This window comes from Hemiscyllium ocellatum, chromosome 10, assembly GCF_020745735.1.
Source record: "Hemiscyllium ocellatum isolate sHemOce1 chromosome 10, sHemOce1.pat.X.cur, whole genome shotgun sequence".
Classification (NCBI taxonomy): domain Eukaryota; kingdom Metazoa; phylum Chordata; class Chondrichthyes; order Orectolobiformes; family Hemiscylliidae; genus Hemiscyllium; species Hemiscyllium ocellatum.
In genome coordinates, this window is record NC_083410.1 from 26,816,839 (window position 1) to 26,961,017 (window position 144,179).

Below are 144,179 nucleotides of genomic sequence, written 5' to 3' on the forward strand. Positions count from 1 at the left end.
CGTGCTGTAAGCTTTTTGCTGGAGAGAATAATTATTTTAAAACTAACTTTGTCAATTTCTTGCATAGATTACATTTACATGACTTCTTAATTAGTGATTCAAATGTTATGCAACTTACTTCCCCTCTTAGAGTCATAGAGATGTACAGCATGGAAACAGACCCATCGGTCCAACCAGTCCATGCTGACCAGATATCCCAACCCAGTCTAGTCCCACCTGCCAGCACCTGGCCCATATCCCTCCAAACCCTTCTATTCATATACCCATCCAAATGCATCTTAAATGTTGCAATTGTACCAACCTCCACCACTTCCTCTGGCAGCTCATTCCATACACGTACCACCCTCTGCATGAAAAAGTTGCCCCTTAGGTCTCTTTTATATCTTTCCCCTCTCATCCTAAACCTATGCCCTCTAGTTCTGGACTCCCTTACCCCAGCGAAAAGACTTTGCCTATTTACCCAATCCATGCCCTTCATAATTTTGTAAACTTCTATAAGGTCACCCCTCAGCCTTCGATGCTCCAGGGATAACAGTTCAGGCCTGTTCAGCCTCTCCCGATAGCTCAAATCCTCCAACCCTGGCAACATCCTTGTAAATCTTTTCTGAACTGTTTCAAGTTTCATAACATCTTTCCCACAAGAAGGAGACCAGAATTGCACGCAATATTCCAACAGTGGCCTAACCAATGTCCTGTACAGCCACAACATGACTTCCCAACTCCTGTACTCAATACTCTAACTGAATAGTTCTCTCAAAGAGCTCACACAGACACAATGGGCCAAAGGACTACATTCTACTAAAATAGTTCCATGATTTTCAGTTATGATCACTGAACCTCCCACTATCCACATCCTGGATGCTATCAGTGACCAGAAACTCAACTGCACTCACCACGTAAACACAATGGCTGCAAGAGCAGATCAGAGGCTAGGAATACTGCAGCAAGTAACACACCTCCTGATTCCCCAAAGACTGTCCACCATCTACAAAGCACAAGTCAGGTGATGAAACATTCCCCAGTTGCTTGGATGAGTGCAGCCACAACAACATTCATGAAACTTGACATCATCCAGGACAAAGCATCCATACTCCCACCACCAATGCAGGAGCAACAGTGTGTACTAACTATAAGATGCATTGAAGAAATTCACCAAAGACCCTCAGACAGCACCTTCCAAACACACGACCACTTCCACCCAGAAGGACAAGGGCAGCAGATATTTGGGAACATTGCCACCAACACGTTTCCCTCCAAGCCACGCACCATCCTGATTTGGAAATATATCGTCATTCCTTTACAGTTGCTGGGTCAAAATGCTTGAATTCCCTCCCTAATGGCATTATAGGTGAACCCAAAGCAGTGGACTGCAGTGATTCAAGAAGGCAGCTCACCATCATCTTCTCAAGGGTAACTAGGAACTAGCAATAAATGCAGGCTAGTCAGCTGCATCCATATCCCACAAATGAATAATTAAAAGTTAAATTTTACTCAAGAGCACAGTAAAGATACAGTATAAGTTATTCCATGAGGAGAGCTTGCAAGTTTAGTTTTAAGAAGCTACTCAAAAGAGGCTGATATACATTGAATAGAATCAACTATCACAATCAAAAACTGATGTAATTTGATGCCAATATACGCAATGTAAATTGGACAGATTTCTGTTTAATATGAAACAACATGTATGTGAGCCATGGAAACTGTCCAAATTATCAGCAGAAAAGAATTAAGCTTTATTTCAATGCAAACCCCACTCCACTCCAAGGATTAAAAGTGAACTGTGCACTCGTTTCAAAGTGCTACTTTCAATTACTTCAACTACAGATCATTTGCATTCAAGCCCAACTTGTCTGATTAATAAACAATATTCTATTTGTGGTGTGTATTCTTCTCTATTGAGTAATTTTGTGTACAACATATTACTGTACTTGGGGAAAAAATGTGGTGCAGGAAATCACAAATAAATGCTGAAAATAGTGGGAGTGCCACATGGCTGAAAAAGAAAAGTACATGAACCCTGCAAGCAATATTGTGCTTTGAAGTGACCTGTCTTTTAGATGATAGCTGACCTGCTGTGCTTTCCAGTATTTTAATCACAAAACCAGACTTGTGTTTTGCAGTTGCACCATACAACTTACATAGAGCACTTACTCATAAAGTTGTATGTGAAATAACTCCACAGAGGCTGGTATCCTGATAAGTCATCCTTTATTTACACGTGCATTGTACTTAACACTCGTTCAATTACTCAGAACCAGCTCTCAGAGTGAACAGATCCTCTGACGCTACTGCTTATGTCTGTCAGTCCTTTCCTGACGAAAGGCTTATGCCCGAAATGTCGATTCTCCTATTCCTCGAATGCTGTCTGACCTGCTGTGCTTTTTCAGCACCAAACTCTTGGCTGCTTGTCTGTCAGCCAGGGCTCCCTGATTGGACCAGATTAACAGCCCCAATCAGAGAACTCATGCTCTATGAAGTCCACCTGGCTAATTCCATTACAAACACTACATTTCTCCTCCTCTAAGTCCAGGGATATAGACCTGTTCTTTTTCTTGTAGCTTCTTTCTGGTTGACCTGAGGGGCTGGGTATGTTTTATTCCTGTCCCGTTTGTAAGTTTGCAGCTTTCATGTGGTCCACATTCTTATTCAGGAGCGCCTTACCTACCCGAACTTTGTACGTTACTGGACCTGACCTTGCCTTGACCATGCCTCTTACGCATACAGAGTCTTTTCCATGGTTTCAGCTTTAAAACTCGTCCCCTGCAATATACTGTCTCTCTTGCTTAGAGGAGTCTTGAGTCCCGCATTGGCATTTCTGGTGCCGTTTCACCCTCCCTCCCAAGGCTGGGAAGACCAGATTTAACCAGGGGTGGAGTCTTCTCTCATCAGCAACTCTGCTGGAGCTGTCCCTGTTGTTGCATGAGGGGTAGTCCCATAATCAAATAGAAACTGGGACAGTTTGTTGTCTAATGAAGCCTTCAAAGCTTGGACTGTTCTTTCTGTCAGACTGTTGGATGATGAATGGCATGGAGCTGTCCTCATATGATGAATACCATTTGACTTTAGGAAATACTTGAATTCCCTGCTGGTAAATGATGGCCAGTTGTCTGTGACCAACACTTCCAGGAGTCCATGTATCGCAAAAGAAATGTGCAGTTTTTCAATTGTCATCCTTGTGTATGGCAAACCAACTCCATGCACATCCAACAACTCTGAGTGGGCGTTCACAATGACCAAGAATGTTGGCTATGTGAAAGGGCTGGTAAAATCTCTGTGTACTTGAGTCCATTCCCATGAATGTGGGGGAGCTCCTGATGGTAACTCTTGACCTTGTTGGCACTCTGACACTGCCCCACCAAAGCAATTATATCTGCGTACCTCCCTGCCCACCAGACATAAGTTCCTGCCAGCATGAAATTCCATAAATGATTCTAGTGGAGTTACGCCAGTATTTGTTAGTGACCTTTGCTTTGGTTAATCACTCTTGCTCCCCTTAATAAAATGCCGTCCTCTACAGTGATCTAGTTTCACCAGATCCAGAAAGGTTTTAATTCCTTTTGTGATGACCTTTTTTTCTTTGCATATCACCACCAGTTGTTTTAGTTTTGCCTGGACTGGATCCTTTTGCGTTCACAGTCAGCAGTGACTCGAAGGATGTCCAAAAAGTTCAAAACTAGAATGGACTCTTTCAGCAGTGGCCACACTATCCCAAACTCATACTGGGAGGCACCACAGGTCAGGACCAGATCTCGCTTGGGATCACAGTGGAACAACACCTCAGACAATGAGAGTTGTCATGTCATTTCCCTAAAATCTACACCTTAGCTACGAGACAATTTCCAAGGCTGACCCTTTTATTGTAGCAGATATAAGGGTCCAAGATTGGAGGCCAGGTTATGTATGAACTTGCTGTAATAATTTACCAATCCAGGGAATGACCTAAGCTCTGGTACAGATGTGGGAGCTGGAGCACCTTGATCACCCTCACTTTATCCTCCATGGGTGTAATCTAGTCTTGTCGATTCTGTAGCCCAAGTAGGTCATTTTGGGTGCCTGGAACACATTTTTCCTTTCTAAGGCATATGCCAGCCTGGGAGAAATGTCTAAGGACTATGTCCAAATTGCCTAAGTGCTACCTATTGGTCTTTCTCATTATTAGCAGGTCACCTGGATAAATGCCAAGCTCGGGTAGACCTTGTAAAATGTTCTCTATTGTCTGCTGAAAAAATGGCACAAGTGCGGACTGCAGATGCTACTGTTCAGAGTCGAGAGTGTGGTGCTAGAAAAGCAGCATTCGAGGAGCAGGAAAATCATGCTGAAAAATGGCACAGGCTGACAATAATGGCATTCTTATATATTGGCACAAATTCTTATGGGTATTAATTGTAGCATACTTCTGGGAATCTGCATTTAACAACAATTGCAGGTACACATGACTCATGTCCAGCTTTATGAGAAACAGTCCCTATCTCCGCTTTGTGTATAAATCCTCTATGGGAGAGATTGGGTATTTATCCAACTGCAAAAAGCAGTCTACCAATTGTTTACAAATCCCATAAGGCAAACTGACCCATTGGTCTTCACAAACGGTATGACCAGTGCTGCCCATTCTCCAAGCTGCTGATTTCTTCACTTTCCAGCCTCCTGTTTTCTGCCTGTACTTTTGCCGGTAAGGCAAACTGCACTGGGCAGGCCTTAACAGAATCGTGGAATTTCTTCCTGGTCAATATGCTAGGTGGCATTAGCTTCTTTGATAATCCCTAGACCTTCCTGAAAAACCTCCAGGCATTTAATTGGGACTTCACTCAGGGAACCATTTTCTAATAAAAAAAATGTTGCACCAATCAAGTGAATCTTTCTCACCCAATTTTGGCGCATCAGGCTTGGGCCCAAGCTTTTTACTACAATAAGAGGTAACTGAACCAGCTGCTTCTCACATGAGACTAGAACCAAAACTGTACTCTTAATCTGTAAAAGTTCCCTGCTATAGGATCTCAGCCTACCTGAGGTCTTGCATAAATGTAAGGTTTGGAGTCCAGAATGAATTTTGTTAAAGACTGGTTCTGCAATCAATACAGCCGCACTGTATTGATTAGAACCGGGTGATAATGTAACCAGATGTTAATTTTAATTGGATGTCACTAAGCAATTAAATTATTCCAAACCAGAGTAGGTGGGCCATCCAGGTTGTGCACTCTTTTGCATAGTGGCTCATGAGTTCTCTTCTTCAGTTTAGGTCTAGTGGGACTCTTTTGCTGTCTCGAGTCCACAAACCACCAACAACTACAATGGCTTGCTGCTCTGGATCATGAAGAGAATGTTAACCATTTGGCTGAGGTTTGGCTTTGTTTCGACGTTTTGCTGTGGGCTGAACTAGAGTCCCTCTTCAGAATATGTACTGAGTTGAGGCTATGCAATTTTCTTCACTCAAGTGGTGTCCCCCAAGTTCAACTGAACTGGCAAGAGTATCCACTTCCCTCAGAGTACCCTATAACTTACATGCTCCACTTGCTGCATTTTCAAAAGGCAAAGCCAGTCGTAGTGCCTACTTGAAGTTGAGTGGGCTTCAGCTATTCAGCACTTTTGCATGGTTACATGGTTAATCTCACATATCTGAGGGTTAAATCAAAGTCACATGCCTCTGCTAGTCATCTTAACTCTTGTCAAATATCCTGACACAGATTCTCATACTTCTTGAACTACTAAGTAAAACCAATAGCACCTCAGAATTGGAGGGGGCTTAGGGTCATAATGTTCCTTAACTAAGTCTGTCAACTTTTGAAAGCTTTCAGTATCTGGTGCCTCAGAGAAAGTGAAGCTCCCAATAACTGAAAAAGCTGCAGGTCCACAGGCTGACAGGAGAATTACTTGTTACTTTTTGTCTGTCCCAATATCATTTGCCCAGAAAAAAAAAAGCATTCTTTCCACATACTGGGCCCAATCTTTGATGGCAAATTGAATGAGTCAAGCTTCCCAAGTAACAGTATGATTCCAGAAATGCTTAACTCAATTCCAAATTGGCTGCTGTGAGTGACTTTCTTCAGGATCATATCTTTTTCTCTTATTGCCTTTGTAATAACTCCACAAAAGTCAGTATCCCGTCAGAAACTCACCCTTTATTTACACTGGTCTGGCTTCCTCAGAGCCAGCTCTCAGAATGAACAAAACCTGACACTCCTGTTTATATCTTTCAGCAAGGGCTCCCTGATTGGACCATGTTAACAGCCCTAATTAGGGAACTCATATTATATGGGGTCCACCTAGCAGACCTCACTACAGTATGTATATTATAGATACCAGATCCTATTGCCATCGATTAATGTCAAAAATGAACAATTCCTAATGTTGGTTACCTTGATTGTCAAAAATTTTGTCTTTATCTTTGACTAGTAAAGCTTAGGAAAATCCCAGGTTCTGTTTACGATCTGTCTTGTGGTCCATTAAGTTAACTTTGAAATTAGAGTTCTTCAATTCCATAGTGTTTGCAGATCATTTGACCCAACAGGTTGTTTCCAAGTGGAAGGCAAAATCACACAGTGATTCTATTTCTGATTTCAACACGTTTGTTTAGTCTCATTGTGATGCTAGGAGTTTAAAATGGATCCCACAGTGGGAATACCTTTCAATGCTCTCTGTCAAGATCCAACAACTGAAATACTACTGCCTTGGAGAGTTTTCAAATCTCTGTTGAACCAATCATAGCATCAACAATAGAGAAGAGGACATTTGGAGAGTTATTTTCTAAGTTGACAAAGAATTAGCTCTCTTGCCAGCTCTTTATTAACATTAAAACAATTGAAAGTATAATTTATATAAATTTTGTCTGGGTAAAATTGTTAAACTTTGCATCACACTAGTTACAGAAGGTGCAAAATTAAAACATTGAACTGCATCGTTGAAATGATCTTCCCCCACTTGTTTAAATTCAATTCAAACCATCATGCACCCAATCTGCTGTAGAAAGAAAAGGAACTTTCATTCATACCCTCTTTCAAGATCTCAGGACACTCTGAAGCAATTTACAGCCAACAAAGCACATCGAAGTGTAGTTAAATATTATAGGAACAAGACATTGGTAGAAAGTGAAGACAATACAAAGTATGACTGTTCTAGCAGGGTCTGACTATAGTTACAGCCTATATTTTAACGATTATGTTTTACTGCAGCTGAAAAAGATTTTGCAGAAGTGTGGTAATGTTTGCAGCTTTCGTACTTATTGTTGCTGGTTCCAGGAGAAACGTTGTCTCGTGATTAGAATTAAGCAAACTTTTAAATCGCATTTGTGTCTGATGCAATTCTGTTTACTGCAGTAGTGAAATTCTATTGGGATTCAATGTAGTGTACTAATCTTGTACAGGAATGGCACAAATAAAACCTTCAAATGCTGAAAACATACTGGAAACATGAGTTCAGTTTTTCAAATATGGGCCTTCATTGCCTTGATTTTTGTTTGTTCCGGGTTCACTAAAAATATGCAAATGAAAAGCATATAAAAACACAGACCAAAGTTTTTTAGTGGTTAGGTTGTGTAGTAGACTAATGCCAAAGCACATTCCATCATTGAGTTATATACATCAGTTTTGAACTTAAGTTTCCCCATGATTTCAGAAGGTGTGAAGAGAGTATTGACTCGCTACTACATGTACAGGCCATGTGGTTATAGAAAGTAAAAAGAAGGTTAAGGATATGCAGTACTGCTGAGCTCCGGGTCACTGGAAACAATTGTTCTTGGAGAAGAACTAATAACTTGCATTGTGGGCCATACGCAGGTATTGGTAGAGTATAGTTTTCTTAGCAAATCATTAGGTACATGGGGTTACCATTTGCTTTGGCAGAGTGCCTTGGTTCCTTGGAGTTTTGGCAAATTTGGGAATAGGTCCATCACTTCAGAAATTAGGGCTACAAATTACAGACAAAACACATGTCTGTTACCTATATGCTTTCTCATTGTTGTACTCAGATAGAAAGAAACAAAAAGTTCCACAAAAATCTTTCGACTGATTTTTCTGTGTCACAAAAGTAACAAGAATTGACTTTGATGTTCCTTTTTTAAAATATAATTTGAAAGGTAACATGGTAAACTATAATAGGATTTTAAAAATCCACGCCTCTCATTCTTGATGCTCTTTGCGAATGTATTTTGGGAAACTGTTTCCTTCCAGTCTGTGTATTCCCAGTCATTAACTGGGCGACTGGCATGCTCTGAGAGCACGGGAGTGGAATTGTAATGTGTCAAATACAGAATTTAATGTGATTTTGACTATAATGCAGCCACAACTTCATCATTTGTAGGCTGCTCCATTATCTTCACTAATTGCCTTTGACATAACCCCGTTATATCTGTTTCTATATTTTTGAAAAATACTAATGATATAGCTATTTAATTATCTAGACAAGAAAATCTATACCCTATGTCACTGACCTAAGGTCAGTTACCCATTTTGATTTAAATAGATCTATCTGATTTGCAGAGAGGTGCATTCAGAAGGGTTTGTATCTAACACACCTCGAAGGGCACATTTAGGGTTCTATGTGTATGACACCACTAGGTGGCGTAAACAAACCTTTTTTTCACCAAATATGCTTAAAACATTATCAGGAAATACCTACTCCATCTGGGTAAAGGCTTTTTTTTCTTCCACAGAGACCCATAACAAGGTTTAAGATTCCCCAAACCATTTTTAGCAGCACAGTTATAAAGCAGGTTAACTGTTTGTATTTGCATGGGAACAGTTAGATGTCTTTCTCCAGTGTTTTCTCTTGTCATGAAGACACTATTTTTGCTGAAGTATAGCTCAGCAAACGTTGGTCATCACCTTGGCCCCTGTCAAGGTGAACGAAGCACATTACAATAGAAACAATATTTTTCTTCACTGACATAAAAGGGGCGCACCTTCCAGCAGGACTGACCAGGGACTGAAATTTCCAGTCTGTTTAAATGTAAAAACCCCAGACAAATGATTGGATGGTTTTCCTAGTATTCTGGTAGCAATAAGACTAGTTTGGCTGTTAGCTGGGTGGTCAAGTGAGGAACTTAAGTGGGCATTTTACCCACATTTGGTTGGCTCGCCACCCTGTGAGGTGCTGCCCTGTGCAAAGTGGAATCCTTCCACATGCTCCAAATGGTTAGCAAGGTTAGATCTCATGGAATACAGGGAGAAATAGCCATTTGGATACAGAACTGGCTCAAAGGTAGAAGACAGAGGGTGGTGGTGGAGGGTTATTTTTCAGACTGGAGGTCTGTGACCTGTAGAGTGCCACAGGGATCGGTGCTGGGTCCACTGCTTTATGTTATTTATATAAATTATTTGGATGTGAACATAGAAGGTATAATTAGTAAATTTGCAGATGACACCAAAATTGGAAGTGTAGTGGGCAGCAAAGAAGGTTACCTCAGGGCACATTGGAATCTTGATCAGATGGGCCAATGGGCTGAGAAGTAGCAGATCGAGTTTAATTTAGGAAAATGCGAGATATTACATTTTGGGAAAGCAAATCTTAGCAGGACTTATACACTTAATGGTAAAGTCGTATGGAGTGTCGCTGAACAAAGAGACATTGGAGTGCAGGCTCATTGCTCCTTGAAAATAGAGTCACCGATAGGGAGGGTAATGAAGAAGGTGTTTGGTATGCTTTCCTTTATTGGTCAGGGTATTGAGTATAGAAGTTGGGACATCATGTGGAGGGTGCACAGGACATTGGTTAGGCTAATGTTGGAATATTGCGTGCAATTCTGGTCTCCTTCCTATCAGAAAGATATTGTGAAACTTGAAAGGGTTCAGAAAAGATTTACAAGGATGTTGCTGGGGTTGGAGGATTTGAGCTAAAAGGAGAGGCTGAATAGGCTGGGGCTGTTTTCCCTGGAATGTTGGAGGCTGAGGGGCGACCTTGTAGATGTTTATAAAATCATAAAGGGCATGGATATGGTAAATGGACAAAGTCGTTTCTCTGGGGTGGGTGAGTCCAGAACTAAAGGGCATAGGTTTGGGTTGAGAGGGGAAAGGCATAAAAAAGACCTAAGGCCAACTTTTTCATGCAGAGGATTGTGCGTGTATGGAGTGAGCTGCCAGAGGAAGTGTTGGAAGCTGGCAACATTTAAAAGGCATCTATATGGGTATATGAATAGGAAGGTTTTGGAGGAATATGGGACGGGTGCTGGCAAGTGGGACTAAGATTAGGTTGGGATATCTGTTCAGTGTGGACAAGTTGGGCCGAAGGTAAAAACAATGACTGCAGATGCTGGAAACCAGATTCTGGATGAGTGGTGCTGGAAGAGCACAGCAGTTCAGGCAGCATCTGAGGAGCAGTAAAATTGATATTTCGGGCAAAAGCCCTTCATCAGGAATACAGGCAGAGAGCCTGAAGGGTGTAGAGATAAGTGAGAGGAGGTAGGGGTGGGAAGAAAGTAGCAGAGAGTACAATAGATGAGTGGGGGAGCGGATTAAGGTGATAGGCCAGGGAGGAGGGTGGAGTGGATAGGCGGAAAAGAAGATAGGCAGCTAGGACAAGTCATGGGGACAGTGCTGAGCTGGAAGTTTGGAACTGGGGTGAGGTGGGGGAAGGGGAAATGAGGAAACTGTTGAAGTCCACATTGATGCCTTGGGGTTGAAGTGTTCTGAGGCGGAAGATGGTGGTGAGGGAGCGGCGGTGAAGGAGGCTCAGGACCTCCATGTCCTCGGCAGAGTGGGAGGGGGAGTTGAAATGTTGGGCCATGGGGCGGTGTGGTTGATTGGTGCGGATGTCCCGGACATGTTCCCTAAAGCGCTCTGCTAGGAGGCATCCAGTCTCCCCAATGCAGAGGAGACTGCATCGGGAGCAACGGATACAATAAATGATATTGGTGGATTTGCAGGTAAAACTTTGAAGAATGTGGAAGGCCCCTTTAGGGCCTTGGAGGTGAGGGAGGAGGTGTGGGCGCAGGTTTTGCAATTCCTGCAGCAGCAGAGGAAGGTGCCAGGATGGGAGGGTGGATTGTAGGGGGGGTGTGGACCTGTCCAGGTAGTCACGGAGGGAACAGTCTTTGTGGAAGGCGGAAAAGAGTGGGGAGGGAAATATATCCCTGGTGGTAGGGTCTGTTTGGAGGTGGTGGAAATGTTGGCGGATGATTTGGTTTATGCGAAGGTTGGTATGGTGGAAGATGAGCACCAGGGGCATTCTGTCCTTGTTACGGTTGGAGGGGTGGGGTCTGAGGGCAGAGGTGCGGGATGTGGACGAGAGGTGTTGGAGGGCGTCTTTAACCACGTGGGAAGGGCAATTGTGGTCTCTAAAGAAGGAGGCTACCTGGTGTGTTCTGTGGTGGAACTGGTCCTCCTGGGAGCAGATACGGCGGAGGCGGAGGAATTAAGAATACAGGATGGCATTTTTACAGGAGGTAGGGTGGGAGGAGGTGTAATCCAGGGAGCTGTGGGAGTCGGTGGATTTGTAAAAAATATCGGTGTCAAGTCGGTCGTCATTCATGAAGATGGAGAGGTCCAGGAAGGGGAGGGAGGTGTCCGAGATGGTCCAGGTAAATTTAAGGTCAGGGTGGAATGTGTTGGTGAAGTTGATGAATTGCTCAAACTCCTCGCGGGAGCATGAGGTGGTGCCAATACAGTCATCAATGTAGCGGAGGAAGAGGTGGAGAATGGTGCCGGTGCAATTATGGAAGATCGACTGTTATACATAGCCAACAAAAAGACAGGCATAGATGGGGCCCATACAGGTGCCCATGGCTACCCCTTTGGTCTGGAGGAAGTGGGAGAATTCTGAGGAGAAATTGTTAAGGGTGAGGACGAGTTCGGCTAAACGAATGAGAGTGTTGGTGGAAGGATACTGTTGGGGATGTTGGGAGAGGAAGAAACAGAGGGCTTGGAGGCCCTGGTCATGGCAGATGGAGATATAGAGGGATGGTGAAGATGAGGCATTGGGGGCTGGAGAAACGGAAGTCTTGGAGGAGATGGAGGGTGTGGGTGGTGTCTCGAACGTACATGGGGAGTTCCTGGACTGGGGGGATAGGACAGTGTCGAGGTAGGTAGAAATGAGTTCAGTGGGGCAGGAGCATGCTGAGACAATGGGCCGGCCAGGGTGGTCAGGCTTGTGGATCTTGGGAAGGAGGTAGAACTGGGCAGTGTGGGGTTCCCGGACTATGAGGTTGGAAGCTGTGGGTGGGAGATTTCCTGAGGTGATGAGGTTCTGTATCGTCTGGGAGATGATGGTTTGGTGATGTGGGGTTGGGGTCATGGTCGAGGGGGCAGTAGGAAGAGGTGTCCTCAAGTTGGTGTTTGGCTTCAGCGGTGTAGAGGTCAGTGCGCCAGACTACCACTGCGCCCCCTTTATCTGCTGGCTTGATGGTGAAGTCGGGATTGGAGCAGAGGAATTGGAGGGCTGCGCATTGTGAGGGTGAGAGGTTGGAGTGAGGTAGACAGGTTGAGGCGGTTAATGTCCCGGCGGCAGTTGGAAATGAAGAGGTTGAGGGCGGGTGATAGGCCAGCATGGGGTGTCCAGGTGGATGCAGTGTGTTGGAGGTGGGCAAAGGGGTCCTCGGAAGGTGGGCCGAAGGGTCTGTTTCTGTGCTGTACATCACTATGATTCTAATCCTGGGGAAGATGGGTGAAGAGCACTCCTTCATTGGTATTCCATGGACCAGGGAGAAGCTCCCTGATGGCAATGACTATTTTTAAGAGAACGGAGCCTACCCATCCTTCCTTGAGCCTGCTTGCCCTGTCCTAGCAGCCCTTAATCCACCTCAGTTTTCCAAACATGCCCAACTTGGAGCTGCAGCCTCAGGGATTGCTTCAGAATTGGATCATCTTCAAGCCAACTATCGCACGTAATTGGATGGTAGTTGGCCACCACTTTTCTGCTCACATGGCATAACTCACCAAGGTGTAGGCACATCCTTGGTTGGGGATTACCTAATGGAGCCATCAATTGTGGTTGCAGAAGGTAGCCCTTCTCTCCCAGTAACTGACCTTTTAAGCCATCTGGGTTTTGAAACAAAGTTGGGACATGAGAGCTCACAAGAATGTAAGCATCATGGTAGTTTCCAGGCTATCTGGCACAGTCTTCTCAGATGTGGTTCCATTGATCACAGATGACTTGTATATTGATGGAATGGAACCTTTTTTTGTTGATGAAAATTGCTGCATTATCATATGGAGCTCTCAAAATGCTGTCCAAACAGTCTTTGGCACCCTGCGTCTGCGGAATGCAGACTCTGTTCACAAAATCTCCTGCTCAGGCCTCAGCATGGGGAAATGAGATGAAGTGATGCGATCTGGCACACATTGTGTCAGGACCAGCTTGGAAACATTTGAAGATCGAGTGATCTTACACACATCCCCAGTGGATCTTTGGAAGCTGGCAGTTGTATAAAGATTTAGAGCAGCTCTCACGGTGATGGTCACTGGGATAGGATGGCCAAACTCTCCTTCTGGTTATTTGTCTCACTCTCACACAGACATCATTCTGTGTTGGTGCCCTGGAACTTGCGCAGTCTGCTCTAGCGATGTGGAGGAAATGATTAACTCTGGGTCTCCTGTTTTTCTCCAACAATGAACACCATCCTACTTTAACCCATGTCTTCCAATGCACTGTTGTCTCCCAGCCTTGTGTGTTGGGTTGACTCCCTTTGCAATTGTGGTCTCCTTTGCAGCCCAGGATGCTACCTCCAATCCCAGCAATTAACTTCCTCACTGCATTCTGAGGAGACCCTCAGCTGGGACTGCTTCATGTGAAGGCTGCATGGTAGCTGCTCTGTTATTCCTCTTTGCAGCTGTGATGACCATTGGTCATGGTTCCAATGAATCAGTATGGGGAATATCAGAGAACAGGTTCTGAGTGATGTGAACTGTCAACATTCACATCACAAATAAGTAATGATTTAGCATTGTCACCTGTGATTATTTCTGCTTCACAGACATGACCTTGATCAATCTGTAGTGACCAGTGACATGGTGAAGATTGTTTATGCCTGGAATTTGTACCTCACATTGTTGGTTACTGCATGCATTTCCCACTCAGGGTACAATGATTATAAATGTCTTCTACCTGTACTGTAAGTATCTGATTAATAAATTGCTTCCTGAAAGGCCTCATATTGTTCACAAGTAGAGCCCACGAGCTCAGACAATCAAACACACCCCATATATGATCACAGCCATTTGACATTTCTGACATGCATTTACAATTCTGATGAGGATGGACAGTGACACAGGTCATGCTCCATACAGTCAGTCACAGGCTCAGCCTGGAAACCAAGGGCACTCCCCCAAACCTTCAGGTTCCTATTTTCCTTGCACTCTCTGATGAGTCCATCAGGACTGAGCTTCTACATGTTTCTTTCCAACTCCTCCATTTAAGCCTTCATCATCCAATGTTACTGAGCCTTGGCCCAATTGCTTAATCATGCCAACATGTTGCACTCTCCCCCCCATTGAAGCCAGGGTGGTGTTTTTCTCCAACATTGAACACCATCCTGCTTTAACCCATGTCTTCCAATGCACTGTTGACTCCCAGCCTTGTGTGTTGAATTGCCTCCCTTTGCAATTGTGGTCTCTTCTGCAGCCCAGGATGCTACCTCCAATCCCAGCAATTAACTTCCTTAGCTTCCCTTCCGATGTAGTAACCCCCTGATAAAACCCTTGGCATTCTGGGAGCACACTCCCAAGGCTGTCTGTGGCCCACCCACTGACCAATTGGATGGACCTCTTACTGAACTCTGTGCAGTTCCCTGACTGACTTATGTGAATTCCTGATTCACTGCAGCCCACTCGCTAGACTGTAGTGATATAGAAGCCCTGACCCCGACCACCCCAAGTGGCAATTGACCATGTCCAAGCGCCTGAACTGAGATTAGATGCTGCCTTTGACCGATTATAGCCTGACCCCTGACTGACAACAGTTGTACTTGACTTGAAGAAGAGCTACTTTCTTTAGACTTTGAGACATGGCCATTTGTCTGAAGCACATATTGTGAGTTTGTCTTGTAAGCTGGTGTAGGTGTGATATTGACATGCTGTACATCAACATGTCTACCTCATGACTGATAACTGCTGATGACCTTGAAATGTTACCTGGCTTTGTGTCTGCACTACGTGCAACACACCACAGCAGCACTATGAACCTTTAAGTTCTGAATGAGGAGGCATAGCACAACAAGGCAAGGCAGAGATGTTGTGTACATTGAAGTCAGCACAAAGCAAGTATTAAGAAGGCAAGTGAAGAACCCTGAGGTACAGCATTCTCTGATACATGAGCTGGGTGCCTGTCCCAGCATGCAAAAGTGGCCTGGCAGCAGAACTATAATGCAAGATGTCAGTGTGCTCCAAAGCTCAGTACTAAAGTGAAAAACATTGCGTTGGAGATGTAGATTGATGATGTGATGAGGCTGATGCATATCCAATACCAGTATCTGTGGGCAGGGCTGCTAGTGGTTGCTACCCATGGAGGAAGCGTTGAAATATTGGGGACGACTTCCTAAGATGAAGGCCCGGAGGAGCAAGTGATGAGTTGGAGTCCCAGGTATCTGCTTTGAATTTTATGTTGGAAATTGCCACCACTCTCTCCAGAATGAGAGAGGCAGCAAATTGCTCACAAATGAGGCAAGGTTAGGGACTATAGCCATGTAGATAGTTTCTTGCCACTCACTAGCAAAGTTATCCTCTTGTTGATCAAACCTTGGGTGGGCATTTGGACTTTTCTTGCAGTCAAGCATCTCATTTTTCCTTTCAAGCCATATTTTCCAAACAGACTCACCATTGCCCACTTTGTTCAGGGGCAGGGAAAATTCAGCCAAATGTGTTGCAGACTATTCACTGCTCACCGGTTTGGAAATGTAATCCTGTTCCTCTCTGATGCACGAATAAACTCATCAACAAACTTAGAACACATTTACTTGGAGGTGTTTAGGTTGCTTACACACTGCTCTGTCACTACGGCATGTGCCTTGAAGACTGCAGTGCAATTTGGAGATGCCCAAAATCTGGCATGCTGTTTTCAAAGTGTGCCCCTGCCTAAGCCACCTCCCCCACCCATACAAGGATGTTAGAAAGTCCAGCACTCAGTGTTAAACATCAGGTGACTTTCCCTCCTGTAGTTCATTGTTGCTGAAGCCATGTTGTGGAACCCTTGGCTTTTTTTTTGTTTTTTTTAAAACCCCCACACTACCACCTAACTGCGGTAGTGCTTATTTTTCCACAGCACCCATGTGTGTGTGCAGGTGTGAGACACAGTGAAAAACCCTTGGCTTTTTTTTATTTTTTTTCTCTTTTTTTTCGTTTTTTAGTGAAGGGGAAGGAATCTCCGGTTAATTTTTCTTTTCTTTACCCCACACTACCGCCTAACTGCGGTAGTGCTTATTTTTCCACAGCACCCACGTGTGTGTGTTCAGGTGTGAGACACAGTGAAAAACCCTTGGCTTTTTTTTGTTTCGTTTTTTTGTTTCTTTTTTTTTCTTTTTTTAGTGAAGGGGAAGGAATCTCCAGTTAATTTTTTTTTCTTTACCCCCACACTACCGCCTAACTGCGGTAGTGCTTATTTTTTCAACCCTTGGCTTTATTCAATTGGGTAACTATTACCATCAATTCAATTTAGCATTTCTTGATTGGTGCAGCTTAATACTCAATTATTCCTGAAATAGAAGTCCAACTGCACACCAATTAAAAATATATCATTTGTATTTATAAATATTTTATTTATTCGTTGATCCATTTGAATGATTTGTTATTTAATATGTTAAACATCACTTAGTGATTTAGCATGTGAATTGTCAATACTCAAATACAGATAGATTTTCTTCTCAACTTGATGGTACTTTGAAAATATCTATTGCATGTACTATAATGCATACATTTCAGGACAACAGAAAAGAAGGACTTAATTTAATCATTGCTGAAGCGAATCAAATAGCTACTATTGTCCATATGTTTGCAAAGAATCTGTTATTTCACTTTGTCACTTGACCTTACTTTCTTCGACTCCATTTATGAATGTTGCGTCCTGGCTAGGTTGCTTGAAAATAATTTGCTCACATCAGCCACAATCGTGGTTATGGTCTTAGATGTAGCTGCACACAAAAATGTAGCATTTGGATTTGAGTTGGATTAAGGACAATCAATCTAAATCAGAAACTATTCTTTGCCAGTGCATTTGAAATAAATTACAAGTATACCATCCTTCTCTTATTTTTCAAATACAAACGTCATTCATACAATTTACAGTTACTAACACACAGAGATAAAGAAAGTATTACAATTGCAGTGGATATTGCAACCAAAAAGATAGCCATTTGAAGCAGCAAGGTCCATGTGATTAGTAAATATTTGAAAAATGGAAGACTGCAGTTTCTGGAAAAAGTCATCAAATATCTCCATCACACTGTTGTTTAGAGTCCGGGGAAAAGCTTATTATTTTTTCACAACTGATTTAACTCCCACCATTCCTTGTTTCTTTATTCAATCAATTCTCAACTTTGTTGACTTTAACGAGGCCCTCTTCGCAAGAGGGTAGCACCTTGGCTCAGGGGTTAGCACAGCTATCTCACAATGCCAGGGTCCCAGGTTCAATTCCTCCATCCGTCTGTGTGGGGTCTGCACATTCTTCCCATGATGAGCTTCCCCCCACAGTCTAAAGATATACAGATTAGATGAGTTGACTATGCTAAACTGTTTGTAGTATCCAGGGATGTGAAGGCTATGCGGATTAGCTATGGGAAATGTAGGTCTAGGGAATGGGGTCGGGTTGGGTGCTCTTCAGAGGGTCAGCATGGGCTATTGGCTGAATGGCCTGTTTCTAAATTGGAGCATGTCTGTGATTAATTCCTTATGTTTATAGCTGCAATGGAGTCTCCAGTTTCCTTCTAAATAGTTTGCTCTGCTCAGTCCCTCTTCTCACTGAATATTCGCAAGCATGAAAGTCAGCCCTCACCACTTTGCCTTCTTCTCTCAGCTGTTCTTTTTCAGGACCTCCTGGTCTATTCAATCTTGGTTACACCTTGTGATGTCATCCTGTATGTCTCACTTGGATAACCTCAGTTACAAAAGGAATGGTGCTAACAGGATGGGAATAAGCCAAGAAATGAGTGCCAAAGATACCTTTCTACATGAAAAGAGGCTACATCAGAAAGTAAATGACTGCCTGGTCAGAATACCCACATCTCAGCAAGAAGTTTAGGAAGGAAAGTTATGAATTTGAAGTAAAAGCTTTCTTGCTTTAAATTTTTAAAAGAATGAGGTTAGCTCATCCTGTAGCGTGAGCAACCTGATATAAAGTTTCTGTGATGGAAACAGAAATGCACAAGAACGTTTATACGTGTTTGTCTCACTTGTTTTGACCTGCCAAGTCATGTTAAATATTGAATAGCTATGGGCTGCACATGTGGGTTTGATTTCAGCAGTATTTTGACAGGAAAATATCACGACAAAACAACCAAATTCCAGCACATTGATCACGAATGCATAACTGCAGCTGCTCTAAAAATAATGTCTTGTACAAAGTAGGCAGGCGCTATAGGGAATGAAATTGGTATTCAACAATGGTGCAAAATAGAAGATAGTAAATTATCATTCTATGATTTGGAGATGCCAGTGTTGGACTGGGGTGGACAAAGTTAAAAATCACACAACACCAGGTTATAGTCCAACAGGTTTAATTGGAAGCACACTAGCTTTCGGAGCGACGCTCTGAAAGCTAATGTGCTTCCAATTAACCTGTTGGACGAGAACCCGATGTTGTGTGATTTTTATCATTCTATGTTACATCCTGCCCCATACCTCCTTCTGTTGCTCTCAATGGACAGACAAGTTATGTCAGTGTGTAAAACAGATTAAATTTTGTGTGATTATCACAGAGCTAATTTCACCTTGATATCAAGAAACTTTATCTTTTAATTGTTTGCTAATGTCTAGAACTGCTGTTGGCAATTTCCTGCAACTGTCTAGTTTCCCAGTTTCCTCACCCAAAGCAGTTGATTCTTGCTGGGGTGTTTCGTCATGGGTGACAGTCATGTAGTTATGCTCATGTCCCAACATAGCCACTACCGTCAGTCAAATTAGATTTGCATAGAAAATCACTGCCAATGGGCAACTTAGCCCTATTATGCTCCTATCCAAATTTTATAAATAAACCCAACAAAGTGATTATGAGTCGGAACTTTGATTTTCCCCAAGTCCATCCTGACTGAGCCTTGATTCTCGACCATATACACTGCATCAGGGGTCAAACCTGGGATTTTCACATGGCTAATATGCTTCAGTACCATGGACAGAGTAACATTAAACTGAGGTAGCATTGAAGAATTCACAGAATATGATTGGACTGAGTCTTAGCTGAAAGAAAACTGCAGATTAATATGTGTGACCTATCACAGGACTTATATGTATCTCTGTATTTGTATAATAACAAATAGGAGCTGGAGTGGGAATTCCAGCCCTTGAGCCTACCCTGCCATCTACTAAATATTCTACGTTAATTCCAATTTGCCACTCTATTCCCCAAGTGTCCAAAAACCTTTCAGCCTCAGAGGTGAATGTACTCAATGATTGCCCTCTGAAATAGACCATTCTAATGGAATAGCATTTAATACATGCAAACTTTTTGACTTTCAAATGCAGATGCATCCATTAGTTTGTATATTTCATCACAATTCGATCTGTTGATCTTACAGTGCCAAATCAATTTACATATTCATCTGACAATTCTGGACAGCAGGATATTTGAAAGGTAGTTACTAAAACCACAATGACAAGATCAAAAAAGATTCAATGTTCTTTATCTTTTCCCTACTTTTATACATTTTGTTCCTTATTTTCTTTATAAACAGTAGCTCGCAGATAAATGTAAATTTATTTAAATAGGAATTCACCAGAGGATTGCAATGGAAGAACTTGTTCAACATTTATACCAATGTAGATTGCCTACTTGCATAATGTAAAAACCATATTATAAAAATCTAATTTAAGTAGAATAGGTGCCAGCCAGTTATAATGGCTTTGCTCAGAAATGCAGCTGCATAGAATATACTTTACTTGGCAAACAGTGGCCTTTGTGCTCTGCAAGTGCTGATTGTTTGAAAAGTCAGAATTGTGAAGACCTGGCGCCGTATTTTCAACTCCTCCCTTGTGCTTTGTGCAGATCCCTCTAATTGCTTTGCCCTATCCAGTCTCTTTGCTGATGGAAGGGTGGGAGACTATGGGTAACATTGCAGCTTCTGAAAAGTCTCTTCACTGGGTACCAAAAAAGACCTAAAGAACGTGGAGAGTAAGTGTGAACTCTCATGAAAGATCTTTAAACTGCAACATTTACTGAATTTTATTGGGCTCCCAAAGAAGGCTGGGAAGTGGAGGAAGAAGCTAAATAGCAGGGAACCACATTAAAATGGTGAACCATATGCAGTCCCACCATGGAGGTATTTTTCCAGACCGGACACTGGATGTAGATTAGCTGCCTGCTTCAAGGAATGATGCACTGTGCAGCATAACTGGGCAGCAAGGTGGCTTAGTGGTTAGCACTGCTGCCTTGCAATGCTAGGGACCCAGATTTGAATGTAGCCTTGGGTGACTGTGTGGAATTTGCACAGTTTTCCCATGTCCATGTGCGGTATTTTTGGGTGCTCTGGTTTCCTCTACAGTCCAAAGATGTGCAGCTTGGGTGGATTGACCAAGCCAAATTTCCCCATAATGTGCAGGCTAGATTGGATAGTCATGGAAAGTGCAAGGTTAAGACGATAGTGTGGGTCTGGGTGGGATGCTTTTTGGAGGATCGGTGTAGACTTGATGGGCCAAATGACCTGCTTCTGCACTGTAGGAATTCAATGATAACTAAAGAGCCCATGAAACATCATTTTACTGAGCCATGGTAACTTGTTGTCAGCAGGAGTCATGCCCTCCCCCTCCCCTGGCTGTTTGGGAATGGCTGCCAGTTCAATGAAAGTGGCTACTCTGCAATAGGAGGAGAGCCCGAGGCTCAGTAGACACAGGATGGTCCACAGATCAGGAAGGCTTTCCCCATGGCCCCAACACTCCCTCTGGGCATTTTCCCATTGGAGACTCAATGCAATTAATCTCAAATGTCTTTATGAACTTACCTACTGGAGTCTGCAGGTATCCCTCCTGCTGGAGAATGCCGGTCTTCCTACACCTGGAGTCTGCTGGTCTCTCACTTGCTGAGGCTGCTGGTCTCTCTCCTACTAGAGGCTGTTAGTCTCTCACCAGATGGAGGCTGCTGGTCTTCCTCCTCCTGGAGGCTGCTAATCTCCCTCCTCCAGGAGTCTGCTGGTCTCTCACTTGCTGGAGGCTGCTGGTCTCTCTCCTACTAGAGGCTGTTAGTCTCTCACCAGATGGAGGCTGCTGGTCTTCCTCCTCCTGGAGACTGCTAATCTCCCTCCTCCAGGAGGCTACTGGTCTCTCACCTGCTGGAGGTTGCTGGTCTCTCACCTGCTGGAGGCTGCTGACCTCTCACCTGCCTCAGTAGTGTCCACAGGTCCAGGTTGCTCTGCTGCGCCTCTAGAATGACTGACCCTTTGATTGGGCTGAGGGCTCCAAGAGCACCCATTGTCCTTCATTGGAGAGCCGGCCTTTGCCCAGGTGGCCAGTTATGATGCTCCCTGCAGTAAAATCCCTGAGGCAGTCCCACTGACAGCAGCCACTGGCTCAGGGCACATCTTTGCTGCAATATCAGGGTCCTGATCCCTGCAGCAAAATTCAGGACCTTTAACTCTGTCTCTGTTTTCAACGATGCTGCCTGATTTGTTGAGCGTTCTTTATTTTTATTTCTGATTTCCAGAATTGAATTTGTGGAAGAGTTAGCATGGCATTGACAGGCCAGACAGTGGGAGATGATCATCTTCACTATGCGGTATTATAGTCATCAAGCTACTTTGGAGGAAGGGTACAAGTATTAAGCAGACACCTTAACTCAGTGTCAGCCCAGCCTCACCATCTCAGATGCCTCTCATTCTGGATGGCCTTGTTATTTCACGGATTGAAAACTGAGAGTTTGGATGCAAGCTAATGCTGTCCTCAGTTTGACAGTTTGTCTCCTGCCTTGTGAGACATTTTGTCCAGTACAGAATGGGGAGAGGTTTGCAATATCAGAGAGGCTGCTATAAAAGAACGTGCGTGTGTCTACAGCTCCTTTATATATTTTAACTGCTGAAATTGAGTAAAAGCAAGGGCTAGAGAGGTGGTCATTGGAGAGAAAATAGCTGGACTGTGAAATGAGGGAGTACTCATCAGAGAACATTGTTCCATAATTGGTACCAGGTAAGAACAGAATGCTGCTCATAGCTGGTGTAAAGGCAGAATGTAATTGCTGAATATATGAATGGAGTGAGAAGGCGAGGATTGATTTGATTGGAATAGGATATGATGTAGGTAAATGAAACTGCTGTAGCGTGGGGGTTGGGGAGGTGTGCGCAGGCTGTGAGAGAAAGTTTTTGAAAGTGCTCTTGCCAAACCCAGTGGAGAGAAATGGAGAGATTCACCCTTGCACGTCTTATCAGAGCATTAAAGGATTTCTTCAGTGAAAGCAGATCTTTGGAATGACGTGCCGAAAACTCATATCTCTCCAGGCTTTCTGCAACAAAAAAAGATGGAAACAGGAGGTCCCTCCATTCCCTCTAGTTTGTAATAAGAATCTCTGAGGGTTTGGCTTAGAGCTAGGGATTAGGATTTACTGTTGACAACTTTTACATTTCAGTTTCAGCGGTGTGAATGCCTTTAAGAGATATATTCACACATAGTAAATAGCCACCAGAAGAGCCACAAGTGGGTGGTCACGGATGAGCAAGCATCGCACTGAATCAATGCTAATAAATTCTGACATTTAACATCTTCTAGGTCTTGCCCTCAGGCCTGCATTACACCCATCCTCCTACCAATGCCTCACTACTGCTCCTGTTAAAATCTCACCCTGTGTTTCTTTCATTAATTCAATGCAATTTGTTTTTAATAACTGATGCCATGCACCAGCTTAATTATAAAAATGATTTCAACTGCACAATATTAAATTCATGAAGGGATGAATTAATTCCAAAGTTAGCAATTTTATTATGTTATCTTAGTTCTGACAGAAAAAAAAACAAGCTAATTCAGGCATGACTGAAGGATGAAAAAACAGAAAAGTGAGCATTTTGATTGTGCCATTTGCAACCACTGGATATCTTAAAGGTTTACAGCCAGTGAAGTGCAGTCACTGTTGTAATGTAGGAACTGCAGCAGCTGATATGCACACAACAAACCCTTGTAAACATGTTCATGCTGAAAAATCTGTTTGTTGTGCTGTTGAATAAGAGGTAGGATTTGGTCATGATGCCCCCTGTCCTTCCTCCTAAATATTGCCACGGGATTGTTTACATCCTCCTGAGTTGAGCGTTTCATCTATAAAAGTGTCACATTCTTTAGCACAGTTGCCTCCTTCAGCAGTGCTTCAGGTATGTGCTGTGAGTTTTGTGTTCAGTGCAAGGGCGAGGAAGGTGTGGTGCGCTTATGATATGGTCTGACCCACATGGGTTACAGATCCAAGGTGTGCAGGGCAGGGAGACAGTCAGAGAAGTTTGAAGATCAAGGAATTGCAGCTTGGCAAATCAGACACAGCAGTTGAGGGAAAGGCGTACTGGTATTTTGTGGGGATGGGATCATGGTGGTTGGGGGGATAGTCAATGGAGCTTGGTGGATTCCATTGAGGGTGAGGAGTGGTTGCGCAATCACTTTTGCCCCCCCAACCCACAAGCCATGTTGCAAAAGCACAAAATTCGGCCAGGCAGCTTCCCCAAAGCATTTTAATGACTGATCAACTCTCTAAGCACAAGCTCCAACTCATCCTCACCTCCCCCACCTCCACTCAGCCTGTAAACCCTGAGTTAGTCCTATCTTCACTAATACTATGAGATTATTTCTTTCTGACGTTTCCACTCTTGTGTAGTTTCCAATCTGTCTCCTTTTCTGTTTCTGTCTTCATTGTTATTAAGGGCTGGTTTTCGACAGCACATTTCCATTTATTACCTCAGATGATCATTAGCTACTTCATTATTTAAATTGCTGGGGTAGGGAGAGATTTTTTATGGCTCCCCATTTCATAGCTGACTGTGTTCTGGACACATTGACACATAAATAGCTGTGGTAGCTAATAATGTGTCCTTGTTTGAGAAAAGGACTTTGAATTTGTAAATGATTCAAATTCAATCTCTATTGCATTTGTTTTATATTGGAACATGGTTATCTGTGTTGCTGTCTGAAGACTTTCCTTTGTTTTTGTGTTAATTGCAGTCTCTGCACACTTGCAGTTTCTCAAATCTGCCTGGTAATTGGCTTGAAATTCTGGAGGCTTTGGAGGGTGAAGAGTGAGTGGATTGTATTTGTTGGAGATTTAATTTGGAGCAAAACTTAGTTATTTTGGGTTTTGTTCCTCATAAATAGCCACATAAATTTCAGTCAGGTGTCTATCTTTTGCCAGGCACTCCCCCACAGCATATGAGGACTTCGAGTCCTTCTAGAGGAAGTGTTTTGGGGGTTGCTTCAGGAAGTAAGGCCTAGCACATGCCAATTGAGAACTGTTATGAAGTCTACTGTGGTAAAGGCTCTGAAAAACTTTCCAGCAAAGATACTCAACCCAATAGATGTCTGCCTGTTATTGAATCAGAATGAAGAGTAATTGTTTTTACTTTGTTGGTTCACAGCTGCCTTTTCTTTTCCCACCAGAGTGGAAGGGGTCTGTTTTGTTTGTCCAAACAGTTTTTAAATTTTGCTAAAGGAGGAAGACCTCTCAGCTACCGTTAGCAGAGATGGATGCTGTTTCCTTCATCTCCATCCATGTCATAGAATTGCGCCACCTTCTGTGCAAAGATTGCACAGCATCTCCCAGCTGTGAACCACTTGTAATTCTTAGTTATTAGAGTCCATAGATCATTACCTTCTTTAGGGATTGATCAATATATAGACTTTAGAGGTGGAAATGTAGGGTTCAGTTCCATCGTGACTCTGCTTTCATTTCAAACAAGATTTTAAAGCTGAAATTTTGAAAACCTTGCAGTTTTCATCATCTTTTCGGGTAGGGTGCTGCTCAAGTCGAAGACATTCACCTCCTCTCCTTTTTAGACCTTTCACCAGTGAGAGTGAATCTGTGATCTAAAGTTAGTGACTCACTCACAAGAGGGAACAGTTTCTCTGCTTTATCAAAATCTCTCAACATCTTGAAAACTTCTGTTTTTAACTTTGTTCCAACGAGAATAGATGTAATAACTCTGGAAGATGCAGGGCTGCTCAATTTAATCATTGGAAGGGACCCTATATTAATTGTTCCATTTGGTTGTGCCTTCAGCTATCTAAGTCTGGAATTCTCTCCCTAACTTTCTTTGCTTTTTCACATCTTTTTCCTCCCTTAAGACCCTCCTTTATAGTCTAACTCTATTCCCAAATTTCTGACCATCCACTCTAACATCAACTTTTGTGCTCTAATGTCTTTTGTAACATTCCTGCCTTATGTGTTTAGTTGCATTAAGAAAACTACATATATGCAACTTGGCCTATAGTATTGGGCATATTGGTGGACAATAAATATGCTTTCAAGTAATGAGGCATGTTTGAGCATGTTAGATGTGAGGTTGCCTGATGAAAGCATTCAAGATAATAAAAGGAACTGACTCAATGAATCTAAGCAAATTGTTCGCAAGAGTGAAGTGCACAGATACCTGAGCTACTTTCATTTATACAGGATCTCCGAGAAGTGAGTTGTCACAAAGCTCAGAAGCACACAATTGAATAAAATAGGAACTAAGAGTAAGAAGCAAAGTTAAGGGACTCTTTATGACTCAGACAGCTCACCTTAGCTAGAGAATAGGTTACTCAGATCCGATGAGCAATACAAACAGAAATTCCTGAGGCATTAAATGCTTCAGCATTTCTGGACTAGGGAGTTCAAAAGGGGGTTCCAAATCTACCCACACCTACTGAAGATTCAGAAGGGGTGGGGGGCAAGAATTGTTGGGTGTAGTGTTCTGAGTGTTGGATATCTTGTCACAACTCTTGGATTATGTAGAGAAATGTCAATCTGTACCAAGCTGCCTGTATCCTGTGGAATTGTACTCCTGCGGGAGAACAGATACAATAAAAGCAGAAAAGTGTAACATTGGAGGAAAAAAATATTATGTGTTAAGAAATATTTAGATGACCAATTGGAAGCAAAATAATTGATGGTTATTGGGGGTGAATAGCTGTACCTTTGATGATGGTGTGAAGCAGGTGATACCAAATTAATCATCCATAACCCACTCTGCCTACATCTGTTTTGTCTGTAACCCTATAACTCTTAATCTTCAATGACCCATCAAATTCCCTTTTAAAATTGCTTACAGAATTGGCTTTCACTGTCTTTTCAAAGTGTTCCAGATCTCACCTTAACCTTCTCTGTTCCCAGGCGAAAGGTCTAACCTGATAATTTATCCTAAGTAACATAATATAACCCCTGTGTACTTCCATATTGCTTTAAGGATATCTGTATGGACACCAAGGTCTCTCTGCTCCACATCACAGTTTTTGAAATTGCTGTTGATTTAATCCAGTACCCCGTTGGAGAATGTTGAAGGACACAAGTTACAAATGGATAAACACGGAATGTTTTTATTTTTCTGTCATGTAAAATTCTAATACATTTACATTTTTAGAAGTTTGTTTTGAAACATTGAATTTATAAGCTATAACTAGTGACTGAGAGGTGTGTTGAATTATGATCGGGACTACAATAAGGCGAATTAAGGAGTCAAAGCATGTGTACTCTTTTCATTGTGCATGAATGATTTGATTAGGTATTTGGTCCCTTTAAACCTTTTGCATGTCTGCCATGTGTGATAACTTGAAGGTGCAAACTTGCATGGCCTACGGACTGTATCTAATCTACTGCATTCAGTGCTCACAATGTAGTCTGAGCTGAAAATGTGTTGCTGGAAAAGCGCAGCAGGTCAGGCAGCATCCAAGGAACAGGAAATTCGAAGTTTCGGGCATAAGCCCTTCACCATTCCTGATGAAGGGCTTATGTCCGAAACGTCGAATTTCCTGTTCCTTGGATGCTGCCTGACCTGCTGCGCTTTTCCAGCAACACATTTTCAGCTCTGATCTCCAGCATCTGCAGACCTCACTTTCTCCTCACAATGTAGTCTCCTGTACACTGGGGAAACAAAGCGTGGACTGAGTGACCACTTCGCACAACACCTACATTCTGTCCACAAAAAAAAGACAAAAAAAGCTTCCAGTTGCCTGCCACTTCAGCACACTACTCCTGTTCCTTGGCCAGCATCCCTGTCCCAGGCTTGCTGCAGTGCTCCAATGAAGCTCAGCACAAACTGAAAGAGCAGCATCTCATTTTCCACTTGGGAATTCCACAGCCTTGGAGACTCAATATTGAGTTCCATAATTTTAGGCCTTGAGGCACCTTCTCCCATGTCCTTACCCCTACCCCACACACCAGGCCTTGTTCTCACATGGTCGGCTGTTACAAACAACCTTCTTCTGGATCAGTGGTGCTGGAAGAGCACAGCAGTTCAGGCAGCATCCAACGAGCAGTGAAAACGAGCAATTTTTTGCCCGAAACGTCGATTTCGCTGCTCGTTGGATGCTGACTGAACTGCTGTGCTCTTCCAGCACCACTGATCCAGAATCTGGTTTCCAGCATCTGCAGTCATTGTTTTTACCTGTTACAAACAACCCACTCTTAGCCACTAATAGTCCCCATTAGCAGCCATTCATTCTCCTGGGCTGACTGGTATCCACTCCTTTGTCTATCCAACTGTTCTTATCTCTCCTTGAGCCCTACCTCCAGTTATCATTTACTCCTTACCCCTGTGCCCTGTACTATCTTCTGCATAAAACTAACGTTTTCCTGCCTACCATCAGTTCCGAAGAAGGATCACTGGATCCAAAATGTTAACTCTGATTTCTGTTCATAAATGCTGCCAGATCTGTTGAGTTTTGCCAGCAATTTCTGCTTTGTTTCTGGATTTTGGCATGCGCAGTTTTTTTTGTTTTTTTTAAAGTAGTATACTGATGGGATTCATGGGCACATTTCCATGTAATTGGCCAGTTAGCGCTGATGGATTCATTGAGATGGTGTAATGGATTGGGGCGGGGGGGGGGGGGTTTGCTGTTATGGGATTCAAGGGTATATTGTGGTGGGATTGAGGAATACGCAGTGGGTTTGAAAGGTACAATACAGTGGGTTTGAGGGATAATTGTATTAGGACTGAGGGATACATTGGAATGGGAATGAGATTAATTTGAGAGATCAGTTGAGATAAATGTAAAAAAGGACAGGATTATCCTGCTTCCTCATCTTTTCCTGTTCATAATAATTCTTAAAAAGGAGAACATAATTTAAGAAACGATCAGCAGAAGGATCTGTGCTCTGTAGCATTGAAGACTATTACTACACTGATCACGTATGGTCCTAATAATGCATCAATAAGGGAGCCTTTCCAGTCAGAGCTATCACCACGATGCTCTTGATAATTAAAGAGGTTTCATACTCCTTTAAGTCTGTGTAACAAGAAGAATGGAGAACATACAAATAAAAAAGAACTGATGAAAGGTCCATTACTCTACCATTATCTTAGTTTGAATCAATCGTATTCTCTTGAAGCTTCAGAAGAAACTTACTATTTAGGGCCTGTTTCATGAGACATTAGAGATGGATAGTTCACTCCTTGAATGTAAAGTGATCTCTGTTTATTTTGTGCAGTTCAGAACTTAGCGTGTCAATCATGACTTACATTCCTGGCTGTGCAATGCCATTCATTAACAAGTTTTTAAAAACTGTCAGCAATATATTTAATGTGTACATTCTGTGCATAGGGCTAAATGGGCATCAGTAGGATCTGAGTTTTTGGAAAAGAATGCTGCAATAAAAGAGTATTTTCTCAGGTACGGTGTTGGGGTGAATGCCACTGATTTTGAGAAGCGGAATAAAATCGTTATTAAAATATCAGCTTAATTTTCAAACAGTGACAAATGATTGCCAATTAATGTGGTGTGACCTGTCTTGGTTTTCCCTGATCAATTACAAAAATTAAGATGTATTTTGGGATATTAACTTTTATTATGCTATGTAATGTTATTCATATTTTTAAAGCTTTTAATGTATATCCACACGTCTCTAGCATAATGGTCATTTAAATAATTTAAGAAAGATTACATTTGTGACCTACCCAGTTGCTAGGCAGCGATAATTGTTAGCATGCACAGTAACTCCTTTGATAAATGTAGGAAGGATGTTCCTGATGACTGGAGAGTCAAAAACCAGAGTCTAGAACTGGGTTATAGATTAGGGACATGGGATAGGCCATTTATCACTGAGGTAGGAAGAATTTTTTTTTCACTCAGGGAGTGGTAAGCCTATGGATTGCACTCCCATAGAAAGCGGTTGAGGCCAAAACATTTTATGTTTTCAAGAAGGAGTTCTCAGCACTAATGGGATCAAAGGGGATCGGGAGAAAGTGGGAATGGGGCACGGAATTAGATGGTCAGCCATGATCATATTGAATGGTGGATCAAGCTCAAGGGCACAGTTGCCTACTTCTGCTTCTATTTACTGTATATCCATGTTTCTTTGACTAAGTGTTAATTTATTTTTGACTGTACCTCTGAACATCTTTGGGATGATTTCAGTTTTAAAGATGGTTTAAACACTTTTGCTGTTTGTGCAAGGGAGTCACTGAGATTCCTAATCTCCATTGTAAAGTTGATAAAGAAACAGCGAAAAAAGAAGATTGCCTTTCTTTCTCACTGAAGTTAAACTAATGAGTTGAATCTTCTGACTTACAAGGTTACACAGACAGGAGAGAGGGGCTGGACTAACATTACGGGAGCAACTGTGCATTAACAGAGGGATAACCATGTCATTTTTGCATTGGCAACGCATGCTCTGTTTAATGAACATGTACCTCAGGAGCTAATATTTTAAAAGATTATCTCAAGTCAGTGTGTCCTCAGAAACCCAGAATGGTGACCAGGCAAAACGTTATTTTTGGTGTCAGCTGCATTCCAGAGTTGGGGGGTGCTGTATTACTTCATGATGATTGAGAAAATTGCGTTCCCATTATCAGAGAAACATGCAAGGATGATCAGCAGTTCATATTGTTAATTATATAGTTAGTATGAACATAAGTGTCATATAACAGGAAACCGAGGCGATACAGGACAATCATTCTTCACAGTATCTGGATTGTGCAGAATCTCATAGAATCCCCACAAAATGGAACCAGGCCATTGGGTCCACACTAACCCTCTGAAGAGCATCCCACCCAGACCTAGCCCATCCCTGTAACCCTCATTTATAATGGCTAATCCACCCAGCCACACATCCCGAGACACTACAGGGCAATTTAGCATGGCCAATCCACCTAATCTGCACATTTTCGGACTGTGGGAGGAAACCCACATAGACATGGGGAGAATGTGCAAACTCTGCACAGACAGTGGCCCGAGGGTAAAATCAAACCCGTGTCCCTGGTGCTGTGAGGCAGCAGTGCTAATCACAGAGCCACCATGCCACCCTATGAGACTTTTAAATTTCAGATGTAATGCAGATAAGGGAGAGCATGCCCAAAGGGGCCAAGCCCTCCTTGTTTTTCCAGAAAGACGTCCCCGTTTCCCCCTTGCAGCAACATCCCATCTCTTGAACTGTTTTCTGTATTTAGCTGAGTGCTGTGCTCATCCTGCTGACTCACATGGGGGACTAGCACGAACAATGGATGACAGCTGGGAAGATTCAATGAACAGGGTTTACGGAATATTTATGGCCCTGCTACATGGCACTCATCCCAACAAATACCTTTCATTATGCTGTATATGTGTGTCCTACCAGTCTTCTTTACCTCATCAATATATTCTTTTTTGCCTTTCTCCTTCGTGTAATCTAGGTTTATATAGATCCTCTTGTTAGCTATGTGAGTTGGATGTCAGAAGACAGCATCACAAGCAAAACACTAGAGGAATATAGAAGGAGCTTTAACTGTCTCTAAGGCTTTTGTCTCCATCAACCTAATGGATACTCATTTAAATGTCTATTACTGTTTCCCTCAAAATTACTTTCCTGTTGTTGGGTTTAACATTGCCTTTCGCAATTTGAACCAATGCTCCTTGTCCTGTAGCACACTTTGAAGTAGTTCAAGATTGAGGAGCCTTAGCATTCCCAAGGCTGTAATCCTGGCAGTTAGACTAGTATTGTGATTGAGCACAACACCGACTGCTCTGCAATGTCTGTGGCATAGCAAGCTACATATTGAGACAGAAGTGTTTGCAAGTGCCATTTCAGGTACATCATTCATACTCATATGTCCCATTCACTGAAAACCTTGGGTACCGAGGCAATCTTTCAACTGATTGGAGCCTGTACAACAAATTTTTATTGCAAAATGGAATGCTGCTCTTCAGAATCCTTTGAGATGCCTTCACTATATCTGCTGAGGTTCTGTACACCCTTGCAGAAGCTGGTAACTCTATCCAGTATCTACTGACAGTTTGAGAGCTCTGTCCTAGAATACCTTTGGCTTCCTATTTGCCCACGCCAGTCATTACAAATTCCATTCAATGTTCATTCTTTGGAAATTCCCAGAAATGGAGACAAGATGTTACCATGTTGCTGATGTTTCCTTGATGATGCTTCTCACAACTCTGAGGAAACACCAGTAGAACATCCAAGGGATTTCAGACTCTGTTTCTATTAACCTTTTCATGCCTTTAGGTTCCTTTTTGACAAAGATTCAGCAGGTTTGAGAAAGTTAGGTAGTAGCAGAAAGACTGATTATAGATTTAAGCCATTTCTCAGTGTTTTAGAAGGTCCCTCCACACGGTCTTTCATTACCTTTTCTCTGGTCTCTCCTGATATTTTATATATAAATGTACAGTACTTCTTTGACAGCTTGCTTGTTGTGATGAGAATCATACTGGAATATTGGTACAATATCTTCCTTCATATTGCTGTCTTATGAATATGTGCGTGTGTGTTTATGACTATGCATATGATATGAATACCATCATATTGTGTTATCTGCTGAACCACTGGCTTCTGATTAGACAGCTAACTCGGAGAGACCAGCCACTATCTTTAACCGGATGGTGGTTCTGGCAATGTGTCCCTAATTGGTTGCCACCAGTACAGTAGCCGTTAGAGTTCTGCCATTCCCCTTTGCAGTTCACAACTCACTGTCATTCCTGACATGAGGCTTATCTAACCTCCATCCCATATTGTTTCAACCTCACATGATTTAGGTAAGGGGTTGGTTAGCTCAGTCAGCTGGACAACTGGTTTGTAATACAGAATGATGCTACAGCATGGGGTTCATTTCCCACATTGGCTGTGATTATTATGAGGACTCTCATTCTCTACTTTCCCCTTGCCTGAGATGTAATGACCTTCAGGTTAAACAACCACCAATTATCTCTCTCTAATAAGAGGGCAGCCCCATGGACTGGTAAGACTCTAGTGACTTTACCTATTTAACTAAAACAGCAGGCCTAGAATCTGGCCCTTAACCAGAACAATGTGTGACCTAGAAAGCCCACTCGACACTCATTTAGAAATCTCCAATGTAACATGACATTCTCAGTTACCTCCTTACAAAGCTGCAGAAGTGCAGTTTCTTCAGCCTTTTCCTCATAATTGAATCATTTGATAAAGATCAGCCTTGTCGCTCCTTTCAGTGTTGTTCCCAAAGCCCGAATCTTTCTCTTGTGTCTAAGAACAGCTTTGATTTTAATAAAACGTCTGCTGTCTATCTTCTTGTTACAAGAAATCTATTCATACAGTGAGATTTGACAACCCTTGACTGGGCAGAATATTGAATTCGATGCTTTTTCTATCCCTGGCTTTCTGAGATTATACAATGCATTCTCTTTTTCCACATGTATGCCAAAGAAAAACAAGAATTTCGACAAATATGACTTTTGTTCTTGCAATACGGAATGAATATATGAAATTGATGAGCAGAAGAAGACCAGTTGGTTCATTAGGTCTACCTCATGTTTTTGTTCCAAAATTGTGATTTAATTGTGTGTAGTAAAGTTGAATTAAGCCAATATAGACAAGTCATCATTTAACAACAAAAGAAAAGCAGGTTCCACAGCCCTTTGAGTTTGCTATGGTATTTCCATATGAAGGCTGAATTATTATATGAGCATCACCTTATCCATGTATCCTTGATCCCCTGTTTGCCCAGAAAGCTCTCAGTCTCTGTCCTGAGAATTGCCAAGATTCACAAATGAGGGAAGAAGCTCCCCCTCACCTCAGTCCTCAATGGCCAACCCCTTAGTTTGAGACTCTCTGATGAAATTCCACCACCTCATGGAGGTGAGTACAGAAGTTGGTAGGGCATGCAAATTCATTCTGCCCCTCAGTCTGCTGGCTTCATTCTGCCCTCAAGTCATTTTCTCACAGGCAGGACTGGGGTTTCCCATGTAGAAGCAGCAGGTATCTGATTAAGTTAAATCAGTGACTAATTAAATCCCATTAATTAAGGCAGACTGGCCCCCATGTCATTAGGAAATAGACGTGCTGACTGGAGCCAGCCTCCAAGTAGCAAACTGAAGAACTGGAGGTGAGCTTTGAAGCTCTTGCTGCTTATCTGCCAACAGACACTGCCTTCTAGGCCATGCAGAGGAATGAGGAGTCTCCCCAAGATGTTGACCTCGCAGCTGTGCCATGTTTCCGACTTGGAAGGCTTCAGAGCTGTCTCAAAATGGAGGATGGCACTCTGTCTCTTACGGGAAAGTGGAAGTCCTCCTTTTCGTCCCCAGCTTGAGAGACCACCCGCCACGTTTAATTGGTCAGTAAGTTGTCTGCTCGCCACAAAATGATCATTCAAAGGATATCATTGCTGAGTGGTAATTGTCCACACAGTATGGGATTCTGACCCAAGCCGCAAATCCCATGATACCTAGCTTTCAACTCGCAGGCATTCATTGTTTGGCATTCATATTCGTTCATTGCTAACCATTCCTGAAAGCTGTGGGTGATTGTCGAATTATTAAGGTAATGCCCTTTTGTTTTCTTTGTGAGTTGATACACATTCTGTGTCAAAGTAATTAATGTAAAAGCAAGATAGTGTCATGGAGTCACACAGTATGGAAATAGATCCTTCAGTCCAACCAGTCCATGCTGACTGGTTGAAGAGGTGCAATTACTTTATCCAGAATGTGCAACTAATCATGACCTTTGCCTGGTCTGGGGTGGGGGCGGAGTGGAAGGGTACTGGTTGGTGTGGCAGGTGTCCACTGACACCCTCCTTCGACCCCTTCCACTGACACCCTCCTTCGACTGACTGAACTGGTCCTCACCCTGAATAACTTCTCTTTCCAATCCTCCCACTTCCTCCAAACTAAAGGAGTTGCCATGGGCACCCGCATGGGCCCCAGCTATGCCTGTCTCTTTGTAGGATATGTGGAACAGTCCATCTTCCGTAACTACACTGGCACCACCCCCCACCTTTTCCTCCGCTACATCGATGACTGTATCGGCGTTGCCTCGTGCTCCCACGAGGAGGTTGAACAGTTCATCAACTTTACCAACGCCTTCCATCCCGACCTCAAATTCACCTGGACTGTCTCAGACTCCTCCCTCCCCTTCCTAGACCTTTCCATTTCTATCTCGGGTGACCGACTCAACACAGACATCTATTATAAACCGACTGACTCCCACAGCTACCTGGACTACACCTCCTCCCACCCTGCCCCCTGTAAAAACTCCATCCCATATTCCCAATTCCTTCATCTCCGCCGCATCTGCTCCCAAGAGGACCAGTTCCAATACCGTACAGCCCAGATGGCCTCCTTCTTCAAGGACCGCAGATTCCCCCCAGACGTGATCGACGATGCCCTCCACCGCATCTCCTCCACTTCCCGCTCCTCCGCCCTTGAACCCCGCCCCTCCAACCGCCACCAAGACAGAACCCCACTGGTTCTCACCTACCACCCACCAACCTCCGTATACAGCGTATCATCTGCCGTCATTTCCGCCAACTCCAAAAGGACCCCACCACCAGGGATATATTTCCCTCCCCTCCCCTATCAGCATTCTGCAAAGACCACTCCCTTCGTGACTCCCTCGTCAGGTCCACACCCCCCACCAACCCAACCTCCACTCCCGGCACCTTCCCCTGCAACCGCAGGAAATGCAAAATTTGCGCCCACACCTCCTCCCTTACTTCTCTCCAAGGCCCCAAGGGATCCTTCCATATCCGCCACAAATTCCCCTGCACCTCCACACACATCATCTATTGCATCCGCTGCACCCGATGTGGCCTCCTCTATATTGGGGAGACAGACCGCCTACTTGCAGAACGCTTCAGGGAACACCTCTGGGACGCCCGAACCAACCAACCCAACCACCCCGTGGCTCAACACTTTAACTCTCCCTCCCACTCCACCGAAGACATGCAGGTCCTTGGACTCCTCCATCGCCAGAACATAACAACACGACGGTTGGAGGAAGAGCGCCTCATCTTCCGCCTGGGAATCCTCCAGCCACAAGGGATGAACTCAGAATTCTCCAGTTTCCTCATTTCCCCTCCCCCCACCTTGTCTCAGTCGATTCCCTTGAACTCAGCACCGCCCTCCTAACCTGCAATCCTCTTCCTGACCTCTCCACCCCCACCCCACTCCGGCCTTTCACCCTCACCTTGACCTCCTTCCACCTATCACATCTCCATCGCGCCTCCCCCAAGTCCCTCCTCCCTACCTTTTATCTTAACCTGCCTGGCACCCTCTCCTCATTCCTGATGAAGAGCTCTGGCCCGAAACGTCGAATTTCCTGTTCCTTGGATGCTGCCTGACCTGCTGTGCTTTAACCAGCAACACATTTTCAGCTCTGATCTCCAGCATCTGCAGACCTCACTTTTTACTCGAAGACTTTGCCTGGTCTATCAGGAAGTGAAAAAGTCTCACCAGTTTATTTAACTACCAATTGTTTTGAATTTTGTAGTTTTGTTTCTTGAATAGAACATCAGAACATATTTGGTACCAGCCTTGCAAAACACAATTTCGACTTGAGATTTAGATTGTGTTCACTGTTTGCAAGGAACATTGTACTTGATCGGATTTGAGGACAAGTAGATTCACAAAAGTGCATGAGTCTTAAATTGCCCATTTTTTTTTATTAGATTACGTACTGTGTGGAAACTGGCCCTTCAGCCCAACAAATCCACACCGACCCAATCCCCTACATTTACCCCTTCACCTAGCACTACGGGCAATTTAGATGGCCAATTCACCTAACCTGCACATTTAGTTTTGAACTGTGAGAGGAAACCCACACAGACATGGGGGAAACGTGCCAACTCCACACAGTCAGTCGCCTGAGGTGGGAATTGAAGCCGGGTCTTTGGCACTGTGAGGCAGCAGTGCTAACCACTGGGTGTCCTGACTTTAAACTGTCGCACTGAAGGGAATAAAGTAGCCTACCTGATAGTTATTATTCCTTTTCACCATTTCACTTTGAAGGTGCTAGGGCAGGCCAGAGTGCTTCCCATGATTGTTGTGGACGGACCAAACACCCTTAAAACATCTCAAGCAGATAGCCTAGATCCTAACTTTCATCTTATTTAAAGGCAGGTATAAGACAGTGCATTTCAGATGTGATCGGATCAGTGAAACTACTGAGCTTTAAGCAAAACACACTTTATTCTTACATCACTGTTAAATTGCAAACAAAAGAGAAGAATTAGCATAATTTTAACTCTAACAAAATACTTAACAAAATAATATATTATTTAACTACTACTCATCAATTATTCCTATATCGCAGCATCCCATAAACATACCCTTGGCAAAGGCAAATTCAGCAAAACAGATTTCCGTCACTTGCAATCTTCTCCAATCTAGGAGAAGGAATACCACCAGAATGAACCTACCTGCAGAGAGAGAACTTATGCAGCAGCAGAGAGACAGCTGTATCTAGCAGCTTCAACTCCAAACCTCAACTTCAACAACTGAAAGCAAAACTAAAACCCTGGGTCAATGTGAATCTGACTCCACTCACTCATGCTGCATTTGTCTACTTTTAAAGAAAAACAAAGCTATTTACTCTGCTTTCCATGGAGCAGACAGCTCGGCACCAGGATTACAGCACCCCTCTTCAAGGCCAACAGCTCAAATCCTTCTTAAAGATACATCCTGTTGCATGATTCCCACAAATGAAGTTCAGTCCTTGCAAGGACCCAATCCAAACTGTTTGCAATAGTGAGATTAGCTGGGTAGCAGCTTGAGACTGCCTGTAAACTAACCTCAAGTGCACTGCTATGCCAAAGTAACACTTCCAACTGTGCCTGAGAATAAAGTGTGATCTTTTTGGGGCCCTCTTGTGGCACAGTGGTAGTGTCCCTACCCCCCCAGACTGGGAGGCCCAGGTTCAAATCCCAGCTGCTCCAGAGGTATGTAATGATATCTCTGATCAGGTTGTTTAGAAGGGGAAAAAAAACATTTCTGAGCATAAAGGGTTATTTAAAGCTACTGCAGCATATTAAATTTCTGGCAGTAGACTCCAGTGTTAAAATAAGGTTGCTGCAGCTCAGCGATGCACAGATGGCAGTCAGGCATAGACTGTGCCACCATAGAAAATGCCAGCTGTAGGGTCATTTTTGTTTAGATATGGCTGCTTATTGAGGTGGCACTTTGTGCCTTTGGAGGTAGATCTCAGCTCCATTTGTGTTGCAGTTTGGCATGAGAGAACTCTAGCTGTTGCCAGCTGTATTCATGGTCTTATTTGGCTGGTGATTGGAACAAGCTCAGGGAAAGGTTGGTGTAGCGATACCTGCCATCCTATTCACCTTCCTTGAATAAGCACTGACAGGGAGAATGGGAAATCTGGCACCAGCTGCCTTTGCATCTGTTGTCAGCTGAAAGATTATAGCCCGGCTGTTTGTATCACCTGGAATGAACTCTAATCCCCTTTAGGTTGTGCATTGATGAATAGAAACTGCAATGACTTGAATCATGACAAGCACTGCTTTGCAGTTGGAGTAGCATGTCTTGCCTCAGTGTCAAAGATTGGTGCATCTTAATATAAAATTTGATTAGAAAGTGCAGCTCTAGACTGCTAATTTTTGAATGAACCAATACTTCTGCTTCTTGTTGTCATAGATTTAAAAGCTCCTGTTGCAATTCCTGATGAAGGGCTTATGCCCAAAACGTCGAATTTCCTGTTCCTTTCTATGCTGCTTGACCTGCTGCGCTTTTCCAGCAACACATTTTCAGCTCTGATCTCCAGCATCTGCGGACCTCACTTTCTCCTGCTGTTGCAATACTCATGACAAAGTTTTCTAGCATCATATTCAATGTTCCTTCTGTACATTGTCTTCTCTTTTCACAATTGTGGGAAATAGCTTGTTTTTTACACAACAAAGAGTCAGATTTACATGGAGTTGGGAAGGTGCTGGAGGCCTTTAATTAAAATGGATTTGACTTCGATGCAGAAGTCCTGGCCCCATTTCTGATGGATCCTATTTTTGCCAACAAGGCAAAGGGGCAGAGCTTAAATCACACAATCAGAAAACCCACACTGAGCAGGCCGTTTGATTCAGTGCTGAGTTCAAACAGACTCGATCTTCCTTATTCCAAAAGGCCTAACCCACACTGTGGGAGTCACCAAGTTATAATTAGACTTAAATTCTCTTGAAGGACTATCAAGGTCTGTACAGATTTCATGATCTGGAGTTACTTAAATCTCAGACCTTTAAACATTAAACATAAACAGGCTGCAGCTGTCAGAGAGAGTTTTAAAGGAATACCAGTTGTTTTTCTGTTTTGTTTGACAGGCCAGCTAAAAGCAAGTAATGTCTGTCCCTGCAGTTTTAATAGAGTTCACTATTGACATTTCACAGAGCAGTTATTACAATGGAGATAATTATAGACACTTGGCTGAGTTTCAAATGTTCACAAAGCACTTCTATCAGCAGGGAGTGCGAACATGGATTCCCATTTTGCTTGGCAGTTTCAAGAGGTTGTTACTTGATAAACTATCTTTTTATTATCTATTAACTATCTGTGATTATTGAATAGAAGTTTGTTTTCATGATTGAACATCCATCTGTATTAAAAATCTTTGAAAAGTTTTCACGAATGAGTTTTCCTTATATATAATGAATGCATGAATGAGAGCTCTCTTAATGGCTCCTATAGTCTGTCCATGACGTAGCAGGGGCATAGAGAGTGACAAGGGCATCTGAAGAGGGTGCATGTGAGGACTAGAGGGCTTAACAGTCTCGAAAATATCTTGGCTGACGTCTCAGATAACCAGCCTTGTGACCAGTCCTTCTTGGCACTCACTCATCCTTGAGGCCACCTACACTCTGCTTCTGGGGTTCGCAGACCCGGCTCCAACATGTCTCCACCCTCTTCTAAGAGAGATTGGTTATAATGAGACCTTTTAACCTGAGGTGTAACTGCTATGTCGGGAAATTTCCCAACTCATGCCACCTGCTTCTATAGCAAATGTCTGGCCCTAAATCTCAACTGTAATTGTTTGATTATGAGGGTTTGATAAGAGAACAGAGTCCACTGAAATAAAATCAGACTGGCCCTAGATATTTTAAGTCAAGAGTATAGCTCTAGGAAAGCACAGGAGGTCAGGCAGCATCGAGGAGCAGGAGAGTCAATATTTCAGGCATAAGCCCTTCATCAGGATGATGAAAGGCTTTTGCCTGAAATGTCAATTTTCCCGCTCTCGGATGCTGCCTGACATGCTGTGTTTTTCCAGCACTACATTCTTGACTCTGAGCTCCAGCGTCTGCAGTCCTCACTTCCTCCCAGATGTTTTAAGCCCTACAACTTTCAGAGGCCTCAGTAATCCTCAGAAGTCTCTGGTTAGACCCCATTTCAAATTCTGTGTCCAGTTTTGGGCTCCACACCTCAGGAAGGACATACTAGCACTGGAGCTTGTCCAGCAGCGATTCACACGGATGATCCTGGAATGGTAGGCCTAACATACAATGAACAGCTGAGGATCCTGGAATTGTATTCATTAGAGTTTAGAAGGTTGAGGGGAGATCTAATTGAAACTTGCAAAATAATGCATGGCTTAGAAAGAGTGGATGCTGGGAATTTGTTTCCGTCAGACATGGTTACTAGGACCCATGGGCACAGCCTTAGAAATAGAGGGGGTCAATTTAAAATGGCAATGAGGAGACATTTCTTCGGCCAGAGAGTGGTGGGCCTGTGGAATGCATTGCTACGGAGCGCAGTGGAGGCCGGGATGTTAAATGTCTTCAAGGTTAAATTTTTAATCTTGCAAGGAATTAAGGGATATGGGGAGAGTGTGGAGTAAGTGGCATTGAAATGCCCATCATCCATGATTCAATGGCGGAGTTGACTCGATGGGCCAAATGGCCTTACTTCCTCTCCTATGTTTTATGGTCTTATGGTCTAACCGCTCATTTCAGACCTCAGCTACGTAGGCTGCAAGTTCTGGAATTCCCTTCCATAATCTCACTTAGTTGACTTAGGATTTAAGAAAATAAGTCAGCCATTTGGCCCATCGAATTTGCTCTGCCATTCAATAAGAATCATGGCTGATCTGATAATCCGCAACTACACATAACTCCTGATTCCTTTACTGATTAAAAACGTATCACAACCTTAAATATACTTAACAACAGCTCAGTAGCACTCTGTGGTACAGATGCACTACCCTCTGAGAAAATAAATTCCTTTTCATCATTGCTTCCTTACTCCAAGATTATGCCCTCTTACAAGGGTTAACAATCTCTCAGCATCTACCCATCAAGCCCCTAAGAATTTTATGTGTAAATAATATTGTCTCTCATTCTTCTAAATACCAATGAGTTCAAGCCCAATCTATTAACCTCCCCGATAGGAAAATCCCTCAGAATCAACCTAGCGAACCTTCATTGGACTTCCCCCAGTGCCAGTACATCTTTCCTTCAATAAAAGGACCAAAGTGTTCACAGTTTTCTCGGTGTGGTTTATCTAGTGCCTTGTGTAGTTTTAGCAAAATTTCCCTTTTTTTATATTACATTTTGTTTGAAATAAAGACCAACTTTCCATTTGCTGTTCTGTTTATGTGCGGAACTTGTGTACTACTGTTTATGATTTATGCATGAGACCCCCAGATCCTTTTGTAGTATAGCTTTCTGCAGCATTTCTCCATTTAAATTATATTCAGCTCCTTTATTATTCCTCTCAAAGTGTATAACCTCACATTTTCCAATATCCTATTCCATCTTCTAAGTTTTTGTTCACTCACTTATCTTGTCTATATCCCTCTGTGACTCTTTGTGTCATCCTTGAACACTTTCCTTCCCACCTACTTTTGTGTCATCTGCAAACTTGGTGATAATACATTCACTGCCTTAACCAAATGTGTTATTGCACTCATACAATATGGTAAGAACACAAAAAACAGTGTAGAAGACTCATGGCCATTTGAGCCTACTCTTCCATTTAAAAGGATCATTTCACATCCTCAGCTTCACTTCCCTGCCCAGGTTTCCATATTTCTTGATTCCTTTTGAATCAAAAAATCAATTGAATCTAGACTCAAACACAGTCAATGACCGAGCATCCACGGCTGACTGGGTAGTAAATTCAAAAGATCCACAGTCCTCTGAGTGAAAACATTTTCCTTCATCTCATGTAAATGTGTTTTGCCTGCATATTTCTTGACAAACATCATCCACCATTCAGTTACCAAGGTAACAAAATACTGACAAAAATGAAAACAACACTCCTGCACTATGCTTTTTGTCTTACCATTTCTTTTGCCAACAACTCCCCAACAAAGCTAATGTATGCATGTTTGTCAAGCTATTGAATTTGTATGCCCAATAATGTCTAATAATCAATTTTTAAAATTCACCAATCAGAAACGCAATGAGCAACATCTGGATTCTTCATTACCTACATGTTGTCAGTATGTTGACCAACACTTTGATAAGATACTTGACCAATCAAGGAGGACAAGACGCAGTTCTATACCGGGGGACTGATCTCATATCCTGATACCATAAAATAAAATTTATTAAACTACAAATAGCTAAAGATAAATCACGTTGGTGTTTCTTTGCATTTGGATATTATTTCCTCTATTGCAACAATAGAAACGGCTGTGGCACAGTGGTTAGCACTGCTGTCTCACAGCGCCTGAGACCCGGGTTCAATTTCCGACTCAGGCGACTGACTGTGTGGAGTTTGCACGTTCTCCCCGTGTCTGCGTTGGTTTCCTCCGGGTGCTCCGGTTTCCTCCCACAGTCCAAAGATGTGTGGGTCAGGTGAATTGGTCATGCTAAATTGCCCGTAGTGTTAGGTAAGGTGTAAATGTAGGGGTATGGGTGGGTTGCGCTTCGGCGGGTCGGTGTGGACTTGTTGGGCCGAAGGGCCTGTTTCCACACTGTAAGTAATCTAATCTAAAACAATGACTACATTCTAAAAGCACGTCACTGTCCATCAAGCTCTCTAGAACATGCTGAAGTTGTGAAAATGTTGTATGTGAAACATAAATCCAGTACCACTAATGCTTTTTCCCCAAAATATCAAACATCTTGCGCAGTTATTTGTAACAAAGGATGGGTGTCTTGAATACAAAGGTTTGCTCCATGCCATTGAAAAGAAAGTCTACACTTGCTGATGTTCAGGTTCACCAAAACCTTGAGAGGTTATGAGGGATGGGCAGTAAATGCTGGCCTACCCAGTGCTGGCCACGTCCTGTAAATAAACAAAGAAGATTCATAATGGAGTATAATACTTCACACATGTGCATTTTCCAAAGTATATAAATAATTGGTGATGCAGGGAGCTCAGGTAATTGTTGCCTATTGCCAGATATTGTTAAAGCTTGGCAACAGTACTATTGGTCAACTTGTTACTCAACTGGCCAGCAATTTACTGCAGATCAATACAGACACTGACAGAAAATGCTGCACTAAAACTTACAAACTTCACGGAGAGAGAGAATTGTTATTGATATTTTTTTCCCAGCGTAACCACGTTGAGCATTCTGTGATACTACCACGCCAAGTCCTAACCATTCCCTCTTGTCAGGTACTGCTTTCAATGCAGGAAATTGTGTCGTATTACTTTGAGAAAGTTGCTTCTCCCCACAGTCAAGCCTTTTCTCAGAGACTTGATGTTGTCACCTTGTAGTTGAATCTCTGTATTCTTGCATACGTGTCATTTAGTCAGAATTTTGTTCATATCTAGAACCTGGAAAAATAGAGCAAAATAAAAGTTGATAAAATGGGTATTTATAAAGAAAGTGCTAGAAGTGGTCCTTGGAATCACTGGCAAGGTGCTTGCTGTCAACCAGTTAGAATTAGACTTAGATTTTATTGAGGGCTGAAGGGCCTGTTCTGTGCTGTATTGTTTATTATCACGTGTGCTCAAGTACAGGTATACAAGAGTACAGTGAAAAGTGTAGAAAGTCGCCGTCCCTGGCACCATCTAAGATAAAAAGATACTGGGAAACTTTCTTATTTGCTGACAGCCCAGTTTTAAAGAGAATTTGGTCAAGTAAAAAGAAGAGTTGAAGTTCGTCATTGCCAAGTGGTCATGCATGGATGTGGTCAGTTTTCTCCTGTAAAATAAGCAAAATCGACAACCCTTAAAGGGTTTCCTCAACGTTATTACCAAAGGTATAGGCCAGTGTTTACACATACATCATGCACTGGACCTACATTATGCCCCATGTCAGGCACAATCCTGTTTTAGGCCAAGATTTTGTAAAATGATGAGTTAATAGCAGTAAAATACTACATTGATGAGACCAATGTCTTTTAGTAATGGTAAATTTGAGGAAGTTGCTATGTTGTACCTGTAGTTAAGCTTAAGTGAAAGTACGTTAATCATGAGAGATTTTACTTGCGACATACTCTAACTATGTCTGTTTTTATTGTAATTTATGAATGGCATCAAAAATTTATCATGTTACAACATTTATGTCTATAAATAACATGTTCAGTTAGATTATTAAGTGTTTACTCAGTAATAAAGTATGTTGTCAATTTAAAAGAAAAACTTGCATTTCTTTCGCAGTTAGCTACTTTGTATATTTAGAAATTATGAACTATGTTTTTCTGATATAATCTTGTGATTCTCTTTCTCCCTGTGACCTTTAAAGTGACTAGGAATTTAAGTTGTTTCAACAACTCCCGATAACAGTCTCAATGTGTGTTAAGCCAAAAATAATCTATTTGCCTCCACTTTCTCCTCCGAAGTGAGATGCTCTGAAAGGGTTTTGGCAAAGCTGAACAGAAATGTTTCACACTCAGCACTGAGAACTGAGCATGTGATTGTGATGTGAACATTTAAGTACAGCACAGGCAGGTGGCTGTGCCATAATATCCTGCTTCTGAAATCTGTGAGTGAACATCTTGTTCTATATTTTAGTTGGAATTTTCACCTTGGCTAAAAATAACTGCTTGCTATAACAGTTAAAAACCATAAAAGCAGAAGCTGAGCTTTTAAAAACTTTTTTCTTGTCATACTCCAATATAGCTATTGCTGTTCTTCAAGGATATCATGAGTACCTGATAATTGAGACTGGCACAAGAATTGAAGGCCTGTGTCGTAGCAGCAGGTTTACACATAAGTTAAACAACTGATAAGAAGGTAGTACTTCGCACACGTTCTGTTTTTTTAATCTCAGTTTATTTTACCTCTTCAGTATTTGGGTTCATCAAGGTGGAACGCTCTTCAGACCTCTATTGGTGTGACTGGGAACTTTCAACTCAGATGGAGTAGGGCTGGTTAGAGAACCAACTCTTCCCTTCTTTCTGCCAGTCAACCCCACCTCAGAAGAGCACTATCTCCTCTTTCTTTACTTTTCATTTGAGGGTGACTAAAACTGAGGACTTAGCAGCAAGAGTAGGCCATTCAGCCCTTCCAGCCTGCTTTGCAGTTCAGTTATCACATGGCTGATTTGTTTGTGGCCCCAATTTCATTCTCCTGTCTGCTCCTCATAATATTTGACTCCCTTATCTATCAAAACAATGTATTTAACTCAACTGTGAATAGATTTAATGGTCAGCCCTTGGCCGAGAATTCCACAGATTAATGATACTCTGAGAGGGGAAAAGGAAGCTCCTCATCTCCATCTCACATGGGAGATATCACATCTCATACTGTGTGCCCCCCCCCACCCCCAACGCTGTTGCATTCTCCACAGAAAGAAACACTTTCAGTCCATCATGGCCCATCAGGATGTTATATGTTTCATTCAGGTCACCTTTCATTCTTTTAAACTTGAATGGGTTTAATCAGGCGTAATAAAATGAGTCTTTCATTCCATGAATGAACTACAGTAATGGAAAGTGTGTGAGTATAAGTTTTAACTGATGTTAAATACGTTGGCGATCGTTGAAGAGTGAAGTGAAACACAAAGGGTGTATATTGCAGGTGGGTGGGCAGTAAGACTAAAGGTGAGAGCAGGGAATAAGAAAGCAGATTCTTAATCTTACAACTTTGTTGAATTCATTGAAGTTCTTTCAGCATTGTTACCATGTCCTGGGAGTTGAATTCCTGGTATTGATTGGCAATCTCTTCCCATTAGTGGTAAAGGTGTTGATTGGAGGGTTTGATGACTTTGTCTGGACCAGATCCTCCCGCTTTTTTCATCAGAGAGTCAGCTTTTCTGGAGCTCATTACCACTTTTGTTCAATCCTGGCAGTTTTTCTGTTTTCTGTAGCCAGATTGCATCTCTCCATTTGTAATGGCTTTCTTTCAGGGGAATCATAGAATTGTTACAGCATAAAAGAGTCCGATGCTGGCTCTCTGTTAAAGAAGCAGGTTGGTACTACTGCACTGCTCTTTCCCCATGGCGCTGTCATCTCATTTTTTCCTCTCTGGATCATTATCCATTGCCCTTCTGAAATTTTTGATTGAATCTTCCTGTATCATGTGGCCAGGCAGTGCAATCCACATCCTAAACCATTGCTGCATAAAGATTTTCTTCTTATATCACCTTTGATTCTTTTGCCATTAACCATAAATTGGTCTCCTCTAGTTCTCAACAGCTCTGCCTATGTTCTTTAGATCTTCATACATGTCCAGGCCAGATGTTCAGGTTAACAGGACCATACATTGTGCTTTTTCAACTGAAAAAGAACTCGAGAGGCAGCCTTTCCCTCGTAAATGCTCCATAACAATGTCTGGGCCAATCAGAGTTGACCTCTCTGTTCAATCTAGGTAAAAGCTTGGCAGGTAACTAATCCCTGATGCATTTTCCATGACAATGCCTCTGCCAATCCATTTGGCTACCAATGAACAGCCATTTTTTGATAGATTTTTGTTCACTTTAAGATTTCGAGCTTTTGTGATTCTGTCTTGATGAAAGCAAGATGGAAAATATAAACAGCATGTCTTTTGTTTAGTGATACTAAAAATCTCATGTTTATTGCATGAATGAGTAACAGATGGAGGATGGAGATTAACGTGGGGAAATGTGAGGCTATTTGCTTTGGTAGTTGGAATAGAGAAATTGATATTTTCTTAAAAACCCTCAAATGTCTTTGTGACATAGTCATGGTATATTCGTGCAAGGGCCTCAGTAGGTTATCATGCAGGCCCAGTAAGCACTAGAGTTATGTTCTATTTTAAAACGTCTCCTTTAACTAAAGGTAAAATTGGAAATTTCAGAAGCACCCCAGATCAAACACAGATTTATGCATTCTGTTTGCCATGGAGTGAAACTCGAACTGAACCCTATTCAAATCAGGTGACAGTTTTGACCGCTATTTCCAATAACTTACAGCAAAGGGACAGCTGTTTTTGTGAGGAGAATGCAATTACACATGAAGAAATCAGGATGCTTGCAAGAGTTTATTTTCCGTTCAAAAAGAAAGGGATGGAACACTTGAGATTGCCAGTGATTTAAGGAAGGATTGAGGGGTGGCTGTGAGGCAGCAGTGCTAACCACTGAGCCACCGTGCCAGAAACCTAGGTTCGATTCCAGCCTCGAGCGACTACTGTGTGGAGTTTGCACATTCTCCCTACATCTGCGTGGGTTTCCTTCAGGTGCTCCAGTTTCCTCCCACAATCCAAAGCTGTGCAGTTAGGTGGATTGGCCGTGCTAAATTGCCTACACTGTCCAGGGATGTGCAGGCTAGGTGGATTAACCATGGGAAACACAGGGTTATGGGGAGAGGGTAGGATAGTGGGTCTGGGTGGAATGTCCTTTGTAGGGTTGGTGTGAACTTGATGGGCTGAATGACCTTCTTCCACACTGTAGGTATTCTATGGTTCTATGAGGGAAGGCAATGGGTGGCCTTGCTGGAGGAAGTTGACTCTGGAAACTAGGTGAAAATGACTTCCAAGGGACACTGGGAATTGTGCAGTAAGGATGAACGAGCCTTGAGGAGAGCTGGGACTGACTGGGTGTTGTCATGCTGCACCTCTGCCTGAATTGTGGTAGACAGCATAGTTTTAAGATACATCTAAATGCATTAATTATTTCTAAAATGGGCTAATATTCTCTAGAGTTTAGAAGATCAAGTGGCGATCTCATTGAAACATGCAAGATTCTGCAAGGATGTGTCAAAATCTACTGAGGCCTGAATGTTCATCAAAATGGGAAGGTTCAACTGACTATTTAAATCACTAGCTGCTTCCACTGAAGTGAGATTTTGCCATCCCTGTAGTGTGGGACCCAGAGTGTGCACAATGGACCTCCCCAGAGCACATCTGATTTATTTGATGATTTACTTGAGTATTTATTTGAATAGCCACATTCAGTTGGGAAGGGGGAGTGTGGGGCTTCAGTTATTATTTTTGATTTTTATCAATAAAGAAAATTGTGTCTAAATGGTGAAAAAACCTTTTCGATTTAGACTGTCAATAAAGTGTCACATCTGTCAATAACTGCCAAAGTCTGTTTTATAAATGAATGAGAGGATTTTTCTCAGTAGGATGTAATGGTAATATTGAACATTATGTAATAGAATCTGAATTTTTACTACTCGGTGCCTGGATGCAGGTGGATACTAAGTCGGCTGGCACAGTGAATGAAGGGGGAAAGGGTAGTGGGTGGGACTATGAGTTGACATAATTTGGCAAAGAGTAGGATGAGCAAGGAGAGTTGGTTCAGGGTCTGGATATTGAATGGGGAATGTTGTCGGATTGTGAAGGAATGAGAGGAATCCATGGAGTGAATGTATGGGTTTTTATTTTAGTGTTTGGTTACAGTGCTGGAGCCATGATCAAGGCTTTGTCCACAGACTTTGTCAGAAGCTGCCAACCTTCTCAGCAATTCCCAGACAGAATGTAATCTAACTCTCCTCCCAGCCCCCAGACAAAGTAAGCAGCTTCACAGAGCCAGGTATTCACTCACCTCTGTTTACCTCACTCATGAATCAACATTGGAGCTCAAGATATTGCTTTCCTTGGCTGGGGAAGCCAGAACATAGGATGTAGTTTCAGGATAAAGGGTTGACCATTTAGAATTTGGATGTGGAGAAACTCCTCACTAAAATTTATGAAGTTTTGAAATACAGTTCTCAACAAGAGCTGTGGATGCTCTAGTGTGAGGTGTATTTCAGGCTGAGACAAATATTTTAGGTTGCTCAGGAACTTAACAGGTACAAGAGTAGGCAAGGAAGTGAATTTGAGGCAGAAGATCAGCCATAATCATATTGAATGGTGGAGCAGATGTGAAAGGCTTGTATGGTCCCCATCTACTCTGATTTCTTGTGTTCCTTTGTTCATATTAGTGAGGCAGTCTCTGACTTAGTAGAAATTCTAAAATGATGTTAAATAAGGCTCATGGTTATCAGGTCTTCAATACCCAGATGATCTTGGAGAATAAATGTTCAATTATTTTTTGTTGGGCATGCCCACAAACTTGATACACCTTTTTGAAGACATCAATGCTGAAACAGAGTTGCAGTTTGGGAAGTGGATCAGGACATCAAAACAGAAAGGAGAGGCAAATGAAAAATATCAGGCTTGAGGATAGCACAGGGGGTAGGAATGCCTGAAAAGAGAGTAAAAGAAATGGAAAAACAGAAGGATCCGATATAGCAACATAAAGAATGGTCCAGAGATGACATGAAATATGCAAGGGAATAAAATAGTGAAATATGCAAGGAAACAAAATAGTGATAGATTGATGCCTTTTTTTTCTAGTGAGCTAACATTATCACTCAAATGCTGTGCTCTTTGAAATGCTAAAATCTTAAGAAATGGTATACTGCATTTTCTAGATTGCATGGCAACTGGGACTATTTAAACTGAGATTTAATGAATTGAGGAAGAAAAGAAGTAGGCAATTGTGTCTATCTATTATTTATGATTGAAGATAAGGTTTTGGGGCCAAAAAAAAATCCATGGAGTCCTGCTGCCAAAGTGCATTGTAAATCATTAAATTGCAATGCATGCCAGAATATCTTTTGTGTATAACTGTGACTCAATCAATCTGTAAGGTACCTGTGTCCTTTTGGATTGTACTCAAGCCATAACGTTGCAACTTAAACATTGAATTTTTGACTCACTTGAAGGGAAGTCTGTGAGTAAATACATCTTCCATGTATTGGACCTGTATCCAGTTTTTGGACTTTCTTGTGTTAACTTAAAATCACGGTTAATTAACATCAGACTAATTGTGAAATGCTCCTTCCAAACTCTGTTGGTATGAACATTCATAACCAATCTTGACAGCCTCTTAAACTGTGTTCCCTCTTGACAGGCTTTCCTCGCAGCTACAACCATTTTAATTTTTTTAATGTTTCTACCCTCCTGAGGGCATTTAAAAAAACAGATTATATCCCTTTCTCTTTTTTCGTACTGTCAATGTGAGGGATGTTTGTATTGTGAATGGAACACTTTTTATAAAATACTTTGTGTTAGCTTCAGTTATGTGAAGCCAGACATAGCATAGATTTCATACAAAGTAAATTTCTTCCTTTTCCTGCAATGCTTGTTAATGTGAAAGATTTTAACCTTGAAATGTTGTGCCATCAATATTACATTGCTATTTCATAGAGCTTAAAATGACAAGGTGAAATTCTCCCACATTGTGATATAGCCTCTCTACATCTACCTTGTCTAGACCTTAAGAATCTCAGAGGTTTCAATTAAGTGTCCACTCATTTTTTGAGTACAGACCAAAGCCCTCAAAAGTGAATCTCTTTACAGTATATCCAGATCAATTAATGAACCTTCCCTGGAATATCTCCAAATCACATTGTGTCTTTGCCTAGCTAGGGGGACCCAAACTGTTCACGGTAGTAAACAGAGGTAATCTAATAAATGCTTTGTATGGTTTTAACATGTCTCCTCTATTTTTCTACTTCATTCCCACTGAAATAAAAGACAACAATCCATTTGCCTTCCCTATTTCCCTTTGAAGTTTGATGCTAGCTTTTTGTAATCCATGTATGGATCTTTCCAATTCCTCTGTGCTGCAACCTCCAACAGTCGCTCTCCATTTAAGTAATATTCAGCTCTCCTATTCTTCCTGCCAAAGTGTCTAACCTCACATTTTCTCACATCATATTTCATCTACCAATTTTTTTGCCCGCTCACGTGACCTGTATTTTATCACCTATAGATCCATTTGACTGCCCAACTATTTTTGTGTCATCCACAAACTTGACAATCATGCATTCAATTCCCTCGTCCAGACCATTAATAGCTTTAGGAGTAAGAGCTAAAGCTAAGGCACAGATACACAACACATGCAGGTGTTAAGGGAATGCACAAGGCTTGCATGACCATGCATTGTGATTGCTGTGAGATTTTGGCTTTAGAGGTTCTGATTCCATCTTGAACTCCGATCACCATATGATTTCATCATGATACTCACATTGGATTAAATCTTGACACCATAGCAGAAATCCTGTCAGCTGAGGCCACTGTCGTATTGATGCCCCACCCCCATACTGCCAGCCTAAACAGATTATTGCAGGTAGCCACTGCTGATGCTGGAGAGGATGGCACCACTGTAGGGAAGGTAAATCTATTTGAACGAGTCAGGGCCAGCTATTCAGGCCTTGATGACTGGGACAAAGAGGCGATCACATTGCACTGGCAGTGCCTTTGACATGGAGGCATCCATTGTCACCAGGAGTTTCCTTCATGGGCCTTAGAGCCATCATTGTGTTGGGATAACACAGGAATCCATTGCAAAGCCAGTGGGTTTTACATGGATATCATCCTGTGCAACAACAAACACAAACAATTTTGAGAAAATATCAGCTAGATTAGGAGGTGACCTTTCAATGTGTCCTTGAAAGTTTCAAATAGCTGCAGCTATGCCAGTGAGGTTCCTGTCATGGCAATGCCCCATGGTAGTGTGAAGAGTTTGAGTCCACTGCCTAACATCCTATAGTCTGGAGCCAGGAAACTTGAAAACTTGTCTCACACCCACAATGATGCATTGCACACTCTGCAAACCTATGCCGTAAAGCCACTAAATTATCCCAGTCTTTGTAAAAGCAATAATTAAGATAAACTCAATATTACTGTGTGTGGTGTGAATAACAATCGTGAAATTATACAGTAAGATTAATAGCATTAAAATACCTAACAGGTTGTTTTGAAATCTGGTATTTTGTGGAGGCATTAACCTATTTAAGATAAATCGTTGCTGAAATACTAGAGAAAAGAATTTCTGATAAATCTTGTTATGTATTCATCCCATAGTTTAATTACAAGACCAATAACAATTAGGTTGATTCCATACAAAGCACCATCTGAGTGTATGTTTTCCAATCTGTGGATGACTAAAAAATTTTTTTGCTGTACTTATTAATTAATAAGATGGTTGAATAAAAAAGATGTTTTTATTTCCCTGAATGAGTTTAGTGATGACTCAATTGCAGCTTTGGTAAACTAGTTCAAATGCTGGAGAATATAGCCTCAAACAACCCCAGATATCTACTGAAATTAAAACGAATATTCAGTGGAAACCTTCCAGAACATGAGTAGTTTTCTTTGACCACTGCTTTGGCTGTATATTGACCTGGTCTTTCAGACCTTAGGAGGTGGAAGCATGCAGTGTTTTTAGTGAAAACTAGTTTGGGCTTAAAACAGCTGTTAGACTCTCACTAGGCTTGTTCAGAGAAGGGAGATAAAGAACTTACATTTTTATCCTACTGATGATTACCACTCTGAATCTCAAAGCACCTCACAGCAAATGAAATACTTTTTCTCGTATTTTAATTTATGAAACACAGCAACTGATTTGCATTCAGAAAACTCCCCTCAGTGTTCTCATAATGACCATATAATATGTTTTCTTGTGAAATTGATTGAAGGATGGATATTGGTTCGGACACCAGAAGTAGTTCCTCTGCTGTTTTTCACAGAATCTTTTACATCCACTTGAACAGAACAATGAGTCCTCCCTCAGTGCTATGCTGGAATGTCAATACCAAGTCTATGTCAGCTGGCTGTGAGCTATACCTCCAAAGGCCCCAAAGCATTATGGTTACAGACTAGGTCAAAGCACTTTCATCTTCAGCTTCACTTTATCACTCCATATTTGAGAAAGAACTGGAGACTGTCTTCAATTCAAATCCAAAAGCATTGCATAATCATAAAAAATCTCTTCAGGATTATTCAAATTTTGTAACTCCTTTCAACCCAGCAACTCGATTTCAGATCTTTCACCTGCTTCAATCTTTTAACTCAATTGGCTGGATGGCCGGTTTATGATGCAGAGTAATGCTAACAGTGTGGATTTAATTCCTGCACTGGCGAAGGTTAACATGTAGGTGTCAACAGTAGGATTATGCTGACTTTACCCTTAGTCTTTAAAATTCCTTCCTGAACCTCCTTCATGACCTTGCCCTACTGTTGATAACCTTTTTGAGGTCTGGTTCTTTACCCACACTTTGTTGAACCTCTTGATCCCACTCACATCCAGCATCCTTTTTCCACACAAATATTTGCAAACACTGTGAGATTTCCTTTGTCAGCAATACCATATAAATGCATATTGTAAATGTGGACAGTAACTGTCTTGGAAGCCATTGATACAGATTAGTGATAATGGTGTAGAGGCTGGAAAAATGATGATGAATAATGATACCCTTGTTTCAAAACAAACAATCTGAAGGAATAAAATACAAAATCTGCTGAAGTAACTGATGAGTCAGTAGTTGAGAGAGAAGGAGATATTTCACACATAGATGGCCTTGGCAGACAATACAACATTGAATAAACCTTAAAAATGTGTTGCTGGAAAAGTGCAGCAGGTCAGGCAGCATCAAAGGAACAGGAGAATCGACATTTCGGGCATAAGCCTTTCTTCGGGCATATGCCCGAAACGTCGATTCTCCTGTTCCTTTGATGCTGCCTGACCTGCTGCACTTTTCCAGCAACACATTTTTAAGCTCTGATCTCCAGCTTCTGCAGTCCTCACTTTCTCCTAATAGAACATTGATTGTCAAATGTTCAACGCATATTCTGTTGTACACAACTTTTTGGATCAGCCATGCCAAAAACTAGTGTCTTTGGAACTGGTGAAGTATTGAGGCCAATGTTATTTAAAAAATAAATATTGAATCAGCCAACTGAAGACTTTCCATGCCTTGCAATTTTTTTTTAACTGTTTACACCACAGTGTTAGTTTCTATTCTTCCCTTTCAGATCCTCTCCCTATTCAAAAGCAACCCTCCAATTGGAGAAAAACCAGGCTGTTAAGTAACTCAATGAATTAACTAGTTCTGAATTAACTCTGAGCCTGCCTGGGTTTGTCATTCAAAGGACCCTACATTCCTAATGTTGAGTTCTCTTTCTTTAAAGAAGGAAATATTTAGACAAATGGTATATAGATGAAAATGAAAAAAAAAATCAGATTGGCTATTATCACATGAGATATCCTCCCAGAACCCTATGAATGTTCTGTATAGCTACTTTTCTAAGTGAAACATCCAATAACTGATAACTTATATCTGTCCAACTTAGTTTGGAAATTTCTTTCTTTTCCTGCATCTGCTTTAAATTGGAGGCATCAATCCGAAACATTTTTTTTTCATTTACAATTCCTGTAGAATATACATTATCCCACAAATATCAATAATTTCTGTATCATTCTGTTGATAATGTTCTTTTGCTCTACTCCAGGCAGTAAGATTGTTGAAAAATAAAAAACCATGTCAACAGCTTCGGCGCTAACATTAGTTTTTGTGTCTACTGTGCTCTCAATACTTCTTATTTTCTTCGCTTCTCATGCCAAACGGCAACTTTTTCTCATCTTCTCCCGCAAGGAATACCTTGTATCCCATTGCACTGGAAAATCAATTGTTAAGATTTGCATGTGAAGCATCACTGAAAATGATTAATTTTATTGGGATGTTGATGTTCTCAGCTCTGGAACATAGTGTTATAGAAGGATCATAGAGATGTACAGCGTGGAAACAGACCCTTTGGTCCAACCCATCCATGCCGACCAGATATCCCAACCCAATCTAGTCCCATCTGCCAGCACCCAGCCCATGGGACTAGATTGGGTTGGGATATCTGGTCGGCATGGACGGGTTGGACCACAGGGTCTGTTTCCATGCTGTACATTTCTATGACTCTTCTATAACTCTATGTCCCAGAGCTGAGAATGTCAGCATACACTTCTCTATTTTCAATCTTTATTTTACCTTTTATTCGCTCTCAAGATGTCCTCCACTATTGAGTTATTGAGACAAGAATAAGTTCCAGCACATCAAAACTTGAGTCTGGTCAGACCTATAAACCTAACCACTTGAGCTGCCTGATGAGACTCCTTAGCTGTTCTGTCTAATTCTTGGTTGCATCCATATCTTGCTGGTATGACTAATTGTGCCAGGATTGACATTTCCCAAGTAAAATCATTAATTTAGAATTATCTCTGATTTAGCTTGGTGAGTCACCCTGCTTAATCTCTAAATCTACATATTGTAATATTTTATACAAGCTTGACTCTTAATATGATTTATTTCAAAGTCATTAGTGCCACCCCTGCAATAGAAAATTATCTAAATGGACCATAAAGATGCTGAATTTTATTTCTGTTATAGTGCCAAATGAACATTACTGGGTCCATCTTCCGCTGTGAACACGTTAACTTGAACAGAATTGCCCTTCTCAAAAAATATCACACCAAGGTGCTTCACTTAACTCATAAACACATTTATTCAATTTCCAGAGATTTTTCTCTGTTCCCTCGGAGGTTGAGAGAATATGTCCCTCATGAGCAGGTTCCTGTGAAGCAAAGCTGCTTTGACATTTATGGATAAACAATGCCAAGAACAGGTTATTCAAATTCTTAAATGATCTTCAAAATTACTTTTCCTTCTGTGGAAGTTGTTACCCTTTTCTCTCTATACCCCAAACATTCCTGAAAATCTCTAGTTACCCACCTAGCTTTGTGCTTATATCTCCAATCTAGTAGGACCTTTTCCTTACAGATCCATTTGTGTAACAGAACAGGTCAACTTATATTGTTACCTTCTGAAAGTAACCAAATTCTTTCCAGCTTTGCAATTCTTGGCATAATGTGTACTCTTTAATCACCATGTTTTCCATTCTGTTAGTAACTACAACCACAACTCAATGTATATTTTCTTCTTCTTGCTTAATATGACCCTCCGGTCTTGTCCGTCATCATAGGCAGTTAGCTATTTTTTATATTTGTCTGTAGATTTCTCTGTAGATCCCACCTTCATGGCCTCCCTCTCGTTGTCTAACTCTACTGACCACTTGGGAAACTACTTCAGGAAAACAATCCCTTTGTGAGGTTCCTTTTCCATGACGGGTATGTGTATCCATATGTATTTCTTGAGCGGTTAAGTTTGTCTCTCTGGTTCCAAAATGTAGAACTCATTGTAATGCAAACTACAAGGCACCTCATCTTTACCTTCCCCATATTCTCAGTTTGAAAATTCATAACTCACCCCATTCCTTGTGAAGAATGTACTTTTATAATCTGTTTCCCATGTATTATTAAAGGTTTCCTGTCACATGCAACAATTGTTCCTAGCCCTTCCAATCCCTGCATCCTTTTCTCTTATACCAAACAGTGTCACCAGAACTGTAAGATGGCCTGGACAGTTTTGTCCAATATTGCCGTGCTCTGCTGATTTTTTTTTCTGTCTCTTCAGCTTTGATGAACATTTTTCCACCAGCACTTCGATGAGTGGACAAACTAAAGCTAATAATTATTCTCTCAAAAGCTGGAGGATCATCATGTAGTATAATGAGAGATCAGAGGCAGTGTGTTCCTGTTTGTGCGAAGGGAAGGCTGGTCAGTGTAGGCAATGCTTGATGATGAGAGAAATTGAGGTACAGGTTAAGGAAAAGAAGGAAGTACATGTCAAATATAGACAGCAGGGCTCAAGTAAATCTCTGGAAGAAAATAAAGGCGGAAGGAATATTCCTAAGAGGGAAGTCAGGAGGGCAAAAAGGGTACATGGGATAGCTTTGGCAAATAGGATTAAGGCAAATCTAAAGGGGAGAAGGAGGTGCTGTACATCTTAAAACACATAAATGTAGGTAAATTCCCAGGACCTGGTCAGGTGTACTCTAGAAATCTGTGAGAAGCTAGGGAAGTGATTACAGGACCTCTTACTGAGATACTTATGTCATTGATAGCCATAGGTGAGGTGCCAAAAGATTGGAGGTTGACTAATGTAGTGCACTTGTATAAGAAAAGAGGTAAGGGAAAGCCAGGGAGGCATAGATTGGTGAGTCTGACATCAATGGTGGGCACATTATTGGAGGGAATCCTGAGGGACAGGATTTACATGTATTTGCAAAGGCAAGGGCTGCTCAGGGATAGTCAACATGCTTTGTGCATGGGAAATCATGTCTCATAACTTGATTGAGTTTTTTGAAGAAGAGATGGAGAGGATTGATGAAGTTGGAGCAGTGGGCATGATCTATGTGGACTTCGGTAAGGCATCTGTATGGCAGACTGGTTAACAAGGGTAGGCCAGATGAAATACAGGGAGAATTAGCCATTTGGCTACATAACTGACTGGAAGGTCGGTGACAGAAGGTGGTGGTGGAGGTTTGCTTTTCGGACTAGAAGTCTGTGACCAGAGGTGTGTCACAAGGATTGGTGCTGGGTCCGCTGCTTTTCATCATTCATAAATTGATTTGGATGCCAATACAGGAGGCATGGTTAGTAAGTTTTCAGTTGACGTCAAAATTGGTGATGTGGTGGAAAGCAAAAAAGGTAACCGTTGAGTACACTGGGACCTTGATAAGATGGGCCAATGGACCAAGGAGTGACAGATGGAGTTCAATTTAGATAAATAAGAGGTGCTGCAAATTTGGAAAGGCATATCAGGGCAGGACTCATACACATAACAGTAAGGTCCTGCGGAGTGTTGCCGAATAAAGAGACCTTGAAGTGCAGGTCCATAGTTCTTTGAAAGTGGAGTCTCAGGTTGACAGGATAGTGAAGAAGGAATTTGTTACACTTGCCCTCATTGGTCAGTGCATTGAGTGTTATAGTTGGGACATCACTAGTTGGGCCACTTTTGGAATATTATGCTCAATTCTGGTATCCCTGCTACAGGAAAAATGTTGTGAAATTTGAAAGGACTCAGAAAAGATTTACAAGGATGTTGCCAAGATTGGAGGGTTTGAGTTATACAGAGGGGCTGAATAGGCTGGAGCTATTTTCCCTGGAGTGTTGGAGGCTGAGGGGTGACCTTATAGGTGCATATAGAATCATGAGGGGCATGGATATGGTGAATAGTCAAGGTCTTTTCCCCAGGGTAGGGGAGTCCAAAACTGGAGAGCATAGGTTTAAGGTGAGATGGGAAAGATTTAAAAGGGATCTTTTAAAAGGGGCAACTTTTTCATGCAGAGGGTGGTGCATGCATGGAATGAGCTGCCAGAGGAAGTGGTGGAACTGGTACAATTACAATATTTAACAGGCAACTGTATGGACATATGAAAAGGAAGGGTTTAGAGGGATGTGGGCCAAATGCTGGCAAGTGGGACTAGATTAATTTAGGATGTTTGGTTGGCATGGATGACTTGGACCAAAGCTTTTGTACAGCTGTATGACTCTCTGACTCTTTTGATGGGAGTTTTGGATTTCAACCATATATTAATTGGTGTGGGCTTCAGCCTCCAATTGGCTTTAAGGAACATTTGCATGTATTGCCCAAGACAATGCCATTTGCAGCTTGCAATTCAGCTGATCTGCTCGTATTTTGTATATCAGTTCCTGAGATGAGGTTCACCAATTTACTGTCGTTCCAGACATGCCCAAAGTTATTAAGTTCTGGGGTGTGGATGATTGAACTGGGGTCCCCTCCTTTCTTCACCCATTCTCTTGGCTGATGGTCGAAAAGTTAATTTTAAAAAGGATCCGTTCCTTTGAGATACCTTTCTCTGAGATTTATGTCTTAAAAGAACCAACTTAACCAGGCTCACTTGAATGAACATAAAAAATGAGTTTATAACTTACTAAATACCAGAATAGTTATGAATGCAACTCACAGACACGTAATAAAAGGTGAGCCCAAAAAGATGAAAGTTTTAAAACAGTAAAGTTCATGAAAAGCAAATGGTTGAAAATAGCAGCTGTTGCAATGGAGACTTTTAGTACCATTGAGACTGGGAGAAAATCATTTGAAATTCTTGATTTTGTAAGTTCCTTTTTTTCAATTCTCTTTTCAAAGTGGTTTTCCTTTACTCATAGAGCATACCTAGGAGATAGGTCTTGAACTGTGACTTTCAGCTAATGCTGGAACATAGGATGATACACATGAGCAATACTCCCTTTAATTTGTTTTTTAGTCTGTGGACATTTGAGATCTGTGCACAGCACTAACTTCTGAAACCAAGATTCGTAGTGTTGTCACACCGATTATCTTTCGCTGAATTTCAGCTTCGAGGGAACATTGCACACAAGATCATTCAGTCGCACTAGTTCACTCCAGTAGAGTTCAAATTGGATTTTTAATCATGTTCTTATGTATTCCTGGAGAGTAAACATTTCGTGTGAAGTCATTATCTGTTGACATGGGAGATGGGAGAGATAACTAGCTGCTTTATTGTCCTATCTTGTTAAGGGTCCCTTTCTCTCTTGAAGTTTACTTGACAATTTATATGTGTGACATTCCATGGGTTACACATAGCACTTTGCCAGATAGTTACTGAATTTAGGTCTACACTTTTTTCTGTAGCAGTTCTCCAGTTAAAAAAAAATGACACATTTGACATTTAAAAATATTTGTGGCTAATTACTTAGCCATCTGATCCATCATCATAACAACTGTAAGATTTAAATTCTCAAGATGAGTTTAAAGCTGTCATTCATAAATTTGCATCCAATATCTATTAAAGCTTTTGCTGGTGATCAAGGCCTGTCCCATTTTTCCTTTACTTGATCCACTGTCCATTGTTTGTCCTTTTTTAATTACTGTAGATATATTGAAATCGGTGTCATCTCTCCAAAAGAAATGAAATAGATGGCTATTACTATTGGTTTTAACCTGTGAGTAAAGTTGGTTTGTTGGCTTCTTGGATGTTGTTGAAGGGCTGATACCTGAAAGGTCGACTCTCCTGCTCCTCGAATGCTGTCTGACTTGCTATGCTTTTCCAGCCCCACATTTTTCAATTCTGACTCTCCAGCATCTGCAGTCCTCACTATCACCTTTTTGGATGCACTCAGCAGTAATGAATGTTGCAGTTATTGTTACAATTCTTGGTCACTTGATGCTTCTTTCCAATCACGTGTCTCATGGGCACTTCATTTTGGAGGGTGAAGAGAGTCTTCTTGATCTCTGTACAATTCTGCATTCTTAAATCCATCCTATGTGGTGCACAAGATGTATTCCTTGGCAAAAAAAAATAGCTTTTTGTATATTCCACGTCTGAAGGTTATTATTTCCAGGCTGTTAATTGCAATGGATGTTTCATCTCAAATGAGTGGAGATTTGCATAATGGTGTAAATCAAGTAGGAGATGAGGATCTTTTCTTGCATTCCACCGGTCTAATTTACTGGTTTATTTCCTTGGAAAAAATGATAATTTCAGCTCAGATCAGTCTTAATCCAATCTATTTTTGTTTCATGTAACCTGACCAATCTGCGTGGGTCAGGTGGTCCTTTTAAGTTGGAGGAGTCCAAAACTAGATGGTGTGGATTGCAGATGAGAAAAGAAAGATTGAAAAAGGACCTGACAGATAATGTTTTTATGCAGAGGATGGTACGTGTATAGAATGAGCTGCCTGAGGAAGTGGTGGAGGCTGGTACAATTGCAACATTTAAAAGGTATTTGGATGGGTATATAAATAGAAGGGGCTTTGAGGAATATGGGCCAAGTGCTGGCAAATGGGAATAGGGCAGATTGGGATATCTGGGTGGCACAGATGAGTTGGATGGAAGTGTCTATTTCCATGCTGTATAACTCTGACTCCACACCTCTTTGATCAGGCATAAGCATCTCCTTGCCTACTTTCCAATCTTATTCAGCTCCACTCCTCTTCCTTCCAACCTTAATTAAAAATGCTTATGTTTATAATGAACCCATTTTAGTTGTATTACTGATGCTGATATTACTACTTTTAGGTATCTCAAGGAATTTCTATTTACATAGAAATATTTTAGATTTAACTTTCAATTAGATTGGCGCAATGGCACAGTGGTTAATATTGCTGCCGCATGATGCGAGGGGCCCAGGTTCAATTCCAGCTTTGGACAGCTGTCTGTATGACATCTGCATGTTCTTCCTGTGTCAGTTTGGTTTCCACCGTTGCTCCGGTCTCCTCCAAAAGACCATGGATGTGCAGGTTAGGTCGATTGACAGTGTTAGATTGTGCATAATATGCAGGTTAGGTGATTAGCAATGATAAATTGGGGTTACAGGGATAGGATGTGTTTGAATGCTCTTCAGAGTGTCAATGCAGACTTGATGGGCTGAATGACCTCTTTCTGCACTGTAGGGATTCTATGAAATGCAAAATGGATTTTGAAACTTGAGCAAAAAATAACTCTTCTTAAAACTAGTACATTTTGTACCCGGATCAGTGACTGTGCCCAAAGCAGTGTATAAAATGAAATATTACCATATAAATTGGTGGTTATTGCTGTTGCATAGGCCTTATTTTCATGCATTGTTAAAACATCTTGCAGTACAATTGCACTGTGGTCGAAAAGATGAGCTTAATTTGAGCTGAACATGGAATGCAAAGCAAGAAAAAAGTGCTGTTTTGTACTAGACCATGCATTTTGTGATCAGTCAACCACTAAGCACCTGTTCTTCGCTTCAAAAAGCAGGCATCAAATTGTTGAACTTGTTATATGCTAGAGTTAATGTTAGCACTTTTATGGGCTCCAGGCATGGCATTTCTGTATGAAAAGCAATCATGTGGCGGGAGATCTAGAATTGCTGAATAATAATTTCTGCAAACGATTTATTCATATCCATGAATGCTCTTTTCCCTTCCCTGTCGAGGTTAGAAACAGAACAGGGTTTTCTCATTTCAGTTTATTTGTAAATTTGGGGGCTAGTCATGACACTAGATGAGCGTGGAAATGATTGACAGTTTTGGATTGGCATTCAGAAGCTGAAGGAATACTGGACTTGATCTTTGCAGTGGATGTGCTTGCTAACTGAGGAAGTGGCTGACAGCTAAACACATCTCACACCTCTACTCAACCTGAAATGTCATGTCTCCTTAGAGTTTCTGCATTACAAGTTATGGTTACTGCTGAGTGATGGGAGATGCATGTAAATTAAATAAAGCCAGCAATAGAGTTTAAGATGATTTCTCCGTCAAGTGTAGTCTCTGTTTATAAAAAGTATAGTTGTGAGCCTCTCCACCACTGGTGGTCAAGCCATCAGTTGACTAGGTTTGTAATTCCTGCTCTAAACCCAGTCATACATTCATCTCTCCCTGAAAAGACAAGGCTCTTTCATGAAGTTTTTGGTTAAGAGGCCAATGAGAGCAGGAGCTGCAGTGGGTGGATAGTAATTTTGCACTGCACGTGACCCGTTTGCCAATAATATTCTACTGCCACAGTATTTTCAGGAGCAGGGATTGAGCTTGCCACAGTCGGTAACTTATTAAGATAATTAAAAGCTAACGTGGGCAGTGGCCACCCCCCCGTGTATCAGGAGACTGGCAGCAGCCTTGCAGCAGCCTTGCAGCAACCTTTCAATGGCAGACTGGTGCTCCAGGATGAAGTTGAGGCTCACCGAGCCGAGGTGATCAGAGGCCAGCTTGTGTCGGAGTTCCTCCTCCACTATGATGCTCCAACAGCTGCCACTATGTTTTATTCCAAAGGTTTTCTGAAAGTGTGTCTCAACTTCAAGGCCCCTTCCTTTTCTTCCTTTCCTTCCTTTCCTCAAAAGACAGGTTACAACACCTTCAGACTTAGAAAGCTTCCTATTGAACTGTCCGGCTTTGCAAACCCTACTGCAAAGAAGAAGAAAAAAAAGCAAAAAAAAAAAATTACAGTGCAGGAACAGGCCCTTTGGCCCTCCAAGCCTACTCCAATCCAGATCCTCTATCTAAATCTTTTCTAAGGATCTGTATCCCTCTGCTCCCTGCCCATGCATGCATCTGTCTAGATACATCTTAAATTATACTAATGCGCCCGCCTCTACCACCTCCACGGCAACGCGTTCCAGGCACCCACCACCCTCTGCATAAAGAACTTGTCATGCGTATCTCCCTTAAACTTCTCCCCTCTCACCTTGAACTTGTGACACCTAGTAACTGAGTCCCCACTCTGGGGAAAAAGCTTCTTGCTATCCACCCTGTCATGATTTTGTAGACATCAATCAGGACCTCCTCAACCTCCATATTTCTCCATAAAGATAATCCTAATTTATTCAACCTCTCTTCCTAGCTAGCACTCTCCATACCAGGCAACATCCTGGTGAACCTTCTCTGCATCCTTTCCAGAGCATCCACATCTTTTTGGTGATATGGTAACCAGAACTGTACACAATATTCCAAATATGGCTGAACCAAAGTCGTATACAACTATAACATGACCTGCCAATTCTTGTACTCAATACCCCATCAGATCAAGCAAAGCATGTCATATGCCTTCTTGACCACTCTATCAACCTCTGTTACCACCTTCAGGGTACAATGGACCTGAACATCCAGATCTCTCTGTGCATCAATTTTCCCCAGAGCTCTTCCATTTACCATATAGTTCGCGCTTGAACTGGATCTTCCAAAATGCATCACCTCCCATTTGCCCAGATTGAACTCCATTTGCCATTTCTTTGCCCAACTGTCCAATCTATCTATATTCTGCTGCAATCTCTGACAGTCCCCTTCACTCTGCTACTCCACCAATCTTACAATCATCTGCAAACTTGCTAATCAGACCACCTATACCTTCCTCCAGATCGTTTATGTACATCACAAACAACACTGGTCCCAACATGGATCCTTATGAAACACCACTGGTCACAGTTCTCCATTTGGAGAAACTCTCTTCCACTACTACTCTCTCTCCTGTTGCCCAGCCAGTTTTCTATCCATCTAGCTAGTACACCCTGGACCCCATGCGACTTCATTTTCTCCATCATCCTACCATGGGAACCTTATCAAACGCCTTACTGAAGTCCATGTATATGTCATCTACAGCCCTTCCCTTTTTTAATTGGACAGTGAGCATATCCTTTAATAATGGTCAAATTTAACAAAGACCAGCGACAGGTTGCTGCTTCTGGTACAGGTTTGAGACCTCTATTTAATATCAATGATGGCTTAAGTCCTGGTCAGTGTTTCAGATCGATGACCTGAATTAGAATTATGTTTAACTGACTCAGTCAGTGTCTCCAATTTATAGAGAGCATGTGCAGTGAGTGTGACATGAGAGCGCTTCCTGAATTATCTCCTATTCCTCATCCCTCGAATGCAAAGCTCAGAGGCCCTGTGGATGTGCACTCTATTTACTCATTCAGGACCAAAAGCCACTTGATGAGATATTACGGCATCATTTGCAGAAACTATAACAAGTCATTTCTGTCTGCCGTGGAAATTTGTTTCAGTTTGCAGCAGGTCCATCTCAGTTAGTTTTGGAGGAAATCTAATTTTCCTCTGCATTCCCAAACCTTTTCCCTGCCTTCTTAGCATGTAAGGATTTCTCCTGTCCAAAATGCAATATGCGCTCCCATTGACAATGGGTGCCACAAGATAACAGGATGATAAAAGCCCCCTTTTCCAAATCCCTGACTCTTGCATTGGGAACCTACACATTTAGTAAACTGAACAGATGAATTGAGTTGTGAAGAAATTTTACAGGCCAGGAAGAGGCATTGAGTAATGTGCAGTGACTTTTCTTAGTTCTGCAACTTTGAAACCACCAAATGTTGCCTGCAGCCAGTGGGTGTCTGACAGAGATGGGAGAAAAAAGGAGGAATCCCTTAAGCCACAGCCAGCACAACCAGCTAGAAGGATCCCTATGCTTTCGAATCATTTGGCCCATCCAACCTATTCCATTATTCAATTACATGTTGGCTGATCTGAATGTCGCCTTAATTCCACTTTTCTCCCTGTTCCAATAAGCTCTGGTTAGTCAAGAATCTAATTAGCTCTACCTTAAAAGCATTCAATGACCTTGCTGCCAACAACAGGAGAAGTGTGCAATCATGACAACTTGCATGGCTTTGTGAACAGCCTCACGACATTTGTTCAAAAGTCAGAGGCTACTAAGATAAGCATCACAAGGTTGGTGTAACAAGGAGATCATGAGATAGCATTAATTTAGAACAATGAATACATGAATATCTAAGGGAATAAAGTTGATGAACCAGCTTGCACAGGGGACCTTATGTCAAGCACCAAATAACTGTACAATACTTACATGCTCGAAATCACAGGTCACCTTCAGTAACATGTAATAACTTTACAGGCTGGGCTGAGCCTTTGAATGTTTGGAGGGCTGAGCTAGATTCATGACTGACAAAAGAGTCAATGGTTTTGGGGGAAAGGCAAGAAAATGGAGTTAAGGTGACAATCAGATCAGCCATGATCCTACTGAATGACAAAGCAGGCTTGATGGTCGAAACAGTACAGTCCAGTACCTATTTCTTCATAATCTCTAATTTCTATGGCTTGGTTTCCATTTGTGGCAAACTGCCTTCACCCCCATTTGACCCTCAAATGCATGCCCAAAGCCAATCTTACTCGCAACTTGCCCCCAAGCCCAATTTCCTCTTGAAAATGATCAGTGAATGTGAACAGTGTTCGTGGGTGCAGTTTGCAAGTTGTGAAATTTTCCAACTCATGTTTAACAACTTGAAGACAAAAAAAACTGGTCATCACCGAGAAACAGAAGAGGAAGGTAAAATTGGCAAAGATGAATTGGGCATGGAGACAAAATATCTATTTGTTTGATGAACGTCAAATACAATGTCTGTACGTCGTTGATGGATTTTTGCATCACCCCATACATTAGTATGGCTGACCAGGATTTTTTCTGAATGTAATATCTGGCTCAAGCCATATTTCAGCTGGACCTTTAATTAGATTTAGCTCGATAGATATTTTAACCGAGGAATGCTGATCTATTTGTCATTTATTGTCATAAATAGTGCAAAGTCCTCATCAGTAAAATGTTTGCTGGTTCGCAACGTTAAGATGCATAGATAGCAATATTGATTTATTGCCTACTCTTCACAAGTTGCCTTTATATAAATAAGCCCTTCGAATGAACTGCAGTGAACTGAAATGCTTAGAGCCAATGAACCTGAGCAGTGATGCTCAGCAAGCTATTCATACCAAATGCCTTGAGTCAAGAATTGCTGATAGCAACCAATTCTGTTTGGATCAACTCAACTGTGTTTGTCTTTATAGCGTGAAACATATTTGGTTATAATTTCATGCATGATCAAAATACTATTGGCACATTTTACAAAGGAATGAAAATTGTTGTCCTTTACTGTATTTGACTGAAAGCTGAGTTAATTTTGTTTCCCTCATGATATTAACTCAACAGTCTGAAATTTTGTCAAATATTGAAAATTATATGATTGTCTGTACCCTATCTCCAAATAACTAATTCATTACCTCTGGATAATCCAAACCTTCCTATGAGATTAATATTGACTATACTTTGGCTTTAGAACATAGAATATCGAACAATGGAGCACAAACGAGGCACTTCAGCCCTCAATGTTGCGCTGACCTGTTAACTATTCTCAGCTTGTCCCTCTACACTATCCCATCATCATCCATGCGATTGTCCAAGGATTGTTTAAATCTCCCTAATGTGGCTGAGTTAACTACATTGGCAGGTAGGGCATTCCACACCCTTACCACACTCTCTGAGTAAAGAACCTGCCTCTGACATTTGTCTTAAATCTATCATCCCTCAATTTGTAGTTATGCCCCCTCATACAAGCTGACATCATCATCCTAGAAAAAAGACTTTCACTCTCTATCCTATCTAATCTGCTGACCATCTTGTATGTCTCTATTAAATCTCCTCTTAGCCTTCTTTCCAATGAGAATAGACCCAAGTCTCTCAGCTTTTCCTAATAAGCACTTCCCTCCAGACCAGGCGACATCCTGGTAAATCTCCTCTGCACATTTTCTAATGCTTCCACATCCTTCCCGCAATATGGGGACCAGAATTGTACACAATATACCAAGTGTGGCCGCACCAGCATTTTGTATAGTTGCAGCATGATATTGCGGCTCCAGAGCTCAATCCCTCTACCAATGAAATCTAACACACCGTATGCCTTCTTAATAGCACTATCAATCTGGGTGGCAACTTTCAGGGATCTATGTACATGGACTCCAAGATCCTCTGCACATCCACACTACCAAGCATCTTTCCACTGACCTAGTACTCTGCCTTCCTGTTCTTCTTCCCAGAGTGAATCACCTCACATTTAGCTACATTAAATTCCATTTGCCACCTCTCAGCCCAATTCTGCAGTTTATCCAAGTTCCCTGCAACCTGTAACATTCTTCCAAACTGTCCACGACTCCATCGACTTCAGTGTCATCTGCAAATTTACTAATCCATCCACCTGTGCCTGCGTCTAAGTTATTTATAAAAATGACAAACAGTAGTGGTCCCAAAACAAATCCTTGTGGCACACCACTAGTAGCCGGACTCCAGGCTGGATATTTTCCATCTACCACCATTCGCTGCCTTCTTTCAGAAAGCCAGTTTCTAATCCAAACTGCTGAATCCCCCTCAATCCAATGCCTCTGCATTTCGTACAACAACCTACTATGTGGAACCTTTTCAAAGGCTTTACTGAAGTCCATGTACACCACGTCCACTGCCCTATCCTCATCTACATGCTTGGTCACCTTCTCAAAAAACTCAATGAGGTTTGTGAGACACAACTTGCCCTTGATGAAACCATGTTGACTATCTGAAATCAAATTGTTGCTTGCTAGATGATTATAAATCTTATCTCTTATAATTCTTTCCAAAACTACTGCCCTGTAACTCTTATCTATCACAGCCTCTGCCTCCCTAATGATCTGAAGTTCATCCAGCTCCCGCTCTAGTTCCCTAACACAGTCTTGGAGGAGCGAGAGTTGGATGCACTTCCTGCAGATGTACTTGGATGGGACACTAATGGTGACCCTCACCTCAAACATCATGCAGGAGGAACATTCCTCTCCCTGCACTGCCATCCCTGCTAGTCCCCTTATCAGAAAGTAAAAAAAGAAGAGAAGGACCCTGATGTATCCCTGGCGTTTAAGGTTAGAGGAGGTGGATGGGTGGGAGGCCCTACAAAGGTAGGGTCTCGGGTTTAGAAAACACTGAATTGTATAGCTGGATGGAAATTTTAAAAAAAAGTCCCTCCTTTCCCAGAGACATCTGCTCTCTGGTTTTAAATATAAAAGCTCAAATCAGTGACTCCCCACCCCCAGCAGGCCCCCTGGTCCAAGCTCCCACCCTTCGAGCTGCTGCTGCTGAAAAACAGAAATGGAGGACTCCCACGCTCGAAGTAAGTTTTAAAGATGCAAATCAGTGGCTCACCACTCCCCAGCAGCTTAGTGGAGAGACGTGTTGGTGATTGTGCCTCTCCTATCCTCACCCTCCCTCATAACAAAGCAAAAAAAAAGCATTCTTGTCTGACACACATCCCTTTCAACTGTGTTTTCCAGTTTTCTCTTTGTCAACTTTCTTGTCTCCTCAGTAATACTTTAATTGATGGATTCTTAGATTTTTCTTTTTTCATCTTGAGCTATAAAAAATCTCTATACATTTCTCAGCTTTTCTATGTTCTCAATGCTTTAAAATTAAGAAACATTAGAGCAAACATGACTTTAACTCCTTGCCTTTTTCTGGAGTCTGAAAAATTCCAAAACTTCTGATCTCTTCAGTTTTTTTTATTTCTCCCCACAATCTGTTGGCATGAGCTTCGTATCAACCAGCCATTACTCTTGGGTGCAGCTTATCCAGTCAACCAGCAGGTAGTGCAAGTGACCCCCACTTTCCATGCAATATCCAATGTCATCCGTTTCAACTCATGTCCCGACCCATATTCCCTCACACCCTCCTTGCCAAATCATGCCTGCAGCAATCCTCTATAGTCCCTCTTACTGTCCATGGGAACTTCCTATAAACTCAAGCCTTTGCACATCAACTCATTCATCACACGTAGTCCTTAGACCCTCCATGCCAACTGGCTAAGACTACAGGGGCCATGTTGAGGTTAAAAAAAGCACATATCAAAATAATTTTTAAAAATTACCATTCATGAAACCACTAGAAGTTTTTCCATTTCTTCAAGTGCTGGATCTCTTATACAAAGAAGCTAACTAAATACTATTCATTTACTCACATCAAAGATAACTAATCCTTTAGCAAATTCTTTGAGCTGTCAATCAAACTGTGAATGTTGAGCATTTCTGCCCTCTTGATTTCATTATAGTTTGTAGAAAGTAGTCAAGCATTTCGAAAAAGCCCTTGGAAGAACATTAATAAACAGCTATTGTAATTGCTAGAACAGTTGTTTTTGACCTGTAATTGATATGGGCAGGTTGTTTCTCTTTTAATTTTAACGTGCAGTTAATGTGAATAACTTGCAGTCTGATGAACTCATTTTACCTTCAAAAGCATTTATGCTGACTTTGAAAATTCGGAATGTTTGGACTGTTGCTAGCACTGAATTCAGTGGCTCTGTGAGTTTTGGTTCCTCTAATTTATAAGTCTTACCACCAACACCCCATTTCCCCTCCCAGTGAAAATTGACTGTGTTGTGAATGGGGATGGGGCTTCCTAACCTAGTGCCAGCTGCCATTTGTAAACTACTCTGTGAAAATTCAGGAAAATTCGAAGTTATAGACTTTTGCTTTCAACTAAAAACACTGCTTGGTTCTATTTTTAGTTTGGCTGTTTTTTTTAGATATTTTTATTAGAAATTTAACATTTTGACAAATTTACAAAAATAAACAGAACTTTCAAGTACAAACATTAATATAAAATTAGATCTTAAATATATAATCATCAAAATTCGACAAAGGAATGATACTGAAGAAGAAAAAAAATGAAACTCAATTAACTACTAATCTAATCTACAATTAGCCAGAGTGTACAATTGAGTCGCTTACATCTTTCAAATAAGAGACAGTGTTCTTTAATACACTCATAACAGTATGATAAAAAGGAAACTATTAAATGGAGATCCTCCCCCTTGTTCTCAGAGGGCCTTACTTCCTTTCCATAGGTCCACCATATCCTCTTCCAAACAGTGTCCCACCTTGACCTGGGCGCTCCTTAATAGGATTTAGATATAATACCGAGCTAGAGTTAACAGTGAGCGCCCCACCCCCACCCCTCCCCACCCACACCTGAGTATATCTGATAGCATCAATGCCACGTACAAACACACATAACTATAAAATTACAACTCCAACAGATTACAGTTAAGTATAGTAACATAAAATAGCAAGGGAAGACAACCCCGCTCCCAGAAACAAAAGTAAAATATAATAAAGTATCCATTTCTCCCCACAGAGTGTGGAAAAGGCAAGCCAACATAAATTGTCTCTTACGATTTATTTAAATGAGTCTAAAAGTTCCTTAGCCTCTTCTGGTGATCTAAAGTTATACTCGGATCCTTCGTGGTTAAAGCATAACGTCGCTGGGTAGCGTAAGGTATATTGAATATTTAAGTCCCTTAGACATTTCTTCACCTCATCAAACGCCTTCCTCCTTCGAGCCAAAGCTGGGGAGAAGTCCTGAAATAACATAATCTTGGATCCTTCATGGATCATGGCTTTAGGATCCTTTCCAAGATTTCTAGAGGCATCCAGGAGTATCTGCCTCTCCCTATAACTCTGCAGCCGGAACCGGACCGGGCGTGGGCGCTGGTTCGAGCCAGGCCCGCGTGCTGTGACCCGGTAGGCCCACTCCACCCTTACCCGGTCCGTTTCAGCCCGCAGGTTTAAAAGCTGCGGCAACCATCGCTCCAGAAATGCTGCTAGCTGTCCCTTCCCTTCTTGCTCGGGAAGGCCCAGCAACCGAATATTTTTTCTCCGATTTCTATTATCGAGGTCATCCATGTAAATTTCAAAGGTCCGGATTCTCTGCTCGAGCGTTCGCACCTGTTCTGCAGCTGTTTGTGCTGCAGCCTCGGAGGTCGTGGCCTTTAGTTCCGCCCCCTCCACTCGGCCCTGTAGTTCCCCGGTGGCCTGGCTGTGTTTTTGCAGCTTTTCTTCGAATGCATTCCAGCGCTGTCGGGACTCTACAATAAAATTGCCGAGCGTCGCCTCCAGCCTAGCAATCATCTCTTCAAAGCCCGTTTTTACCGGTAGGACCCTAGGGATGGCTGCCGACGTTGCAGCTGCAGCCAAAGGAGGAGAGGGTGGGGGAGGGGTCTTTGTTTTCTTAGAGCTGCGGGATCCCTTTGGTTTACTCATTATCCACTTAATATTAAACCGCTTAAATATAATAGTAAGCAGCTAATTAAGGTTTAAAAAAAATTATTTGGGTGGTTTGGTAAATGTGGCAGGGGGCAGATAACCCACTTTGCCCAGGTTTTGGGAAGAGCACTGTAAACTCAGACTTGCTGAGTCGCCGCCATCTTGGATCTCCAGTTTGGCTGTTTTTATCTTTTGACGTTTTGCTACTTTGCAAAATCAGTGGAGCTCCTTATAAGCGATGGCTAATGATGCCAGGTTTTGGAGTAACTCTTCCACCAAGATGTTAGTCCTATCCACGTCTGAACCATGCTAACCTGAATAGGTGGAAGGGTGAGGGAGGGGAGATTAGATCGTTTCATCCCAGTATTGTCCTCATCCTGGTATCTGGTTTAAAAAAAAGACTTCTGTAAGAAGTTTTGAAGAACCTTGATTGTTACTGTCTCAGCAGCAGAATTTTGCATGCCAGAAATTAGTCAATATTTAGTGATTGGTGAAGCTTAAAAGTTGAATTTTACAGTTCAACATTTCTGACAGAGATGTTTCTATGATAGGAACCTGAATTGGTTTGTAGAATGCAGCGTGGTTTACATGATTTGTTGTCTATTATTGGTCTCTTCATTGTTATGCTGTTAAAGTTACCATTGTCCCAGAGGGCTGCTCTCCCATTAGCGAAAGGCAGTTGGTGGTTGTTTACCACACTTTGAGCAAGGTTGAGAAGAAGAGTCCTTCAAGGTAACCGCAGCTAGTGGGGATAATTGAACCCACACTGTTGGTATCACAATGCATCGCAAACCCGTCATCTAGCCGACTGCTATTAAAGTACGACAATGGAATAAAGACTTGTCTGTGTATGAATTACTAAAGGCTCAGATCAAGAAAAGAATGAAAGGTTTCGAGTATTCGATTTGTTTTGGTAGTTCAACATTGGTATTGGTGGTTGCTCTGCATGATGGGCAGTCCATACAGCAGTGAGTGCACAATAACTTGGTAAGAGGGGAATTGGTAATCCTATGCAATGCCTCTTAACATGAGGTTTCCACATTTGCTCTGTTCACTGAGTAATGCAGGTAATAAAAGTAGAGTTCCTGGAGGAACTGGAATCTCTGCAGATACATGAACATTGCTATAGCTTACCATCCTTGTCACAGGCAAAGGGGCTGCCATTCATGAGTAATTTTGAAGAACAGTTTGAACAGAGCTCATGTCTTTTCAGATGAAGTCACGGACAGTGACATTGACCAATACAAGGCCACACAAATGCCATGGTTAGATTAGATTACTTACAGTGTGGAAACAGGCTCTTTGGCCCAACAAGCCCACACCGACCCTCCGAAGAGCAACCCACCCAGACCCATTCCCCAGACATTTCAGACACCAAAGGTGAAAATCCAGGGAATGAATGGTATCCACAGAAATTCACAAATGTCAGTGTTGGGCCATCATTAATCAGCCACACAGTCTTTTCAAGCTCTGAGTTGCCAACACATTAGAAAGTAAAACAGCCAATATTTTGCTGCCTGGCTTAATTTTCAGTGGAAATCTACTGAAATAGACCTTCTACCCACCCTATCAAGTTCAATAACCAAGACTGTACATTCAGATGGTTCTCTTCCCTGAAACCTAAATGGTTTACTCAAACATTGCAAAATTTACTGCAAAAAAATAGTTAAGAAAGATCCTATGCTAACTTGTATTCCTTTTTCAGTTGGTGACTGACATCCTGCACCCTACTGCGTTCTCTGTTTTTATTTTAAATTTCCAAACTAATTGTTTTTTTAAAAAGAAAATGCTCACACTGCCTGTAATATGTTACCAACTTACATCCAAAAGAATTAACTTCGGCGACTGAAGTGACTTATACTTTGTAATTTGATGCGAAATGACCATATTTGAAAGAATCTCAGTTCTTACGTGGAGGAATTTCCCACCAGTGGTGATTTACATGTGGTTAACATGTTTTGGCTTACATGAAATATAATAATTTCATGCTTACTAATTGATAATCAAATTATTATACTTGGGTGATGGATAATATTACTGTGCTCACCTTGCAGTAAGTTTTAATGTGCAGTGAAAAACAGGACCACAATAGCTATGGATAGCAGCAGTAAGTCTGTTTTCTGGAATATGCTCTTTCTAGAGTAAAAATCAAATAAAAACATAACAAAGAAAAATATTGATTACAGTTTGTAAAACTAATTTGACACCATTTCTTGAAAACCTTTCAAAATTATTTAATAGCTTACATTTCTATCGCTCCTTTGATGTAATTAGTTATTCTAGGCATTTCACAGGAATATTATCAAACAAAATTTGCCACTGAGCCACAGAAGAAGACATTAGGGAAATGATCAAAAGCTTGGTTGAAGATTTAAAAACTGTCTCAGTTTTGAAAGAGAGGCTTTTGAGGCAGAGAGTTTTAGGGAATTAGGATTTTGGGAATTCAAAGTACAGCTAGCAGTGGTGGAGTGATCAAAATTAGGGATAACCAAGACCAAAGTTAAAGAGTGCAGAGAACTTTATGTTGCAGACCTGAAGGAGGCTACCGAGATGTGGAGGGGCAAACTCATGGACAGATTTGAAACGAGGATGAAAATTTTAAAATCTGAACCCGTCAGTGACCACAGGGGTGACGAGTGAATGGGACTTAGTGCAAGTTAGGATGTGGACATGAGTGTTTTGGGTAACCCTTACAGAGGGTAGAAAATGGGAAACTGGCAAGTCTAAGAAGGCAGTTTCAGCAGTAAATAAGCTGAGACAGAGCTGGAATTGAGTATTGTTACAGAGGTAAAGGTATTAAAATGGGTCTTAGTAATATTGCAAATGTATGATCAGAAGCTCAGCATGGGGTCAAGTACAACACCAAAGACTTTGGATCTGTCTTAGACATTTTTTTTTCATCACGTTGTTGTCACAAACAGAAAAATTAAAAAAGAACTTGTGACATCCATGAGTTAAAATCAGAGCCTTCTATTCATAAAGCAATTGTAAATGTGGCAAAAGGCTGTGGTACAGTTTCAGTATTTATTCATCTTTATGTGGGAACCTAATTGTCAATCCCGTGTATCAGGGGATCAAAGTATTGTGCATGGCTGACACCAGGTCAACACCATCAAATGTTTTCTTTCCCTCTGCTGCTTGTTAATTTGAACGAATGCCTTCCTTGACAGAGGTAAGTGCTTGATGTTAAAATTTCCTAGTTCTGTGCGTGTGGGAGTGCAAATTATGTAAAATGTGTGAGTTAGTATTGCTACCGTGTAACCTCACTTGATGAAAGGGTAAATTGGATAATTAGGTGTGAAAATCAGTACAGTCAAGTCACAATCTTCATAGTGTACTCATGAGGGAGGGCCCTGAATTAGACCCATTGACCTCCTCCACACTCGACTGCCTGTTCTGCCCTCTGTCTAGGACATGCCAGTTGAAGTTCATGCTGATACTTTTACATTAATCCATTGGTGCATACAGAATTCTTTTATTAATTCCAAGTCTGACTGCTTTACAATATGCTTTTGTCTTTTCTCAATCTAACTGAGTAACCAAAGTGAAGGCAATGATCCTTAGTAGATATTGTGTCTTCTTCATCTTTTTAATGTGTACTCCCCCACTTTCCTACATAATAGATTATCCTCACAGCTGGATTGCTCCCAAAAGTCCTGGATATTACTAAACTGACCATTGATAACAATGTTGGCACTAATGGCACATGGTGCATGGTTCATTGGAATATGTTATCCTAACCTTGCTCTGATATTTCTTTGTAATTAGACAAAATCACAAGATATGTAGGGTTTTTCAGGCAATTTCAAGATTAGGGGGCACATTTTTAAGGTGAGAGGAGAAAGATTTTAAAAAAGCACATGAGGGGCACATTTTTTGCACACTGTGTGGTTCTCATGTGGAATTAACTTCCTGAGGAAGTGGTGGATGTGGGCACAATTACAAAGTTTAAGAGACATTTGGATAAGTTCATGAATAGGAAAGGTTTGGAGGGATATGGGCCAGAAGCAGGCAGGTGGGATGAGTTTAGTTTGGGACTATATTCAGCGTGGACTTGAAAGGATTCAGAAAGCATTTGCAAGGATGTTGCTAAGGTTGGAGGGTTTGAGATATAGGGAGAGGCTGAATAGACTGGGGCTGTTTTCCCTGAAGCTGAGGGATGACCTCATAGAGATTTATAAAATCATGAGGAGCATAGATAGGGTAAATAGCCAAGGTTTAGAGTGAGAGGGGAAAGACTTAAAAGGAACAACATTTTCACAGAGGGTGGTGTATGTATGGAATGAGCTGCCAGAGGAAGTGGTAGAGGCTGGTACAATTACAGCATTTAATGGGAATCTGGATGGGTATATGAAAAGGAAGGGGTTAGAGGGATATGGGCCAAGTGCTGGCAAATGGGACTAGATTAATTTAAGATATCTGGCCGGCACTGATAAGTTGAACCAAAGAATCTGTTTCTGTGCTATATGATGCTATGACTCTATGTGTGGTCTCGGTTTAGTTTACTAATTTTAGAACATAGAACAATACAGCACAGAACAGGCCCTTTGCCCCTCAATGTTGCGCTAACCTGTGAACTAATTTCAGCTTGTCCCCCTACACTAACCCAAACTCATCCATGTGCTTATCCGAGGATTGTTTAAATCTCCCTAAATTGGCTGAGTTAACTACATTAGCAGGTAGGGCATTCCACACCCTTACCATTCTCTGCATAAAGAACCTCCTCTGACATCTGTGTTAAATCCATTACCCCTCAATTTGTAGTTATGCCCCTTGTACAAGCTGACATCATCATCTGAGGAAAAAGACTTTCACTGTCTACCCTATCAAATCCTCTGATCATCTTGCATGTATTTATTAAATCTCCTCTTGGCCTTCTTCTTTCCAATGAGAACAGACTCAAGTCTCTCAGCATTTCCTCATAAGAACTTCCCTCCAGACCAGGCAATATCGTGGTAAATGTCCTCTGCACCTCTTCCAATACTTCCACATCCTTCCTGTAATGGGACAACCAGAACTGTACACGATATTCCAAGTGTGGCTGCACTAGCGTTTTGTATAGTTACAGCATGATATTGCAGCTCCAGAACTCAATCCCTCTACGAATGAAACCTAACACACCGTATGCCTTCTCAACAGCACTATCCACCTGGGTGGCAACTATCAGGGATCTATGTACATGGACTCCAAGATCCCTCTGCACATCCACACCACCAAGAATCTTTCCATTGACCCAGTACTCTGCCATCCTGTTATTCTTCCCAAAGTGCATCACCTCATATTTGGCTGTATTGAACGCCATTGGCCACCTCTCAGCCGAATTCTGCAGTTTACCCAAGTCCCCTTGCAACCAATAACATTCTTCCAAACTGTCCACTACTCCACCGACTTCAATGTAATCTGCAAATTTATTAATCCATCTACCTATTCCTGTGTCTAAGTCATTTATAAAAATGACAAACAGCAGTGGTCCCAAAACAGATCCTTGTGGCACACCACTAGTAACCAGATTCCAGGCTGAATATTCTCCATCAACCACCACTCGGTGCCTTCTTTCAGAAAGCCAGTTTCTAATCCAAACTGCTAAATCACCCTCAATTCCATGCCTCAGCATTTTCTCCAACAATGTTCTCATTTCATTGGAAAGCATTAGAAGTCATTGTTTTTTGTTTTATTCAGTCATGGGATCTTGGTGTCACTGGATAGGCCAACATTTGTTGTTCCTCTTTAGTTGCCCTTGGGAAGGTGCCTTCTTGGCCCACTGCTGTCTATTGGGTTAGGTACTCTTGCAGTGCTGTTAGGGAGGGAGCTCCAAGATTTTGACTCAGTGATACAGAAGGAAGGGCGATATATTTCCAAGTCAGGATAGTGAATGTCTTGAAGGGGAACTTGCATGTGGTGATGTTTCCATGTATTTCCTGTTGTTGTCCTTGTAGAAGGTGGTCGTCATGTGTTTGGAAAGTGGGTGAATTTTTACATTACATCTTGGCGATGCTCCTGAGTGTCGGTGGTGGAGAGAGTGAATATGGATGTGATACCAATCTAGCGGGCTGCTTTGTTCTGGATGGCACAAAGCTTCTTGAATCTTGTTGGATCTGAGCTAATCAAAACAAGTGGGAAGGGTTCCATCGCAGTCCTGACTTATTCCAGTCTTGGGGAGTCAGGCATTGATTCATGGTATCTGACGTGCTCTTGCAGCCAAATATTTATGGCCAGTCCAATTCAGTTTCTGGTCAGTGGTAAGCCCCAGAATTCAGTGATGGAAATGCCATTGGATGTCAAGTGATGACAGTTAGAATCTCTGTTGTTGAAGATTGTCCTTGCCTTCTAATTGTTGGTGTGAATTTTGTGTACCACTACTCAGTCTAGACCTGGATATGGTCTAGGTGTTTCATCATTTGGACTGGACTCTTTCAGTATTTGAGGAGCCACGAATGATGCTGAACTTTGAGCAATCATCAATAAGCATCCCCCATTCTGAGGAAGTAGCTGAAGATGATATGTCCTAGGACACTCTTATGAGGAACTTGGAGCTCTGTGGTGCTTTGATAATGTTGCTGCCTCTGAGCCAGGAGGTTGGGTCAAGTTCCCACGTGTTCCAGAGGTGGATCCTAACATCTCTGAACAGGTTGATAGATAACACATCTCTCTTGAGGAACTCTTGCAGAGATACCTAACAGCTGAGATGACTGACTTCCAACCACCACAATCATCTTTCTTTATGCTACGATGAGATATATGGACAAAAGGTCCTACTAATGATCACAACTCGATTGGGAATTACTGTTCTTTTTTCTAAATTACATGGCGTTACACTGTTACTGCTTGTCTGACTCTGTTGCTATCTTGCTTCAGAATTGATGGCTTTAGAGACACTTTGGGAGAAGGGATTTTGTGTGCATATCTCCTCAGTTCACTGAATCCCATCAATGGATACCATCCATGTAATGTGTTGTCATAAAATGGGACATTTCCATGCGTATTTCTGTACAGTTTAACAGCTTAAGGAGTTTTGTCTTTGACAACACAAAACTAAGGTCAGAAGATGCTTTATGCCTCGGGGACAGAATTGGTATAATTGATCTGGAAACTTGCCAAGATGCAGGTGCTAATTAATTTGTATATGATCAAGGAATTAGGAAATCCTAGATGCTGTATGAGTTCCTGCTGATCAGCATTCTGTTTAATAATTCAAACTATTGTGTCTCCAATTATGACCGATTGATAGTTTTGACTCCAGAGACTTCTGGAGCTCTTCAGCATGGGGATTTCTCACACATTTCATGTTCTGACAGGAAATCAATGCTGCGTGGATAAGTGAGGATTTGCATTGGCCACCAACTACATTGCAGCTTGATCGCTTCAACAAATGCCAAATTGAGCTTTCATTCAAAATCCTCATTGCTTACTTGACGCAGTATGCACCACATCCTAAAAAAAATTCTTTATACCCCAAATGCACTGACCCTGGCTTTGTTGCTGTAAGCACTGTGCTGAATCATTTAGCTTGTGTGAATTCATTACCATATAAATAAAAATATTTGACAAATAGCCTGTGCGAATGGACCTGATGCAGCATTTTTCTTGATTCTCTTACTGCTTTTGAAAAGCTTGTGGATCGTTGATAGGCTTCCATTTGATCACCAAGGAACTAAATACAGCAATAAAAACAGGAAGTACTGAAGAAACTCAGTAGGTCTTGCAGAAATTGTGGATAGAGAAATCGTGTTAACATTTTGAGTTTACATAACTCTTCAGAACTCAGATGCCTTGTCAATCATCCAACTTTGGTTACTAGTGCGTTTACTTAGTAGTCTGATTAACTATTATTAGATGTTGAATGTACTGTCTAAGCTATCTGTATGTCTGACTCTAATGTGAGCTTGGTTTACAGTGTGAATTAGGAACCTGCTATACCTCTGTGAGAGTATAGTTTGAATTCTTCAGCAGATAGATTGCAACCTTTGTAGAAGACAGTGGTATGATTCCAAATCAACGTGTTTCGAAGAGATTCACATCTTTACGCTCAGAAGCTGATTTGTTAAAGCAAAATATCACATGAATGTCCGACATTCATACCTCCATGGAACACTGAGAAATGTTTAAATCATGTAAGAACATTTTCCATCCTTTTTGAACATAAGAAAATAAAACATAGGGGAGGAGTAGGTCATTTAGTCCCTTGAACTTGCTGCGCCATTCAGCAAGATTATGACTGATTGGATGGTGATCTCGAGTCCCCAGTGTTTAAAAACCTCTCTGCTGCAGCCTTGAATATATTCAGCAGCTCAATCTCCACAGTCCTCAAAGATAGAGAATTCTAAAGGTTCACAACCTTCTTAATGGAAAGGTTCCTCTTAAATTCCTTCTTAAATGTGTGACTCCTTTTCTGATATTATGTTTCCAAGTTCTAGATTACCCCTTAAGGGAGATATTCAGTCTGGATTTAATTCAGCTCATTGCAGTATGCATATATATATTTCCCCCAGCAATGTCCCTCTTTCAAAGGCACTTTGTGCCAATTGAGGAATTAGGCGTAGGGTGGTGAATGGACTTCTGAAAGCCAGTCCCTTTCCTTTGCCTCCCACCTTCCTTGCCTCTTCCTCAATCAACCCTCAACCTTCTTTTAACTGTATTTAAGAATCCATTGATGATTCTTGGTGAAGACCCTTCTTCTTGGTAATCCATCAGAGTCAGAGGTGACCTATCACAGAGTCCCAGAACAGGGCAGCAAAGACAGCGAGAGGAACAAGAGAAAGAAAACAAAAGAGATTGTGAGAGGAATGAAGTCAGTGAAGCGTAAAGAAAGCAGGAAAGGGAAATTAAAGGGATAAGGCCAAAACAGCATTGTAAATGTGATCCAAAATCTGCAATGGTCATCTGTCATTTTTCAGCCAATTGGTTGCTATCAGCCTGTGGTTGATGGAGGATTGTGACCATATCGAATTGTCTTCTTGCCCATGCAGCTTCCATCTTTGTCATCCATCTTGCCACAGAGCAAACTGTCTCTTGCTGAAGCAGAGCTAGTTGGTGTTCATGTATCATGGTGGTTAGTTTTCTGCCTGTCTGTCCAAGGTAGTGTTTGTTACACGGTAACTAACCTTGCATGGTATTTTTGTAAATGATATTTACAAAAAACAAAAAATGTCATTTACAAAATACTATGCACTGACTGTAACAAACACTACATCAGACAGACAGACAGAAAACTAGCCACCAGATACATGAACACTCACTAGCCACCAAATGACATGGCCCACTATCACTAATATCTTTACACACAGACAAAGAAAGACACCACTTTGACTGGGACAACACATTTATTCTAGGAAGAGTAAACAGAGACACACACGGGAATTCCTAGAGGTCTGGCATTCAAACTGAAACTCCATCAATAAGCACATCAGTTTGGACCCCATATACCATCCTCTGAGAAAAAGAACCGGAAATGAAATCACCCAACTTAACAGACCAAGACACATGAATAGAAAGTGGGACAGAACACCAGTGCTTCACCAGAGGCTCACTGATTATGTTACCTAGCATGGTGCCAAAAATGTCTGAAAAACAAACCTTCCAGCTCAGCGAGTAAACTTACAACCTGAACTTTAACTTGAGATACAAGTCTAATCAACAATCTTCAAATAGGCTTTAAAATGTTTCCACTGGCTATCCTATGAGCTGGGAGCAGAAAGTACACTTCAGAAGTTGAGTATTCAATATTCTCATGCGAGAATGTGAGAATGGTCACCTCAATACTCCCACCAGGAGGATGTGACACCTCAGCAAAACATCACCAACACTGTCTGCAGGATATCATACATCTAGATGGTGAAGACCCTGGAGCATAATGACAATGGTGCAACACCTTTTGTAGAATTGGGAGAATACTGGGCATCAGGAGGAAAGAGGAGAGGAAAGAACAGCAGAAAAGCAATGGAGGTCAAACTCTCAAAACATAATTGATGACATAAGGATTGAACTTCCTAGAGATGGCCATGAGCCTAAGCTACAAGACACTGACTGTCCAAAGTGGTGGTCAGAGATAGCTATGGCCTCATCACCAAAGATCTCACACATGGCAGCATTGGTGGCTACGTCATGTCAGAGGTTGTCAAGGTCACTGTAGTCCTGAACTTCTTCACTTATGGCTTCTTGCAGGTATCATAAGTGAACTTTAGTGCCATCTCAAAAATAGCTACACACCACAGCATCTCACTATTCACTCAGCTGTCTTCATTCTGTCCAGACAACACATTCATTTGATGATAGACATGACCAGACTTCATTCTCTGGTCACTCAGGCTGTCTCATATCCTAACTCCAAGCACCAATATGTATGTTTGAATTGGATTTCCAGGGAACAGGATGGATCCTTTAGAGAGGTGCTTGCTGACCCCTTTGTGAGGCATAGAGGGAATACAGCCTTGCCAGTTGCTCAACAGGAAAAACTTCCAGTTCACCACATTTCTGAAAATGTAACTCTGGTGCCTGGACTGATCAGGTGATTCCCTCCAATACCGTCCTGAGAAGGGTCAAGAATATTATGATAGTCTGCTACACTCTCCATGAACATGCCCCTCCCGAGGTTCATGACCTCCTGGATAAGCAAGGGTGAATATAAAGTGAGTGCCTGACCTGCCCTGGCTTCCAAGGCCCCTGGTTTCCCTCTGACCCTTGACCTTTGCAAAAAACTACACCTTTCTCCTTCAGGACAACCAGCTGTCTCAGGGAGTCCAGAGTAAACTAAAATTCAGCTCAACCACCTCCACTCCTAACCTGACTCTTTTTGGACAGGGATCTTGTCTCCATAACAGTTAACAGCTCATCTGTATGAAAATCTGAACCTGAATTAGTTTCCCACCGAGGCAAGTTTCAGACCCTGAATCTGACCTGACTCCACTTCTCTGTTTTCTGATGACAATTCAGCCCTTTACACCCTCATCACAATGTGTGCTCCCCATAAACTTACATGTGTGTACATGTAGGGGCAACAGATTGAGTGTGCATGTGAGTGTGTGGGTGTGGTTGTGGGTGTGTATGTGATAGAGTGCGTGTGTATAAGCTTGGTTATGCGTGTGTGAGTGTGATGGTGTGTGTGTATGTGTGTGTGTGTGTGTGAGATTGCACACACAAAAACCCCTCACATATACCCCATCACACTCACACACACACTTAACCAAGCTTATACCACACACATATATACACGCACACTCTATCACGTGCACTCACATCCATATCCACACACTCACATGCACATTCTATGTGTTGCCCCTACATGTACACACATATAAGCTTATGGGGTGAACTTATTTTTGCAGAATTGCATTTTATTTTGCTACATGAATCCACGTAAAACTCTGTATAACTATCCAGAGGGTTTGTCAGTCTGACATAGCACTGGGACACAGACAGACTTCACACTATTGTTTAAAAACCTGAGCTATATTGAGAATGTAATTTAAAAGATGTTCTGGGATTTACATATCAAGGAATAGAAACCAGCATATCCCATTATAAAAGATGAAAGTTTTAATCTAAAATTGTTTACTGTATCAAATCTCCATGACAGTGGACTCTTTTGGTTATAAATTCTGTGAGTGTGAACTTAACCTCCACAGCCACCTGATGAAGGAGCAGCGCTCTGAAAACTAGTGGTTCCAAATAAACCTGTTCGAATATAACCTGGTGTTGTGTGAATTTCAACTTTCTGATGTCAAGTTATTACATTTGTGGTTTGTTTCCAACTGCTGGGATGTTTCCAAATCAAGGGAAATTTTGAAGTTTGTAACCAAAGCATCCAATGTGTTTGCAGCAATTTCTTTTTAGATCCTAGAATGTAGATCCGGGGGAAACTCATCAGACTATAGCCCCTTCAGTTTGTCAATGCTTTCTCACTTGCGATAATTATTACTTTAAGTTGCTTCCACTTGCTCTCAGATTTCCAACTACTCTTGGGATGCTTTCCGTGTCTACTACCTTGAATTAAGTATACTTGAGAAAATGTACTTGATCTTTGTCAACTTGTAGTTTTGTGAGAGGTTTATGACGATTAAAGAGCAGTAATCAGATGTTGTCAAGCTTTTAAAAGCCTGTATTTTTCAGGAGGATGTAACAACTGGGGAATTTCAACAGTTCCAGTTTTCTCAGAATTAGAATAGTGCAGAGGAATGTGTGATGTACTTTTGGTGGAGAGAACTGTGAAGTTGATGAACAAAAATGTTGCAGGGGTGGGGCAAGCAGGAGGGGTAAAAAGGGAGACTAGTGAAACTAAAATAAAGAAACGTTTACAGGAGTTATTTTTATTGTGATTAATTGATCGGAAAAAAACAGGTATGTACAGGGGGCTTGATTTTATCTCTTTCCACGTGGGAAGAATAGCATTGGAAGCTGTTTTAAATAGAGCTGTATAGTATTACAGCACAGCAAAGGCTCTCCTGTGGTGCAGTGTCAATGTCCCTGTCTCTGAAACAAGAGCCCTGGGTTCAAGCCCCACCTACTCTAGAGGTGTGTAGTATCATCTCTGAACAGGTTGATTCATAAAACAGGTTCCGGCACAGAAAGAGCCCCTTGGGCCCATTGTGCTGGTCACCAACTCCCACCTACTCGCATCCCATTTCTCAGCTCTTGTCCCAGAGCTGTGTATGTGATGCTACTTCAAGTATTTCTGCCTCTACCACCTTTTCAGGCAGCAAGAATATGGAATGTAGGTTATCTAGTCCAGATACCCACCATCCTCTGGGTGAGATAGTTCTCCTTAAGTTCTTCCCTTGCTTTAATTTGTTGCCCACTGGTAATTGACCCCTCTACTCAGGGGAGAGTTTCATACCTGTTGACCCTGTCTATGCCCCTCATAATTCTGTAGACTTCAAATAGGTTCCCCTTCAGCCAATCTAGAGAAAACGTCCCTAGGCCATGCAGTGTATTACCATAGCTAAAACCCTCCAGCCTTGCCAACATCCTAATGAATCTCATGTATGCCATCTCTGCTGCAGTTATATCCTTCCTTTAGTGTGGTGACTAGAACTGTACACATTCCAGCTGTAGCCTAACCGAAAGCTTCATCATAGTCTCCCAACTCTTGAATTCAGTACCTTGATTATAAAGGCAACAATCCACCTGTCTTGATGCGTTCAAGAATCTGTGTACATCCCACCAAGTCTGCTGATCCTCAGTGCCATCCAGGATCCTACCATTCGTCTTGTAGTTGCTTGTCTTTTTAGTCTCCCAAAATATATCACTTCACACGATCCAGGATTTAATTCCACCTGACCATCTGACCAGCCTTTCTCTAGGTCCTCCTCCTTGCTTTTACCACTCCATCAGTTTTTGTGTCATTTGCCAACTTCTGACAAAACCTTCACAAATTTCTGGGTCAATCATTATTGGAAGCAACAAACAGCAAAGGATTCAGCACCAAATTCTGTGGTCCAAAAATGGACACAGACTTCCAACCAACAACATAATCTTCAACCAGCACCAACTGCTGTCTACCACTAAGCCAATTAGGGATCCAATTTGTAACGTTATCCTGGATCCCAAGGACTATCACTTTCTTGACCGGAGTCCCATCTGACAGCTTGTCAAGAGACTTACAGAAATCCACGTAGATGACATCAACGGCACTACCCTCATTTAAACACCTAGTCACCTCCTCAGAAAGTTAAACTTGTTAAACATGACCTCCCTTTTACAAAGCCATACTGACTATCATTGATTAATCTCTGCCTTTTCCTGTGGTTATAAATTCTGCCCCTTCAGAACCTTTACAGAAGATCCCCTACCATTGATGTTGGATTCACTGGGCCAGACTTCTTTGCTTTTCCCTTACCACCATTCCTGAATAATGGGTCACTTCCTGCATTGGGTTACAGCAGCATCTTTGGTGCTCATTTAAATGTCAGCATTGTTGTGCATGACTGGGTTAGTGTGTTGGAAGTCAAGCATTGCTACTTCTGGAGATGTCATGAAAGATAAAGATTTTATTAAAATATGCAAAATTCTCCAATTTATCTGCCTATCTTTTGGACATGTGTTGACAGAAAGCAAGTTTCAGTACAAAAGAAGAATTAATATTTAATACAAATAATCTAATTCTAGCTATAGATGAACAATAATGAACCATGAGAGTAGTATCTGATGTTAGATAGTTTGAGGGTTACTCTTTCGAGAAGGAGGACTGATGAAGACAGTTTTGAAAGGGAGACTCTTAGACCCTTAGAGGAAAGAGAAACATTTACAGCCCTCAACAGGCATTGGAACAAGGAAAGGAATTCGGGACGGCGGCACTATCTTGAGTATAAGGCCAGGAAAGTCAAAGATGGACAAAATAAGCACAGAGAAGTGTGAGAATAGGGAGGAAGTAGAATGGTAACATTTTGAATGGATGATTGGGTGGACATGTCAGACGGGAGAAAATAAAAGTGACAATACTCATGAAAGGATCAAGAATGAGGATGGCACCGATTTAAGTGATTTGCAGAGAAACATAGATGTTGGAAGAAAAATCTTTCTCAGACAACAAGTGGGTTAGGTCTGGAGGTTTGCTGGAGGCAGGTTCAATTGAAGCATTCAACAGGACATTGTTTCTATTGAAATAATCAAATTAAAGTGCAAAGAAATGGGGAAAAGGCAGGAGAACGTCACTAAGTTATGATGCTAATTTGGATAGCCTGAACAATCACAATGAGCTGAGTGGCCTTCTTCTGCATCGCAATGCTTCAGTAATTCTGATTGTGTGATATGACAGGATGACATTTTGTAATGAGGTCTGAGGCCTTTGGTGAGTAATTAGCATATACAATTCATCTGCATTGACTATCTTACAGTCACACCTCTGTTTTCCAAGGTTTATCTTTCAGAGCTCTAGAAACCTGAAATTTAGAAATGCTCTCCTACGTTATTACCATATACGCTGTTGTAAAAGTTGCGTTTCTGAGATGAACGTTTTAGCCAAAAAGTTGGAGGTAATTTTTTATAAGTGTAATATTCTTGAGGCATTGAAATCCATGCTCAACAATTGTCACATAATCACGGATTGCCCAGTTGGAGATTGTTCCATCAACCTCACCCCCAAAAGTAGAAAAAAAGGGAAAATCTATTTTTATTGTTGAATTTCTAGTCACAAAATAATACACTTCATGGAAACAAACACTAATTTTGTACAAGGTCTCAATTTGTGCACATTAATCTCATGTAAAGATTCTGGGTAATCTAACATGGAGGACGGGAAAGAATTGTGGCTGTAAGAGCTCCTCCATTTATTGGTTATATTCAGTGTTGGAATGATTCCTTTGAATTTAGGAGCAGTAATTACTGTTTTATAAGCTGTTGCATTGTTTTGGAACTTTGAGAAACAAAAAGATGAAAGCAATAGCATTTTAAAAAAAGGAGGAAGACAGACAAAGGTAGTGACCGCATTAGAAGTGATTCAAATGAGGAACGAAACCTACAGTGCTGTTTGATCCAGAAGTGAATCTGGACAGCTACTGTCTCTGCTGTTTGATTTTCAAGTATCTCTGGACATTGGAGTTTATCTAAGGAATCTTAACAAACAGTGAAAGTTCACAGCTGACCTTGGAGAAACCTATGTGGGACAGTTCACAGCAAGGGATCAGCAAAGTGGCCTTTTAATGGGGAACCTTACTGTTTTTTGTGGGCTGTTTTGTGATTATATGTTTTATTGAGAGCAGTAAAAATGTGCTATTTTCTGGGTCTGCAGAATGTAAAGATGCAAAGATTTAGTAGAATGATGTGTTCTTCCTGTCGGATGTGGGAGATTAGGGAGAGGTTCTATGTTACTGATGATTATATCTGCAGGAAGTGTGTTTGGTTGTGAATCCTATTGGACTGCATGGATCAGTTGGAGTGGCAGTTAGAGCTAGTGAGGAATTTACAAGAGCTGGGGGTGTGATGGATGGCAGTTTCAGGATGGTAGAAAAACGGCAGATACAGTCAGGTACATGGGTGACCTCCAGGAAATGTAGGAGGAGTAAGAGGTACTGCAGGAGTGTCCTATGGCTATCCCCATCTCAAATAAGATTGCTGTTTTGGAAAATGTAGGACATGATGGATTCTCAGGAGAATGTAGCACAGACAGCTAGATCTCTAGAACTGAGACTGGCTCTAATGTAATGAGGGGTATGTCAGATTCCAAGTGATCAATTGTGATAGGGGACTGTCTATTAAGAGGCACAGACAGATGTCTCTGCGGCTGGCAGCGAGAAATCAGAATGGTGTGTTGTCTCTCTGGTGCCAGGATCAAGGGTATCTCAGAGAGGGTGAAGAATATTCTCAAAGGAGAGAGGGATCAGCAGGAGTTCATTGTACACATTGGAACCAATGACATAGGAAGGGAAAAGGATGAGATTCTGAGGATAAAATATCAGAGGTTAAGCAGGAATTTAAAAAAGGAGGTCCTTGAGGGTAGAAATAATTGGATTATTCCCGGTGCTAAGAGCTAGTGAGGGTAAGAATAAAAGGATAGAGCAGATGAATGCATGACTGAGGAACTGGTGCAGGGGAGAAGAATTCACATTTTTGAATCATTAGAATCTCAATGTGTTGGAAGTGACCTGTACAAGAAGGATGGATTACACCTGAATTGGAAGGGAACTAATATACTGGCAGGGAAATTTGCTAGAGCTGCTCGGGAAGACGGAAACTAGTAAGGTCGGGTGGTTGTGGTGGGACCTAGGAAGATAGTGAGGAAAGAGATCAATCTGAAACTGGTACAATTGGGAAAAGGAGAAAGTCAAAGAGTCAGGGCAGGCAGGGACAACGCAGATAAAAGGTAGGACTAATAAATTAAACAGCATTTATTTCAATGCAAGAGGCCTCAGCCAACTGTCTGTGTGGAGTTTGCACATTCTCCCCGTGTCTGCATGGGTTTCCTCCGGGTGCTCCGGTTTCCTCCCACTGTCCAAAAATGTGCAGGTTAGGTGAATTGGCCACGCTAAATTGCCCGTAGTTTTAGCTGAAGGGGTAAATGCCGGGAATGGGTCTGGGTGGGTTGCGCTTCGGCGGGTCGGTGTGGACTTGTTGGGCTGAAGGGCCTGTTTCCACACTGTAAATAATCTAATCTAATCTAATCTAAACAAGGATGTTGCCAGGGTTGGAGGTTTGAGCCACAGGGAGAGGCTGAATAGGCTGGGGCTATTTTCTCTGGAGCATTGGAGGTTGAGGGGTGATTTATGGAGATTTATAAACTTATGAAGGATATGGATAGGGTAAATCAAGAAGGTCTTTTCCCTGGAGCGGGCAAGTCCAGAACTAGAGGACATCGGTTTAAGGTGAGAGGAGAAAAATTTAAAAAGGACCTAAGGAGTAACATTTTCATGCAGAAGGTGGTGCGTGAATGGAATGAGCTGCCAGAGAAAGTGGTGGAGGTTTATACTATTTCAGTGTTTAAAAAGCATCAGAATTGATAAATGAATAGGAAGGGCCTAGAAGGATATGGGCTAAATGCTACCAAATGGGACTAGATTAATTTAGGTTATGTGATTGGCATGGACAAGTTGGACCGAAGGATCTGTTTCTGTGCTGTACATCTTTATGACTGTAGACTGTATGCCATCTAGCAAAAACTAAGGCTTAGGGTTTACCATTGACCAGAAACTGAATGAGAGCAGTAATATAAATGGTGTGCTTGCAAAAGTAGCTCAGTGCTTGGAATTCTGTGGCGAATAACTCACCTTCTCTCTACTACTGCCTATCCATCATCTGCAAAGAACAAGTCAGGAATGTGATGGAATACAGTCTGCTTGACTGAATGTACAGTTCAAACTCACTCAAGAAGCTTGATACCTTCAGGACAAAGCAGTCCACTTGATTAGCATCATGTCCATCACCTTCAACATTCACTTCACGCTCCATTGATGTAGCATGGCAGCAGTATGTACCATCTACAAAATGCACTGTCGTAACCTGTCATGATTTCTCTGACAGAGCCTTCAAAACGTGCAACCTTTATCATTTACAAGGACAAAAGCAGAAAATACATTGGAACACCATCATTTATAAGTTCCTGTACAAGCCACACGTTATCTTGACTTGGAGCTGTATTGTCATTTTTTCACTGTCACCAAGTCAGCTTTTAAAGAATCTGAGAGGTGTCTTGAACCATGGACTGTTTGAGGAAACTCTTTAAAAGGTAAGCTCAAAATATAGAACCACTTCCTCTCCCACCCCACCACTTTTGCCAACCTATGCCCCAGCCCATGCCCAAGGCTGCTCCTACCTTCCATACCGATCTATGTTGTTCAACCACCCCCTTTACCCCTCAATGCACATAATTCTAAGCTGGAGCAAATCTACAGTATAAACTCTATACTATTGTAACAACAGGACATGTGAGAAAGCTTTAAAAGGAGCCATTCATAATATTCCAGTTTTTAAAATCCATGATGATGCTTGGCTATGAGCCCAGACACCTCTAAACTTATGGAGACAGCTATACCCAAGGGAAGACATTGCTTGATTGACAACTCTTGCTCTCTTATCTATTCTGGCACAACGCACAATTGCACAATTTAGTCAAAGTAACGTGATTCCAAGTGTTTGTAGTTTCTGCTACTAGTACTTTGAAGGATCTGGATGAATGACACTTCTTTAAGCTGAATAATTATAATTATAAGGTGAGTGGGTGAGGAGCATTAGTGGCATGAATGGTATGGGGAATATTGGGCTTTAGGTAGAGGAGCATGGATAGGTAGATACTGACTGCTGCCATCCACCTTGAAGATGAAAGTCCAACTCCATATATCCTGTAACTTACCTAACCTGGGGCAGTGCTGCAGAGGAGACTCTGCATCGTAAGTAATAATTTGCTTTTCAATAAAGATTCAAGTGTTGAAAAGAAACAGAAAAGAATGATCCTGTAGCTCTGATGGTAGAGTTGGACTTCCGCGTTGAAATCCAAGTTCAAATTCTGGTCTCTGGTAACTTTATTTCCAACTTAACTGGCATAAAATGGACTGATCAATCTTAGCATGATTTCCTGAGGAAGTGAAGAACAGTTAACAGGTTTAGAATTTGAGTTAGTGCCTTCCTTTTATCACACTGGTGTGTGACCTAGCTGTGCTGATCATTGTGTTCCCAGAGTCTCCTTAACACTGTGATGTCCATATTCCTGAGAGACAACATTGGTGAGATGTAGCAAAGAGCAGGCAAGAAAGAATAATTCACAGTTGTTAAATATCTGTGCAATTTGAGACACTTTAAAGCCTTAATGACTCCTAGTGGAAAAATAAAAACTGTTTTATTTTGAGTTTTTTTTTATTATTATTATTCTGATGCTAGTCTCAGCACCAGGGATCATTACTACCAAGTGAGCAATTCTATCACAAAGGTCAGAGCTGACTTGTACAAATCCCTGGGAGAAAGTTATTCACGCTTCCCTGCCACATTACCATGTTTTATCATATAAAATGAGCAGGCTTTCACTTAACATTAGAAGCCACTCAGTCAATGAGCAGAAAGGCTGTCTGCAGCCACTCATTTAATACGTCAGTTACATTTTAATAACCTGTCTAATGCAGCATTCAAACAGATTGCCTCTTGATACTTGTGAAGGCAGTGATAGAGCTACAAGCCTTGTGCCATAGTCTCCGCAGCTTTCAAGTTGAAAGTTGGTGGCATTCATGAAGAATAAATTATTGATTTCTTTAAACTCAATATGCAGCGGAAGCATGGTGGGTTTTTTTTGGCTTTAGTAGGATTTATTTAAAAGTCCATTTTCTTTGTCACAGTGATCTCAGGTTATAATCATCATATGAACAGAATTATGAGTTACATCAATTGGTTGTAGCTGGGGCCAGAGAAGGAATATGTCCTTAAACCTACTATAAATCATGAAGTTCAGCCATGTATTGTTTTTGCAAAACCTATTGTCTTTGTAAGTTCATTCTGTAGCCTCCCTCTCTCTCCTAAATCCTTCAGTGTATTGGCGCCATCATCACCACCCAACCCCCAATCCTTTCCTAGCTTTCCCAGACGTTCATGTTTGAATCCACTCATTGTGTTCTCCATCCTTGCCTCAGTGCTGGAACAGCACTTCTAAAATATTACATGTTAAGTGACAGTAACAAAAGTAAACTTACCCCTCATCCTTCTTGGCTTTTCTTTAGCCTTTGATACTATTGATTTCACCGTTTCTTCTCCAACATCTCTCCATTGCTATCTGGCTGGATGGGATTGCTCTCGTCCGGCTCCATCCTTATCTCTTTATTATTCACTTATTTTCTAATCAGCCTGTTCAGGCCTCACTGTCCATGGCACTTTCCCTTGCTGCTGCAAGAGGTGTAAAACCTGCTCCCACACCTCTCCCCTCACCTCTGCCCTCGGCCCCAAAGGATCTTTTCACATCCGGCAGAGATTTTCCTGCACATCCGAACATCTCATCTATTGTATCTGTTGATCTCAATGTGATGTCCTCTACATCAACATTTCAGGGAACCTCTCTGGGACACAGACACCAAACAACCTCACTGCCTGTGCTGATCACTTCAACTCCTCCTCCCACTCCACCAAGGTCATGCAAGTCCTGGGCCTCCTCCTCTGCCAAATCCAACCACCTTGCGACTAGAGGAAGAATCCCATATCTTCTCCCGTGGAACCTTCAACCACATGGGATCAACATCGACTTCACTAGTTTCCAAATCTCTCCTCCCACCATTTCATCCCAGATCCAACCCTCCAACTTGGCACCACCCTCTCGAACTGTCCTAGCTGTCCGTCTTCCTTCCCACCTATGTGCTCCACTCTCCCTATCAACCTATTACAATCATCCCCACCTGCATCTACCTATTGCCTTCCTCCCCACCCCAACTCCCACCCTCCTTTGTGGGCGGCACGGTGGCACAGTGGTTAGCACTGCTGCCTCACAGCGCCTGAGACCCGGGTTCAATTCCCGACTCAGGCGACAGACTGTGTGGAGTTTGCACGTTCTCCCCGTGTCTGCGTGGGTTTCCTCCGGGTGCTCCGGTTTCCTCCCACAGTCCAAAGATGTGCGGGTCAGGTGAATTGGCCATGCTAAATTGCCCGTAGTGTTCGGTAAGGGGTAAATGTAGGGGTACGGGTGGGTTGCGCTTTGGCGGGTCGGTGTGGACTTATTGGGCCGAAGGGCCTGTTTCCACACTGTAAGTCTAATCTAAGTCTAATCTAATCTATTCATCTCTCAGCACCCTTTCCCTCCCCCCACGTTCCTGATGAAGGGCTTATGCCTGAAATATTAACTCTTCTGCTGCTCGAATGCTGCCTGACCTGCTGTGCTTCTCCAGCACAACACTTTTCAATTCTACCAATGTGCCATAATAATGGCCAAACAATCGCTTTCAGTGCTTTGATATTCGCCAAAGAATCCATTAATGACATTGTCCAAAGGCCACACATTAACTTTCACATGTATACTGATGGCAATTGATTCTACATTACTAACGTCTCTATTGTCGCTAAATTCTCAGACTGCTTATCTAATATCCAGCATATGATCTGAGAAACTTCCATCAATTAAATTTTATTCAGAATGAATCCATAATCTCAGCACCCACCCCAAATTCAGTACCCTTATGACTGACACTGTCCCTATCTCCATAGCAACAATTTGAGATGAAGTCAATTTTCAACCCTGACATCATATTTCATCTTGAGATGAAATTCAGACCTAAACTTTGTAGACCGACTAATTCTTCCTCTGTATTATCAGCCACCTTGCCTATCTTAGCCCCTATCTCAATTCATCAGCTTCCAGAGACCTCATGCCTTTGTTACTTCTGAGTCAACAATTTCAACACAGCACCTTCTATAAACTTCAGATCCTCCAGACCTTGTGTTTTAATTTGCATCTAGTCCCATTCCCCAATCACCTCAGTGCTCAGGGCTGGACATTCGGCTCCCATCCAAATAGGCAAAAGTGAGGACTGCAGATGCTGGAAATCAGAGTTTAGATTACGGTAGTGCTGGAAAAGTACAGCAGGTCAGGCAGCATCTGAGGAGCAGGAAAATCGACATTTCAGGCAAAAGCCCTTCATCAGGAATACTCTCATTCTTTTCAAAGCCTGCTATGGCCTCACCCCTCTAACTCTTCTGAAGTATCTACACTCCTCTCAGTCTATTCTGATATGCATACCCAGTTTTAATTTCTCCATCATTAGAGGCCTTGCCTTTAGCTTCCTAATATTCAAATTCTGGAATATCTGCACTATGTTGCACCTTTCTCCCTCATTGCCTCGCTATCATCCTTTAAGACACTCCTCAAAACCACCTCTTTGAACAAGCTTTCAGTCATCTGACCTAATAATAAATGCATATATGGCTTGATATAATGTTTTGTTTACAATTCTCCTGTGAAGTGCATCGGGGTATTTAATTGCATTAAAGATACTGAAATCGTATGTTACCGTTGTCTTAATTTGCAGAGTGGGATAATTGAATTTTTCAATTGAGTTGGAACTTTTCTTCTCTATTCTGAGCAAGCAGTTCCAGTTTATAGCACTAATTTAATATTTCACCACTCAGACTGACATGTTCAAACATGCATTTCTTATTATAAATGCAATGATGTCTTCTCCCCTATTAATTTAAACCTTGGTGACATGCTACAATATAGACTTTATAGCTACAATATATAAAGGTTTTCCTTTAAAAATTGATCCTGAATGCGCTGACAAATTTGATTGAGTTCGACTTAAGTAGACAAATATTTTAGAAGTCATGTTTGGGTTTATGAAGTTTGTTTGTGATTTTATCAAATTGTCTGCATACTATCTGCAGTCTGAACTATTCATGGTGATTAAGGGTCACATTCTTTCCTAGGGGAAGTTCATAAAATGTACAATGTACAGGTGAATTAACCCAACCAATCCAAATAAGCAAGTCTCAGTCAGACTTCATTGTCTCAGAATTGTTTTTGTTTGGTTCTATATAGCTCACTTTATCATTCATTCTCTGCTTGACTATTTCAATCATTTATTTCTGTCTTCACTAAGAGCTAATCCAGGTCTTTCCCCTTCGCTTGAGTAGCTTGTCGCTTCTTCATCTTATGGATTTGCCAGTTGATCAACATGCTATCTGAATGAGAATAGAACCCATCTATCCATAAGCAATGTTAATGTCTAACAAACTGGAATTTCTCTTTTTACACCTTCAGCAATGAATTATGTAGCCCAATTTTCTGATCCTTGAGCACATTGGGAAGAAATCCTGAGATTATCTTTCATCACATACTAGTACTCATCTTGGATTGGATTTTACTGTCTCAGACAGTGCAATGTTAGTGTGGTGAAGACACAAAATAAGTAGGTCTTATTTAGCCCAAAGTATTCCTGTCCAATACAGTCCCAGTCCCCATTATATGGAGGTAAATATGGTAGGGGAAAAAGTGAGGTCTGCAGATGCTGGAGATCAGAGCTGAAAATGTGTTGCTGGTTAAAGCGCAGCAGGTCAGGCAGCATCCAAGGAACAGGAATTTCGACATTTCAGGCATAAGCCCTGATGAAGGGCTTATGCCCGAAACTCGAATTTCCTGTTCCTTGGATGCTGCCTGACCTGCTGCACTTTAACCAGCAACACATTTTCAGCTCAGGTAAATATGGTACCCAACTATATGTCTGTTGAGACCCTAAATGGCGACTTATTACCCATTTAAGGGCCATAGTCCATCTCGACTACCATAATACACTAGGCAATGGATTGCAAATAAAAGTGTGAAGGCTTTTTTCTGAACAAGTATGTCTTTTGAGGGTGTGTCTCCCATGCTCGTTTATAAACATTACAATACTCTGTTACACAACTTCAAAGTCAAGATCAACTATATTACTGCAACCTTGGTTTGTTGCTGTTCCCTCTGCTTTAATCTTCCAATTTCCTAATTTATTCTTTAACAATATCTTCCTATTTCTTATGTCTATGCCTATTAAACGTAATCTGAGATACTGACATTTTTTTTAAAAATGTTCTGCACTCAGAGTCCTAACAGAGTCTACTTCTGTGTCAGTCATTGTAGAAATTGGTCTCAATCTGGCAATTCTCATATTACAGCCACGTGTTGTTGAGAAGTGTAAACATTGCATTTTCAGCAGAACCAAATCTGTTTTGGATATGATTTTCCAAAGTCACAGAGGAAGTTCCACCATGCAAGAGCTTATCTCTACCCAGTCCTAGCAGCCTATTGTGCATCAATAATTTAAGATGGTGGTAAAGCTTTAGGTCAAATATTTACCCAGTCAGTGATGTTTATCATCCATGTGACACTGTGACCTGACAAGTGCTACAAAGATTAGTGCTGGGCTCTCACCTAATTGCAATCTCTGAAATAACTTATACAAAGAGATCCAGAGTAATACATCTAAGTCTATTGTTGATACAAAATGTAAGTTTTGAGGTAGACCTGAAGAGGCTGCAAGGAGGTAGAGACAGATTAATTAAGTGGACAAAAAGGTGGCAGATAAAGTACATTGTGGGCAAGTGTAAAGTCTTCCATTTTGGATGGAAAAGCAATATATTTTCTATAGGCGTGGAAATTTTAAATGTCGATTTTCAAGGAGACTTGGGTGTATTTGTACAAGGAGCACAGAAAGCTGGCATAAATATAAAGAAAATACTGTGGATGTTGGAAATCAGGTATAAAAACAGGGGAGCATCTGTGGAGAGAGAAATAGAATTCAGTTGTATATGATTCATCTTCAGAATGGAAGCTCGTAACGGTATAAGTGATTGGAAAGTCAATGGCATACGGGCCTTTATTAAAAGGTGATGGGAGTACAGCATTACAGAAGTCATGCTAGAATGGGGCTTTGGTGAGACTACAGCTAAAAATCTGTAGTTTTGCTTTCCATATTTAATGAAGAACATGCTTTCTATTGGACATAAGTGTATTGCATTTATATCCAGCTTGATTCCTGAGATGCAAAAATTTTCCTTTGATGTGAGGCTGAGTAAATTGGGTCAAAGCTCTCTGAAATTAAGAAAAATGAGAGGGACTTTTATGAAAATATACAAGATTCTAGAGGGGCTAACAGGGTAGGAACTGAAAGAATATTTTCCTGGACTGCAGAATCAGAACCACTGGGTATGGTCTTAGGTAAGGAGGAGAAAGTGAGGACTGCAGATGCTGGAGATCAGAGCTGAAAAATGTGTTGCTGGAAAAGCGCAGCAGGTCAGGCAGCATCCAAGGAGCAGGCGAATCGACATTTCGGGCATGCCCTTCTTCAGGAATGAGGAGGGTGTGCCAAGCAGGCTAAGATAAAAGGTAGGGAGGAGGAACTTGGGGGAGGGGCATTGGGAATGCGATAGGTGGAAGGAGGTTAAGGTGAGGGTGATAGACTGGAGAGGGGGTGGGGGCAGAGAGGTTGGGGAGAAGATTACAGGTCAAGAAGGCGGTGCTGAGTCCGAGGGTTGGAACTGAGATAAGGTGGGGGCAGGGGAAATGAGAAAGCTGGAGAAATCTACACTCATCCCTTGTGGTTGGAGGGTTCCTAGGCGGAAGATGAGGCATAGAACTGATATGAGAAAAAATGTCTTCATGCACATGACTGTGAATATTCTATGATGAAATAAAGTCAAGGTTTGGATAGATTTTTGATTTGTCAGGGAGTTGAGGGAGGGGCAGACCTGAAAGTATATATGAAGTAGATATATATGCTGAATGGTGGAGCAGGCTCAAGGATTCTGCTTTTTCTACTTCCTACATTCTTGCATGACTCAATTCAATGCTGAGTCACTTCTTTTTTCAATATGACCCTGGAAAGTGAAAATACCACGGGTGATTTAAACATTCTTTATATTTTACTGTTATTTCTTCATCATTTTGTGATGAATGAGACCCTATTGGCTCCCTCTGTTTGATGCTTCAGTAAAGCAGTTAGTGAATGGATGCTACATGCTTGACTTTAGAGGAAATACAGTTTGAGCAAGAAGAGAATAATCAAGACCAGAAGTAGGAATGAACATTTTTCAGACAGTTTAGGTGGCTATCTTAAACTTAAGTAATCACAAATTAGGAGCAGAAATGGACCATAAACTGCCTCAATCCTGCTGCACTATTCCATTAATCATTCAATAAAATTCTACTAAGTATCCCATTAGGCCCCTTTGCATCTACCAATGACAGGATCAACAGCTGTTTTTTTGTACTTTGGAGCATTAAAATAGTTTTAATTTTAAAAATGATGGCAATCCTGACTTAAATATTGATAAGAAGGTTAATTGGAGTATGTATATCATTCAGAATGCTGACAGAATGAACAGTTTTATTCAAAGCAACTTTATAACTCTTGGCTGATGCACAAAAGCCTATTAGAGAACTTATGGCTTTGAAATGCACATCATACTATATTGTGGTTTAGTTGAGTTAATGGGGTGGAAATTGGTCCTTAGTTGTATCAAATTTATGAGCAGTAATAAGGGAAAATATAACTGATTCTGTAGGACTATGTCTTGTTTCCCAGTAGCGTTTGGAATGTGTCTAATCCTGCATTGGCAACAGCCATTTCGAAGGCACTCCAGGTGCCTGTCTTAAACTTAAGAACGCATATAGTAGCAGGAATAGAGCATAAAACTCCTTAAGCTTGCTGTGTTTTGAATATTAATTTCAATGAGTGAAGTGCAAATTAAGTACTTAATTAAGTACTATTTAAGTAAGAAGGACTTCAGCTGACTAGAGTATTCTGCAGAATAAATCTAAAAATGCTGCATGATATTCATATTGGCTGGAGTAGTTCATGGAGGACGTAACTCCTCACCTTGCCTGACACTTATAGAGTGGTTTGCGTCAAGCTATACATAACCAATTATCTCCTTTTCTCTCTAATAGAGAGGGAATCTTATGGTATTTTGTGGATTATGGCTAATTCTCTGATATAAGTAAAAATTTGAGCACTCCAGATGAATGGAATTCATCAGGATTCATTAATTCACCATAGCATCAGTATGGAAATCAGAATTTCTAATGAATCTTATTAATGAAAATACTTTTCCCTGTCCGATTTTGTTTATGTATATTTCAATCTATATCCTTTTTTTTGAAAATTTATATTCATCAATGTCAAAGAATTTGGTTCTGGGTTAAAAGATTAACTTGAGACAAAATAGGGCCCCTTAAATATCAATGAGGCAATTGAGATGTGGAACTAAGACCCTAAATAAATTTTTCACTCCAGAACTTACTGTGGAGAAAAACTGGGGAATTCAGGGAACAAGAGTAATACGTTAGACCACAATTGGAGTTGTCTGCAATTCCAGTTTCCCTGCTATAGGAATGATGTTGTGAAACTTGAAAGTGCTCAGCAAAGATTTACAAGATGTTGCCAGGGTTGTTGCTGAATAAGCTGGGGTTATTTTCCCTGGAGCATCGGAGACTGAGGGGTGACCTGACAGAGGTTTATATAAACATGAGGGGTATGGATTGGGTAAACATTCAAGGTCTTTCCTCAGGGGTTGGGGAGTCCAAACCTCGAGGGCATAAGTTTAAGTTTAGAGGGGAAAGGTTTAAAAGGGTTTGAAGGGATAGCTTTTTCATGCATACAGTGATGCGTGCATGGAATGAGCTGCGAGAGAAAGTAACGGATACTGATACTATGACAACATTTAAAAGGTATCTGGATGGGTATGTGAATTGAAATGGTTTAGAGCTACATGGACCAAATGCTGGTAAATGGAATGGATTTCGTTAGATCTTCTGGTCAGCATGGACGAATTAGATCAAAGGGTCTGTTTCCATGCTGTGCATCTCTATGAATTGAAAAGAATACAGAATCCTAGGGTTATGAAAAGCTCTCTATCCCAATAAAAATGCAGGTTTGTCATTCTTTCTAGCTTTGGAACTAATTCTGAAGCCTATAAATTCAGTCTAATAGGATTCTTACAAAGTGTCAAGTTTTAGACATGCTAACTGCTGGAGTGTGAGATTTACATGTTAAAAAGAAGGTGGAAAGGGATCAAATTTTTCTTAGCACAAAAGTGTGGGTAACAGGAAATCCACATTTTCACCTGTTAATTTACAATATCAGAAACAGGTTTACTCGCTCTGTGCTTTCTAGAAACTTTTGATGTGTTTCAAAACAGCATTATGTAGCCAGTGGAAAATGCCTGCAAGATAACTGATGAACTAGCCAAACAGTTCTTTTACCTGCATAAATACACGGAATGTCTCGTATTCTTGCAGGAGCACAAGAGTTAGAGCAAAATGCATTAAATAAGGAGCTCCTGCTCCCAATGTCTTGTCTTGTCTTGTCTTCAAAACTATGTATTCATTGCTGTGAACTGAGGAGATATTTGGTTTCAGGTAGAAAACTCCCTTTAGCCAAGTAGTTTCCTAATGATCATAATGGCTCACCCTCACACAAAGAAGCTGGATTTTTGATGTGGGTCTATTGAGAGTTTGGCATGGTGTTACTGTTCTCTAGTGCCTTCAACAGAGGAAGAGGTGAAATGTGGATAATACTTAAATAAATAAAACAAAAATATTGATATAATAATTATGTATTTTTTAAAAACGAATTTAGAAATTACTTACCCGACAATGGTAATATAGTATCCTTTTTTTTGAATGGTGTCTTTGCATTTAAAAACATCCTCAACTATTTTGCAACTTCACAGATATAGCATGGATGTCAAAACACTAAAATGTGATTCCTCACTTTTAATTGGTGTCACAGATTGTTCTGTTTCCGACACTTCCCGCTGTGTCATGTGTTATTTATTTACTTTATTCTTTGGCATAGAGCTCTGTTGGCAAATAGCACTGTTCCAGTTTTAAAGAGGTGGTAGTTATATTGTTGATTCAACCTGGCTATCTAATTAAAAACCTCGGCAGCCAACTGCAGTGGGATTAATATTTTCCTGCATCTTCAAGCTGGGTGTACTTCATTTTATTGTAACTTTGCAGAATATTTGCATGAGCAAATGTGAACAGAATAGAAATTTAGATTCGATAATGACTCCTTAAGTGAGATATGAAACCTCTGAATTTCATCATTTTTCTCTTGGGTAATGTGCCTCCTGTCTAGTTACCAGCATAGAAAAGGGGAAAAAGCTGAGTATCAATTAAAAATGGCAAAGTTTGTAGGTTCAGGGGAGAGAATGAAGGGGTTGATTGCTGCAAAGGGGAATGTGAAGTCTTTGCTACCTTTTTGTCCCCTGGAATTTATATGCACTTCCATTGGCTCAATTGCAAGTGAAGTAAGGGAGTTTCTGTCTCTTGCTGCAGAGGTCCATGATCTGCTCTGAGCCCCTACTAAAATACTTATTTTGATGACATGTCGTTCCTGATATAATGCCACCTGTTATGACACTATTCACCACAAAGGTATACAGGAAAACCACACACACAGACCATGGCCCGAACTACGAAAGCAACCACCCCAACACTCACAAAAGAAGTTGCATCAAGACACTGTTCAAAAGGACCACAACACACTGCAGTACACCAGAACTGCAAAAAGAGGAAGAAGAACACCTCTACAATGTATTCGCCAAAAACGGATACCCGCGCAATTTCATCAACAGATGCCTGAGGGGAAGACAACAGAATGAGGATATGCCACAACCCAAAGGACTAGCCACGTTACCATACATCAAGAACATTTCTGAACTGACAGCCAGACTACTACGGCCACTTGGACTCATAACAGCACATAAACCAGCAGCCACTCTCAGACAACTCACCAGGACAAAGGACCAACGTAGCAGCATGAGCAAAACCAACGTAGTGTACAAAATCCCATGCAAGGACTGCACAAAACACTACATAGGACAAACAGAAAGACAGGTAATGATCCGTATCCATGAACACCAACTAGCCACGAAACGACACGATCAGCTATCCTTAGTTGCCACACATACAGATGACAAGCAACATGAGTTCGACTGGGACAACACTAATATTATAGGACAAGCCAAACAGAGAACAGCCAGGGAATTCCGCGAGGCATGGCACTCATCCACAGATTCTGTCAACAAACACATCTACCTGGACTCAATATACCGGCCACTGCAGCGGATAGCTGGAACTGACAACCGGAAGTGGCAGAGACAAACCACTATAAATGCCAGAGGAAACAACACAGAAGCACTTCACAGGAGGCTCCCAAGCACTGAGAATGTCCCCTAGGCAGGGGGCGAAACGTCTGCAATACAAATTCCCAGCTCGGTGAGCAGAATCACAACAACGAGCATCCGAGCTACAAATCTTCTCACAAGCTTTGAACACTAGTCCCACTCATATCATGGGCATGGGACCCCCAGCATGAGCAATATGTGCAGCCCAGTCCCAAATTCTTTTCTGATTTAGACTTTGGAAAGAGTGTGTGGAACCTGCTCCCCCTAGGGAACTTTGGTGCAAGAGAAGATTTAAGATATACTGGATCTTGCCCAATGCTGGTGCCATTTTGGTGCTTTTATATGAAACGTATAGTGTTAAAATATCTGAGCAACCATGATTTTCAGTTGCTACACTTTAAATGGTCAGCATATATAACATTCCTTCAGTTGCATTGATGGAATTAAAAATGTCAATCAGAAAAAAAGTTCCAAATATTGAAGGGACAAAATTGGTGCTATATTTCTGAGAGGCATCTGGGGAGCCTATAAAATAATTTTAGCATTTTACAACAGCAGTTAACACAGCAGCAATAATGTGATGATATACTTGTTGAAATCATTGACTGGCCGTAGCTATAGAAAGCACATTTAAAATGGAGATACTATGTAATATCGATTCACCAGGATAATGATCAGCATGGGAAACTGTAATTGCAATCAGAAACTGGCATTCTTCACCCCCTCTGTCATCAGTGCAGCTTGGCAGTCTTCCCACCCTCCAACAGTTAGGATGCTACTTTCCCTCTCTTTACTCAAACAAGCTGATGCTCAAGACCAAAGTTGCAACACAAGTAATGTCCTGTAGTTGCTTGCACGAGAAGCTGGAACCCAGGGTATCTCTATCCTGGCCAGAGTTGTGGAATTGTTTCACCCACTGTGTTGGGAATGCACACAATGGCGAGTAGATTGTCTTGCTTTGCCTATTATTTCATGTCGTTTATGGGAGTGTATGCAATTAAAGAGATTTCCCAGTACAGAAACATTTGAAGATTACTGCTTCATTGGATGTCTGTGTTACCGTGAGGTGGGTGGGGTGAGGAGATAACATTACTTTACTCCCTATGATGTAGCAAGGTTGAAACCTTCTGTGCACATGGTTTTATTTCCTATTGCAGAAACAAATTGAAAATAAATCACAACATTTTTGTCTCAATTTGAAATGTTTCGTGCAATGGATTATTGAAGATAAAATACAAGTGCAGATGCAACATTTTAAGCATTAATATCTTACATGGCCTTAACTGATCACGATCATAAAGTTTCATTTTGTTTGAAATGTGCAGGACTCAATTTTTAACATTTGTGACATCTATGCTGGACAGTCAGATGCTTATCTTACATTGCATAAAATATAATACTTTCTTGGTCTAATAATAGCAGAGGGAGAGGCCCTAGTCGACCAACTTCAGAAATGTATGTGGAATTTGAATTGTCTATAACCATCATCTTTCTGAGGGAGACTATCAAGTTAAAGCTGATTCTGTTGACCTGGATGCAGCATTGTGCTGTAGTTCCTAATCATTGCCATCTGCGTTGAGATAGCACAGATTGTCCCTACATGGAATGCTTGCAGGTCAAAAGCTAGAGAGCACCACCTTCTCAGTTTTGCAGGTGCCACTGGAAAAATGGCAGTTTTCTAATTCAATTCCTACAGTTTCTTGGAAAAATGGAATCAAGTGGGGTGCCATTCTTGCATCCAGAAAAGTGTCAGGGAAATTTGTTGGAACCCCATTGTCATTGGAGAGGTTTGTATTTTTTCTATCCTATTCAACAGATGGAAAACTGCAGACAATGATTCTCTGATTTCCCACTTTTCTACCTGCTGCATGAGTAAATCCACTGATGGCATGGGATCTTGCAAAATATTGGCAAAATTTCATCCTATTAGAATACGCTAAACTAATCCCACTTGCGTTTATTTAGAGATTCAAGATTTTTTGAATAAATTCATTTAGCATTTTCAATTTGAAATATTGAATGGAACAGTGCCAGAAAAATCAATGAACTCTCAAAATGTCTCTGGGCAAAGTAGCAGGTGGGAGTCAAAGCTAGTGTCTAATTAAATACCATCCATAGATTAAAGACAGGGGACACATAAGAATGTCTGTTAGTTATGTTTAGCTTTATTAGGGGAGAATTTATTCAACTTCCCTTTCTTTAATTGTTTGTTTCACTTGCTCCTACACAGTCAACCTCTGCTGAAAATTGCCCTCATCAGCAAGAGGCTTCAAAAACTCAGTATTTAAAGATTCTTGCCTTGCATTCCTGCGTTCCCCCTCCCCTCTTCCCCTCCGGCAAATGCCACAAGTAGATCTTTTTGATTCTGCACTCAGCACAGCTGATCATGTGAACTGAACATTCGGGGAGAATTTAGTGGACCTTGTGAGAGAGGGAAACGTGACGTGTAGGTGACTGATTTTGGAGGGAGACAAAATGTTGATTTCCTGGTGGCTGGTTGAAATACAAGGATGAAGCCAGTGATTTGTTTGCAGTGCATTGGGCTTTATGCTGTCCTGTGATTGGTTCACATTTATTATATGCTTGCATGTCATGAATACACAATGGTGTAAAACTTGTTGAAATCATGTCCTACTTTGAAGTCAGTGTCAATGAGGTTTATGGATCCCTGGCATATACCAGTCATTGTTGTGATATTATGTTTGTTGGACCCTGTGGCACCAGGAGGGGAGCAGAAGAATGGCAGCTTGCATGAAGACTCCAAACCAGAATGTGGCAAATCAAATTTGAAGGTTAGGCATCAAATGTTGGAACGTGGATGAATGGGAGAGGGATTCAAAAAAGGACAGAGGGCAAGGTCTGGGGAATGGACAAAAATGAAGTGGGAAGGAAGTGATATCCTGGATGTGATGACAAAATGGTGGTGTCACTTGGTCACATTATGAAACGAGGGGCCTAAAAGGAAGAGTGGGCACTATCCACATGTGGATTGATTTCAGGAGGTAGGCAGGCAGAGTCCTTATGGGGCTTAAATTATTCTACAAAAATCTAAAGCATCCTCTGGGAAAGTGATGGTGGAAAATGTCCTTTACAACATATGAAAAAGAAGGTCAGTTGAGCAAGTTCAGGCAGACCCATCTGTAATGAGTATAACACCAGACAAATATAAACATTCAACAAAGAATGATGAAGAAAACAATTGTTTCTTCACAACAAAAAATGCACTGTCCCTAATTTCCCTGGAACCATCCATACCTAGCAATCATGTGGTGTGCTAGTATATTTAGATCTCTGACCAAGGTGGCCTGAATAACATTCATGTACACATGAATGAGGTGAAACCAATGGTATTTACAAGTGAGATTTAAATTTGAAATGCATTCATGCCAGCTTTGTGTTCTCATGTTAATAGCAATGGAGTTGAACAGGAAAGTTTTAGCCATGATACAGAGCCTCACTTCCTTGACCAGGGAAGCTCTTTTATAGTATATAAAAAACACAGAAAATGCTGGAGAAACTCAGCTGATCTGCAGCACTTGTGAAGAGAGAAGTGGTGTTGAGATTTCAAGTGTGTCCTGTGCTCACCATTGGCACAAATTGTTATCATTTAGGAAGTGGGATTAAAGGAAGAGAGTGGAAGCAGCTTGCGCTTTTGGTTTTGGCATTGGGAACTGTATGTCACTGACAAAGTGGAGGCTGCTGGAGCAGGTTGGATGGTGAGCTGATGGAGAGAATTACACAGCAGGTTGCAGGTCTGATTCCTGGCAGCAGGCAAAACTGTTCCATGTTCAGTGAATGGAGGGAAGGGCTCAGTGTCAGAGATCCATTATTGTAAAACCAATTGTCTCGGAGCCCACTGAGATTTAGTGGTAGCTCAAAAAGTACGCATGGTTTGCTCTCATCTCTCAACCCTATTGAGTTTGCTTGTGATCAAGCAAGAGGTGTTTCTCACTCACACACCCACAATGAAGCCACCTGGTCACTGGAAGGCAGTGCCTGCAGAAAACTGCACCACTTGGCCTTCCATTGCATCCTGCTCTCAGTCCTCTCACTGACATCCCCTCCTCAAACTTCCTATCCTGAACACCTAATCCCTCTCTAGGGAACCTGGAGGAGAGAGCTCTGCCATGTGGGAAGTACCTAGCATTCTGGATGACGCTGTCAGAACTGGAGGTCTGTCACTTTTGAGTAACTGGTGGCATTTGGGAGTGGGATTTCCATTGCTCATGAAACTTATCCTCAGAGTATCACAGTAAGTCCCTGCTTACCTTATAATTGTGCCAGGCCTCATAGAGAGAAGAGACATGGTGTTCCCACTGGTTTTCAAATGGGACCCCATCACCAGTTTTAAATTCCCCTCAAATGACTCCATCCAGTTGCTTAGTTATGGGTATTAATGTGGTTAGGCTGAGGCTGAATAATTTTAGATAGGCTTTTAGTAACCAGCACTTATTACAAAGAGACAGTACTCTTTTAAAGTAGATCAGTAATATTGCTCACTTTTATGAGGACAGGGCTGCTTCTCATTGTTTTCAAGGTCAGTTAAGATCATATAAAGGATCTCATAGAACACTGAACACAGAACTGTGTAGCACAGAAAAGGGCCCTTTGGCCCAAATTGTTGTGTTGAACATGATGCCAAATGTAACTAATGCCTTCTGCCTGCTCTTTGGTCCCCATCCCTCCATTCCTTGCATATTCATCTAAAATTCCCATAAAAGCTCCTATCATATCTGTCTCCACCACCACTCATGACAGCGTATTCCAGTCTCCTACCACTCTCTGTATAAAAAACTTGCCACTCACATCTCTTTTGACCGTTCCACCTTTCACCTTAAATGCATGCCCTGTAGTTTTAGACATTTCAACTCTGGGGAAAAACATTCTGACCATCAACCCTATCTATGCATCTCATAATTTTATACATCTTTGCCACTCTAGCAGTGTCCCATAATCATCTTGAGAACACAATGAAAGTGCTTCATTGTAAAACACTTTGTGGTTGTGAAAGGCACATAACATTGAGAGTTCGACGTTTCGAACATAAGCCCTTCATCAGGAATAAGAGAGAGAGAGCCAAGCAGGCTAAGATAAAAGGTAGGGAGGAGGGACTAGGGGGAGGGGCGATGGAGGTGGGATAGGTGGAAGGAGGTCAAGGTGAGGGTGATAGGCCGGAGTGGGGTGGGGGCGGAGAGGTCAGGAAGAGGATTGCAGGTTAGGAGGGCGGTGCTGAGTTGAGGGAACCGACTGAGACAAGGTGGGGGGAGGGGAAATGAGGAAGCTGGAGAAATCTGAATTCATACCTTGTGGTTGGAGGGTTCCCAGGCGGAAGATGAGGCGCTCCTCCTCCAGCCGTCGTGTAGTTGTGTTCTGCCGGTGGAGGAGTCCAAGGACCTGCATGTCCTCGGTGGAGTGGGAGGGGGAGTTAAAGTGTTGAGCCACGGGGTGATTGGGTTGGTTGGTTCGGGCGGCCCGGAGGTGTTCTCTGAAGCGTTCCGCAAGTAAGCGGCCTGTCTCACCAATATAGAGGAGGCCACATCGGGTGCAGCGGATGCAATAGATGATGTGTGTGGAGGTACAGGTGAACTTGTGGCGGATATGGAAGGATCCCTTGGGGCCTTGGAGGGAAGTGAGTGTGGAGGTGTGGGCGCATGTTTTACATTTCCTGCGGTTGCAGGGGAAGGTCAGATCAGCAGGTCTCCTTCCCAGCCCAAAGAACTTGTCTGGCACAGTTTGCTTTTTAATGACAGTGCTGCAGTTCGATAGTCAGTTTAGTTTGTTCCAGCATTTTAATTTCCAGATTTCTTTTAGAATAAACGTTTTTACCCTTGATTTGAATTTACAGTCTTTGAATTACTCATCTAGTGGCATAATCAGTAAATTACCATAGTCATGTAAATTTGTGCACTAGCTCTGTGACCAAATATATTAGGAACAACGTGAGGCAGCTACACTTGACAAAAGATGAGTTCTGTTATCTCCTGGAATTGAACCTCTATCTACATGAGCAATATGAGCTACGGATGTCACCCAGTCACTGTCTGCAGACTTGATGACGATAAAAAAGATTTGTGGGTCACCTCTCACAGAAGCTCTAACTTAACATGTTAATGAATTAGTTAAATTCTTGTGTACAACATCTGAGAGAAAATTTTGCAAGCTTTGGTATTGCTAGAGGGAAGGGTTCCACTTGTGACCATTCACACACCATCGAATCTTACATTAGTTACAGCATAGAAGGACAGTTCCCCATATGACTTTCCGCCTCTAGAACCATAGGTATCTCATTTAAGATTGATACAAGGAGGAATTTATTCTCCTAGAGGATTGATCATCTTTGATGCTTCCTCCCCCAGGGCGCATAGAGGCTGGTTTATTAAGTATATTCATGGTTGAAATAAATAGATTTCTGATCAAGAAGGGAGTCAAGAGTTATGGAACAAGTGGTAAAGTGTTAAGAGAAGGAGTTAAGGTCCTGTCAGAGCAGTCATGATCTTGTAAAATGGTGGGTTAGAAATGAGGGTTGGAATGGCCTATTCCTGATCCTATTTCTTAAGAAATAAAGTGGTCATTCAGCTCATGTCATCCGTGCTAGTTTTCTGCAAGAGTATTCTGGCTAATCCCAATTTCTTGTCGTTTCCCTGTGACCTCACAACTTGCTTCCCTTTTAGTACTGATCTAATTGGCTTTGAAAGGCTCCAGTTGAATTTGCTTGCACCACCTCACTTTCAGGCAGTGCAGATATTTTCATGGGGTTCATCAAAAATAAATATTGTTATATTCCTAACAGAGAGATTGAAACTAAGTTAAAATGTAAAGTTATAAGGGGTTGCCTCCTCAAACCTTTTCATTAACACAGCAGTAGAATCTTCTTACTGCCCATAAGGAATCATAGCAATGCTTATTAGTGAGGTGGGAATATCAATGTGTTCAGGACTCCTGAATGGTTTTGTTAATTTAGCCATGGAGAAAAGTAATGGTGTGCTGCAAGCTGTATTGCTATGAAAGAGGTGATTGGAGCAAGATTGGCCAGGTGATCTCATTGAGTATGAGTTCCCCAATTGGGGCTATTAACCTGTGCCAATCAGAGATTCTGGCCTGACAGATGTAACCAGGAGTCTTAAACAGGTCTAGGCAGCAGGCTATGGAGGGGGCCGTTAGGGCCGACTGCAAGCCCCTCTTCCGCGATTACGTTAAAGCCCGGGTGTCTCTGGAAAAGGAACACACGGTGTCCACCAACACCCTGGAGTTGTTCAAGGAGAGGTGGACGCCGTAGGCAGCGGAGTGCATTATTTCCCGCTCCAACTCTATATTGATTTAATCTCTGCCCTCCCTTCACTGTTTGATCACACAGCATTGCCCTTTGATGTGAAGGGCACTGCTTGTCACTAGCCACTCAGGTGTTTCCTTTCTTCCTGGTGGTGGAAATTGAATAAAGATTCGTGCACCTTGTGACTATCACTGTGTCTCACAACTACATACACACAACATGGGTGCTGGGGAAAAAATAAGCACTACCACAGTTAGGTGGTAGTGTGGGGATAATTTTTAAAAAGAAAAAAAAAATAATTTTTAAAAACCATAAGTCTTGAGGATTCTCCTCATTGTAGGGGCTGGCCAGGGTTCAGTACTGTGCACATGTAAATAAAGAGTGATTTGGTAACGGGATTCTGGCTTCCATGTACTTATTTCAGAAAGCATAATAATGATTGTGTAGGATGAATGGGAACAAGTTATTAATGACAGCAGCCAAATAGTGAGAAATCTAAGAGAAAGCCCTGAGTTACTACATCTCCCTATAATGTGTTCTATTGGATTTTAGTTTCAAGAAAGAAACCCACTTGGATTTTTTAAATGTTAAAGCTGTTGACATATTGGCCCGGATTTTGCAGCTGGTATTGAACGGTTAATGTTTGCAGCACATTACTTTTACAGCTATCCACAGACATGTTTCTGAAGTTTTCTGTGATGGTGGCCTATGAGGAATCAGAGACCCAAGTGAGCTGGGGAGGTAACAGTGTACCACTCTAGGCAGGAGGCTGAAGCATCTTCTGAGACACGAAAAGATGAATTTTAATCTGGATTGGTAAAATATTTAAAATCTCAACCTTGACTTCTTGGTTTAATTGAGGGCAGAAAGCCAACCTGATCCCAAGAGCCACGTTGGAAGCATAAATATTTAAATAAGGACCAGTCTCAGATTTAACTTAATTTCCAGGCTGAGCAAATCTGATTGGTTTTCCTAGACCTGAGAAATCAGTCCACTGAAAGGAAAGATGGGTGGTTTCAAGGAGAGAAATATGTGTTTAAAGTATTGCTTGTGGGCCAGCAGAAACAGGAATGCTTCAGCCACCCTCTGCAGCCACCCTCTGCTCTTTTCCTTAGCATGTTTCCGTAAGTTAATGTGCAGCCTCTTCTGGAAAATTGTGTCCAGTTCTGATCACCCAATTTTAGAAAGGGTACTATTCAGCTGGAGAGGGTTCAGAAGAGAGTTACCAGGATGTTGCCCTACATGAAAAATTTGAATTGTGAAAAAAGGCTGGATGGGTTGGGATTGTTTTCATTGGAGAGTAGGAGATTGAGAGGAGACCTTATAGAAGTTTATAAAATAATGAGGGGTCCAGGTAGAGTTAGTGCAGTTATTCTTTTCCCTAGGATGGGAGATTTCAAGACTAAGGGACACATTTATACGGTGACAGGAGAGAGATTTAAAGAAGACATGAGGGGCAAATGTTCTACACAGAGGGTGGTTCATGTGTGGAATGAACTTTTTGAGAAAATGTGAGCGTATTTACAACATTTAAAAGAGATCTGGATAGATACATCAATAGGAGACGTTTGGAGGGAAATGGTCCAGGACCAGGTGAGTGGGACTAGTTTAATTTGGGATTATGGTCAGCACAGACTGGTTGGACTGGTGTGTTTGTTTCTGTGCCGTATGGCTCTATGATTCCAGATAAACACTGCCCCATCCATCATTTGCCAGATCTGTTCCTGTCAAAATCAACTGGCCTCAGAATCTAAACCAGAAAGTTTCATTTGGAACAAAAAAACAAAATACAGCGAATGCTGAAGATTTGAAATTAAATTCGAAAGTGCTGGAGACTCTCAACAGATCTGATAGCATCTGTACAGAGAGAGAAACAGAGTAACATTTTGAATTCAATCACTCTTCTGTCTGAATGGCTTCAATTTGAACATACCTTTTATTCACTCACTGATGGGTGGTGGGTGTTACTGCCTGGCCAGCATTTTTTGCCTGTTCCTGGTTTCCCTTGAGAAGGTGTTGGTGAGCTACCTTCCTGAACTACTACAGTCCACGTGCTGTAGGTTGACCTATAATATCCTTAGACAGGGAATTCCAGGAATTTGATCCAGCAACAGCGAAGGAAGAGTGCTATATTTCCAAGTCAGGACAGTGAGTGATTTGGCAGAGAACTTCCAGAATGTGGTGGTCCCAAATATCTGCCAAACTTGTCCTTCCAGCTGTGTAGCTGTGGGCTTGGAAGGTGCTGTCTAAGGACCTTTGATGATTTTCTGCAGTGCATCTTATACATAGTACAAAGTACACAGTACTGTGACTGAGCATTGTTGGTGGTGGGAGCGGATGCTTGTGGGTCTGGTGCCAATCAAGTGGGCTGGATAGAGTCAAGCTTCTTGAGAGTTGTTGGAGCTATATCTATCCAGACAAGTGAGGAATGTTCCTTTATACTGTGCCTTGTAAGTAGTGGACAGACTTTGGGGAGTCAGGAGATGAATTACTCACTGCAGTATTCCTAGCCTCTGACCTGGTCTTCTGGCCACTGTGTTTTTATGCGAAGTCTGGTTGAATTTCTCGTCAATGGTAGCCCCAAGGATGTGGATAGTTGGGGATTCAATGATGATATCACCATAGAATGTCAAGACATGATGGTTAGTTTTCCTCTTCAGGCCTGGCATTTGTGTAGCACCAATGCTACTTGCCACTTGTCAGCCCAAGTCTGGATATTGTCCAGACCTTGTTGCATTTCAGGATGGACTGCTTCAATATTCAGGAATCACTAATGGTGCAGAGTACTATGCAATAATCAGTGAACCTCCCCACTTATGACTTCATGATGGAGAGAAGGTCAATGATGAAGCAGCGGAAGATAGTTGGGCCTAGGGTACAACCCTGAGGAATTTCTACAGAGATGTCCTGGAGCTGAAATACTTGAACTCCAAGAATCACAGCCATCTTCCTATGAGCCAGGTATTACTCCAACCAGTGGAGAGTTTGCCCCCGATGCCCATTGATTCCCGCTTTTTCAGGGCTCTTTGATGTCACACGTGGTTGAGTGCGGTCTTGATATTAAGACCTGTCCTCTCACCTCACCTCTGCAATTCAGCTGTTTTGTCCATGTTTGAAGCAAGGCTTTAATGAGGTCAGCAGCTGAATGGCTCTAACAGAACCCAAACTGGGCATCGCTGAGCAGGTGCTCCTTGATAGCACGGTTGAAGACACCTTCCATCACTTTGCTGATGATTGACAGTAGACTGATGGGCACTAATTGGCTGGGTTGGATTTGACCAGCTTTTTGTGTGCAGGACATACCTCGGCAATTTTCCACGTTCTTGAGTAGCTGCCAGCATTGTAATTGAGCTGGAATAATTTGGTTAGGAGAATGGCATGTTCTGGAGCATAAATCTTCAGTCCTATTTGTGGATTGTTACCCGGGGTCATAGCCTTTGCAGTATTCACTGCCTCCAACCATTTCTTGATGTCATGTGGAGTGAACTGAATTAGCTGAAGACTGGTATCTGTGGTGCTGGGAATCACTGGAGGATGCCGAGATGGAGCATCCGTTTGTACTTCTGGCTGAAGATTGCGGCAGAAGCTTCAGACTTATCTTTTGCACTGATGTGCTGGGCTCTTCCATCATTGAGAATGAGGATATTTGTTCAGCCTCCTTCTCAAGTAAGTTGTTTAATTGCCCACCACTGTTGATGACTGGATATGATAGGACTGCAGAGCTTAGACTCAATCTTTTGGTTGTGAGTTCACTTTGCTCTGTCTGCTTATGCTGTTTGGCATGCAAGTAGCCCTGTTCAGTAACTTCACCAGCTTGACATCTCACTTTTTGGTAGGGAGGCCTGGAATGCCCTCTTCCATTCTCCATTGAACCAGGACTGATCCCTGGCTTGATGGTAATGGCTGAGGATGCTCTTTGGCCTTGAGGTTACAGATTGTGTTGGAGTACATTTCTGATGCTGTTGATGGCCCACACTGTCATGGATGCCCAATTTTGAGTTGCTAAGTGTGTTTCAAGCCTGTTCTATTTAGCATGGTGATCATACCACACAGCACGATGGACATTATTCTCTACATGAATGTGGGAATTTGTCTCCACAAGGACTGTGTGGTAGTCATTCTTACAGACACTGACATGGGCAGATGCCTCTGCAAATGACAGATTGTGATGATGGGGTAAAGATTTTCCCTCCTGTGGTTCCCTCTCCAGCTGCTGCAGACTCAGTCCAGCAGCTATATCCTTCAGGACCTGACCAACTTGATCAGTAGTACTGTTGTTGAGTCAATCTTGGCATATGGCTTGAAAATTAATTGCAGGTCAGTTCTTGATCAAAAAAATCTCTATAGATGTTTTGATTCCAGAGAGGCCTTATGCTCAAGCAGATGGCAGCTGTTGAATGATAACGGGGCCTTCGAGGAGAGATAGTCAGGAGAGATCAGGATCTGAACTGGTGTTTGAGCTCTGTTTGGGTCTGCAGATTGTTCCTGTGAAAGCTACCGGATGGAAGCTTGATTACACACTGCTGGTCCCCTGACTATCAACTTATTGTAAGTTTGGAGAACAGAATCTTAGTTCTAAGAATTAATTGAATATTCTTGGGAGACCACTGGAAGATATTTGAATGCATCAGTGTGGTCAAGAACCAAGCAAGCCATAAACTCATATGCTGGATATTACAGATTGTGGAATTTGCTTAAGTGAACTGGTCCAGTCCACTTAATTTATTGTTTTCTTTTTGATTTATTCCTTAAATGTGCCTGTTTGTGTGTCCTTGTCAATCTTGATGAAGGGTCTCGCACCCGGAATGTCGACTCTCCTGCTCCTCGGGTGCTGCGCTTTTTCCAGTGCAACACTTTATCAGCTCTTGACTCTTCAGTAACTGCCTTCGATTTACTGTAAACCTGGGGTCTAGTCTCGACTACTATTCACAACATCTGGTACTGGCTACTCAAAATGTCTGGTTAGGTACCATTGGGGTCAGTTTTTAGGGTCTTTGAAGGTTTTTATTTTATTCTATGGTGAATATAGAGATAAAGGAGGCTAATTTGATTTACCTGTCTGTCTCCATCTCCCAACATTAAGAAATCACGTGAAACTTTATTATTCTATTCCCTACAGTATGGAAACAGGCCCTTCGGCCCAACAAGTCCACACTGACCCTCCGAAGAGCAACCCACCCAGACTCATCCCCCTACATTCACCCTTGACTAATGCCCCTAACTCTATGGGCAATTCAGCATAGCCAATTCACCTGACCTTTGGACTGTGGGAGGAAACTGGAACACCCAAAGAAAACCCACGCAGACACGAGGAAAACGTGCAAACTCCACACATTCGCCCGAGGCTGCAATCGAACCTGGGATTCTGGGGCTGTGAGGCAGCAGTGCTAACCACTGAGCCACTGCGCTGCCCAAATGTTTATGCCGACTGTATGTAGCTGAAAATGTGTTGCTGGAAAAGCACAGCAGGTCAGGCAGCATCCAAAGAGCAGGAGAATTGACGTTTCGGGCATGAGCCCTTCTTCAGGGCTGAAGAAGGGCTCATGCCTGAAACGTCGATTCTCCTGCTCTTTGGATGCTGCCTGACCTGCTGTGCTTTTCCAGCAACACATTTTCAGCTCTGATCTCCAGCATCTGCAGTCCTCACTTTCCCCCAGCCGACTGTATATAGTCAAGCAATAATTGATTTCACACGCAAGTTATCCCCTGACCTTTGACTCAAATAGCCTTCATTATTTTATTTTATCTTGGTTACGTTTTCGGCGGAGGGTTGGTGGACACAGTCAACTGAGATTTTGTTCATCTTTCTTCACGGATGTAACAGAAACATTGACGTTCCCGACTGAATTCAGGACCATGGTCAGCAACCATTGGAACGGCCAGCTGTTCAGCAGTTCCGGAGACTCTGCACAGAATTCAACCTCCTGAAAGTATTGCTTGTGCTCAAGCCAACTTTTTGCCTCAAACTTTAATCTTATAAACATGACTTTTATACAAGTATATGTTGCACTAGCTCAGATTCTGAGGTAGGAATAATAGTGAGCCACCTAGAGATGATAAAGTGTTGAGCTGGAAAAATCACAGCAGGCCAAGCTGCATCAGAGGAGCAGTGGAGTCCACGTTTCAGGTGAGGACCTTTCATCAGGTTTGGTGAGGGGGAAAGGGGGCTGAGAAATAATAGACGGTGGTGGTGGGGGGGTGGGGTGGGGTGGGGGAGGGTCGTGTTAGAGTCAGACCTCCTCCACCACTAAAATAAGGCCACCTCATTCCAGGAACAGCCCCCTCTCTCTGCCCTCCCCTGCACCCCAATCTAACCTGACCTAATCTCTCTGTCTTCCTTCACCTCTCCGCTCCAGCCTTCCCACTGACCAATCACAATCACTTTCTACCTGCATCCACCTATCGCCAGCCCACTTACCTTTCCTCCAGCCCCATCCCCTGCCTCTATTTATTTCACAGCCCCCTTCCCCCTCCCCGAACCTGATGCAAGGTTACGACCTGAAACGTTGACTCCCCTGCTCCTCTGATGCTGCTTGTCCTGCTGTGCTTTATCCAGCTCCACACTTTATCAACACTGACTTTCCAGCATCTGCAGTCCTGACTATCTCCAAGCCCACCAGAGTTCACCATTAGCCGAAACTGTAACTTCCAGGGTCCAGATATGCGCAGTTAAACACAATCAACTAGGATTTGCTGTCCAGGTTGCCCTGCTCTGACTTGAACATTTCTGCACCAGTCATTTGCCAAAGATTTGGCATGAGAACAGAGGAAAGGTGTGAAATTATGATACTTACCCAATAGATAGCCATGAATTATGCCAGAAAAGAATAGGCCTTGTTCAGTTATATGTAGGTTAATTTTTAATAGCCTGTCACATCTTAATTACTTGCAAACTAACGCTGAAACTTTACTTCACCATTCTTCTTCAGATTTTTAGTTGGCATTGAACATTTCAGCAGAACTAAAATAATTTTGCCTTTTTTTTTATCCATACATAAGATGTTGGTTAGGCCACAGCTAGAGTAATATGCATAGCCTGGAATCCACATTATAGGAGGTTTGAGATTGCATCGGAAAGGGTGCAGAGGAGATTTACCAAGATGGTGCCTGGGCTGGAGTGTTTTACTTATGAAAAGAGATTAGATTGACTGGTTTTCCTTGAAGCAGAAAAATGTGAAGCGGCACATGATTGAGAGGTATTACGAGGGACATTGATGAGAAAAAAGCTTTTCTTCTTGGTAGACTGTTAAGCTAGAGAGGGGCAGAGAGTTAAGGTAAGGGGTAGCAGGTTTCGAGGAGATGTGAGAATTTCTTTTTTACCCAATCGGTGATTGAAACTGCAAGTCAGTGCATGTAAGGGTGTTGGAGGCAGAAACCATCATAACGTTTAAGTATTTAAATGTTTATTTATGATGCAAGGCACAGAAGGTTTGGCCAAGTCCTGGAAAATGAGATTAGAATAGGTACTTGTTTTTGACCAGCATGGACTCAAAGAGCCTACGGCCCTTTTTCTGTGCTGTGGACCTGTACGACTCCCTCCCTTTCTTACAGCAGTTTTCTTTACATATTATTGTTTGTGTTTCTGCACTGAATTTTGCACTGAATTAATATTCTGGGGATTTGGGTTTGAATCCCACTAGAGCAGATGGTGCAATTTGAATTCAATTAAAAATATCTGGAGTTAAAAAACAACTGACGATTATGAAACCATTGCTGATTGTCAGAAAAACCCATCTGGTTCACTTATGTCCTTCAGGAAAGGATACCTGCCATCCTTGCCTGTTGTGACTTGCATGTGACTCCAGACCCACAGCAATGTGGTTGACTCTCAACTGCCCTCTGAAATGGCCTAGCAAGCCACTCAGTTATATTAATCACTACAAAGTCTCAACAAAGAAATGAAGCCAGACAGACCACCTGGCATTGACCTAGATGCTGGAAAAGATAACATTGGAAACATTGTTCTTTTTTTTAACCACAAGCTGCAGCTCACAACTTTTAGCTCGAGCTCACAGTTCGCAACTCCAAACCATATCTGATAAATCAGAATTCAATAAAAGTAATGAAAAATCAGAACGGTTTCCAACATTTTATGTTTAGATAATAACAAATAAAAGCGTGGTGTGTGTTTAAAGTGATTTACTGATGTATTTTCCTAATGGTGAGACTGATAATAGTTTGGTCTGGTATATTGTACTATTTTCAGAAGTTCCACTTGAAGGAATAAGTGGCAAGCTTCCTTAAAAGGCATGGTTAGGATTTAGTTGTCTGATTACTTTACTGTTTGGCATAAGGTTCTACCAGCTAGAAATAGTGCAGGAGAGTTGTTGGTTCTGATGTTTTTCTTAATGCTTTCCCAGTGAAAAATGGACCAGGTATATAAGTGACTATGCCAATAACCGAAAACTGCTCTTCAAGTTGGCTGCTAGTTTTAGGTGAACAGTATTGCACTAAACTAGGTTCTCAAATTCCTGGTTGTCTTTTGAGGGGGTTTATGAGGTTTGTAAGGCTGTTCCCTAGAGTTACATTGGTCTTTTTCTGCACTATTCTCTACTCCTCTTCCAATTGCCCTGAAACCAGTTAAAATAATGTCACAGCTAATGTCTCAAAGGTGTTATTTAGACACCATGTCAATCATGTCCTTTCACATCTTTGAAAGGTGACTGATTTGTGATTCCTCATCTCAGTCACTGAAACTCTCGAGTGCTTATTTCAAGTGGTAATGACACAGAGCAGGATGGTGAGACTCTGTAATAAGAAGACCTTGCATTTTTGCTGTTGGTATTTTGTCACATCTATATCAAGAACAAAAAAATGCACTTGTTGCTGTGCAGGCATTATATGGCACATTTCATTCTTCAACACAATCATTGCTTTACACCTACTGAAACACATTTGTCCACAGCAGGTATGTAATTATAAATATACAAATGTGAGCTGAATTCTTTTCCAATGAATTCTCCATCAGCCTTAGTATATTTGCAACTGTCAAAATCCATTGGAACACGTTGTTGTCACCAATTGACCTCCATCAAACTACTACGTGGGCATTCGTTTGAAGGTGGGCGCTCTTTTTCATAAGAAGTATAAGAATGCATTGAATGCATGCTATGCCTAATTTACATAGGTAACATTATCCCGAGGAGCTTCCCTGATGATAAACTGCCTCGCATATTCAGCAACTTTCTGTGCATTTGAAAACTGATTGACTGTATTATAATTGTCAGATGTAAATGTGAATAATTATCATATCCCATCTTTAATCTTGCCACACTGCATGATTCTGAATCCTTTTTAGCCCCTGCTGTGCTCATTATCACTCCCCCCGTGTTGCATCCACAAACCACGACATCCATTTAAGTAAGGTATCAGGTAAATTAATTTGATCGTAACCCCCATGATGATCTATGTTTGCTCATGCTGAATTTTATTTCCGATTTCAAAGTTTTCATCTGAAGTCTCCTGCTATGTGATTCTGAAAGTGCCACAGAATTCCAATCCTTCTACTGTTATTAATCTTATGTCACCTGGGACTCAGTTGGTAATCGTCTCACAGGACTTGAATGCCACAATCTGGGCTGGCATAATGGTGCGATATGAAGAGAGTTTCAAGCTGTCAGAAATGTCTTTAGTGGTCGATCCAACAAGTAACTTTACCAAGGTTTTGTATCTGTCTTGTCAGGTGGACATAAAAGATCCTTTGACATGATATTGAAGCAAAACTGGTCATTTATTCCTGGTGTCTTGGCCAATAGTTATCCCTCAGTCAAATCATAAAAATGGATCATTTGGTTATTATTAGAGTTTGCTCGTGCATATTGCTTTGTATAAATTGGCCACTGGAGTGCTAACATTACAACAATGAAGTACAATACAATAAGATACTTCAGTGTCTGTAAAGTGCTTTGGGATGTGAAGTGATTGAGAAGGAGCAATATAAATGCAGATCTTTCTTTCTCCTTCTGAATACTCCAGACTTCCCCTCTGCTTTTTAAGGAACACCTTGCTATGTTCTCACTCCAAATCCTGCAATCTTTGGCCATAATCTGAACGTTTGTTTTATATCTTGCCACTTTTTTAAAAAGAAATGCAGGGATCTTCCAAATATTTGCAACCAATATTAATCAATCAGTATGCCATAATCCCAATCCGCACCACCGCCTTCCACTACCATTCCACCCAACAACTACCTCCTCCCAACTGCACCTCTACCAAACAAATTGACTTGGGTCATTCATTTAATTTGCTGGTGTGCATTTAAATGAATGTGTGCACGTCTTGGAATGTGAGCATCATTGGCGAAGCCAGCATTTAATGGCCATGCCTAATTTCTTAGAAAGGTTGGCAGTAAAACAATTTGAACTGCAGCAGTCAGTGGTGGTGGTGTAGGTACACACTGTTCTGTTATGAAGGGAGTTCCAGACATTATACAAATTATATTTATCTGTTAACAGTGAATGCACTCCAAAAATAGTGCTTTGGCTTGGAAACACTCTGAGAAGTTCTGACTATGTGATACAGCTGTAAATAGACTCAAGTGTGTGTTTTCTTGTTCACATTTTTACATCCGCCTTTTGTTTCTGGCAGAGGTTGTACACTCATTGCATAATAATCTGCTATTCATATCTACTAAATCACTGTTTGGTTAGTTATTCATAACTTTTCCAAGTCCAATTAACTTCTCATTACAACCTTTATTTACAGCTAACAATCCATTGGATATTCATGAACTGTACAAAATAAAGTTGTCTTTTTATGTACAAAAGGAAAGATTTAAAATCCTACAAATAACATTCATTGAAGGAATTCTTCTTAAAATCTGACTTTTTTTTGTTATCTCAAATCATCAGTAAATTTTGTATTTTTGATGATGATGGGAACTTTCAGTGGGCAGCTCAATTCAGCTTTGTCCTTGAGCCTAATAGCAATAGCCAAGCTGAGCTGATAGTGCCTGTCCTGATTCTAGAGGCTGTTTGCCCATCAAGCCTGGTCAATAGTGGACTACTTACCTCACCAGTATATTAGTTCCAGGTGAGGATGAGAACTAGAGGGGACCTCTGCAGTGCAATGTAGCTGATAAGAAAATGTCTTCTCCTCTTGACTCTGTATCTTGTCAATTTTTTTAAAAAAAAGTAACTTGGTGAGCAATTCCTTTAAGAATTTCTGGTTAGGCTTCTTGTCATTCAGAATGGAGTAGGCCTTGACAAACGTTAACAGTGATACTGGAACAAGCATTGCGAACTTTAGATTTCTCTCTGTGCTCTCCGATCACATTTGGAGTAGAAGTAGAGGTAGATTTTTGTCTCTAAGGGTATAGTGTTATGACTATGATGGGAAAAATGTGCTGGTAATCGAGCCACACTACTCCATCAATTGCACTATTTGTATAAATGTTTTTGATTCATCACCAAAATATTCAATTGATCTCTTTTTGCATTACTGTCCAGAAGCAGAGCGACTTTTACTGGGCTTCTTTAATGAAATACTGAAAATGTGTTGCTGGAAAAGCGCAGCAGGTCAGGCAGCATCCAAGGAACAGGAAATTCGACGTTTCGGGCATAAGCCCTTCTTCAGGAATGGCTTATGCCTGAAACTTTGAATCTCCTGTTACTTGGATGCTGCCTGACCTGCTGCGCTTTTCCAGCAACACATTTTCAGCTCTGATCTCCAGAATCTGCAGACCTCACTTTCTCCTTCTTTAATGAAATCAAAATAATCTGTTTATTAAAACACTAGACTTGTGACAAATACAAGTTAACATCAAAAATATAATCCAGATATTAGAATTATATCCAGTATTAGAATTAGATTTGATAGTGATTTTAAAATCATGAACGGCCTGGATAGAGTAGGTGAGAGAAACTGTTTCCACTCCTAAAAGAATAAGAGAGAGAGAAAATTGCAGGTCCTGGAGTTTTCTTCCTTGCGAATATTTACATTTATGAGAACAGAAAATTAAGTCCAGGAAACATTGCTAGGTTACCATCAGAAAAAGGGCCCACCTAGTCCTTTCAAAGTCAGGTTTTCCAGCAGTTAAGAGCTATAACCTCTTCTCTCCTTAAAAGTTTTACTTATCTTTTTCTCTAACGTTCTTTGACTTTCTGTACATAGCATTACAGCACACACTAAACTGTTGACTTACTTTCCAAGAAGCCACATGTTAAGACAGCTTTTCAATCCAGAAAGTCTCCAAAGAGCCCGTATCTTCTGATTTGTCTGCAGGTATAAACATAAAAAAGTATTCTCAGCAGAAAAAGGTTTGATGCAGTTTGTTTAATTTGTTGTTGTTACATGTACCAAAATACAGTGAAAAGTGTATCTTGCATGATCTGCATGCTAAACAGGCAGACTGTACCAGAAAACGTGCGTCAGGGATAACAGAACAGAGTGCAGAATACAATGTTACCGCACAGAGAAGGTGCAGAGAGAGAGAGAGAGAGAGAGAGAGATCAGAATTAACATTTGAGAGGTCCGTTCATAAATCTGATAACAAGAGGGAAGAAACTGTTCTTGAATCTGTTCATGCGTGTATTCAAACTTCTATATCTTCTGCCCAATAGAAGAAGGTGGAAAAGAGTATAACTTATGTGGGAGGGGTCTTTGGCTGTGTCCGTTGGTTTCCTGAGGCAGCAGGAAGGGTAGATGGAGTCAATGGATGGAAGGCTGGTTTGTGTGTTGGACTGAGCTGTACTCACGACTCTTTGTAGTTTCTTGTGGAGCTGGGAAAGGCAGTTGCCAGAGCACACTGTGATGCATCAAGATGGGATGCTTTCTATTGTGCATTTGTAAAAATTGATAAAAGTTCTTGTGGGCATGCTGAATTTCCTGCGGAAGTAGAGATGTTGTTGTGCTTTCTTGTCTGTTGTGTCAATGAGGATAGATCTGGACAGATTGTTGGTGACCATCACTCCCAGGAACTTGACACTGTTGACCAACGTGCCTCAGCACAGGCGTTTACCATCCACTCTGCTTCCTAAAGTCAATGACCAGCTCCTTCATTTTGCTCACAATAATGGAGAGAATGTTGTCTTTACACCATACCGCAAATCACTCTTTCTCTTTCCTGTATTCTGACTTTTGTTGTTTGAGATCTGACCTCCAGTGGTGGTGTTGTCAGCAAACTTGTAAATGGAGTTGGGGTAGAATTTAGCCAAACAGTATAAGGAGCCCAGTAGGAGCCTGAGTACACAGCCTTGTGGGGCACTGGTATTGAGGATTATAGTGAAGGAGGTATTGTCACCTATTCTTACTGATTGTGGTCTATAGGTCAGGACATCAAGGATGCAGTAACAGAGGGGAGACCCAGGTCCTGGAGTTTAGAGATGAGTTTGTTTGGAACTGTAGTCAATAATCAGGAGCCTGATGTAGATATCCGTGTTATCCAGTTGTTCCAGAGATGAGTGTAGTCCAGGGAGATGGTGTCTGTTGCAGACCTATTGTGCCAGTAGGCAAACTGCAAAGTATTATGGCAATTTGGTAGGCCGGAGTTGATATGAGCCATGACTAACCTTTCAAAGCACTTTATAATTGTGGAGGCCAGAGCCACTGAGCATTAGTCATTGAAACATGCTGCATAATATTTCTTTGTCACCAGGATGATAGTGGTCTTCTGGAAGCAGGTGGGAATTTCAGATCCTAGTATGGAGAGGTTAAAGATGTCTCTGAGTACTCCAACCAACTATTCAACCTAAGATCTGAGTGCATGGCCATTGGACTCCATCTGGGGCAGTCAAAAATGTTGCCTTTCCTAACCAGGTTCAATGACCACTGAATGGGTATATGAATAGGAAGGGTTTGGAGGGATATGGGTCAGGTGCTGGCAAGTGGGACTAGACTGGGTTGGGATATCTGGTCGGCATGGATGAGTTGGACCAAAGGGTCTGTTTCCATGCTGTACATCTCTATGACTCTATGGCCACTGAATTAAAATGCTTACTTATCATGATCACATCAGAATCAGATCCTTCTGGAGTCCTTGAGCTTCGCTATACTTAGCATCTGTAGTTACAGTCTGAAGAATGGCCACTTGACTGAAGAATCATGCAACTGTGGAAGCATTATAAAAACAGAGAACATTGGAAATGAAAAGTGAATTACTCAAATTTTCAACACCAAAGAATTAATGAATATCCAGTAATGATTAGAGAGCAATAATTCAATTCCTCATTTCAGCCGAAGACTGTAAACCATTCGAGTTTTGCTGTTGAACTTGAAATAAGATTGCTGCCTTACAATAACTACTGCATTTGCACTACATATGTATAATTATACATAAAAGGGCAGCTCAATTATATCAGGTCTCCTCCCAAAAAATTAATCTGCATTAGTAAATCCTCTGTTGTTATTTTTTGTTTAAGACATCCTGTGAATTAAGAAAATACATGATTTATCTGCACCAATTTCCCTAATATTAATCTGCTGATGAAACTAGATGAATGAGATTGCAAGTAAGCCATTTAAACAAATTTGAAGTGAATGCAGCAGTTAAATTTGAATTACCTGTATTTTCTTCTGGTGTATTCGACTTACTTCAAAATGTTCATTTTCATAATAGAAGAATCTGAAAACAGTGTACAGTTGGCGGTGATTAGGCATTGATCAAAAAGGTGCAGTAACTTTGCAATGCTGATGTAGCTTATTTTTACCTTGTTGTGGTATTACCAGTAGAAATACAATCTTGGGGAATAACAGGAAGAACTGGATTGAAGACTGGTCCTGAAAAGTTCTTGCATACTTACTGGTGACTTTTCATTGCTGGATGTGTATTCTTTGAGGGAACCAAAAAAGCAGAAAGGATATAACATGATTAAAATACGATTATGTGATTGGTACCAGTAAGCATCATGAAATAATTGACCAGTTTGATACATGGCAGTGTGTGCAGAAATGTTAGATAATTTGAAGGGAATGCTAAAGTTTATAATAGTTATCAGTTTACAGTGAATAATGATTATTGGTACTGGAGTTTAAAGGACTGATTGACTTTACCAATAATATTTGAACAAAATTTCAACACAAAATGTATAAGACAGTGTTTTTTGTCTGCATTAAGTCAGCATTCATTTAACGTAAGTCTTGATGTAATATTAGCATTGTGACTCTAAATCATGAGCTATGCCACAGAGAGCAATTATAATATGTTATGTATGAAATGTGAGCTTTGCAATCTAAATGATGCTTTGTAGATTTCTCTAACACTAAAACGCCAATAAATTTCAACATGCAAATAAGCTATACTCACAACAAATCCCTTCCGAATGAATTGATATATTTACAAATACAGAAGCCTGATCACCGATTGTTTAGAATCATAGAATCCCTACAATGTGGACGCAGGCCGTTTGACCCACTGTAACCTTCCAAAGAGCATCCCACCCCCTCTCCAATCCCTATATTTTCCCCATGGCTAATTCATCTAGTCTGCACAACCACAGACATTATGGGAAATTTAGCATGCCCAATCCACCTAATCTGCACAGCTTTGGACTGTGGGAAGAAACCAGAGTACCCAGTGGAAACCCACGCAGACACAGGGAGAATGTGCAAACTCCACACAGACAGTCACCCGAGATTGGAATCAAACCTGGGTCCCTGACGCTGTGAGGCAGCAGTGCTAACTACTGAACGACCTTGGTGCCCATAGGTCTGTTACATCAATGTCTTACTGACATCTTGGGCTTTAAAGCATGCACAATGTTACGTTGATGTGCATTTTTTGCAAGATAATAATACAATTGTGTATTACACTGGAACTTACAAAACTCCATGTTGTATAATCAATGCCAACAGGAGATTTGCCAGTGGTTGATAACTAGTTTTGACAAGAATCAATGTCATTAAGTAATTTTAAGTAATTGTGCCAGATGCGCATTTCATCAATTAAACTGTCTTAATCTTCAATTTCCGTTCTTGATCAGGTGTGCAAAGGTAGGAAAATGCCTGGTTTTGGGACCCTGACCATTAAAAGTACCTGCCCACACCCCCGACCTTCAGTCTACAGTTAGGGCTGGATTGGGGATCAGACTGGGCAACCCCGGAGGAGCTGAGGGCACTTGCAATTTCCACAGAAAGCCTGTTTGGGGCCTGCAGCACCATATATAAGAACCAAACTAGAAAACTAAATTATCAAGAAAAATACTCCAGCCATCGCTCCTCACACCCATCCCATCTCCCCTTACTCCTACATATTTCCCAGGTCCCATCCAAGCTACCCAATGCCGACTATTCATCCCATGGCCCTTCATACTCCATGCCAGTTCAGTGCCTACTTCCGTCCATCAACATCCCCCCACCTCGCCGACACAACCAGTCATCTAGAGGTATTCAACGCAGAGGGTCAGCACATGCTTGGAGGGCTGAAGGACCGGTTCCTGTACTGTACATCTCAGTTCAAAGTTCTATTACCTAAACTTCTACATTGATGGTTATTTTGGGAGAAAGCACTCCTATTTGTAAGAACACATTTTGAGAGGCCTTGACTGCTTTGACACTGCTTTAAAGGTCTTGCCATCACTTGGTACTTCTTGACACCTCTTAATACTTCATGATAGATTTGGACAATTCTTAACAGCTCTTGCACTTCTTGACAGGTATCACTTCTTGACTTCTGTCTATTTTCCTGCTCCTCGAATGCTGCCTGACCTGCTATGCTTTTCCGCACCACTCTAATCTTGACTCCGATCTCCAACATCTGCAGTCCACACTTTCGCCTGGTATCACTTCTTGACAAGCATCACACATCAGCAGGTTTTGACACTTCTTGATAGGTCTTGACATTTTGTGGGCGGCACGGTGGCTAGCACTGTTGTCTCACAGCATCTGAGACCTGGGTTCAATTCCTGCCTCAGGCGACTGACTGTGTGGAGTTTGCACATTCTCCCCGTGTCTGCGTGGGTTTCCTCTGGGTACTCCGGTTTCCTCCCACAGTCGAAAGATGTGCAGATCAGGTGAATTGGCCATGCTAAATTGCCCGTAGTGTTAGGTAAGGGGTATGGGTGGGTTGCGCTTCGGCGGGTCAGTGTGGACTTGTAGGGCCGAAGGGCCTGTTTCCACATTGTAAGTAATCTAATTACTTCTTAACAGGTCTTTGACACATTTTGGATTTTCTTGATAGGCCTTGACAAGTTGAACAAGGGGGTAATGCCCTTTTTTTCATAAAACATGAAATGCAACTAACCTCACCACCCAAAGAATTTCTTATCCTGCCCCCCCCCCCCGCCCCCACCCCCTCACTAGTCACCTTACCACCATCGCCATGGTTTCCTGGGATCATATCACAGGGATACTTCAGTCCACAAAAGGGCCACCTTGGCTACCTGCAAGAAATGCACCAAGAATAGACCTGCTCTTACCTGGTCTAATCTCCACACACTTGGTTCCAAACACCAAGGATTCCAAAATCTAAGGATTTCAGTGGAGGCTGTTGATCACTTAAGTGGCCAGCTGTCTCTGCAAATTGCAGGTATAAACACATGGCCTGCCCCAGCAAAAATGAGAACTACCCAGGTTCAGGGTGGGAAATAGCATTTTAAATGTCTTCTGAATTTCAATGTCAACTATATTTGCAGGCTCTGGTCATTGGATAACTCTGTCTCAATATTTCTGCAGAGATTTTAAAAATGTATTTTACTCATCAACTGAGTGAACAAGTCATTCATAATACTCACATGTAACTACAAGTGTTATTTGTTATGAATATATGAATTGGAAACAGAACTGGATTAACTGCCCCCTTTCAGTAACCTCCAATGGAAGCAAGACAGTCTGTCCAGTCCTCCTTGTGTTCACATTCACCATGCCTTCCAGTTATCAATCCAGTAAATCACATCGGGTCACCTGCAATTATTTACATCCATCTTCAAATAAGGAGACCAATACTGTACATTTTATTTGAGATATTGTCTCTCCAATGGCCTGTATAATTGAAGCAGAACATCATTGATTTTTGATTCCTCTTGGAATAAATGATATGTTTCTGTTAGCCTATTTATTGCTTGCTGTACCTTCATATTTGTCTTTTATAACTCATGCTAGAACATCTAGATCTCTCTGCAGCTTGGAATTCTGCAGTTGTTCGCCTTTTCAGTAATAGTCTGATGTTTTTTTTTCTTCCTGCCTAATTCTTCTCTGGAAGATTAATACCCGTGCATCTATTGCTTCACTAGCTACTTAGTTTAGAACTCTAGAGTTCAGGCACATGTCAGCCCACAGCTCCTTCCATTTGCTCTGTGCCACCTCCCTGGATTGTAATTCCAAGTTCTTCTCTTCCTTCCATCTTCCTACTTCCAGCTATTACTTGGCTGTTTGTTGTATCCTCTCTAGTGAAGACAGAAGCAGAGTATTTATTAATTTCACTTGTTATTTCCCTACCATCTACTATTAGCCCCCCCCATCCTCACTCTCTAGAGGACCAACACTCACTTAATTTGCATTTTTCCTATCTACGTATCTGTAGCAATCTGTGTTTTTTTCAAAATTCCAGCCAGTGTGATGAAGACTTGCATATAATTATGTGGGAGCATTCTAATGGTCAGAAATGCTTATTTTTAAAGCATTGGGTCAAGAAATTTTCATTTTCAAGAAATCAAATGACTTAACTCAATATCCAAGGAAGTTACCTGATGAGATCATTGCTGAAGTTGAAGATTTGTGACCTAGAGAGAGAGAGAGAGCTCACAAGTAGGTCTAGTATGGATGTTTTAAAAAGTTCCATACCAGAAGAGAGGCAGTGTGTTGTTTTAACAGACTCTACACCATCGGAGCTGAAAAGAAATGTTCAACTATTTTAGCACACCAAATATTCTGAACTATTATTTCACAGGAAAAGCGATAGCCTATTTGTATTATTGCTAGACTACTAATGCAGAGCATGGGTAAGGTTCTGAGGACATGGGTTTGAATCCTGTCATGGCAGATGATGGAATTTGAATTCTATAAAATTCTGAAAGCAAAGGTAAAAGATGACCATTGTTGATTGCTGGAAAATCCATCTGGCTCACTGATATCCTTTAGGGAAGGAAACTACTCTCCTCACTTTTCTGGTCTACATGTGACTCCAGACCCACCATTATGTGGTTGACTCTTCACTGCTCTCCAGGCAATTAGAAATGGGTAATGAATGCTGGCCCAGCCAATAACACTAACATTCCATGAATGAATTTTTTAAACAACTTAAATACAGAAAAGCCAGTGAATTAGCCTGTATCTGTGTATCTCAGGGAGAGACAACAACAGAATGAATCACACCTTGTGAGTTTGTAGAAATTTACAGACTGGTAAATGTGGTAAATGTAATGTAACAAAAGTGCTACGAAAACAGCAATGGCACAATTTGCCTGATTTGACTGTGAATAGTTGAGAGAATTATGTTGGCAGAACACCAGGCGAGTTCCCTGCTGTTCCACAAATGGAGAGTTAGCATCTTGAGTGTTCATGTGATCTACCAGAGCCATTTGAAACCTTTTGTATTTCAAAATGGCTGCTCATTGTCAACAATGTAATTAGGATGGTGCACTCCCAAAACAAACTGGTCAATGAGGCCATTGGCTCTGTTAAACTTTTCACATTCACTTTACATTAAACTGCATCCAACGAACCTTTGCTTCTTAACTTTTTTTTTGCTTTTTCCCTGATTATTTCTAAATTAATGGCATAAATGAGATGCTTTTCATAAAATGCAGTGGACTCCATTTGCAAGTGTTCTTACTGAGTCATAAATTTGGTCTTTGTTTGCACCAGAATCTGTTTATGCATTTTTTTTTCACAGATTATCAGAATAAATGACCTGACTGTTTCTTTCTTGCAAAATAATTGTTCTTTTAAACCATGCACAGTGATATTTTATGAATGTTAATGATGGTAATGAATCAAAGAATTCATTAATAAATTTATCTTTGAAATGGCCTCGGCATCTTCTGTTGCATAAAAAACAAAATCAATAATCTTCCATCTTATTTCTTTCTCTCCAGAGGCACATGTTTATACTTTCAGTTTGTTTGCTGGAGTTATATGATCTCCAACCCCACCAGGCTGTGCTTTCATTTTTATTTGTGGTATCTGTGAAGTGCATTACATGAAGCATGAAGTGTTGAGTTGAGATTGAGTAAATTTAAAGAGCTGCAAGAAAACCAACTGACATCAGAAAAAAACATAGCGAGAAATAAATAAAAACTGCAGTCTGCAACATTGAAGTTTTGGATCGTCAGAGTGACTTTGAACTTTCAACTGCCTGCTGCAGTTGAAAGTAAAGGAGATATGAAATAGAAATGGGATTATTTCTCTTGGAACTGTGGGTTGAATCTTAAGAGGTCAGAGTGACAAGGGCTATGGTGAGATGTGTGTCAGACTCAGCTGAGAAGCTTGTTGAGGCTCATCTCAATGTTGAGAGCTTTTCATTCCATTTTTTATATTTCATGCACATGGTGTGATGAGATACTTGCTAGGCAGCACTGAGATGCCAATTGATGGGAATTTATCACTTGTTAAATGCCTTGTTGATGTCACGATTTGCATCATTGTTATTTAGCCGCCCATTTTATGAAATTCACCAAACAAGCTCTTGTAAACTCAGCACGGAAACCAAAGTATATACCTGGCAGATTCAGCTTGTCACTTGCTCCAAATTATAGCAGTTTTGCCTGTGACCAAACTGCAGGGCACAAGCAATGAGCACCAGTTGCACACAGTCCTCTTCCACAGATATTGGCATTTGCCACCCCATCACAACCAACCTAGCTCTTCACTTTTGCGATGATCATGCACTCTGGAAGCAAGGATTTGCCTTGCAAGGTGCATCAGCAACTTGCATTGAAAGGCTGTAGTGAGGACAACTTGTGCACAGGGACAGGCATCCAGTGTACAGACTACATCAGACTGCATCTCAGGGACATTCACTTGCTCTCTTAGCACTCACTCACTTTGCGCCTAACTGCATCCTCACAGCATATCTGCCCTGCCTTTTCTTGGTTTCCTGCGCCCTGCCAATTTTCTTTTTACAAAATTAAACTTTGTTCATAAAATATTATCATTCTGTATGTAAACAGGTAGTAAAGCAGTTCTGTACAGTACTCGAATGTAAAGAGAAACAAACATTGGAAATTGACATTCCCTGCAGTTGCAAAGCCAAAGGCATTTCTTATTCATGCAGAATGCTATTTACATACTTTTTGAGGCAGAGACATGGTTTAATAACTGAACAGACCCTCTTTGACAGAAAGACCTTAGCCACTGGTCTCTTCCCGCTGTGCCCCAAGCTTTAGTCCCTCAGCACATAGTCCTGGACCTTGGAATGTGCCAAGCTGCAGCCCTTGGTTGAGGTCAGTTCTCCGCACTGGAAGACCAATAGGTTACAGGCAGACCAAAGAACAACTTTCACCAAGTTGATGGTTTGGAGTTGATGTTTGTCTCATTATGCATCCTAGGGAACAAACTGTAGAGCGCAGAATCCTGCATCACAGAACTGTTCAGGATGAATGTCAAAAAAAAAACCCACTGCATCTCTCTTCAGGCCTTCTTTGCAAAAGCACATTCCAGCAGGAGATGTCTGACAGTCTCTTCACCCGGCCCACACTCCCTTCAAGGGCAGTGTGCAATGGTGCAGAAATATTGGGCATAGATGAAGGATCCATTATGTAGTGCCCTTCTCAACACCAGCCAAGTTATATCTGTGTATTTGTTGGAAGTTCTGGTGATAAGGCATTCTGCCAAAAGGGTTTGGATAGGTATATGGACAAAGATTAAATAATGTAGGTTAGCTGGGTTTCGGATTGGTTTCACAGGGTGGCACAACATCAAGGGTCAAAGGGCCTGTACTACAGTGTAATGCTCCATGCTATATGCTCAATACTTCATAGTGTCTAGAAGAGTATGGAAAATGCAAGAAATAAATGAGGAAGGAAATTAGAAAAGCAAAAAATGAGCATGAAAACATACTAGCAAATAAAACACAGAGGTTCTGCCTCCTTCCCTGCCAGTAACTGGAGCCAGTGAGTGTCACCAGACTACTTGATCTACTTCCTCACTTGGCATTCACTTAATCCACAGAAAGATCATTTGCTGGCTATCTAAAGTAAGAATATCACCTGATTTGCATCATCTGCATTACACACACACACGCACACACATACACATACACACACACACCACAAACGCGTTGGACTTAATTACTCACAGACTTGCAATCTTACTTGTACTCATCTGTGCAAAATGTATGGCAGGCATTTCATCTTAGTGCAAAAGTAGAAGTTACCCAAAGGAAACTCCTGGTCTTTGATGTTTCTTTTGTTACCCCAGTATAATGTTGCCTGTCTTCTCTTGTTTCCAGCAAACTGGTGGATTGAATTCATGAAACATCTGTCATTCCTACAATAGTCACACGTTCCACGTAGATGAGTGTTGAATCTAAATAGCTAGATGAGTATTGAATCTAAATATCTAAATGAGTGTTGAGTCATAAATATCTCCCCTTAAATCCAATCACTCTGTTACGTCTGAACATCAATTACTTTATGACAGTGTATGCGGATGACTGAAGAAGTCAATTTACTTATATTACTAATGTGACATTTTTATAATCCTGGTGGCTATGATTTACGGCTGCACACAATTCTGCATGAATAATTTAAAAAACCTGTTGGTTTTACTGGGTTTTGAAGTGAACAGTCCACTGAGACCAGTATGTTTAAATATGGCACATCAAGGCCAGACATTTACCAGACTCTTAGCATAGATAGGGAGGGCGAACTTAAATCAATCAGTAGAGGTCCCATTGTGAGATGACCCTGCTTTGGATCAGTGGTGGGTCCCAAGGAGGACTATTCCTGGTGGTGACTGATTAAGTAGCTGTTGCTCAATGAAGGATGGCAGCTTAACTCTGAGAGGCACTGAAGGCATGAAATTCAGTAGCACCACCACTTGCTGTGGCCATTGCTGAGGATGTTTCAATGGCCAGTTGTCCTCAAAGAGGGGTAAGTGGGATTGCAGAATGCAGGGTCCAGCAGTTAAGTGTCCCCTCTGTGGGCAATAGAGCAGTTGAAATTAGCACTTGACATGGAGAATTTTCCTATTAAAATAAACTTAGGTCAAACCACATTAGAACGGTTTAACTCTTATGCCCAGTTACTTAAGAGACATTTGATTGCTTCAGAAAATCACTACGTGCTCTTGCAAGGTAACAGTCCGGACTGGTACTGTTCAAAATTGGACAACTTCTTTGCTTTCAAAAGAGTGCTTTTATGGTAATCCAAGCTGCTGAATTATTAATATGGTGAAAATAATGGAAAGTGAGGACAGCAGAGGATCTCTCTCTATCCCCAGTGCAGAAACTTGCATAGGAGTGTCAGATGGGACACTAAATTGGCCACTCGTGGCTCAGTTTGGTTCAAAGCAGACAGCTGATTTGTCACCTTCCGTGCTGGCAGACTGGCAAAGTGGCGTGACCATGGGAAGACATCAAGCACTCCATCATGCCCCCACTGACAGCTCCTTGCTTACAAAGTAGCCTATCTCTCAGACAGTCCCAAAGGGTCAAATAAAATTCTGGATTCAAAGTTCACTTTCTACATGATTGCTTGCTTTCAGCTTGCTTTTGATATTCACCAAACTGAAGGAATTGGTGGAGGATGATCTCAGGGAAGGAAGTGTCAGGTGTCTAAGTCAAGTTGCTATTAAAAAGGAAGCAGTGTTATGCACCTTAAGGTAGGTAAATCCCTGGGTCCTGTTGGGATCTATCCCAGAATATTGAGGGAAGCAAGAGAACAAATTGCGGGAGCATTGACAGATATCTTTGTATTCTCTTTGGCCACAGGTGAGATCCCAGAAGACTGGAGAATAGCCAATGTTGTCTCGCTGTTTAAGAAGGGTAGCAAGGATAACCCTGGAAATTACAGGCCTGTGAGCCTCAGGTTGATGGTAGAGAAATTATTGGAAAAGATGCTCAGGAACAAGATCTATATGCATTTATAGAACTTTAGTTAGGCGACACTGAGAATATTGCATACGGTTTTGGTCACTACACTACCAGAAGGATGGGGATGATTAGGAGAGGGTACAGAAAAGGTTTACTAGGAAGTTGCCTGGTATGGAGAATTTTAACTATGATGAAAGATTGGCTAGACTGGGTATGTTTTCACTAAAACACAGGAAGTTGAGGGGAAACCTAATAGATGTTTAGAAGATCGTGGATGAAGTGGAAGATATGGGGTTTTTTTCCCAGAGTGGAGGGGTCAATTACTAGGGGACACAAGTTCAACGTACAAGGGGGCAAGTTTAAAAGAGATGTGCAAGGCAGGTTTTTCACATAATGAACGATGAGTGCCTGAAACTGCTGCCAGAGAAGGTGATGGAAGCCGACATAATAGCAGCATTGAAGAAGCACCTGAAATAATCCATGAGTAGGAGGGGAATAAAGAATGTGGATCCTGTAAGTGAAGACACATTTTGCCCTTCCACACTGAAAGTATCAGCACTGGCTTGGACAGCAAAAGGGCATGTTCCTGGCCTGCGTTGTCTTTTGTTCTGTTAAAAATGAAATGTTTGAACAGGGCCAGAAAATCAAATGTACGAGTTAGCAAACATTGAATGTGCCTGGTTGTGATAAGTGTATTGTTTTCTGTGCAACTAGGAACACAGGAATAGGGTTCGGCCCTTTGAGCTTGCTTTGCCATTCCATGAGATCATGTCTGATCCATATACCTGCCTTGGGCCCAGATCCCTTGATATCCTTGCTCAGTAAAAAATTGTCTATCTCAGGTTTAAAAATAACAACTGAATTGGCATCAACAGCCACTTGAGGAAGAGAGTTCGAAACAACCACTACTCTTTGTGTGTAGAAGTGTTTTCTGACGTCTTTCCTGAATAACCTGGCCCTAATTCTTAGACTATGCATCTGCCACCCCAGTTATTGAATCTCCAACCAGTGTAAATAGTTAAATTTTATTGACCCTATTGTTCCCTGTTAATAACCTGAAGACCTCGATTAGATCACCCTTTAAACTTTTTCATTCTAGCAAACAAAGACCTAATTTGTCGAATCTGTCTTCATAACTTTAGCATAGACTGCATTGAACTAGGAAAATAAGAAACTGTTTGAAGAAACACAGCATGCATTTATAAAGTACTGGCAATGTCAGTCCCCAAAGGAAGACAGATAGAACATTAAAAGCACCAGAGTAAGCCAGTCAGTAAATGTACCTGTGGCAGCTGAAAACGAGCAATCCAACTCCATTCACATACCAGCTCTTCATCCATAGCCAAGAGCCAAGTATTCATTAAACATGAAAACGGAAAGAACTGAGGATGCTGTAAATCAGAAATAAAAAGGGAAATTGCTGGAAGAGATCAGCAGGTCTGACAGCATCTGTGGAGAGAAATCAGAGTTCGCATATCGGGTCCAGTGGCCATTCCACAGAAGTGTGTGTGTCTCTGTGTAGGTGTGTTTGTGTGTGCCTGTGTGTCTTTGCGTGTGTATGTGTGTGTCTGTATCTGTGGGTGTGTATGTGTGTGGGTGTGTGTATATGTGTGTGTGGGTGTGTATGTGTGAGGGTGTGTGGGAGTGTATGTATGTGTGTGAGTATGTGTGTGTGTATGTGTGTGTATATGTGAATGTGTGGGGTGTGGTGTATGTGTGTGTATGTGTGAATGTGTGGGTGTGTGTGAGTGTGTATGTGTGTCGTTGCATATGTGAGTGTGTGTATATGTGTGTGTATGTGTGTGTATGTGTGTGAGTGTGTATGTGAGTCGTTGCTTGTGTGTGTGTGTGTCTGTATCTGTGGATGTGTGTGTGTGTGGGTGTGTGTATATGTGTGTGTGGGTGTGTGTGGATGTGTGTATGTGTGTGTGGGTGTGTATGTGTGTGGGTGTGGATGTGTGAGGGTGTGTGGGTGTGTGTGTGGGTGTGGATGTGTGAGGGTGTGTGGGTGTGTGTGTGGGGGTGTATGTGTGTGTATATGTGAATGTGTGTGTATATGTGAGTGTGGGAGTGTGTGTGTGTATGTGTGTCTAGGTGTGTTTGTGTGTGCGTGTGTCTGTCTGTGTGTGTGTCTGTATCTGTGAGTCTGTGGGTGTGTGTGGGGGTGTGGATGTGTATATGTGTGTGTATGTGTGAATGTATGTGTATGTGTGTGTGCGCCATATGTGTTTGTATGTGTATGTGTGTGTATGGGTATATGTGTGTGTATATGTGAGTGTGTGTGTGTATATGTGTGTGCGTGCATGTATGTGTTTGTATGTGTATATGTGTGTTTGTGGGTGTGTGTGTAAGTATGGGTGTGTGTGTATAAGTGTGGGTGTATGTGGGGGTGTGTGTAAGTGTGGGTGTGTGCATGTGTATGTGTGTAAAAGTGTGGGTGTGTGTGTGAGTGTATGTGTGTGTGAGTGTATGCGTGTAAATGTGTGAGTGTATGCGTGTAAATGTGTGAGTGTGGGTGTATGTGTGTGAGTGTGTGTGTGTATGTGTGTGTGAGTGTAGGTGTGTAAAGGTGTGGGTGTGTGTGTGTAAGTGTGTGTGTGTATGTGTGTGTGAGTGTATGCGTATAAATGTGTGAGTGTGGGTGTATGTGTGTGAGTGTGGGTGTATGGGTGTATGTGCGTGTGGGTGTATGTGTGTATGTGCGTGTGGGTGTGTGTGTATATGTGGGTGGGTGTGTGTGTGTGGGTGAATGTATTTGTGTGTGTGTGCGCGCGCGCGTGCGTGTGTGTGTGTGTATGTGCGTGGGTGGGTGTGTGTATGTGGGTGTATGTGCGTGTGTGTGTGTGTGTGTGTGTGTGTGTGTGTATTTATTAAACATGGTCGGGTCTTTTGCTGCTACCACCCTTTCAAACAGTGTGTTTCAGATCCCTACCAGAATCCGGGCTAAAAAAAAGGTTCTCCTCAACATTCTCCCCTTTTCCATCAATCTGTTAATTGTTTTAAATTTGTGCCTGTTGGCGGCGCGACTCTTCTAATTAACCCAGGTCGTCATTTACCTCTGCGTTAGACCAAATGGGCTCTGTAGCATCTTCCACTGAAAGAGGGAGGTGGCAGCTACCTTCATCATGACCAACAGTTTAGACACACCAGTGAGCTGGTGTGCCCGCACTCCAGTTGTCACACATTTTTGGTATTAGAGCCCTGATTCTGTCCAACAGTATAAGTAAAAGGATTGCTCAGCACAAATGATTCATGTCACTTTCTGGATATACTTTATCTTGAGTAACCATATATTTAATGCCCATTGCAAGTCAGGTTCTTCAGCTGTCATCTGTAAAACACTAAGAGTAGGCACTTACCAATCATTTGATGCGTATGAACCCTGAAGCCAAGAGCAAACTGAGCACTGTTGCCAGATTAATGGATTTGACTGGGCTGCATCTGATTATTTATTCATTGTACTGTGCCCCTTTAATCAAAAGTGTGCCAACGATATAAGAAGCCCTTTGATTTGAAATGACGGGTCCATCAGAACTGATTATTCTGTTCGGTTGTTGGATGGGTAATAGCTTGGACAAATGCTGAGTCTTGGGTGGAGAGATCAAAATGGGCAGCAGTACTGTACTCTCAGCAAGTCATGCCAGAATAGCTACACCCCACCTTTTACAATGTTCAAAACTAAAGAGTCGACTTTCTAAGGCAAGCATCTGTCAGGACCTTTCTATAGGATTTGTGGAAAACCTAGATGGATGGTACAAATAACACTGATTTTATTTTTGCTTCTGTTTCTGCAGATCTTCCATTGAGTTATCAGGCAAGTGTAAGAACCTCTGCAGAGTTTAAAGGCCAATTGTTTTGTGTTATGGCTAACAACACTTTCAGCTTGCATGAGCTAAGTCATAGAGGGCGGTATATGACAGAATGTGTTGCGTTCAGGTTTTTAATCTGTGCGAATGTGGTCAGAAACCGTTACACACCCCCACATACACCCACACTTATACACACACACCCATACTTACACACACACCCACAAACACACATATACACATACAAACACATACATGCACGCACACACATATACACACACACACTCACATATACACACACATATACCCATACACACATACAAACACATATGGCGCACACACACATACACATATATTCACACATACACACACATATACACATCCACACCCCCACACACACCCACAGACTCACAGATACAGACACACACACAGACAGACACATGCACACACAAACACACCTAGACACACACACACACACACACTCCCGCACTCACATATACACACACATTCACATATACACACATATACACCTACATACACCCACACATTCACATATACACACACATACACCCCCACACACACTCACATACACACACACATACACACCCACACCCACACACACACCCACACACCCTCACACATCCACACCCACACACATACACACCCACACACACATACACACATCCACACACACCCACACACACATATACACACACCCACACACACACACATCCACAGATACAGACACACACACACACACAAGCAACGACTCACATACACACTCACACACATACACACACATACACACACACTCACATATGCAACGACACACATACACACTCACACACACCCACACATTCACACATACACACACATACACCACACCCCACACATTCACATATACACACACATACACACACACATACTCTCACACACACACATACACTCCCACACACCCTCACACATACACACCCACACACACATATATACACACACCCACACACATACACACCCACAGATACAGACACACACATACACACGCAAAGACACACAGGCACACACAAACACACCTACACAGAGACACACACACTTCTGTGGAATGGCCACTGGACCCTGTCACTGCAGCTGCCACCCTGAGAAGCCCCTCCGATATCACTGACTAAAGCGTAGGTAATGGCAGCACCCACCATCAGTGCTGCTGCCTTGATTCAACCTTTGGGTGACTGTGTGGAGTTTGCGCATTCTCCCCATGTGTGGGGGGGTTTACTCCCACAGTCCAAAAATGTGCAGTTTGGGTTGATTGGCCATGCTAAGTTGCTCAAAATACCCAAGGATGTGCAGGGCTATGTGGATTACCCATGGGAAATGCAGGGTTGCTGGGATAGGGTAGGGGTTTGGGTCTGGGTGGGATGCTCTTTTGAAGGTTGGTGTCGACTCGATAGGCCAAACAGCCTGCTTCCATACGGTATGAATTCTATTCTATTCTATCTCCCCAGTGGTGCCACTGAGCACAAGGGCTGCTAGTGAATGGCCTGTTGTTGGCCTGGCTACACACTGCATATGGTTCAGTGTCCCTTCGTGAAAAGGGCCAATGGGGGTATTTTACCAGCTTTCTGACTAACAGGCAAGATCTCTGGTCCATAAAGATTCTACTCATCTCATGGCAACCACAGGGAGAACGAGACAACTCTGGCTTAGCAGTTGAACCACAGGGTCAAGGACTTGTGTGGATGAAAGTCAAGCTGTCATCCTATTGCAGGACTGAGGGAGCAGGGTTAAAGATGGAATGAGATATTAAGCAGAGTTGCCATCTGCCCATTCAGATAGATGTGAAAGATTTCATGACCCTATTTTGGAGAAGATCAGGGGAGTTATATTCGATGTCTTAGCTCATAACTGTCTATCAATGAATGTCAGAAAAACAGACTGTCTGGTCAAAATCATGTTATTAACTGCACCCAGAGTAGAAATGTTCATTGAGTTGTTAAATACCACATTTTTAAATATATATAAAAAATACCTATCTATATATTACAAACAAATGGAAATGGGATTACTGTAACTGAAAACTCAAGTGCTGCACATTGTTGAGCTGTGTGGTGCAAAGTTACACATTGAAGCAGTGAGAGGGAGACTTCAAGACTGAGTGCCACCGAGAAGCTTTTGACTTCAGGATATCTGCCAGAAATCAGCATTCGGAATAGCCAGGCTGTAGTGTGTTAAAACGTTGTGAGTGTTGGGGGCAAAGGAGAGAAAACACCCAGAAACTGCAGACAGAAAGCATCCATCTCTCTCTCTCTCACAGACACACACACACACTCTCTCTCTCTCTCCTTCTCGCACACAGACACACTCTCTCTCTCACACACACACAGACACACACACACTCTCTTTCTCCCTCTCACACACACACTCTCTCTCTCTCACTCTGTGAGGGGAGAAGGGCAGAAAAAAAGAGAGGCGAGAAGAAAGAATTCTAAAAAAGCAAAAGACCTAGATCCATCGGATCAACTGTTGAATCAAAGAATGACCATCACCCTACAAACAACAATGTATCAATACTGAAAAATCAAGAAGAATATGAGAAATTTACTTACTGCCCTGTCGTCTGGACTTCTGATCTTCTGGATTTTGTTTGCCCTCTCTATATATTTTTTCCCACCCATATTATACATGTTGAACTTTCTTTTCTCGGTCTTCATTGTGATCATGTGTACATGCATGTGTGTATTTGGGATTTTGAAGGAATGCAATTTATGTTGCATAGTTGTAGATTAGAAATTCTTTACTTTCTCTGCTCTTATTAAAGTTATGTGTGTTATTACAACAAATAGAGTCTTTTACTGTTACTGACAAAATCTAGTGTGTATTGCTTTTGTACTGAACAGCAGTTAGTCAGGCAAATTGGCCACTTTGGTGGCCTTACAGGGAGTTTATACATTTTGTGACAACTTGAGCATTAGTGAGTTATTGGCACACACTTCCCAGTTAAGCTGTGATGAAATATGAATGTTTGGCTATAATACTGACACAACTGAAACAGAAAACAATAAAATCCTGTACACTGGAGTGCATCTCATGACACCAGGAGGTCCAAATTGCTTTGTAGTCAGTGGAGTTAAAGTGAAAGGAAAACTTAGACAGGCAGTTTGCAGTGATTGGTTTTGGAAAGTATAAGAATGGGTATTGAATGGATACAGAACCAAGTCACACCAGCTACAATAATGACCTACAGTTGAATTATATGCCACACACGGGGTAATTTGGTGAGGCTTTGTTCCCAGGGATCCTTGCTAGAGAAGCTGATGAAACAATTCTGTCAGGCTATAGAGGTGATCCCATGACTCACTCTCTTCCTTGTTAAGTCTCCTGATTGGAGTTATGTACTTTGCTAAATTACACTTTTATTGTAAACGTTCATGGATGAAAATTAATTGTTTGTGGACAATTGGATCCCAGTATTAAGGAGCTTGACTCGTTGCTGCTGGAGTGTTGCATATCGCTGATCACATGAAATTGCAATGCCTGCTTTTATGTGTGGTGTGTCAATCTTGGGATGAGGCACATGGTGAGCTGGGAACTCCACAGCCATTTAGCTGTGTGAGGTGGTGCCCTGTTGTTTGGGTTTTTAACAAAGTACATGGAAGTCCAAGTCATCTGGCTGTCGAAGATGAAGTAAAAGCTAAGCCTGTGTAGAAAGGGCTACCGCTCAGGAGTCCAACAGAGAATTGAGTAGAAACGTTCATTGGAAACATTCACTCAACGTTTGCTTTAGGTTTTGGATCTGTATTAGAGCTTTGCGGTTGGCATATTAGTCATCTCCCTACATCTAGGTCAGAACATAGAACATTACAGCGCAGTACAGGCCCTTCGGCCCTCGATGTTGTGCCGCCCTGTCATACTAATCTGGAGCCCATCCCACCTACACTATTCTATGTACGACCATTTGCCTGTCCAATGACGACTTAAATGCACTTAAACTTGGCGAATCTATGCCATACCAGGCAAAGCATTCCATACCCTTACTACTCTCTGAGTAAAGAAACTACCTCTGACATCTGTCTTATACCTATCTCCCCTTACTTTAAAGTGTGTCCCCTCATGTTTGCTGTCCCCATACTTGGAAAAAGGCTCTCCCTGTCCACCCTATCCAACCCTCTGATTATCTTATATGTCTCAATTAAGTCACCTCTCGACCTTCTTCTCTCATGAGAACAGCCTCAAGGCCCTCAGCCTTCCCTCGTAAGACATTCCTTCCATACCAGGCAACATCCTAGTAAATCTCCTCTGCATCCTTTCCAAAACTTCCACATCCTTCTTATAATGCGGTGACCAGAACTGTACACAATACTGCAAGTGTGGCCGTACCAAAGTTTTGTACAACTGCAGCATAACCTCCTGGTTCTGGAACTCAATCCCTCTATTAATAAAGGCCAAAACACTGTATGCCTTCTTAACAACCCCGTCAATCTGGGTGGCAAATTTCAGGGATCTGTGTACATGGACACCGAGATCTCTCTGCTCATCTGCATCCCAAGAATCTTACCATTTGCCCAGTACTTTGCATTCCGATTACTCCATCCAAAGTGTATCACCTCACACTTGTCCACATTAAACTCATTTTCCACCTCTCAGCCCAGCTCTGCATCCTATCTATGTCTCTCTGCAACCTACTATATCCTTCGTCACTATCCACAACTCCACCGACCTTAGAGTCATACACAAATTTACAAACCCACCCTTCTAAGCCCTCATCCTAGTCATTTATGAACAGCAGTGGACCCAACACCGACCCTTGTGGTATGCCACTAGTAACTGGACACCAAGATGAACATGTTCCATCAACTACAACCCTCTGTTTTCTTTCAGCAAGCCAATTACTGATCCAAACTGCTGTGTCTCCCACAATCCCATTCCTCCGCATTTTGTATAATAGCCTACTGTGGGGAACCCTATTGAACACCTTGCTAAAATCCATATACACCACATCAACCGGTTTGCTCTCATCTACCTGTTTGGTCACTTTGTCAAAAACGTCAATAAGGACACAACCTACCCTTCACAAAACCATGCTGACTGTCCCTGATCAGATTATTCTTTTCCAGATGGTTATAAATCCTATCTCTTATAACCTTTTCCAAAACTTTACCAACAACTGAAGTGAGACTCACTGGTCTGTAATTACCAGGGTTGTCTCTACTACCCTTTTTGAACAAGGGAACCACATTTGCTATCCTCCAGTCCTCAGGCACTATTCCTGTAGACAATGGGTTCAAGTCTCATCTGCCCTGGAGATGTGATGTATCATGTCTGAACAGGTTGATTGAAAATAGTTAGACTTGGGCTTGTCATATAATATATTTTTGCCCAGTTTGTGTGCAGCTCCTCAATGTTCTAGGAGATTCATTTTCATGTGCTTATTACATTGGTTGTAAAATTGACCTCAGCTTTCTGCACACTAATTTGGGGCACTGACAGTTGAATGCTGCTGTATATTCGAAACAAGGACTATATTACTGATCTCACTACTTTTGCATAGCTGTCCTGGGCTTGATTCAGAACTTAAGGAATGGAGGAAAGAGAGCGAGAGTGTGAAATTGTTTCTCAGTTTCCTGGACTTGTACGACAGTTATTTAACTTGCAGTAAATTGTGATATACAAATAATGGCAGTAAAATTAATAGGTTGGAATAATGCATGGAATATGTATTGTGGAAAACAGTATATTGTGAAATATAGCTCTGTATATCAGATTTAAATGCTCGCATTACAAGCAAGCTGGGGTTATTCCATGAGTAGAGATCATTATGATATCTAAACCTCAGAAAATATGAGGTCCAAAAACCTTCAGGCCCCTAATCCCAGCATTCCAGTGGGATCATACCAGATTTTCCCTGTAATCTTTTTGAGTCCATTGAGGAAAAGTTCTGGAGGTTTCGATTTTTCAATTTGCTTTTGTTTTATGTTCACAAAAACATATATCTCTAAAACTATTCCAGTCAAAGTACAGCATCAAAGCACAGGTATTGTTCTGCAGGCTGTGAGTTCAATCCCCAACTGAGAGTCTGTCTACATATAGTTTTAAAGCTAAAAGCAAAACACTGTTGATTGCTGGAAATCTGAAATAAAAACAGAAATCGCTGAAGAAACTCAAAAGGTTTGGCAGCATCTGTGGAGAGAGTTAACATTTTGAAACTATTATGACTCTTCTTGAAAGAAAAAAAGTAACTCTTTCATAAGTATCAGTTTCAATCACTTTGGCCTAAGTTCTGGCTATGTCTTGGGGCTCCTTAATTTTAAATGAGCAGTCTTCTTTAGCATGTTGTTCCTTTCTCCGCAGCTGTAACTCCATAATCAGGCACCAGCCTTTTGCAATGTTTCCATGTCTTGCTACATCTGTTCTACCCTTCAAAAATCTTTTTATGGATTATCTTTATGATTGTGCCTTGGTTTCTCCCAGCACGGTACCCCTCATTTACAATAGTTTCCTAGAAGCCTTAGTGTGGATGCAGGCCATTCAGCCCAATGAGTCCACACTGACCCTCAGAAGACCCCCCCCCCCCCCCCCACCCCTTAACCTTGTTCCCTGTAATTTTTAAATTTTTAATTTTTGTGGGATGTGAGTGTTGTGGGCTGGGCCAGCATTTATTGCCTGTCTCTAGTTATTCTTGAGAAGGTGGTGGTGAGCTGCTTTCTTGAACTGCAGCAGTCCACCTGCTGTGGGTTGACCTGCAATGACATTAGGGAGAGAATTCCAGGATTTTGACTAAGTGATAGTGTAGGAACAGTGATATATTTCTAAGTCAGGATGGTGAGGGCTTGGAGGGGAACCTGAAGGTAGTGGTGTTGCCATATATCTGCTGCCCTTGTCCTTCTAGGTAGAAGTGGCCGTGGGTTTGGAAGGTGCTGTCTCAGGATCTTTGGTGAATTTCTGCAGTACATCTTGTAGATAGTACACGCTGTTGTTACTGAGCTTCGGCGGTAGAGGGAGTGGATGCTTGTGGATGTGGTGCCAATCAAGTGAGCTGCTTTGTCCTGGGTAGTGTCAAGCTTCTTGAGTATAGTTGGAACTGCACTCATCCAGGCAACTGGGGAGTATTCCATCACACTCCTGACTTGTGCCTTGTAGATGGTGGACAGGTTTTGGGGAGTCAGGAGGTGAGTTATTTGCTGCAGTATTCCACATTTCTGACCTGCTCTTGTGGCCACTGCATTTATGTGGTGAGTGCAGTTGAGTTTCTGATCTATGATAATTCGAAGGATTTGATAGTGGGAGATTCAGTGATGGTAACACCATTGAATGTCAAGTGGCAGTGGTTAGATTGTACCTTATGGGTCTGAGGAATCATGAATGGTGCTGAACATTGTGCAATCATTGGCGAACATCTCCACTTTTGACTTTATGATGGAGGAAAGGTCTTTGATGAAGCAGCTGAAGGTAGTTGGGCCTAGGACACAAAGAGAATGCATCCACCTATTGCTTTCCCATTTACCTTGACCCCAGCCTCATCCTCCTATTTGTCTCTCATTCCCCCTTCCCCTTCATGATGAAGGACTTACATCCGAAACATTGACTTTCCTGCTGCTTGAATGCTGCCTGACCAGCTGTGCTTTTCCAATGCCACCCTTTGCACCTAGGCCACTACCCTGAGCAAGTCCTGTAGTGATGTCCTGGAGCTGAGATGACTGACATCCAACAACCATGACCGTCTTCCCATGTGTCAAGTATGACTTGAGCCACCTGAAGAGTTTGCATCCTGATACCCATTGATTCCAGTTTTCTAAGCTCTTTGATGTCACATCTGTTCGAATGCAACCTTGATGCCAAGGGCTGTCACTCTCACCTCATCTCTGGAATTCCGCTCTTTTGTCCATGTTTCAACCAAGGCTGTAATGAGGTCAGGAGCTGAGTGGCTGGGCAGAATCCAAACTGAGCGTCACTGAGCAGGTTATTGCTGAGCAGGTGCTGCTTGGCAGCACTGTGGATGGCACCTTCCATCAGTTTACTGATGAACAAGAGCAGACTGATAGGGCAGTAATTGGCAGGGTTGTATTTGTCCTGCTTTTTAATGTAAAGGACTTCATGTACTTGGGCAATTTTCCACATTGCTAGGTAGATGCCAGTGTTGTAACTGTACTGGAACAGCTTTGCTAGGGGGGAGGCAAGATCTGGAGGACAACTCTTCAGTACGATTGCTAGAACGTTGTCAGGGCCCATAACCTTGGCAGTATCCAGTGTCTCCCAACCATTCTTGGACATCATGTGGGGTGAATCGAATTGACTGAAGACTAGTCTCTGTGATGCTGGGGACCACTGGAGGAGGCCGTGATGGATCATCCACTCAGCATTTCTGGCTGAAGATTGCTGTGAAAGCTTC